This window comes from Chenopodium album, chromosome 6 (genome assembly GCF_948465745.1).
Source record: "Chenopodium album chromosome 6, dcCheAlbu1.1, whole genome shotgun sequence".
NCBI classification, from domain to species: domain Eukaryota; kingdom Viridiplantae; phylum Streptophyta; class Magnoliopsida; order Caryophyllales; family Amaranthaceae; genus Chenopodium; species Chenopodium album.
The window spans coordinates 76,881,846-77,025,490 of record NC_137839.1 but is presented as its reverse complement, the minus strand read 5'-3'; the positions used below and the strand labels follow the sequence as shown (position 1 = coordinate 77,025,490).

Here is a 143,645-nt window from a genome sequence, read left to right as displayed (position 1 = left end):
GTCAACTTTTGAGAGCGATAGTATTAAATACTAACCTATACGGTGGGTTATTTGACAAAGGGTATAAAAGTTTCTTTAAGTAAGATTTAAGTGAAAGTAGGAACATCAACGAGGAACACATTGAAAGTGATAATGACAATGGAGAATGAAGAAGCCAGACTACCATAAATGACATTTATTTCGATAGGTCGGTCCTCGAAATTATTTTAATTTTTTGTGAATAATATGTGAAAAAATACATATTTCATTTTCGACAAATAAAGATACAAATAGCATGTACTATATTCTATATTGGGTGCCCAAAATATTGGACAAAGGATAAATTTGTTTTTATATACTATAATACCCCGTTACAATTTAAATGTAACGTATGAACATTTAAGTAATTAAGTGTAACAGTTACGCCTATATATATAATACTTGGTACATCATACATTCATAGATAAAAATTTACTTGGTATTTTCACAGCACAAGAACAACAAATGGCTACAACAAGATCAACTATGCTAGTATTCCTAGCCATTACCATAATCCTAGTGACCACTCCCTCGCCTTCTCAAGCGGATATCCTCGAGTTTGACATTGCCCCCAACGATGGCATAGCACCCGACTCAGACATCATCTACGCCCCAGAGCCGTCTAAGGATCCAGCACTGATGATGTGCGCGTCTAAGATCACCCTAGATTGCGCAGCAGAGATCTTAAGCAACTATTTCTTCGAAATACATTTTGAGGCCAAGTGTTGTAAGCAGCTGGTTCGGATGGGGAAGACATGTAACGATCTTATTGTGGATGATATTATTGCTGAATTAGATATGAATAAGACGTATACTAAAATGCATGATAGGAGTGATCATCTTTGGAATAAATGTCTTCATGTCTTAACTAATTAGCCGAAAATATAGCACAATATACATGTAACTATGTAAGTATGTAACACTATGGGTTGTGGGCTGGGCCTAAGTTGCTTTCTATTTCTTTCAGTGTGATGATTTAGTCCAAGTAATATTGGGCTTTTTACTTTATTATATTATATGAATCCAATTGATCAATTATGAAGGCCCAATAAGTTTAACTATACATCTTGTCTATTGTGTTGCAATTTTTTTTGTTTTTTGAAGGAAAATTGTGTACCAACAAACATTTTTTCATATTTTGAAGTATAATTGATTCCTCACAATATATTCAAGGGAACATTAATTAAATTGATTTTTTTTTTTTTTTTTTTAAAATCTCATATATTCGATTTGCTAAGTGAGGTTTACTGCCTACGAATGGAACACATTTTAAGCCTTTTTTATCTTAAGCTCATTGGTTTGATTAATGGAAAATGCTATACATAACCCTTAGGGCTAAGGTATACCAAAAAAAATAAATAAATAAATAAAACCCTTAGGGCTAAAGAGCTAAAAATAGAAGGAAAAAAAAAAAAAGAAACCAAATAAAAATTTAACATTAATTAGACAGAATTGCGCGTAATTTTGTCCATCATTTTGAAATCAATTCCAAATTAGGAAAGATACTAGGTGCTTATTCATAGCCCTTAGTTAATTGATTTTATATTTGATGTATTTATTTTGCAAAATTGAATGATCGAAAAACAGTTTAATTTAAATTAAAATTTGGATATTACACCTCTAAATTACAAATTGTGCTCGGATGATTATGGTTAATTAGGTACTAATATTCATTCTAAGGTAGGTATTAAGGTTTATATACATGTATGACATTAGCTAAATTTAAAATACTACGTGTAAGGGCCTGTTCTGTTCCGTTGAAATTCAGTTCAGTTCAGTTCAGCTCAGTTCAGTTCAGTTCAGTTCAGTTCAGCTCAGCTCTTAATTTATGTCTAATGATATTGCTAATGATATAAAGCCAAATTTCATTCTTTTAAGCTCTTATTACAACGACAACAACAACAAAAACAATAATAATAATAATAACAATAATAATAATAATAATAATTGAAATAATAATACTAATAATAATTGAAATAATAATACTAATAATAATAATCAATAAATAATAATAATAATCATCAATAAATAATAATAATAATAATAATAATAATAATAATAAATAGTATATGTGTTTAAAATGTTTAGAGGTTTCAAGTTTTTAATATATTTTCCATACATTTTATAATATATTTTCCATACATTTTATAATTATAATTATATAGTATATTTTTCGTAAATATTTTAATATGTACATTTGTATATACACATATGTATAGTAATAAATAATCAATAAATAATCAAAGATCACTAATCCGTAGTTAAAAATCACTAATTAATAAGTTCAGTTCAGTTCAGTTCAGCTCAGTTCAGCTCAGTTCAGTTCAGTTCACTTCAGTTCAGTTCAGCTGAGTTCAGTCAATCGGAACAGGCCCTAACATTATGGTGGCCTAAAGTTTAAAACCTACTTGGTTGATTTTTTATAACCAAAAGTTTGTAAGTACTACATGTATTATTTTGTAAAATATTTAGCACTTTTTGTATCATGCTATTTAATTAACTAAGGTTAAGTTTATTAAATACACATTGTTAATTGTTATAGGTGACCTAATTATAATATGGGCAAATTATAGTCAATTAAGTAATAACCTGTAAAAATGTAATACGTACACTGCACGAGCTGTACGTAATAATCCTACCAGCAACCCAATAAGTCTAAAACAAGACTAATTTTCTACTTCTTAAGATTGGTTTTGTTCAAATAAGCAAACAAATACATTGCATTTTTCTGGATGAGTAAAAAATAACCTTGGATCTAATAAATGTACTACGTATATTAGTATATATGATAAATCGAGGATGTGAATAAAGAAAGCAATCGCAATGTGGGCTTAAGTTGCATGTTTGTAGGTTGAACAAAGTTGTTGGCCTTAACTGAAGCTCTTAAAAGATCAATGTCCCATAGTTCAAAAAAATTTTGGTGATGTGCGCCTAAGCTACCACTTAGAAGTGGCTCGATCTCCTCCAAGTTTTAGTACGATTATTATTAGCTACATGAACTCGGGTGCACCTATAGTTACATGTTTTTTTCTGGTGACGGTTTTTGCTCTCTAGGTGCACTTGCCACTAGGATGCATAATAGAAATTCAAATAATTTGATTATCCTACAAAATAAAGTCCTTAATCATAGGTCAAAACATGGTTCTTTTTTGGGCATTTTAAGAGGTTCATACAATTATAAGTTAAGGATACATACCTACCTGGTATGAACACTAAGCTAGCAATCTTAAGGAATTAAGGATGATTTTATTTGGAAGCAATCAAGCAATTAATATGAAATTTGTCTTTTGCACCCACAAAAAAATGATATTTGTCTATATATACATACATTTACTACTTGACCTTTGGATTGTGACCCATCAGCAAGACTTATGGTGGTTAATGTGGGCTATTGCTGATTATTATTTTCATGGACAAACATTCCATTAATTGTTTTTAGCTCTTTCGATAAGTTAGACTACTTGTGTGAATGTATATTAGACTTAGTTTGAGGTTGAAAGTAACTAAGTTGTTCGATCACGTTGGCTTTATTAGGTTCACGACATGGTAGGGTTTTTCGACATCATTTGATTCGATTTGGGATCAATTCAAATCGTATGATATTTAATTAAATTTATCTATGGTCAAACTTTTAGGAAAATCTTGTATTTGTAATTCATATATTAATTACATTTGATGTACAAGTAGGGTTATTATGTAAATTGTATTCGTTTGATAATAAAATTATTTAGCTATTTTCATACACAATTCATGTATGGTCTAAGGGCCTGTTCACATTTACTGAACTGAGCTGAATTGAACTGATTGGAGTTGAACTAAACTGAACTGAACTGATAGGAGCTGAACTGAACTGAACTGAATTGAGCTGAAATGAATATTTTATGAGAGAGGGAAATTAGGAGTTGAACTGAACTGAACTGATTAGAGCTGAACTGAACTGAACTGATTGGAGCTGAACTGAACTGAACTGAAATTTAATAAATGTGAACAGGCCCTAAATCAAATAATTGACCTCGAGTTATGTATCTTTTCATAGCTAATAATAAGTTATTATATCATAAAAAAAACTCTCCTAAAGATGGAAATCAATCCAAGTTTTCTCTTTGAGAATTTGGGTACAAATCGTATTTAGTAGAGAATGTATACATCTTTATTCAATCTAATTGAGTCATATTAGAATCTACTTAAATTAAGAGTGAATTTTTTTTTATTAAACTCTAAAAATGCTAGTCACATAATTTATTTACTCATTACAAATTAGCTCGGGTCAAAGTTTGTTTATATTCTATGTAAAAAAAAAAAAAAAAATTACTAGTATATTATTCGACGTAGTAGTTCAAGTTTGAATCAAATGGTGTAGGGACATGTAACTTCACAATTACATCATTTACTAAAAAAAAAAAGGTTCATCGGATGACATAGGTTCTCTCTAGGAGCATTGTCTTCTTGTTAAATAATTCATCATTCATTTATTAAGTTATACAAATGTACGAACAATGCTATTAATGAGAGCGGGTGCAATTACAAAAATGCTATTAATGAGAGCGGGTGCAATGTAAGTCATTAGATGGAGTGTGATCAATGGCTGAGAGTTTCTAGTTCTTATTATTCACCTTGGTTCTCACATGATCTCAATTCTATATATATATATATATTTTTTAAAGAGATCAGAGCCACAAGGGTGGGGTTGAGAATTGATCTCATAATCTCTTAAAACTGAGAGAGAAGCTCTAACCACTTGAGTTATCCCTCATTCTCCTATTTAGGAGGGCCCGTTCTGTTCTGTTTAATTTCAGTTCAACTCCAATCAGTTCAGTTTCCAATTTCATTCTCTCATAAACAATTCATGTCAGCTATATATATTCAGTTCAGTTCAGCCTCAATCACTTCAATTCAACTCAGTAAATCAGAACATGCCCTTAATGGTTATATGCAACTAATGCAAGCCTAAGGGCAATATATATCATTATCTACCATAACCGATTAAAAATAAAGTTTTTTATTTTTTAACAAACTAGAAGTATTAATTACATTCATGACTTCTTTATGAAAACTACTACAATTGGTTGGCTGTCATATATTTTGGTCCAAACTTATTTTAATTCATTTTTACCAAAAAAAAAAAAAAAAGTAGTAAATGTAGGAAGGTGGCTGCTGCTCTGAAACTGAAGAAATTATAAAAGGTCTGTCAAAGAGACAGTCTGCTAGGTTTATGTATGTAAGTTGTACCTGCAAATACAATTGCAATTACAATACTCTCATTTTCTCTCTCTTCTTACCCTATTTAATTCTACGCGGTTACGTTGCATGCTCCATACATTATCCAGCTATACATTTTTACCTTAAGGTACATTTTTCACCTTTTTCCTTTCATTATTTTTTATTTTTTGTGTTTTTGAAATGAGTGGTAATTGGTAGGACCAAGATTATTGTCTTGAAATTTGTGTTTTTTGCCTTTATGTTTGACTTTGAGTAATGATGATCATGATCTTCAACAAACCCTAGCTCTTGTACTGGGATTCTAGCTTAGGAATAAACCTTATTTTTTTATTTTACAAATTGACTTTTTTTTTTTTTTTTTTTTTTTTTTTTTTTTTTAACCCTCTTATTATTTTAATCTACCTTTTTTTTTTTTTTTTTTTGGTGAAGTTAGGGGCTTGTGCGATTATTACCCTTAACGATAATTCAGATCATAGATAATAATCCTGTTTTCAAGAGCTTTTTTTCCCCTCTAGTAATCAAATATTCAAAGTTTCTTCATGAGTTAAATGAGTTGATTATGAAATACGACATATATTATGTTTCTTGGATGAAATAGTTGTAATTGCTCAATATAGCATAGTTTGTTAAGAATGAAATTTTAGATGATGCATGGTTTAATTTAGTAGTAGTAGACTAGTAGTATACGATAACATGAATTTGTTGTACTACGTTAACTTAGCTTACAACCCACATGATGTTAGTTATTTCCAATACAAATTTATTTACCACCAAATTTGATAACATCCTAGGGATAACTTACTAGACAGCTACAAGATTTACCATTTTTAGCACAACATATTTAACTCAGCTCAGATTTTATGATATTATTTAAATCAATTTCATCATTTTTTTTGTTGCCGCCGTATGTTGTGCCATAACTATAAGTTACTCAAAAGTAAACTCACTATATTTATTGTGTATGTTTATTGAAGATTATTCGGCCTTAGAACATTAATCTAGCATAATTTATGAGAGCTAACTCATGCCAAAGTATATCATTTAAATCATATAAAAATGCACAATCGATTAATTTTTTTTTTAATGGGTACATTAGTTGATTGATCAAATGATAGAATTCAATATACTACCTGTCCATATATATTTATCTTTCATGTGTACTATTTCACTAGTAACAATAAATAGAAAGATAACGAAATACTACTCCGTACTTCTCATGACACTAGTTATAGGAGTGACGACGAGTAGATGGAGAAAAACTATGATGATTGACACTATATTAGTCAAATCATGGCGAGTATATAATTTATTACAATGTGACAATTAATTCCGATTCAAAGAAATACTTTTTTAATTCTCTCCAGCTTATCACAAAACAATACCACAAATTTATTGACATAGTAATTTCTAATAAAATTTTTGTAATCATAAACTATATATTCTTGCCAACATATACTAAACAATTTTGGCTACAAAATGTTAGCTAGGTTTAATTTCAAAGAAATGAAACACAAATTTGCAATATTATCCTTTAGAAAAGCACTCAAAATACAAAAAGTCAGTTTTTTTAAAAAAAGGTGAAAAAAGTCCTACATTAAACTCAAACAAGAAATTGAAAAACATAACATACACTTGATCAAGATTGAAGAAGGGGAGATAATCAGCCTAATTAATTTATCAAAACACTCTTATAAAACAAGGTTTTCTCTAAAAGTCTCAAGTTAACTTGGCTTTAATTTTGCCATAATCACTTGCAACAAAAACAGTCAATTTAATTTAAGGGAGGACAAGGGGATCGGAAATGCTTATGATCATCCATGGATAGATATTTTCGAGTCCATATACCTTTGTTTTACTGACTATTTTTGGCGAAGTCAATACCCGAACCCAATTCCCTTGTAATGGATGGTATGTAGCTAGCCATTGATGATATTGGTTCCTTTGAATCGAGATAGTTTGATCTTTTGAATTCCTTCTTTCTATTATGAAATTACACATGCATTCTTTCACCATTCCAAGGATCAACAAAAGGTGCGTTCTTGACTTCCTCCATTCATTATCGTACTGTAAAATCACAAAAGTTGTAAACACATACACTCCCCTTCTTTGCTTAATTTTGTGTTCCAGTCCTCTACTAATTACGCTTACTGCAAAAACATAAACCAATTTACACGAGGGTAAGTCACAATCATTTTAAATACTCAACAATCATACAAATCTTCTTCATTACTCGTCGAAAAGAAGTTAATGATGCAATAATGGTTTGGTATGGTATACCTTATTATAACACGTACATGTAGTTAATGACAATACAGAATCATAAATTCTTTTTCGATAATAAGTCAATAATAGGTCATATTCAATTTTGACCGTCAAACCTAGCTAGCTCATTTTGACTTTAATAACAACTTTCACTAGTATATTTTTATAGAAAATAATCGATCTCAACTCTCAAGGTATTATATAATGAAACGAATTATGTAAAGGTAAATGTTCAAAAACATATTCATTATGCCCTAAAAAGACTAGAATATAATAACCGCGAAATTAATAATTAAATTGACTTACCATCAACAAAAGCATGCCAATCAAGTTGTTTGATCAAGGGTTCTCACAAGCAACAGCAGCCTTTATCCTTTCCACAGTGCACTTAATCAAACTATTAACAGTAGCAACAGAACCCAAGGAGAGCTTGGCTGTAGGAACCGAATCAACTAGGATTTGGAACGCAACGGTCAGCAACGAACCCCCTGAGCCAACCTCCAAGGGACCGCCACCATGTGCTCCTACTGGACCATCAGGAAGTATGGCAAAGCCTGATGGCAAAAGTGCAACATAGTCTGGATCACCACCGTTTAAGACCACATTCATTGCGACGATATCAACCGGTGCATAGATTACATAGGAGCCTGTTGGGTCTGTGCTACTCTCTTGGAGTATTAGCATGTTGCTCTGGCTTGAATTTGCACTCTACATTAAACACCCCAAAATTAATATTTATGTCACAAAACAATTAATTGTTAGCAAATTAAAGACAATATTGACTTACATTCACTCTTAATAGCGAAACACAGTTCCCTGGATCACGACCGTTGGCTATGTGAGCCATCTCTTGGACTAGTCCTCCATTAGAAAGGATATCCCACTGCACAAAGTAGACATTAAAAGATTAAATTAGCTAATTATTCAATTATATAACTTGTAACCAAAAATTAACTAATTTTTTTATGTTATAGTTGATCAAAGAATCAATTATAGTGAGAGATTTAATTGTACATATATGTTTAATTTATGTTCTGGTTGTGTTTATTAATAATATATGAAGTATATACTACTATTTGATGGTTAATTGTAACAATGTTGGATTAATATCTAGGGTGTTGTATTGTGGAAGTACATACCTCACTCCTAGAGTTCTCATCACGAAGGAAATCGAAGACTCGTTTAGGAGAAACAGGCATCCAGAAAGAAGTAGCAGCACTAAGAACAATGCCTGGGGGTCTACCAGGGTCATCCATGCTCTTTCGAGTCATTACTCGAACATCATCAGCACCACTCCCTGATAATGTTGTCCATGTGTGGGCTGTTGATGCTCCAACCCCGGCACAGAAGCTCATCACCATCCTTTCAGCTAGCTTTAGCATACTTTTCCTCCCTTCTGGACTTGTAATTACTACCAAAAATTCAAAAAAAATAAAAAAAAATGTCAATAAAAGATGAATGTTTTTTTGGTGTGAATTTTCTATTTCATTTAAGTCCCAATTTTGAATATGATTTAAATAAAAGTATACATAACAAGTGAGATAAATTAAAGGATTTTAATTTGAAAATAAAAAATAGCAATATTTCCAAATGGAGAAATTCCCTGTTTCTCATATTGACTTTGTTTTTTTCTCATGAGGCATTTTCGTGAATAAATCAACAACTTTTTTATTATTCTGGGCTCCGCAATTGAATAAAATTGTTGGTTTATGTACAAAAATGTCATGTGAGAAACAAATTTTGTTTCTCGCCATGAGAAACTGGGGCATCCCCTTTTCGAATGAATTAGAAAAATTAAGTTAATTACCTCCACCCTCTCCTGCAGGCATGTTGCTAGCCATAACACTAGCAAGTCTTTCACATTGCCTATCCAATGCTGACACCCAACGTTTAGCTCCGAAAGCTAGCCCTGAATTTACGAGTGCCCTATATATGTTGTGCACAGCGCGATCATCCACTTCAACGTGTTCAACCCACATCACCTTAAAAAATCACATTCAAGTCAAAATAAGTACAATTCTGCTAACAAAATAATTAATCAAACTAGAAAATAAAAATTTATCTTAAGAACAGAATATAGGGTTTTTGTTCATTCATTCTTTACATACCTTAGAGTAACCATTGGGCAACTCTTGAATTAGGCAACCGGATGGCCTTCTACGGCACCTTGGAATCGGGCTAGGGCGTAAACCATCCAACGAAACATCAACAACTGCCCATGTACTGTCCCCATGTTGCTTACAATACCTCACAAAGTAGTTCTCTCGAGTTGGAACAAGAGGTGAAGGGACTTGAAATTCAGCTGTCATCTGTGAGTTTAATCACAAACAGTTAATAAATTATGTATTCCATAATTAAAATTACTTGTTAACACATAATAAAACATACTCGAAAAAAGGTTAATAAATAATTGCTTACCACTTGTAAAGCTCCATTGTAATTTCCAGCAACTCCAGTTGATAAAACTTCTAAGGTCATAGCTCTTGAAACAATCCCAGAGAAAACACATGACCATTGATTCTAAGTACAAACACAAAAAATAAAAAAAAACACGATTAGTCCACGAAAAAGCCTAAATTAAACCAATTTTTAGATGTTTACAACAACAATAATCTTACCACATCCATGAGAATTTCAACCAAGTTCATGTGATTCATGATAACAACGGCGGAGTCTCTTGAGGCCTCCGATTTCAACCCTAAAGGCATAGGACCAATCCCACGAGGGAAGGTCCGGAAATACTCCTCCTCATTAAGGATTTCAGTTGAGTTATCCGCGCTAGGAATCCACAAGGGGTCACCTGCTTGAGCCATCCTAATAAGTTCCTCCATTGCCGCCACTGCCAGCTCAATGATCATGGGTTTATCTGCCTCGGTTGGTGGGGCTACTGATCGTATGAGGTCTCCAGCTGAGCCGTAGATGTCCCCTACCATGCCTGATTGCGGACCATAGCTCCCAACTCCAAGATCAAGAGAGGAGCGCGAAGGTTGTAGCCCTTGACTTTGTAGATTATGAGGGTAAGTCACTAAGGGCTTTCCTACATACTTTGCTGCTATGCCTGATATCCTATCAATCTGTAACAATTCGTCAAAAAAAAAAAAGTATATGTAAAATATCGAATTTAGATGTATTACTACCTCTGTTGAATATTAGTTGCAACTTTGGAATATTTTATATCTCATAAATAATGCCTCAAAGTTGCAACTAATATTTAACAGAGGTAGTATTAATCATGTACCACTAAGTTCATAACTTATTAGTAAAAAAAATATATATTATACGTGTGATCAAGGGAAAAATACCTCTTCTCTAAGTCGAGCATTCTCGATCCTGAGTTGTTGTTCATCAAATGACATCTCACCAATCGCGGCTGGCCCTCCACAGTTGGGACAAGTAGCATTGCTTAGGGCTTCCTTAAACCTTATGTTGTCAGCTCGAAGTTTTTCATTCTCATTTCGAAGTTGCTGGTTCTCTGATCGTTCATGTTGAGCCTAAAATCATGGAAATTAATTAAGAAGAAACCATATAAGAGATTATTATTAATATATATTACGCTTCCTATCATGAAAAATTATTACTATGTTAATTAATTTGGTTAATGAACCATATAAGAGATTAGTAAATTGTGTAGCACCTAGGAAGCAAGGTTGTGGAGTGCATTACATAAATATACTTCATTAAAGCAGACAATTGTTAATAAAAATTGACATATTACAATGAAATTAAGAAGTTCGCGATCAATTAATGGCTATATATTGTCCCTTTCGCGATAGCATTATCATTAACCAAAAGCATATAATGCATTACTAAATAAAAACTTTGCTATATGAGTATGTAATAACAATGACTAACAAATTAAACTGACAATTACTTTCACAAGTGGAGATTTACCTCAATAGTCACTACATAAGTTGTTAGCTAGCTAATCATAGGAATTATAATTATAATGAGCATGTAAATCTCATAAAAAGGCAAAATTAAGCTTTTTATGAATTATGAAATAATCTATTACACATTTTCATTTCACGGTTTTGGATAGTATCAAGGGTTCGACCCAAGTATTAGGCCAAATGAGTGATCTACGACAATTCACTTAGAGATTAAACAATTGTTAATTGCTTATTAACAAAATTAATCATGTATTGGTTTATCATTTCGTGAATTTAGTTGTAAACTATATAGAAGGCTAAAATTGTGGGACAAAAGGAGTGATATGTATGATTATACCTTCATTTGAGTACGCTTATTTTGAAACCAAAACTTGACTTGTAAAGGCTCCAATGATAATCTACGGCTTAACTCCTTCCTTTGCTTATCATCTGGATGAGGGCATTCCTTAAAAAAACTTCAATTTCGCACCAAAAAAGAAAAACAAATTAATTATTTTGTTACAAAAAAAAAATAAAACAAAATAACAAACCATCCAATAAAATTAAATAACCAATAAAAACTCAAAAAAATTACTTTTCCATCTCTTGAATCTGGTGTTGAGTATGACGGTGGTAACGCTTCTTCTTGGGCCGTTGATTCGGATCCTGATCATCACCCGAAAGCCCCTCCAGATTCTCGGTAGCGGATCTACTGCTTTCGAATTCGTCGTCTCTCATCTTCCCTAACTCGCTATCCGGAGTTTTATGCCCAGACATGTCTAGCAACTGATGGTGTGTCTCAAACATATTTGGTTGAAACATTTTTTGTTTTCGTATTTTTCCCTAATAATAATAAAAATAATTTTCCTTCAAATTTTCCTTATTTTTTTCGTCTTCTAAATTTCCTCCCTTTTGTTTTTGCTGATAGTCTACCTTCTTACAACATCTACATATATATAAACAAAAACATCCAAAAAAAATTAATTAAAAATCATGAAATGTGATAATTTTCTAGTTTTAGTAAAAAATGATTTCTTATAGATGAGGGAAAGTTGATGTACAAAACTAACTCACTATGGAAAATTATATAAACCAAACTTTAGGAAATAACAATAATTTTTATAAATTTTTTTAAAAAAATTAAAAATTAAGACAACAAAAAAATAAAATTAAAACAAATATTTCACCTGATAATAATCCAGATCCTTCTTCACTTCATCCATTTTCCGATCTACAAAACCCAAATAAATTACAACAAAATTAAAAAGGAAAATTTAATTAAATTATATATTTATAGTACACTAAACCAAAAAAAACCCTAGAAAAATTTGTCTTTTAGTGAAAAAAAAAAATTAAGAAAAACTCTCTCTCATCTGTAAATTTTCTGAGAGGTGACTTAAGCTCTCTACTAGATTGACTCGTGGGGGTGGTTTCTGGTTTTGTAAGTCAATTACCCTTTGACTATTGTCTTAAGAAGAGAGAGAAAATATTTATAGACATTATTATATATCTCTAATTATAATATTTATTTTATTTTACCTTTATTTACGCTACATTCTAGACGTAAATAAATAGTTTTTTTATAAGGTAACAATAATAATAATAATACAAAAAAAAAATGTATTTAGATAAATGAGGGTTGACAGTGTGAAAAGGTGGCTTTGACATATACTACTAATTCCAAATTAGCTCACTTTTTTTTTTATTAAAAAAATAAATAATTTAATTTTTTTGACACAGATTATAACGCCAACGAAGATCACGCCTTTTCAACTCCTCTTGAAAAAATAAAAACATAACGGAAAATATGGTTCACATTAAGGTTTTGAACGTCAAACATGGATTATCATCATTATTACCAAAAAACTAAAATGAAATTTCTTTACAAAAATCAATCTTTTATTAACAAAAACAAAAAATAAAAAGAAGAAAAAGATTTCTAACCATGTAGGGCATTTCTACGTATGTATACATGCGCATATACTTAACACTTTGACTAACACACATATCAGAGCGACGACGGAGATAAAAGAAAGAGAAAAGGGGGGAAATGAGAAACTTACGGAGTCGAGTTGGATCTGGATTTGTAGATTGGTGAGGTAGAAGTTGAATGATGTTTTAGAGAGAGAAGAGTGAGGGTTTTGATTTTTAGAGAGAGAAAGAGAAGAGAGAAGAGAGAAGGGTAGGGAACAGGTGGAGAAGGGAAGTGGCAGAAAGAGGAGTAATTGCAAAGAGCGTATTGAGTTTTTGAGGAGAGAGAAATGAGGGGAGGTTGTAAAACTGCATTTATGGTGGTGGGGTGAGAGGGTAAGGTGCTCTTATTGCTCTTGCTTTGGAGAGAGATTGTTAGAAAGAGAAAGAAATATCCCTTCCACCTCCCCTCTTTCCCTTTTTTTAAATAAATAAATAAATAAATTATAAACCCCGTTTCTAAGCGTTCTTCCTGTTAATCTGACGACAATTGTATCGTTTGATATATATATATGTATACTATAGAATATTACTCCTTCTGTCTCTAAATGTCATTATTCCATATACTGACTTTTTACGTGAGATAATAATATTGACAATGAAAAATGTTGGATTAATACGGAGTACCAGAATTTTTAGAGACGGAGGGAGTGTACATAAGTTGAATGATTTTTGGATGTATCAATTTTCTTGTTATTGTACTCCGTATAAGTTTGTTGTGGAGAGCATGCTACGTAAACAAAATTAGTACTGTCCAAATTAATTCTACGTTTTTTTTCTAATTTTTTTTATTTTGGGAAATCATTTTGACTTTTGACTACCCTTTGATGAAGTTATTATTTTTTTTTTTTAAATTTGGTTTTTTTCAACGATGAATTATCCCTCCTTTTTCAAAGCCTTTTTCCTCAACTTCCTCCTTTTTCTCTCTCTTTCTTTCCCTAGTTTGTGCATTATTACCATGTGGCTCAATTTTGATTTTCTTTGTTTGGTTTGAAACTATGTATTGCTCAAGCTTAATCTTCGGGCCGGGTCTGATGCCCCTTTATTTCTCTTCTCTAAATTTGTTTTATTTTTAATTTTATTTAAATCAAAACTTACTAGGTTAAGAATTCAATGACATGTATCATGGAAAATTATGTGTGTATATAAAATTACTACTCAATAGTAAGTTTATGGAATTAATATTTCTTGATGATGATCATGTAGAATGGACTTACAGTACAAATTATAATGAATCATTAAGCTAAGGTTGTTTACTTGTCTACATACCAATGAATAGTATGTTCATTACTAGGTTAATTAAGATATATAGTCATGTGTATTAACACGTATAGTCACGTGTATTGTTAGATATTTTGGAATAAATACATTATATGGCTTAAATTTTGACAAAATACTTTCATTAAAAACAAATTTTATCTCATTTATGACTTAAATTTCATGGTTGATTTAAATTATCACGTGAATTTAAAGATTTGTTAGCGTAATTACGTTAGAAAGAGAAAATTAAACAACGCCAATATTGTGTATATATCATGCCATGTAAAGAAAAATATATTTTAAACCAGACGGTGATGTAATTTTTAGCTTACAAGGTTATGGGCAGGTAGCAACACGTATAGTACATTGTACGCTTATATAGTTGTCACCTTGAGTATACCACTCTATGATAATTCCAATATATATTAGAAATCGTAGAAAAGTTAGTGATACAGATGGGTATAAAGTTCGTTTAATTTTAGACTACGACATAGTGGAAAAAACACACCCAAAAAAAGCATGATTTCTCAATTATTATGGCATAGGATTAAGATTTGATTTACACCTAATAATTAAGATACGAGATCTTATCCTTCATCTCTATATAGAAAAGTATCAGCCAGATTTATTAGTCAATTTGAATCATAAAACTGTCCTAATATGCATTATATTATTTTTAAAAATAAGCCTTTTTATTTCTTTAGAATAATTGTCTAAGTTTATTTTTCATTATTTATAGTTGGCTGTGTAGAATAAGGTTTTCATTTATAAGTCGGTTAGGGACAAATGATGAATTTTGTTTCTGAATCACCCTACAAAAATGCAGGATACGCCTACCTATAAAATATAATATATACTTCTCAATCAACTGGAAATTAATTTTCTCATTGAATTTTTTGGAGAAATACGATGTATATATATACATACAAATAAATGTATGTATATGCAAAGGATATATATACTCCTCAAATAACTAGAAAATAATTTTCTTGTTGAGTTCTGTTTAAATATACGAAGTATATATATACTCGTTATATATACAAAAAAGGTACTCTATATATATACAATGATTTTTTTTATAATTAAAGTAGAGACTAGAAAGCAACCTAGAATATAGTCACAATTAAAGTTATGAAAAAATAAATCTCATTTTCTTGTATGAAAAAATTATTACCTAGTGAGTTGTACGAATTAATAATACTCTTAAATCAACTGAGAGAGACTATATCATTTACTAAGTGGAACTCCATAATAGAAGAAAAAAAGTATTTATAAGAATAGAATGAATTAAATGATAATTTTTGAGGAAAATTTTGTATGGTGGTGAATTTGCATTGTGATGTATTAATTGTGAAACTTTGATTTGATCTTATGTACTATAAGAACATAAAGCGAGTAGAGATATTGACATTTTGATTTAATTCTTATATTAAAGGTTCATTCTAATTTCCATGCATAGAAATTTCAAATCTTTAATCTATAACTTTGGTCTCAATCATCCATGTGACCCTTTTACAAATATGTTCCAAGTATATATTTTGCATTAGACAATTTGTACCCATAAAACAATTAATAAAGATTAAGCAATTGATAGAAAAGGTCCGACCCAAAAAAGTACATCAATTAGTATATTAATTGGGATAGAGATAATTGATTATGTAAATAAACCTTTATGAATAAGACTTAAATTGGAGTACATTTAAGGAGTACATGCATTAAGAAAAAGATTGGAGTTGCTAGCTACCAGATGTATGTATGATAATATGGGACTAATGGGAGTGTGAAAACACTTTCACAAGATATTTGATATAAAGTAGGATCAATTTTCTTGTCACAAAAAAAAAAAAAAAAAAAAAAAAAAAAAAAAAGTAGGATCAATTGTAAATTTAAGGATGCACTAAGAAGAAAAAATTGCTATGAACGTTCATTTAAGCATGTATGCATACATTGATAAGAAAGGTATAGTAGAGGTTAGGGAAAATTAGGATTTTATAAAGAAATTAAGGAAAGCCTATTAATTAAGAATTGATCGACTTAAATAAAGGGGATTAAATCGACACAATTACACAATGAAACGAGTTTGGGGCATGTAGATTAAATTAAGAGTATGAAGGATATATATTTGATCTATGTGGATGGCCATATATAAGGAACATAATTAAAGTCTTGCTCACATACTCTACCACTTCTTTTTGAGATTTTTTTTTTCCTTGATTGAGTAAATTGTTTAACATAAAAACGTTATGTAATTCAAAAGGTCTATGATTAATTGATTACCTTTAATTCATTAGTGTTGATTCTGTTGAACGCATAAATGTAACCTTTTATTATACGTTTGTGCTTCACCTAGGAAAACTTTGCCCAATAGTAACATTTAGAAGTAAGTGGAGTATGCCGTCCTCAGTTTATTTGGTTTTGCAAAATTTCTTTCTTTCAATTTTTGTTATCCTTTTTCTAATTTACTTTTTATAGGGATGTTAGTTTGTAAAGGGCCCTTACACATAGAGTTTAGGAATTGCTTGTTTTAGAAATCAAGTAATCAACTATATATATATACCTTTTACAAGATTATGCATGAAAAAAATAAGTAGACGCATTGTATAAAAATGTATTACGAGTAATAATTATTATATTTGTTAATTTTTCTAATTTGTATAAGTTGTGTACTAGTCTAATTCTAGAAAAAAATTTGCTTGCTTGTAGTTATGGACCCTAATCTAAAGACACGTACAAAGCAATATCTAGTCTACAATCAAGGAATGAATATATTACTCCCTCCGTCTCATAATACTCCTTACAAAATATGTTTTCCTTTTTGGGTAAACCAAATTACAATGTCTGTTTTATTTAAAGATTGTACTTTTGACATTATTACCCTTTTTTCGATGAATTGTCATCTTTGACATCAATTTCCTACACTTTTTCTCTCTATTTCTTCAATTATTCTCAACTACTTTTTCTTTCTCTCTAACTCCACATACACATATATATATATATAATCATTAGTTTTAACGAATGTACAACTTTTTTAATTCCCGTGAAAAAACCCAAATACTAATAGTGGATACTTATACAGTTATACCGAGTCAGAAGATAGAAAGGCGGAGAGAAAATAATCAAAGGATTAAAAATTTTAAAATTCAAAATATAAATAATGAAATAAAAAAACCTAAAATCACTCCATCTCCAAATTTCATTACGTTTGGGTGTATTTGGTACGGAGTACATTAAATAATTGATACAACTATACATGTACTCCATATTAGCTAAGAGCCAGAATCACGGTTAATTACGTTACAGTCAAATTCTCAATTTTTGTATCTACTACTAATCCATGGAGCCACATTAATTGCAATTTAATGAGAAGGATTATATAGATCAAAGTAATGATTTGTTTTTTTCCTGGGTTTCTCACCCACAAATTTCACAAATTAAAAGCACAGTATTACACCAAATGTGAAATTAATTATAAGATGACAAATTCTAGTACTGAATAAAATCTTAGGTGTAAAATTATCATAATTATTCCATGTACACTTGTTTATATATTATGAAAGTTTGATTATTGTACCTTTTTAATTTTATCTTGAGGGTTAAGTGGTAAACCATGGTTCGTAGCCCTAGAAGTTAGCTAGCACAACTTTACATTAAGGGTTGCATTTGAGAAGATCAAAGTCGAATCATCAACTACTTGTATATAGTACTCCACTACTCCGTATATACTAATTGACCTGTTTATTTAGTCATGCATTTTCAAATTAATATCGATTTAAACAATATATTAGATGCTTACATACAAGTACATATCGGTTTATTTTTTTTAGCGAAAATTGTGAATATATTTCATACATGGTATTAAGTAAGTTGAGTATTAATGCAAAGTTGCACCCCTTTAATGTAATAAATTAATTAATGTTTAATATCTCTACTTTTATTGTATGTTTTATGTTTATGGATTATGCCTATATTCATAATTATTTAATATTATCATATTGTGAGGGAAGTATAGTATGTCGCCCTCAAGATTGGTTGACATAGGAATTAAAAGTTATTTAATTTTCCTAATGAAATTCTTAGAATTTCTTTAACTTGTTTGGTTGGCAATGTGGTAATTCAAAATTACCATAAATTTTGATTCACCAAGCAGAGGCTAGGTAACCTCTCATGTTTTGTAGGAAGTTTGTATTTCCACTTCCGGCCTCCAGTTGTCCTTTTGTGTGTCAATAACAAAGTAACTAACTAATTTATCAAACCTCTTGAATTTCCACTTTCCCCCAATTAGAATTCTTCTATATGAGTAGTTGAGTAGAGCTCGAAATTAAACACTTCTTATCAAATCTCATGAACTTCCACTCTCCCTACTAAGGGACTTTAATCTTGGTTTGGGCCCTATTATCGTTAGGATACCTTATCCCAATAATCAGGTCTAGTTCAGAGTGGTCATGAAATTGCCCATTGTACGTTGTCATGGCTCGACTATTTAATATTTTCCTCTTATTTACTATAGTTTGTGTTTGGAAATGAAAAAAAAAAATCTAATAAATAAACACAAATAATTTTAATCAATAAAAAAATTAATGTTAATACATTCATGTATGTTTAATCTAAATCAATCGGTTTAATCAAACATAAGTAGCCACAAAATCAAAAACACTATTAAATACTCCCTTCGTCTTTTTTCTTAAAACTAATCAATAGCACTAGTAAACTCATGCAATAAATAATAACTAGCTTTCTCGGTCATGCAATACACGAGTTGTTAGTTCATAGAAAATTGCATTGAGATATGAGTGAAGAAACACCAATAAATCATCAAGTTTGTAATGTGTAATCCAAAATATGATTAAAATAATTAAATTTTGGGACTTTAATTCCAAATAGAGGCTTAAAAATAAGGTGGAGACACTAAAATTAAATAGAGAGAAAAGGAAAAGGTTCAATTGAAGACAAGAGATAAAGATGAAGTGTGCATGGGAGAATGGAGATGAAGTACAGTGCTAGTTTAATGAAAAAGTTAAGAAAAATAATGTAATAAAAAAGAATTAATGTAAGACGTCATGTGGTTCATTATAGGTTAGAAAAGAAGATAGCGAAGTGTTATAGGATGGGGAAACTTGTCTAGGACTGCAACTGATTTGAACCGAGCCGAGTTTTAGTCTGTTTAAGCTAAGCTTGATAAGAATTATTCATGTTCAAACTATATATCTCGAGCTTGAATGAGCTATTAGATATCTTGTTCGAGCTGGGCTCATCAAGAATTTGGCTTGTTTGAGCTTTGTTCACAACATACTCGTTTGCCTTTCGAGTTTAAGTTTGAGCTTGAACGATTTAATATAAATCAAGCTTGATTCAATAAACGAGCCCTAATTTATCATATAATAAAAGGGTTTCTTTCAAATTTTAACACATCCATTTAATTTTGTATAAGATGTTTATATTTTTTCTATAGAAAAAGGTAGTGACGGAGTTTTCATGCCTTTCCATGATGAAATAATTAGTATTCCCTCCGTCCCTTAATACAATGTCTCTTTCTCTTTATTATGTGAGTAATAAATGCTCGAAAGAGGCATTGTATTAAGGGACGGAGGGAGTACTTTTTACAAACTTGTATGAATAAAAGATATATAAATTGTCCAAGTTTTAATTGGGCATGAAAAAGTTTGTAAATGAACTTAAACGAGTTGTTCATCATGAACATTACCGAATCGAACATACGCGATGTTGTTTGAGCTTTGTTCATCTGCTTGACGAGCTTAAGATTTTTGTTCAAGTTTTTTTATTAGCTTAACAAACGAATTTTGACCGAGCTTGTTCGCGAAATCTCGAGTAGTTCACGGACGTATCAGCTCATTTACACCCCTGCACATGTCTTTATTGATTTGTGTTTTTTAAAATTAAGTATAAATATTTGGGTTTTTTTCATGGAATTTAATGAAGTTGCATATTCCTTCAAACTGATGATTGGAATTCATAGGTGCATATTGGGTTAGAGAGAGATAGAGAGAAAGAAAAAGCGGTTGAAAATTATTGAAGAGAGGGAGATAGAAAGTATTGAGAATTTTAATATCAAAAGTATCATTAGTAGTAAAAAAAAGGGGGTGACAAATCATCAAAAAAAGGGTAATATTGTCAATAAGTACAACCAAGTGAACCAACCTTTAAATAGAAATAGGCCTTTTTTTTTCCTTTTTTTTACTTTTAATATGGACACCAACAAAAAAAAAAAAAAAAAAAAACACATGCTATTCATAAATAATAGTAATTTTTTGGTGCAGCAGGTCACACCATGCGGCAGGAGTTACCCGAGTTTTTTTTGTTAGGGGTTACCTGAGTTTTTTAGTAAGGGGTTACTTGAGTTTTTCAGTCAGAGGTTACTTGATCAAGAGTTACTTGAGTTAGTTTTTAAGTCAGGGGTTACTTGAGTTACTCGGTCAGGGGTTACTTGAGTTTTTAAGTCAGGGGTTACTTGAGTTACTCGGTCAGGGGTTACTTGAGGGGTTCGGACAGGGGTTACTCAAGGGGTTCACTTGGTTAAGGGTTATTCGGCCAGGGGTTACTCGAGTTTCTCAGTAAGGGGTTACTCGAGTTTCTCAGTAAGGGGTTACTCGAGTAACCCTTGACCAAGAAACTCGAGTAACCCCTGACCGAAAAACTCAAGTAACCCCTAACCGAAAAACTCAAGTAACTCGTGACCGAAAAACTCAAGTAACTCATGACCGAAAAACTTAATTAACCCCAGAAACTCGAGTAACCCCCGACCGAGAAACTCAAGTAACCTCGAAAAACCCAAGTAACCCCTGACTGAGAAACTCAAGTAACCGTGAAAGCTCAAGTAACCCCTTACCGAGAGAGTTAAGTAACCCGGTCTTGCCGCACGATACAACATGCCGCGTATAAAAATTTGTGTTTCATAAAAGGATGGAAGGATGAAGTTTTGGATCGTAAGGGATGGAGGAGAAAGATTTATGTTGATGACTACACGGAATAATCAAATTTGGTTCATGTTAGCCGACCCCACTTTTGGGATTAAGGCTTTGATTGATTGATTGATTGATAAAAGGATGGAAGGAGAGTAAAATTCAGTTCGAACCTATTTAAATTGGTGAAATTAAGCTTCACTCATTAATATTTAATTTTGATTAGTAATAATAATCACAATCATACATTGTTGAAAATAGGCCTAAGTAAGTTACATTATGAGCATTATTTTTTAATTTTTATATTTTTTGTCCATATAAGTACAGTAAGCAAGCAAGATTTCTTTATAAGTGAAAATGGTTTAATTTGCGAGGTAAAATCATTATTAGCATGTGTTAAAAGTTTAATGAAGAAGTCGATGTCCCAAAAAAAGAAAAAAAAAAAGATCAATGAAGTAAAGTTATCATCACCTTAATCCTAAAGTTAAAATTCTATATGTATGAACTTTTGGTAATGATTTAAGTAGAGTATGATCGAGTATAATTTTTCAAATTAATTACTTAATTATCTTTTTTAGTAGTAATTGGACAACTTTAATAAAACCATGTCTTTAACTCTTTATTAAGTCTAAATCTTCAAGTGCAAAACCTATTTAATTAGTTCATGCACCACACCAAATGTTCTCTTTAATTTCTTCTTCAATTATTGCTTTCCTTTCCGCCTCAATACTCCTAAATTACGCATCTACCTCAGAGTGATTAAACAAATATAAGCAATGAGTGCATTAATTTGATTAAAAAATCAACTGGCCGGTTCAACCATACTCAAATTAGCAATCAACTCTTAAGTGAGTTGAAAATATATTCAAAAGGGCTACATATAAAGAGCCAAAAGTAAAATATTAAGATAAGTCAAATTAAACAATAATTACACTGACCCGAGAAGATAGTGAAATTTAAGGATGAAGTCAATAAACATAAATATGTAAATTAAAATAAAAGTCGAAACAAGTAAATTAAACAAAAGTGGTTAGAATGAACCAATTTATTCACAATGATCATATCATCTTGTTTATAGTGATAATTAAGCTCCTTAATTACGTACCTCCGATTTTTATTATTTGCAACTTTTAGGTATTATTTGTGAGATATAAAATATTCCAAAGTTGCAAATAATAAAAATCGGAGGTAGTATATGATACGGAGTACTCTTTACATAGAACTATAGAAGGTGATGCAATTCTATATGACTATATCTATAACATTTGTACAAAGGTATAATAATAAAACGAACTAATAAAAAATTTAGGCTTGTCACTACTCTCTAATACTGTAATACACTAATAGTGTACTACTTATTAGTTATTACGTTATGTCGTTAACTCGTTACACATGAAGTTGATGATTCATGGAAACGAGCGAGTAGCAAAATTGAATTGAAACTACCACAACTTATTTCTTATGAATTGAAATAATTGCATAAACCGTATTAGTACTTATAGTATCGGCTTATTGAATAGCAATCCTCCTCGATCGCAACCAACCTTTGCATAGTCTTCAATTCTTGATTAGTTTGTAGTTAAATGTAAGCCTAGCTAGCATCCATTATTATATATGTAATTAAATGTAAACCTAGCATCCATTATTTTTCATGTTGATTGAGTAAACCCTAAATAAGTAACTCCTATAGATTAGTCACAGGGTGTGGACAGTGACACAGTAAAATGTAATGTTGTAATTAATTAAAACTCACTTTAAAAAAACAAAACGTCGCATTTATTATAAAAACAAGAATCAAACTCAACAATTCGTGCATCTATACTTCTATATTAAAAAAAGAATGAAGGTGATAACATGATTAACGACATCCGGGCTTGTAAAAAAAATAAAGTCAAAACATTTACATGCATGTGTCATGTGTGTAGTATTAATGAAACAAGATAAATTTCCAACAAAGTAAAATGCAGTTGACAAATTGAGCAAGATAAAAATTGACGGTTCAAGGTTGAAGATGCTCATGCATTTAGAATACACAGTTAATTCATATTTCGTACATATGGTTGTTCTCTAATTAATTGAACAGGTTGACTCATATAATTACATTGCATAAATTTCATTGCATTAAAATTTATTTAAAGATTTCTGTAGTGAATTCAATTATATTGAATCAATTGGATGTTCACTTCACCTAAAAATGCCACAAGTCCCACAACACATTATTATTTTCTCTTCCATGAATGTTCCATTAAATAACAATCTGATCCTCACTTTAACTACAAGTTGTGACTGAAAGCATATGTATATATTCTTACATAGAAGAAATTAATCACTACTATATAAGTATATAGTTTATACATAGTACCTGTTTTTGCAATACCAATGGTAATTTTCTTTCCCATCTGTTATAAGAGGATTCGCCTCCTTTCGCGATACAATAATATCACATGACGACAATATTATTTCCTCGAAATAACTTATATTCTGTATTAGTTATATACAATTATATATCGTGTGTAACGTACATTACTGTAAGAAAAAACTTTTAATCTTTTATTCCGTTACGATAACACATAAGAATATAAGATTATACCCTTAAGCCTTTGATGATACCTTAATTTTATTTTGAAGAGAAATCTATATTTTTTTTCACTTGTTGAAATTACAATTCAACAAGAACATATAGTAGGGGTATGTTACTATTAAGAAAATTAAATTTTTGGACCACAATTATTTTCAATATTTAAAAAAGGTGGTTCAATTAATTTGAGTACTCAATTTACGGAAATCTATGGTATTGTTTGCTTCCTCTCCAGGGAACCTCTATCTTTGTATCAAAATTCATAAAGTCAACCTCTACTACTATACACTCCACTATACTGAATACTTAATTAATTAAATTAATACTCCCAAACTCTTAATTTAATTAATTTCTTCTTATGTATAAGCATGTTTTTTAAAGCAACATACGAATTTATTTGTGCTTTTTCATGTAAGTATTTATTATGTAATTAAAATATTATCTATCTTATCTTATAGAATAGTATTTATAATTTAATTAAGACTTGTGTATACGGATCAGTATCTATCTACTTTGACAAGTCGTTGAAAATAAAGTACAAATATACTTATGACAATTTTCAGAAAGTTGCAAACATCCTCCTCAGTTCACCCTGGCCTCCTAATATGGAGGTTTTTAATTTATTAATAATCAACTAATTAATTAATTAACATTAGCATTCATGATGCTACTATAGGAGTAGTTTGTATTTTGCCTTTACTCTTATTTCCTATTTTAAGAGGAAATGTTGGTAGAAGGCAACTCGAGATTACTATTTTTTAAAGTGATGAACAAGTATCCTATGTTTATTTATGTATGTGTGAGTCATAGTAATATTTTATTAGGGCCGAAGTGTATTCCCTTTACCGTATCTGGCTTATCTGAACTGAGCTTATAATTATAATTGTACCTAAGCTAGTTAGTTTTGATTTTACATTCTTTTAGGCTTGATGTGTGATTAATTAGCCCTGGAATTTTTATAATTTTTGGATGGTGAAGAGAATCTACATGAGTACACGACTAAAAGTCTTAGCTGACATGATTAAACATTCATGTAATGGTACTTAAATTTTATTTGAGACTAATTGTTTAGTACTTGACAACCATTTTTATGTTTTAATTTGTAGGAGATATAATGGTTAGATGAAAGATACATTTGCAACTAATGACATGTAAATGTAATGAAAAATAATGAACACATGTATATTAGTGTATGTACAATAATCGAGTTAAGCACAAATTCAGGTACTTAATTCTTCCTTTTTTCACCGTTTAGGTACTTAATTGTTTTTACTTTGCTTTTGGGTACTGAGTTAAGAATTCCGGCCAAAAAAAATAAATCAGCCTAAGAATTTAGTACCTTTGGTTAAAGAATTCAGTACCTTGTTAAGAGAAAGTGGGCCCCACCCGATTAAAAAAATTTGCGGGTCACCCTTAATTTTTTTCCCTCTCTTATTCTTTATTCCCCCTTTTTGCTCCCTTTATTCTTTCCTTTTATGGAAATTCTGCTGCGTCATTGTCGAAGAATACGAGCAAGCTTGGGATCGATTCTGGGGAAAACGACACCAAAAGCCGCCATTTTTTTGAGGTAAGCTCAATTACTCATGGATTATGTTGATATTTTGATATAAATTTTGAATTTTTTGCCCATTTCTTGATGTTATTTGCGACCTAGGGTTTTTGATTTTTTGGAGTTTTTTTTAACAAATTGATGATGTCGATTTCTTGTGTTTTTTGTGTTAAATTTGTTGCTTTGTTGTTGTTTGTTCTTGGATTAAGCTAGTGTTGTGCATGTTGCAAGGGTTTGATTAGTTGATATGTTTTTCGCACTAAAACAGGGGAAATTTTGGTGAAATTGTGTATGTGTATGTGTGATTAGTTGATATGTTTTTCGCACTAAAGCAATCCATGCTTTGAAGCTTACTGTTCTTTTTTTCCAATTTGCAGGAGGCTGATTTTGTGGCTGGTATACTGAAGATGCAGTAGCAGGGGAAGAATTGAAGAAGCAGCAGCTGGGGAAGAACCTAGCAACAACTTCTGTTTCTTTTTCTTTTTTTTTTTTAATTTCTAAAAAATCTGGGAAAACCTTGTTGAAGAATTTGTGCCTAAATAGAATGGTGAATGAACCTGTTTTGATGATATTTGTTGCTGGTGTACTGCTGCAGCTTCTGCGTTGCTGTTTTTGTTTTTTTTTATTGAAATTGAATCACGAAAAATCGTTTTGAATTAATTTTGTTAAGAAAACATGGTGTGCTGCTAGTGTTTTGCAGGTATTTTCATGGCATTTTTTGGCCAAGTTTATGCCCTTTTAAATAGAGTAATAACGGCTAGTTTATGAGTCAAAGTTAAGAATTTTTTTTTAAAAATATTAATTTTTTAATTAGGTATGGTTAGTGATGAGTTAGTGGTGAGTTAGTTCACCTGAAAATCACTTGAGTACCCAAAAGCAAAGCAAAAAAAATTGAATACCTAAAAGGTGAAAAAAGGAAGAATTGAATACCTAATTGTACTCTTAACTCACAATAATCATTGTTTAGAATTTACTAGTACCTTTTCATGTCATAACTTTTAATGCATATGATGTCTTTAGGTTCAATAAGTCTTGTATAAGGGAGACATTCTTTAATTTTATTAATAGGCAGTCAATTTGAGATTAACTTTAATAATTTTAGGGCGACTATAACACATTTAATTAAGGGTAATGATTAAAAATACTATTTTAATGTTTATAGTCTAATGGATACATGTTATAAAAAGCTAATATATATGATTAATTAGTCTAATTCATTATGATTTATTTAAGGATAGAATTTATGTGATATTATATCTAAATATGGTATGTATATATGGACTATATATTGATTTTGAAAAAAATTGGTCGTCTAAAGAACATTGGGTACTCCTTCTGTCCCTATTATTAGTTAGATTGCATATTGCATGCCTCATTTGGGGTATGTTTAATTCACATGTTTTTCATTTATTAGAATTATATCTTATCTTATTTGAACTTATCTAGCTAAACCTAATCTAAAAATTATCTAAACTTTAATCGGCCATTATTAACACTTATTTTAGTTGTAATTTGTAGTTGGGTGACTAGAACTTTTTTTTTTCTTTCTAAAATTAAACTTATAAGAACTTATTAGACTTTAAATAAGTGAAAATAAGGTGAACTAAACTTATAAGAACTTATTAGACTATATATTGTTTTTGCGTTTTATAGTTGTCTAATGATTTTTAAGTATAAAGTAGTAAAAAAAATTTAGGGTTCGTTTGGCATTACTGTGGTTTTCTATTTTTTTTGTTTTTTAAAAGTATATGATATATGCCCCATAATGAATCAAAAATTATTTGAACTTATTAAAATCATGATAATTTTGAAAACTTACAACAGAAAAGTGGAAACACCTTTTTCTTGTTTCCTGTTTTTGGTTTTTGATTTTAAAAAAAATCAGGAAACTGAAAACCAAAATTGATGCCAAATAAGCCCTTAAATGTTCGTTAGAAATTAAACTACAATTATGGCTCACACGATATATGTTCATACATTGCATACTTAAAAAATATATATATGCAAAGCAATTTATAAAAGTAAGTGTATTATAACATTTATAACTAGAGATGGCCATGGGCCGTGCCGACCCGCGAGCGGCACAGACCCAGCATGAGAGTGGCACGACACAACGCGACACGGACCCAACATGAGAGTGGCATGGCACGGCGCGACACAACATGACATGATGACTGAGTTGTGGGCCGTGCCATGAACAAAAGTTTTGAAAATTTGGCACGGATATGGCACGAACTTGCGGGCGACACGGTAATTTGGTCCGCAAGATGGCCCGCTAGGCACGGAACAACCCGTGCAATCCGCTGCTTCTAACATCCATAAATGACTATATTAAGCTATAAAGTTAAGTTATGCATCAATTATTGTACGATTTTTATCATTATCAATTATTGTATTATTGATTTATCGTACTGACGTATAATAAAATAAGTTATTCATCAATTCTTGTGTTATCGCACTAGTCATTTTTTTTATATATGCGTTGTTGTTTTTTACTAAATAATAATAATAAAAAAAATTAATTAAAATATATTAATAATAAAAATAAGATAAGTAATAATAAAGAAGTAAAAGAACTATAATAATAAAAATAAGAATAATATAAAAAATAGTAATATAATTATTAAAAAACATAAAATATTTAAATATATCCATTTAAAAAAGAAAAACAGGGTGGCCCACAGCCTGGTCCGGCCCGACACACCAAGCATGTGGGTTGGGTCGGGCCAGGCCATGGGCAAGGGTGTGTCAAATGGTGGTCTGGCACAGCACGGCCCGCCAAGAAGCAGGCACGGCACGAGTCACCACCAGGCACGGCCGCTGTGGCTCGACACGACATATTGCCCACCTCTAATTGCAACTCATTGTATTAACTTAATAAAAGTTCGGCTAATACTTCTATATAAACTAAACGTTATACTTAACTTTTGTCTAAATTTTGTATATTGTTGCCGGAAATGGCCTGGTTACACATAAAGACTATAATAAAAGGGAAATGAGAATTTAGCTGGAAAAATAAGACTATAAATATTCGATGTAATTTAGGGTGTGATTAAACCACAATAGAGGTTGAAGTTGTGGGATCAAACCCTAATAAAGGCATTTTTAAGTGAAGATATTCTCATATCTTTCTCCCTACTTTTAAAGTATTTAGCCCACTAATCCTAATCAGGAGGACTTGTGAGAGATTGTAGTCCAATAACATCCTTGCCCTTCTAATCTCCTTACCAGCAAAAAAAAATAAAAAAATGAAATAGTAATTAACACAAACAAATCTTTTGAAAGAAGAAGTATGCGTGTTTGAAAGCGGTCCTTTCAATCGAAATTGCGCAAAAGAAGACAACTTTTGCCTTTCATTTCGTTTCATCACCTTTGACTTTTTTTGCTTACAGTGTAGGACCCCATACCCTTGTCAATACTACTCATACTGTTACGGAGTTCAGTCGTAACATATATACTTCATCAATTTTAGAATTATTGACATGTTTTGTTGAACGTGTAGTTAAAGAAAAATTGAGGATAAATATTCTAAAATGAGTTGTTTAATGTGTGTGAAATAAAGTTTAGTTTTTTTTGGGGTGTTTAGAGAGCCATATAGACGGGATGAGAATCTATATAAATCGAGAAGAAAACTCTAAACACCTGAGCTTTTATATAAAAAAAAAGTCGTGGATAAATACTCTAAAATGAGTTGTTTAATGTAAAATAAGTTCAATTCGGTTGTTCCATTTTGATGTTGTCATTTTCCTTTTTTCCATATTATTTCCATATAATTAATACTAGTACTCCGTATATATAACTGTTGATGTAAACACGGAGCATTGCTTACACTCTTTAAAGGTTGTAAATACTCCTAGAGTGAGATTGAGTGTAGTAAGTGCTCCTATTGTGGGTTTCGTTTCAATTTTGTTTTTGTTTTTTTGAGTTTAGTATGGTACAAATTGTTTCATGGGTGAGATTAAATTTATGTGAGATCGAAAAAAAAGGTTTATCATTCGATTACAATCTGATAAATTAGATGAAAATTTTCTTCTTGCCTGCAACATAACAAATTGATAGGCGACTCCATTGTTGAAGAAGGCTGTAAATTACAACGATATGAAATTAAGAGAGTATGGGCATGTTCTCATTGACTGAACTCAACTGAACTGAACTGAACTGAACTGAGCTGAAATGACCTGATCTGAACTGAACTGAACTAAACTAAACTAAGCTGAACTGAACTGAAATGAATATTTTATAAGAGAAGGAAATTAGGAGCTGAACTGAACTGAATTGAACTGAGCTGAACTGAATTGAACTAAACTGAATTTCAACGAAAGAGAACAGACCCTATATGAAGAATGTACAATATGTAACAACGATCATAGATCTGTTGTAAAGATGTTATTATTTGATTCAATTGTCATGTATATTTTAGATTTAAATTTCTTTATAGATACCATGGTATCGGGGCTAACATGACATACATGTCACGAGTTCGAATCTCATCTACCCCTTTTTTAAAGTGAAATTGATCGCGCCGAGTATGAGAGGGCCTATGTTGCATTCACATTTCAAGCTCAAATGATATTTCATGTGAGGGGGAGTGATAAAGTATAAAACATATTGTTTGGCCTCAACCATTAGTTAAGCTGTTGGTTGAGTTGATCTAATAAGATATTTATTTATAAATCAATCTTTATTCAAAAATAAATAAAAAAAAGCACTATTTTAATGTATTATTCCCTTTTTTTTTAAAAAAAAGGAAAAATGGAAAAGAAAAATCCAACCTTTGCAATTTTTCCCCCTAAAAATCTAACCTTCGTTTTATTCCTCAAAAATCCAACCTTTATACCCGCCTTCTCCTATAGATCCATTACCTGTTGATGACCTGTTTTTATAAGTTATATGCCACGTGTCAGTTATTAATAGGTCAAAAAATTTTTTAATTATTAAAAAACAAAAATAATTAAATAAAAAAATTTTAAAATAAAGAAAAAAAAAATTAGAAACCCGCCCACCCTCCTTCCCTGACCACCACATCCCCACCGCCCACCAGCCACCTGCCACCAGAACCCGGCAACAACAATCTCCTCTCCACCGGAAAACCCACTACACTCCTCCCACCGCCAAGCCGCCCCTACCTCCATTTCCAATCTTCGTTTCAGCAGCCCCGCAACAACCGCATCACCCTCCAACTCCAACCACACGACACCACCAACATAACCACACACTTCGATGCCCCGCAATCACAACCGCACCACCCTCCAACTCCAACCACCTTGCTCGCCACTACACGACACCGGCAACATAACCACACACTTCATCCCACCAATTTAGCTTCACCAACAACATCAACTCGCCAACAACAACAACAATTAACTGCTGCCCCAAACTACAACCACCTATCCCCAACCGACCACCAATTCGGATGCCGCCGCATCATTTCTATCACCGCAGTCGAAGCCCACCAAGAGTTGCCACCATTCGAACCTCAACAACCCCAACCTCACGCAACAATTTACCAACCCAAAGGCAACCACCACCGCAGGAGAAGGGTTTCGGTTCTGGGTTTGGGTAGGGTGGGGTAAGTGGTGGTAGAGTTGGTGGTGGCGGTGGAGGTGCGTGGTGGTTCTGTTGTTTCAGTTTTTAGGAGATAGGAGAGAGAAAGAGGAGTGAAAGAATTAAAAAAAAAAAAAAAAAAAACTTTTTAACCAGTTTAACAGGTTAGAGGTCAAATGGATCTGTCATGGAAGGTGGGGTATAAAGGTTGAATTTTTGAGGAATAAAATCAAGGTTGAATTTTTAGGAGGAAAAAGTGAAAAGGTCGGATTTTTTTTTTTTCATTTTTCCTAAAAAAAAAAAGGTATTTAATACTTGTTGCCCAAATGTCGGTCATGGCTAGCTGGCCTATAGTCCATAGTCCATAGATGAAGCTAGAGTTATAAAGTTTAGGGTAAAACTACTGTAAAAGGCTGGCTTAGGGAGAGGTTAGACTTACAGTAATTTCTTGGAAAATGACTGCTCGCAAATAGTCAAAACTCAATTTGTCCCAAGAAAGCTAGGGCTCCCTGTTATTAATAAAATGCTAGGGCACCCAAAAAAAAAAAAAAAAAAAAAGGGCCAAATTTCGTTTTACAAATCAAAAGTAAATTAATTAAAAGATGGTTTGTTAGAGATCACTAAAAAGAGTCCTTCCTGTCAAAAAAAAAAAAAAAAAAAAAAAAAAAAAAAAAGAAGGTTGAAACTTTGTGACTCTTTGTTGTGGACATATGAATAATGAATTAGTCCAACTTGGTGCGTGAAAGATCAAAGGAAAGAAAATGTCTTCTTACAATTAGTTTTTTTTTTTTTTTTTTTTTTTTTTTTTTTTTTTTTTGGCATAGTTCTTACAATTAGTTAGGGGAGTTAGTTTTAATGTCACAAATTTATAATCTATATATATACATATAAAATATTCCAAAACAAGTTCAACACGTGTCACTCTTCCGATCTCGCTCCTTCGTTCATTATCATTTCATATCATCATACATTAAAAATTGAGAAATATGTATGACTTCTATAAGAATAGAACTCTTGACCTCATCAATGATGAACATTATTCAAAGGTTAATCATTAAACTACGTCGTACTGTGTGTCTTTTACAACAAAGAAATAAGTAAATGCACAACACATAATTAATAAATCGATCAATGAAATTAGTAGAATTGAATAATGAATTTATACACAATATTTTTACACATGTAATAATTCAGAGTGTCTTTCCTCAAAAAAAAAAAAAATAATAATTCAAGAGTGTCGTTCGGATCCAACAACTTGAGTATATATGTAGTTATCACTATTCTTGCCGAATAGAGCCATAATTTCTTTTTGTGAGGGAGGCAGAAGTGTAAAAATACTAAAATCTCCTCAATCGATCTTTTACATTTTAACCTCTAATATATTGGAAAATGTTTTTCCATATAAAAATCATGTTTATAGTTATCTTTTATTTTTATGCCTTTAATTTGTACATATAAGCTTGTTCATTAGTTGTGCTTCCCATCCACTAATCCTATCATAAATCTTTGACTTTGTTGCTAGTATGAATGCAAACTAATAGCAAATGGTGCTAATTAATACATGGAAAAGTTATGAAATGGTAACCATTGGCTTTGGCCTAGTGAGGGCCCTTTGAGAATGTAGTTAGTATATGTCTCCTTCTAATTGATAAAGACCTAAAGTCATAACAACTACATTCACAAAACATATAAAACAAATCTTTCAAATTCAATAAATATTGGTCTTCATCCTTTTTTTTTTTTCTCTTATATTATTGACATTTAATTCTCATGATCTTTGAGAGTTGTTTTGTGTGATGTTTTTCAGCTCCTTCAAAACTTTGCGCAATCCATTATTTATGATTCTTGATATGCTGTGCCTATCAAAAAACTACAACTCGTCATTAAAAAAAAAGGACAATAAACAAACAAAGTATAGGTTAGCCTATTAATAGGGAAACACAATTATGAAAATAATGTTACTTATACTATAAATGGCAATGTTGTCATAATTACTTGCATAATTGTCCAGAAAATACTTGCTATAGAAAGTTTTTATTACTATTCATATATATTATACTACGTTGCCATGAAGAATTTATAAAGTGGTAATCTGCAATCTTCATATAAACTACCATTTTAATGATTTTATTTAAGAATTTTTTCTTAAAAATGTGTGTTGTCATTAACAATTGAATGAAAATAGAGAGATCAAAACAATAAAGTCATGTTCAATTTACCTTATTTTTTGTTGAATTGAAATTATTTATATTGAACTAAAATTATTTAATGATTTCTTATTATATTTTTTTTCTTCAAGGTTACTGATTTTTACTGAACTGAACTTATTTTTACTAAAGTGAAATTATATTTACTAAACTAAACTTGTTTTTACTAATCTATAATAAATTTTATCCATTATTATTTTTTTAAGGTGAAGTGAACATGGCCTATTGTAGTATTTGTTATATAGTTTAAATTTGAAATAGAATTGTGAAGTTTATTATCTTGGGACTTTGGATTACTACTTTATATTGACCACCCATCGGGGCATTAGATAAAAGAACTAAAAGTGAAAATGTCAAAGTAAAATCAACATTAATTACATCATACTGAACTATGCATGATTTTGACATACATTCCGAACTTAGTATTGCACTGTTTTAAGTAATTTATACGGAGTATTAATTAGTTATCTAAGGACTTGGGGCAGTCATAAGCAAATATACCTTGTGACTTAAAATTAAAAATTGATACATTAATTATTAGCCTCCATTCACTACATTAACAATTAATTTAATACCGAAATAATATGATAATAATGATTATAATTAAACTTTTAAGGATAAGATATATAGACTTATTGTAGTACGATGATGACTAATTAAGACTAAAAATTACGTTGATTTAGAATTCATAGTTCGTTGTCATTGCTAATAAATTCCAGCTTGGCACTCACTATATTATATGAGTCGTGGTACCACCTTAGCTTAGCTAGTTGAAATACTGCAATTACTTTGTTAGCTTAGGGCACACATCACCCCATTTCCATGCCATTGCTTCACGTGTACACGAGAACCGTGGGATACTTGTCTTGTACCGTGACATTTACATACTATATGGTCTATATCCAATTTATTATTCATGAAAATTTCACTAAGAAGCAAGAGTAAGTTTAAATAGGTCAAAATTATGTATAATATATATATTCATATCCATATACCAAATAAAAAACCAAAGTGTATATGCTTCCTCGATTTTCTATTAATACTCACAATACTCCGCTAAAAATATGTGTTGTAAGTATTAAAAATAGAGGAAATATATATATGAATGATCAAGTCAACCATGCATTGTATTACCAGCATGTATCTATATTCCCACCGTTTTTAAATGCTTGCTTCATTTCTCAATGTGCGGAGTTTTAGGAGAAATTGAAAAAAATACTCATAATAAAATATGGAGATAGTAGGGTAGGTGGAATAATAAAAAAAAATGTAAAAAAACAAAAGTAGTTGAAGAATTGGAGGCGAGAATGAGAATATGAAATTAATAAAATATAATTTATGTTTTGAGAGAAATAAATTAAATATTGTAAAATCTTTCCAAATAAGAAAAAGAGCAACGACCATAAATGAAAAATAGAGCGGGTATTTGAAAACGGAGGGAGTAACTAACATCAGTAACATGTACCAAGTGTACGCATTAAAGAATACGCAACATGCATATACTCTGAGTAAATATATACTCGTATATTGATTTCAAATATGTGCAACAGAAACCACCCAAAATGCAAGTTAATTTGGGCCATGTTTGGTAAATGTCTTTTTGGTTAGCTTTTGGCTTTTTTTATGTGGTCAAACAACCAAAAAATGTGTTTGGTAATTGACTTTTTAGTCAGCGAAAAAGTTGGCTTTTAAGCCAAAATAAAAAAGCTGCTTTGAGTAGCTTTTTTGTTGGTTTTTGGTTTGTTGGCCCACAAATTATCTAATAAACAGTCAACAACCAACAATTAATTTACCAAACACTTTTATAAACATCAAGATTAAACAACCAATTTCAAAAGTCATTATAAATAGCCAAACATTCAAGCTGGTCAAACAAGCCAAGTGAACCAGCCAACAGCCATTTGCCAAACAAGGTCTTGAAAAAAAAAAAATGTACTCCAAACTCCATACATGGTTTGTCATATAATAACTCGAGTTTAGGCATAATAACAAAAGGGTAAAACGTAGGATATTAGCATGATATGGTGGGCTATATCTTTACAGTAACGCTTAACCTAAGCCCGACTCTATTGGGCTCATCTGGGCCACCCTACACAAAGTAATGCTATCTGATTCTAATCATTTAATTTATTTACTCAATAGTCCATTACGAAGCATTTTTTGCAAGAGTTGTTATTAGATTTCAAGTCGAAGAATTATTGATAATGAGGGATAGCAAGTGATCTTGGAATTGATTATCATCGCTTGTCCTTGTGGCTCTCTAACCACTAAAAAAATATTTTGTTAATAACTAGGCTTTTAACGTGTTTGATTTTGGTTAGCCTTTACACTACAACTTACAACGATGTGCCCTCATGCGATGACAACTAAACAACTCCATGGTAAGACAACTAGATTATTGACATTATCACAAATTAAATCTGCTAAACTGAAATTGAAACAATTAATATGGATATTCATCTTGCTTGGAGGGTTGAAGGCTTGAAGCTGTTGGAGTTGGGTGTTAATTGTTCTTCATTATTCTCCCTCGTACCCTAATTAAGAATACAAATAACTTGTGATTTTTTCTCGTTGCCTAAAATAAAGACGATTTTTTTTCCCCTTTTCTAGCTTGAATTTTGGTTGATTACGTATGAAAAAAATCACCCTTAAAAAAATGTATGACAAAATTAGCACTTCAATCAACTATCATAGGTATGATCACATTGTTATACCTATCCTCTTCCTAGTCATTAATTATTCCATATTGGTACTCGTTTATGATTTGTTCTATTCATCTGAAATAAGTACTTAGAAGATTAATATTCAAATCTAAAATATTTAATCATGTCTATTTTGATAACCAAATTGATTTATTCTCACATAGAGGTGATCAAACTGATCATTAATCAAGCCTGGCCTATCACACGGTTTCAGCCCATATTTTCGTCATTATGTTTACATACTAAAATCCGATCAAAATTGGACCAAAACACGTACGGTAGATCAACTAAAATTCAACATTTGATGAGGATCAAACAAGAAAATATTGCAAAATAAATAAACAAGACAATATCAACCCATTAATAAATAGGATCGACTGCATGAACTAAAAAAAAAGGATTATATATTGAGCAATGCAAATAACAATGAAATTAAAAACCATACTTAAATATTGAGAAATTATACAATAACGAACGTAACTCCATCCTGATCTCACAATATAAGATTAGTGAGGTTATACAAATAGATGGGAGCATTGTTTCAAGATCATGCATGCAAATAAACCATTATTATTAAAGATTTAAATCACAACAAATCTATATATACCTTAATTATTGTTGTTATTAGTATTATTAATATCAACCGAAGGCCTAATTACGGCACCTTTAATAATTAGCCCTCTCTTCCAGCTCCCACCATCATACTCAAATAAAGAAAACTGAATTACTCCTTCATTTTCTTTAGATGTCGTAAATTTTCCTGCTCGAATCTCTAACCATTTTTCCTTGTCCATGTCCTTTATATTTAATTTATAACTTTGGGACTTGTCGCCGGGAAGAGTGAGCTTGAAGTTCACAGGGACTTCCCAGCCATAGGAGGTGCGCTCAAGCTTCACTATAAACCAAACTTCGTAACTAACTCCTTCTGTGAGGTCTTCTGTGTTGAATTTTCCATGCACTTCTAGCCAGGCTACATTCCTTAGTTGGGCTATGGTTATGTTTTCGTCGCCGAGTTCACTGCAAAATTAAAAAGGTTGCTAGTCAAGGGTTGCACTGCTGACATGGTGTACGTACATACTAGTCTAATTCAAGGGAATTGTTATACTTTCGTGTTGAATCTTTATGTATAATGATCACGTACTCAAATTTGGGATAATAAAGAAGGTAAAAATTGTACGCGTATTATACTTACCTCTTTCTCTGTAAGTACCAATAATTTGGGTTATCAGACCAAGTAATCTTGAGACCATTGGCAAAAATCATGAAGCAGTTGTTTCCATTGCCGTCCACCCAATATTTCTGAAGATAAATCAACAAAAAATATAAATCACAACAATAACCTCATGACTCATTTTATTATCATTTTTTGTTTACAATTTTTATTTTTTTTAATGTGAAAGTACAAACAAATCCTTATCAATTTGAAGTAAAAAAGAAAACACTTTTTAATGCACTTTTTTAAAAAACCACTTGACGAAATAGTTATGACAACGTACGTACATATAATACATAAATCTACAATTAATTAGTTGAATAAGCTATGCTAGAGCTTTTGAGATGTTGGCATCTAACGTAACCTATCATGTGATTCTCTCTACACAAGAACGAAAAATGAATAATAAAAACAAAGGCGAAGTATAGGTCGTTACTAACCTTTTTTCTGCTATCCCAATACACTCCTTTACTCAATATCTCATTAACTTTTTGCTGCTGAGTTGATTTGATAAAATTGTTATCGTTGATAATGGCAGCCCATGTAGATTCAGGTAGACTCTTCCTAGGAGTAGCAGGCGTATGATCGTGTCGGGTAGGTTCTGCATAACGAAACTTGGGTTGACTTGACTGCTGTTTTGAGTTTCTCTCTAATTCAGTCATAACATTTCCCATTTTTACTACCTTGACTTGAATATGTGTTTTTGAATCAAGTATGATATGTAATTAAATTGGTGTTAACTGTCTAGTTTATATGCGTATTTATATATTGGTGATAAGGTTCTTGTTTGTTTGTTTGTTTTTCGGCCATTTGAATTTATTGTGGTAGAAAAACAATGAGAAAAGAATATTAGATAGCGAAGATGATAAGAAGGTATTGATTCCAAAATTGTACGTTCCGTCTATGAAGATATGGTTGCCATTGAGATGATGAGCATCTTCTATTCTTTACTTTCTTCACTAACTAAAGTTATTCTAGATTTGTGTTATGATGTTGGATACGTGGTTGAACAAGTGCATGGACTAAAAACCAGTATCAATTGAATTTGCGGTCCTAGTAATTTGATGTACAGTTTGATACAATGCTTGCAAAGAGAAAGGAATTCAAACTTGTTTTTTAAGAACAGTATCCAAAAAATGAACCTAATGAAATGACACAATTATACGTTTTTCCTTAGCTTACAAGTTACAAAAGTTTTTAATACAAAGCCCATCTCAAAATAGAGCACACAACAAGATTCCATTCTAAAATCAATTGACATTGGGAGAAGTAGCCCGCTTGGATTATAAACCAAAAGACCTTTGATTTCATTTTAGTGTGGGACAAACTCTACTCACACTTGCACCTAACACCTTCCTAGGGTATGGTCGAGCACAAAAGAACGGTGTCCATTATTTCGATAAAACCAAAATCTAAACCTTTCCAAATTGAATTATCATTTTGATCGGACCGGATCCAAACTTTAAATTGGATCAATTTGAATTTTTTGAAAATTCGCATTTTCGGATTGGATCGGATTGACCTTATTTGGATCCAAAAACCAAAATAACAGAAATATGAAATCGTTATTTTAAAAATAAATGTTGTTAATATTAATCATGTTAAACTACGTTTGATTATATTAATATTAATCATGTAACCTTATGTTTTCATTATTTGTATTAATCGTGTACAATTATACTTTCAAGAATTGAATTTTAATTATTGCATTTTATTTTTATAATTGCATTAGGCCCAAAAAATTAGCAACATATTTTAATTAGGATTTTCGGATTGGATTCAAATAAACAAATTATAATTCGGATTGGACTAGATTTGAAAATTAAAAACCAAAATTTATTTTGGATTGGATTGGATTGGACTAAATCCAAACCGAAAACCGAATGAACACCCCTAAGTTTGCATGCAGGCTATCTAGGCAGCTAAGGGCTGGGATCTTTGGACATGCTACTAGGCAAGTGCATGTTTAGTCTAATGCATGGTCTGCATCAGTAGTAGTCTCTTATGAATGAATAAGAAATCATAAGTTAGCGGCCGTAAGACAACAGCTTCCTTCCAAAACAGCTGGCTTCTCATGATTTTGACCCCAAATCACAACATCCACATCAAAAGATTGTACATTGTGTTAGACAATATTATGTAAATAATATTGGATGTATATTTAGCATAATGTAATTATGTAAACTAGGTTAAGTATGTAACCTATATATATTGTGAATAATAATACTAAGCCTCCTAAGGGGAGAATTCCACAATTCTACATGGTATCACGCCATTACCCTAGCCACCGAATTTCTCTTCGATCCTGATCTCTCTGTTCTTCCGCTGCTCTTCTTCCTTCTTTTCTTCTTCTGTTTTTCCTTTTCTTGTGGTCTGATTGATTGTAGCAATGGGGGACGGTGATGACAATATCAAAACTCCAGATGGTAATGTCAAGACTGCGGTCGTACCTGCTTACCATCCTGCTTTGGCCGTCAACAATATTCGAAGCCTTGTTCCCCTCATTCTAGATGGAGATAAGGTGCAATACTCTCCATGGGCTACACTCTTCCGCAATACTGCCAAAGTCTATGCTGTTCTCGATCATATTGATCCGAAAGTCGAGCGACCATCGGACATTGATGATAGCTTGTGGGACCGACTTGATGCTGTTGTCCTTCAATGGATGTATGGCACAATTTCAACCGATCTTTTGTATCGAATTCTTGATGAAAAGGCTACGGAGAAGGTGGCTTGGAATACAATACGTGACCTTTTTCAAGATAACAAAGGAACTAGGGTTGTGCATCTTGAAAATGAATTTGGTTCAATTGAATTACTTAAATGTGATTCTCTCGCTGATTATTGTCAACGATTGAAGACGGTTTCCGATCAACTTGCTGCGATTGGTCACCCAATTTCTGAGGAGCGCTTGGTTCTTCAATTGGCTGGGAAATTAACATCGGATTACGGTATGGTGGCTACGCTAATTCAGCAAGGCACTCCTTTACCTTCCTTTGCCAAGGCATGCTCGATGTTGGAGCTTGATAGAGTCAGTCGTGAACGGAATAAAAGCTCTGCCTCGCCATCTGCTGTGCTGTTTGCTACGGGAGACACCTCCTCCACGGTTCATCACTCACAATCTGGTGGGTCTGGCGGTGGTGGGCGACCTTCTGGTGGGTCGGGTTCTGGTAAAGCCAAGGGCAAGAAGAACAAGGGCAAAGCTTCTGGTGGTCGTGGGCCGCAACAGCAGCATGTTCCACAAACTGGGTACTACACTTGGCCTACTCCATAGGCTCCTTACTACCCTCCCTGCCCATATCCGTCGATGCCGCCTCAATGGCGTGGTTCTTCCAGCCAACAGCAGCCGCAACCGTCTAATCAACAGGGGTTGTTGGGTCCTGCTCCTAGCAACCCAAACTCGGCTTTTCTTGCGCCTGCTTCTGGTTTTCAACCAACTGATTTACCCGCGTTCTTCAATGCTATGAATCTTCAGCCACCAGACCCGAATTGGTACATGGATACCGGGGCAACCTCACATCTCATGAATGATTCAGGTATCTCCTCATCTAATTTTGATTGGCGCAATTTAAATAAACATATTTTGGTTGGAGATGGCTCGAAAATTCCAGTCACTGGCTCCTGCTCCTCTATTCTTCCAAAGCCTTTCCCTCCCCTTACTCTCAAAAATACTCTTTATGCTCCTAATATTATTAAGAATCTAGTTTCAGTTCGTCAATTCACTACCGACAATTTTGTATCCGTTGGATTTGACCCATATGGTTTTTCTGTGAAGGATCTCCGGACAGGGAAAATTGTGACGAGGTGCAATAGTGTTGGAGCTCTTTATCCTCTTTCTACACCAAATAAATAATCATCATCGTCTCCATCTGTTTTTGCTGCTCTCTCTTCGGACGTGTGGCATAATAGGCTGGGGCATCCTGGCGATCAGATTATTAGTTTTCTTAGGAGTCATAAGCTTATTAATTGTAATAAAGGGGATAGCTTCTCTGTTTGTCATGGTTGTCAATTAGGCAAACATTGCCGGCTACCGTTTTCTATCTCTACTACTAAAACTTTTGCTCCGTTTGATATTATTCACACCGATTTGTTTACATATCCTCTTCATAGTCATACTGGTTTTCGCTATTATTTTCTTTTCCTAGATGATTATTCTCATTTTCTTTGGGTCTTTCCTCTAAAAACAAAATCGGAAGTGTTTAATACTTTTGTGCAATTTCATAATTATGTAAAGACTCAATTTAATAGGAATAGTAAGGCTTTACAATGTGACAATGGTCGTGAGTATGATAATGATAGTTTCACCATTTTTTCCCAAAATAATGGCATGATTTGGAGACACTCATGTCCAAATACCTCTCCTCAAAATGGAAAAGCGGAACGATGATACGTACTATTAATAATATTTGTCGTACCCTTCTTTTTCATGCTTCTCTTCCTCCTTCCTTTTGGGTTGAATCATTACATACGACCGCATATTTGCTTAATATTCGTTCTACTCGTCTTCTCCATAATCTTACTCCTATGCATCTTCTTTATAATAAAGCTCCTTCGTATGATCATACTCGTACTTTTGGGTGTCTTTGTTATCCTAATCTTTCTGCTACTTGGTAAGGGGGATATTCGGTCGTTGGACGATCACCCTCAAGCCAAACACTATTTCTACCTAAACTAACCTAAGACAAGTCTAGGGCAAGTAAAGGATCGTATCCACAGGGAATGGGTATGAGTACACCGAGAATATGAAACGGTTGTAATCTAGTTCGGTCACAAATGGGAGGTTTGATTAAATAACTACTATATGGAGACAAACACTAGGGGGAAATGGGAATCGACACCAACCAAACCAATGAATCAAAACAATAGGCAAGCATGTACACAAATTGGGTGATAGAAAGGGCACTCAACATTGTCTTCTTTCGAAGCCACCACACTAAGCATTCTTAAACCAAACTCAACTAACAAGATAGGCCAACCAAGTCTTAACAATAGGAAGTAGACTACTAACTCGGGTTCGTCTTTCGATCGATTCGAGATAGTACTAAGACACAAATAATTGGGATTTCTCACCTAATTATCGCAACTAAGACTACTACATCATCCAAACAAGGAACCGTAATCAAGATAGAAATTCGGTTTAATCATACAAGAAAAGGTTCACTTCTCTCGAAACTACAACACTAAGCATTCCTAAACTAAACTCGACTAACAAGATAGGCCAACCAAGTTTTAACGATGGGAAGTAGACTACTAACTCGGGTTTGTCTTTCGATCGGTTCGAGATAGCTTAGTACTAAGGCACAAATAATTGGGATTTCTCTCCTAATTACCGCAACTAAGACTACTACATCATCCAAACGAGGTACCGTAATCAAGAAGAATTTAGCATAATCATACAAGAAATGGCTCACAACTAGACCTCATCTTTCAATGCAAGCATAGAAGTGAATACATGAGCAATAAGTGGCCATCCAATTACACATGCAATTAACCAATTCTTTAACAATCAATCATCAACCCAAAATGAACATGCAAACACAAACATCAATTAACCCATGGCTTGGTTGGGTCTTCACCCAACCCCTAGTTAAGAAACTACTCACTAAACATGGTGAAGAACATTCTAACAACAATATCTAAGTTCAAAATTAATCTAACAAATTGAAGAGAGTAGTAAGAACAAAGTAGATTGAACATGCAACAACAATTAACCAAGATTAAGAGAGAAATCTACAATTCAAGGAATTAAAAACAGAAAATAAAGAGTAAGGGATAGAGGAAAGAGATTACTAATGAAGCTTCAAGGTTGAGAAAATGTTGAAAGGAAGAATACAAACTTCAATTAATCTACTTCAATGATAGAGTTTGAGAGAAACTAAGCTAATTAATAAGAGTTTAGAGAGTTAAGGGCCTAAGAAGACTAAAGGGAAGAAGGTGATCTTCTCCAAGGAAGAAGATGCAGAAAACTGAAGCCAAGGGTCGTATTTATACACCCCGAAATAACATTGTAAAATCCGCCCAAAAAGTCGGGTCTGCATGTAGGAGCGCCCGCTCCTACATAGAGGAGCGCCCGCTCCTCAGGCTGGAGCGCCCTCTCCTGTCTCTTGCGCGCCCTCTCCTCCTGCAGCGATTTGAGGCAGTTTGTGGAAGATCAGGGAGGAGCGCCCGCTCCTACTATGGTGCACGCCCTCTCCTAGCTGGGAATAAAGAGAGGCAGATTGTGGCGCTTGGGGTAGGAGCGCCCTCTCCTAAGGGGTTGCACGCCCTCTCCTCTTGTGCTTTGCTTCCAATATAGTTCTTCATGTTCATGCTATATGACCAATTTCTCCTTGCATCTACAAACACGAACACACACATAAAAAGGAATGGGGAAGCCAAAAGTTGTAATCATACACAAAAAGGAGTCGGAAAGGGGGGGTAAAGAGGGGAAAATGACAACAAAATTGTGCTAAAAATGCCATGATAAGTGGACAAATAAAACACTTATCACTACTACTCCTAACAAAATGAGTTCTCGGTCCACTCCGTGCATTTTTTTGGGATACCTTTCTCATCGTGGTTATCGTTGTCTCGACATTCAAACTAAGAAGGTTATAATTTTTAGGCATGTGATTTTTGATGAAACGGTTTTTCCTAATTCTTCAAATTATACACCTAATCCTAAGGATTATGAATTCTTGGTTGATGATGACATTTCCATTCCACCTCCTCTTTGCATTCAACAAATTCCTACGAACCAGCATACTTCAGGCCCAATATTGGGTGAAGGGCATAATAGCCCATTGGGAACTAGTGGGTCTGTTCAATCAGCCACTAGGTCTCAACGGACTACCCCCACTCCAATGGGCTTGCTTCGTCCGGTCCAACTTGACACTATTAGTCATGTTGATGCCTTTGCTGATCTGTTGGGTTCCTCTTATTCTTTGGGCTCATTTGAGCCTTCTAACATTATATTGCTCCCACTCCTCACCCAACTCATACTATGCAAACCCGTGCAAAATCTGGAATTTTCAAGCCTAATTCAAAATATGTGAATTTAGCTCTTGTAACTTCTGCTATGCCTACTAAGTCGCCTCTGCCTCGGTCCCCTATGAAAGCTTTAACTGACCCCAATTGGTATAAAGCTATGTGTGACGAGTATAAGGCCATGATTGATACTCATACTTGGGATTTGGTTCCGCGTCCTCCGGACGCAAATGTCATCCGTTGTTTATGGGTATTTACTCATAAGGAGAGGTCTAATGGTGATTTTGAACGACATAAAGCTCGGTTGGTTGCAAATGAGAAGGGTCAGGAGGTTGGTGTTGATTGTGGTGAGACTTTCAGTCCGGTTGTGAAGCCGACTACTATTCGTACAGTTTTGAGTTTGGCTTTTTCTAGGAAGTGGTCTATTCATCAGCTTGATGTGAAGAATGCATTTCTTCATGGTCACTTACAGGAAACTGTGTACATGCATCAGCCTCCCGGGTTTGTTAATCCTGACAAGCCTAAGCATGTGTGCCTTCTTCGCAAATCTATATATGGCCTGAAACAGGCTCCTCGTGCCTGGTATCAGCGGTTTGCGACTTACATTCTTTCTCTTGGTTTTGTCAACAGCAAAAGTGATACTTCATTGTTTATTTTCCGTCGGGGAACGGAAACTGCTTATCTTCTTTTGTATGTTGATGATATCATTCTTACCTGCTCCACTACTAGTCTGCGGCAGCGTATTATCACTCTTCTTAGTTCTGAGTTTGCCATGAAGGACCTTGGTCCTCTCTCTTATTTTTTGGGAATTTCTGTGACACGGTCTAAGGATCAAATGTTTCTTTGTCAACGGAAGTATGCTCAAGAAATTTTGGCAAGGGCAAATATGTCTTCTTGCAAGCCCGCCACAACTCCTGTTGATACTAAGTCCAAACTTAGTGCAAGTGGTGGCCAACCAGTTGATGATCCTTCTTCTTATCGTCAACTTGCCGGGGCATTGCAATATCTTACCTTCACCAGACCGGATATCTCTTATGCAGTCCAACAGATTTGTTTGTTCATGCATGACCCTCGTGCTCCTCACCTTCATGCCTTGAAGCGTATTCTACGGTACCTCCAAGGTACTCTTGACTTTGGTATGCATCTCTCTTCTACTCCAGCTTCTGGTCTTATTTCTTATTCTGATGCTGATTGGGGTGGTTGCCCGGATACTAGACGATCTACGTCTGGATATTGTGTTTTTCTTGGGGATAATCTTATTTCTTGGTCTTCGAAAAGACAAGCTACATTGTTGCGATCTAGTGCTGAGGCCGAATACCGGGGGGTCGCTAATGTGGTAGCCGAAACATCTTGGTTGCGCAACTTACTTCTTGAGTTACATTGTCCTTTGCGCAAGGCGACGGTGGTTTATTGTGATAATATTAGTGCGGTGTACATGTCCCATAATCCGGTTCATCATCAACGGACTAAACATGTACAGATGGATATTCATTTTGTTCGTGAGAAGGTTGCACTTGGTGAGATTCGTGTTTTACATGTTCCTTCTTCGTATCAATATGCGGATATTTTTACGAAGGGTCTACCGACACCGTTGTTCGTTGAATTTCGCTCCAGTTTGAGCATTCGTCCTACTCCCGCTCCAACTGAGGGGGTGTGTTAGACAATATTATGTAAATAATATTGGATGTATATTTAGCATAATGTAATTATGTAAACTAGGTTAAGTATGTAACCTATATATATTGTGAATAATAATACTGAGCCTCCTAAGGGGAGAATTCCACAATTCTACACATTGGATTATTGGAATGATTAGTTTTTTAATGCTTGGTCTTATACTTGCGCAATATATGCGAAAATCATAAAGCTGCCTTTTGGAATTACTAATTCACGTTCAAACATTGAGATTAATGTTACCATATATACTGATGTTATGTGATTATGTGAAGGAAAACTATGCTAGCGTTACAACGAACTGTGTCACGACCAGCTATGCTTTTCTAACAAGTACGTGTGAATGTTACATCACATTGTCGTTCGAGTGTTACTAATAATGTGTTTGGTTGAGCATGTACACACTGGACCTTGTGTCTAGATCCACCATGTCGCAACCTTCCTCCCTTGCCCCACTGTGAGACTCGATCCAAGGGCGTCCTCGACCATGACCATTTATGTTATAATGATTCCCTGGTGGCCTTCGTCCCTCTAATTAGATTGTCCTATTAGAGTATGGTTTTTTTTTTTTTTTTTTTAACTAAGTTTGGTCCCTTGATCATGACCATTTATATTATGACCTGAACCAGATTAGACCTGGATCGGTTTGGATTGGTTATGCGGACCGGTATTGGGCATGAATATGTCCGTCTGGTCCAAACTGGTTCGGTTTTCGGTCGTCTAGGGTCTTTTATGCACACCCAGGGTGTATACCGGTCCAGGATCGGACCGGGTTGGACCTGGACTAGTTTACGTGGACCAGAAATGAACCTGAAATTGCCAGTCTGGTTCCGATCTGGTTTTCGGCCCAGGGTATCTTATGTACACCCCTAGGAGGGAGTAGTTACTATGCTCGTGCTATATCGTATCAATGAATTAAACGATTACAAAACCACAAGTTCTACCAGAAAGCAGGGTATATTTGTAAATCAACTTCGGACCGGACCGGGTTGGACCTGGACCAGTTTACATGGACCAGAAATGAACTTGAAATTGCCAATCTGGTTCCGGTCCAGTTTTCGGCCTAGGGTACCTTATGTACACCCCTAGGAGGGAGTAGTGGAGTACTATGCTCGTGCTATATCTAATTAAACGATTACAAAACCACAAGTTCTACCAAAGAAATTTGTAAATCAACTCCGCATAATTAACATGTGAAATTTGTGACTGTCAAATGAAAATTCAAAACTTGGCAGAATTTATAGTTTCCTCCATACAAGGATTTCACTCACAACCACCATTTTATCTGATATTCAGTCATTCACTTACATCATCCAACTATACTACTTTGCATGTATTTATTAATTTCTGACAAAAGAATTTTTCACCAACCAATTTCCTAATTAATTAAATTTTGTCACACTTTTTTTATCTGTCCAATTTCTTACTCCCAGTTGCACTCTTTTCTTTTTACTAATGTTACTGCCTACTTTCTCATAAGTATGCCACAAACCCACCCATTTCTAATCTTGTGCAGTTTGATCACATTATACAAAAGGGAGATTTTTCAAAAAAAAAAAAAAAAAAAACCATAACTTGCTATGCACATTCAACTCGATCTTGTTAATCTTGGCCATAACCTACACGTACACACTGTTGCGTCTACTTTCTCCTTCCTCACTCTCCCCTAGCATAGACCGAGACTTGGATGATCGCGAGGATCTTGCTGAGCCTGATTTCGGAGATGAGTTTGATGATTTAGTCTTCTTCCGCCTTACTTTCTTGGAATTACTATTTGAAGGAGGGAAGTTGCTTAACTTATTAGTAGTAGATGTTTGTCGTCCAAAACTTCTCTCAAAATCTGTAACATCTTACCAGAAAATAATACGTATCAGTTTCTTCCAAGGTACCACATAAATACATAATAATCAACCTAGTCAATATTAACATAAAATGATAAAATGAACTTGCATAGTTAATTAACTAAAGCTTGATTTTGTTATCAAAGATTGCGTTTTTTAGGTGTCACACAACTTAATCTTGGCTTTGTATGTACAAAGTCCTTATTAATCGCGGTTAAACCAAACAAATTAGCATACATTAATCTTTTATTTAACTAGAAACATACTTTAAATTTTGTATATTCCTCTAAAAAGCTAGATACTCCATAATATTTACAAATGCTATCAAAAGAACGAAATTCTCTCCTATTACCTAATTTCGAACTAGTGAGGGACTAGACGAGGATTCTAAAAAAACAATAATTTCATTTCATTAATGATATTCGTCCTTCTAAATATTATTCAAATAAAGGGATGATTTTAGTAATTATAGACAGTCTTTATAAAAAAATTACTAAATATACTATTATCAATTCATCATACTTTTGAGTTCTGACTCAAGTATATAGTTAAAGCACCCACAAATTATCCACTACATGACGACCCAAGAATATAGTACAGATGTACAATAATAAATAACTCAATAATACATCATGTATGTCAAGGTTTGTCTTATTTTATCATTTATTAAGTGAAACATGAGAGCTTAGCCAAAAAGTGATGTTTTATCTTTATTTCTCTCTTAAAAGCTAATCAAGCCAAAACATACAAAGTCAAAATTGGCCTTGACATTGACAAAGAAAGTTGGTCCCCTAAATTTAATCTCGTGACATGTAAGCCAAAGCCGAATGTCTACGTTTAGAGGCAACGAATCTTGGAAAAACATCTCTCATCAATATCACAAAATATTTGATATAAAGAAAGGCATGTGAAGTGGTAGATCACTCCCTCATGATTTTCATGAACTTAGTTCATAAAATAGTTCATATAATATATGAAATATTTTAATTTTATATACATATTCAGATAAAAGATTGCACGTCCTAATAATTCAATGAACATCATTATTGTGGAGGAGTTTTATTGGGAGAAATTGCCATGTTAGCAATATTATAGGTGAAGTAGATAAGGACTCATTTTGCACTTGCTTCATTGATCCTAAACTTAAGCCACACTAGCGGGCGGCACAAGAAACAACCACTAGACATGGCTAGTCACAATCATGCATCGATACAAAATACAACATAACGAGAAATAATATAATGAAATCATAAAGGGTCTATTAGGCAAGATACGATGAGGACCTAAACAACGTGACCTTTTCGCAATAGACATAGAAAGACATTTTCCATACAACCCGATTGGAAGAGCTATCAACTAGCCTATACTCGATGAACCCTAAGATCATAGCCTTATACGCTCTTTTAAAATCATGCAACACCTTTAACCACAACTAAACGCCATGACTAATGAAATATTAAAAATTTGTCGATAGGTCAATCTTCTAAAGATGTTTTTAAAGCAAGGATTATATCGGCCTTATCCTCAAGCCACCTCGCGGTAGGCCATGGACGGCATTGTTGTCACAAAAAGAAATTCAATGCAATCTAGGCTAGGGGTGGTTGGAGGATTGCATAGAAATTAGTATACCTTGAGATGTCCACGTCTGCTCTCTTGAACCACCCACGCTACCACCCATTGATCCAACTGCCAAATCTGAGCCTCCTCCGAATTCACTCATCTACATTGTATAATAATTATACATCAAACTTTAGTTTTGAATTTCAATTCATATATTGTATTAAATTGTTCCAATTTTTTATAAGTATTCAATTAAAGTACACAAACATATAAAATAAAAAATAACACGTACCCAACTAGGAGTTGTACCCTCTGGACCGTCCCAGCCAATGTGAGCCACATGTTTAACATCTGTTGGAAGCCCAATTTCCATTTCACGTTCTTTGACCACTACAAAATCAAACAATTGATCACATAAATTATTTAGCTCAAATAACTTCTAAAAATTATCCAATATGAAAATAGAAATAACTCTCGGACCAAATTTAATTGTCACATTATTAATTTAAATTACAGTATCAAAGTGACAATTTGTTTTAGGCCGAGGGTGATTAGACAAGGGAGTATAAAATTACCAAATATATTTGAGATGTATTTGAATGAACCTTTGCACATCCCTTTAATCTTGGTCGTCATTGCTGAAAGACTTTGAAGATATGTCGAAGAACAAACAAACAAACCAAGAAAAGAGCTCCTTTTTTGCCTGAAAAAACAGAGCAAGATTATATGCTTTAGAAACAGAGCAAATTCTAATAGTTTAAACATATCAATTAAAAAGGTAAATTAGTGTTATAGAAGTTTTTTAAAATGAACTGCAATTAATTCATATAATTCCCTTCTAAAATGGGTTTGGTATCATTCTACTTTTATTCTGTACAAACACATTTCAAGCAAGATCAAAAGTAGACCTAAAAAACAGAGCAATTAATAGTTCATTTTTTTTTTTTGGGTGTATAGAAAGTCATAGGGTAGTGATGAAAATGCGATTTCGTAGCTAACACTTTGGTTTTTCATAGGGCAATGATGCAGACGGGATTTGCAGATAATAGATAAAAACCCGGATTACCTTTTTGAAAAAGGCGAAAGGGCTAGAAGTATACCACCAAGAAATTCCTCTTATAATTCTTTTCTTCTTTCTTTGTCTTTTCTTCTGATTCTGAAACTTTGATGCATCAGTGTGCAATAATAGAGCTGTCAAAAGATGACCCGACCCGAGACAGACAGAGGAGAAGGGTGTGTTTTTCGGGTGTTCTTCTCTAGGTGTTAAGGGGAGAGAAAAAGAGAGAGTTTAGTTGAAGAAGGATTAGAAAGGGAGGTGGAGAAGCATGATTCTCAAAATGGAAGTCAGTCAGGACATTGGAAAATTTGAAGGTGGAAATTAAGAAATCAGTCAAAACATAAAATATTCCAGCTGTTTAAAATATAATATTGGTATTTTTTTGTTATTAATATTTTTTTGACATTGATGTTTTCCAACGGGAGCAATGTTTTTTGGGAGCACAAAATATTATACTTGTATTTACAATAATAAATAACTCAATAATACATCATGTACATTGTATACCAACCTTATGTTTTATTGCTCTATGTTTTGGGTAAATACATGAAAATATTTTGACTTAAATTAATTGGTTAGAAAAGGGTGAATTAATCCATTGTCAATTTACCACACATGATACATGTTTACTACTAGTAAGTAGAAGGCTAGAGGAATACTCCGTATCATATAATTTAATCACTCGTCTTCAATGTTATGCATTGTAAAATATTTATGTTAAAACTCATTACAAACCCACTTGTGAGTATCTCACATTAAAGAAAGCGAAAAGGCAGGAGTTACTTCTACTATCAACCATTGTTTTTAGGAAAATGATAAACATAGCCCTAATGGTTATATATAAGAAGTTCAAACGGAAAAATTAAGGAAAGATTAATATTAATTACATCGATTTACCCGTAATTTTATCATGAACTTCCAACTTAATTCCATTTTGAAATGTATATTTAATGACGACCTTACTTGAACAAGATCTGTTCTATAGGATCGTACCTCTGTATCCTTGAGTTCTAAGGAGACAGAAATGTATATTTAATGATTATACATAATACTAAGGGCTACGTATAACATTACTCTTATTTTTAATATGTTACTCCTACTATATATATATTACGGAGTACTAACTTTCAAAAAATTACAGATCTTTACATAATATTCAGAGTAAAAATAGAAGCCGAAATAATCGTTGAGGATTAATCATGTGTAGTTTATTGTACAAAAATAATCAGACTTCAAAATGCTTATGAATTGGTTGGTAAACCTCATTAATCTCCCTTACCAATAGACATTTACTTCAGGGATAATTAATGCTTAGGTGGACCATATTTTAAATGTTTTATTGGCAGTTAATTAATTTAACATGTCACTCTCGTCACTTTTAATTTACATCTAGGATTTACTTATACTACATTTATACGAAGTATTTATGATATTTTTTTGGCAAGGTTATATTTATGATTGTTTAAACTAACTAGCACAGAGTGTCTATGTATTTTCTCACCTTTGAGTAGTTTCACATTTTCAGTTCTCTTGATGATTCAAGGTGCGTGTGTTTAATTTCTTAATTCTTGCTTATATGAACTTTAAAGTAAATGTGTCAGTCAATTCAAAAAATTAAGTGGAGTCTAGCTTAGTTTGATCAGTTATTAATTTTGCAAGGCGAAATCTAAATCAGGTTACTTTTAAATTAGGTTAGATTTAATCGGGTCAAATTAATTTGACACTTCTACTTTCATGGAGCATTCTAGATATCCATATTGGTGTAGTGAATTGGATTAAAGTAGCCCTTATTATCCCCAAACTTAACTCATTTGAATATATTGACTTATTGAACTTAGCTAATGCGAAATTATTATCCTTGGTAAGTTTATTTTTTTTGAAAAATTAGCCTTGATGAGTTTCTTTGAACTTAATTTTTCCAATATAAGTTGAACTAAGGTGAAAACAAAATAACCCTAGGTTTTTTTTTTTTTTTTTTTTTTTAAACATCCATGCTTATTAAGAGTGACAAGTACAATAAACTTAGGGCATGTTCTCTTACGTTGAAATTCAGTTCAGTTTAGTTCAGTTTAGTTTAGTTCAGTTCTATTCAGTTCAGTTCAGCTCAGTTCAGTTCAGCTCCTATTTTCCTTCTCTTATAAAATATTCAGTTCAGCTCAGTTCAGTTCAGCTCAGTTCAGTCAATGAGAACATACCCTTATACTACCTCTTACCAAACTTGCCTGAACTAATTATACCTGAACATGAACAAATGAGCAAAACTAAATTTCTTAGTGTATATCGTGCACTTATTTCTAGGCATACCTAAATGGCTAAATGAATAATAGAAGTTGGTTTTAATTGTGCTCACCTAGTACACCAAATTATAATCGGTAAACAAATAACCGTTTAAGATGATTAAATCAAAATACATAGACATTTATAAAAACGAAAGATTTACAACGAAATTAATTAAGAGGTAAAAAGATTTACAACTGCATGTATGCATGGAAATGGTCATTATGTGTCATCTTATACCACAACTCCAGCTTTGCTTACGATTTCAAATGCGCGTATCTTGAAGAATCCAAGCTACCAGCTTCCTATGATGCAACTTTTTTTCTCTTTATTTATTTATTTTTATTTTTTTAATTATTTTTTTTTAAAAATATTGGGTCAATCCGAAAAGAAAAGGCAACTAGTACAAAATTAGAAAAATTAAGCTAAAACAAAGGGAAATATGGGATTATTAAAATACAGGTGTTAAATTAGAGCATAGAAATTACGCCAAAATCATAACTGTCATACAAAATATAGTTTAATGTTTCGTGGCATCAACATGGATAAATATTAGGTCTTTCTCAAATCACAATGTGCTTGTAATTTTCGAATCTGATTCCCCTTTTAAGGTCATGTCAGAGATTTAGAATTTTTCTACTAGGAAGTATTACCAAGTATTATGTCATCAGATGCTCTTGGTGCTTCCCCTTTGATTATCATTAATTCGAAGTATTACTTTAAAGTTGTGCATATAGTTTGTATGTAAGTTATTAGGAATAATTGTACTTCATCTATTATCAAATGATTGTACCAATTTAAGTTTAAACTATTTATATGAAATAAATACTAAATAAGTAACCATTATAATACTGATCATGTCACCAAGTAATCCGTATAACACCCTATAACACTAACAAAGTTAGGTCACACGGCGTACGTGATCAGATCAACCATATATGAAAGTTGATGTTTTGCAAATGTCAGTTTTAATGATACAAACTTGCATATATTTATGGTCAAAAATTAATAAAAAGGCCTTAGGCTTATAGTTACGAGTGTCCACTTTATCTATTAAAGGATGTTCTACATCAAACAACATGTCAATGAAGATGAGGAGTTGCTCCTTAGCATTATAAAGCGGATACAATTTTCTCTTCTCATCAATGTGGGATACATATCTTAAAACTCACTCTTACTTTTATACTCGATCGCTTAATGTGTGACCATACGTCCATACTTCCACTCAGCTCATATGTGAGTTTGTTCATAGGCTCAATACTCTTCCTTCCAACTCAAATCAACTTAACCAACCTGGACTCTAACACCACGTTAAAAAAGGATAAAATCAATTAAATCTTAAACTGATGGTTGAAACCCATGATCGATTTTTATATACTCTTTCAAAATTATACGGTGACAGATATGTTAGTCAAATCTAGAAAATATTAGTAGGTATGTACAATTGACAAGCAAGTAGGAGTAGCAAATAAGGCCTAGATAATCAACAAATTAGTTAAGTGGTTATACACTATCAACCTCACCCAATGAAGCATATACTTCGTTCGCGATTTTTTATTAGGCCATAAAAAAATTTCATAGTTTAGGCTGGCACAATCTCAAGAGATGATGTTAGACTGTTAGTATGTCTGCGTTGTTCTGATATTGGGTATAAGAGATTATTGATGGTAGGGTGCACGTTTTAGGGTGTTATAACTGTTATTAATCTTTGTTGCTTTCTGTGAAACAATTGTTGGCTGAATAATATAGATCATAATATATTTTGTCAGCAGATTTGCGACATTAATTAGACAAATGAGCAATTATAGGCAATATTTATTAGTGTTATTTTTTAGCTAGCAGATTAGTGGTTGAGATTGAGAAGCTATTTTATCATGATGAACTAGATCGTGTACTAGTGGCTCTAGACTTCTAGTATATTTGAATGGATAAGATGTTGCTTACTCTTTGATCTATATTATGACATGATTCTTAGGGTATGTACATGATTTAGGCCAAAGATACAAGGATCATATATGTTTGCACCCATTAGTTTTAATCCCTAAAGTACATATTATTTTTTCTGATACAAGGAACTTAAAATAATGCCATGCACTACACTATCCTACCATCTTAATCTCATTTGATGAGCCAATATGTACATATCTTACTTTTTAAATGACTATTGAGTACCTTTTATAATATCGATCCAGTTTTATCAGATGTCTCTAAAGAGACGAGTATCTTTCCCAAATATATACTGTATCAGTTTTATCAGTTTTCCTTTTAAAGTATTTTTTTTTACAAATTTTTGTATGCGGCTGGCCACATGGTGCGGCAGGAGTTACTTGTAGGGTGTTACTGGTTTTGTCAAGGGTTATTTGTAGGTGTTACTTGAATTCTGGGGTTACTTGTATGGGTATTACTGGTTTTGGTCAGGCCAGGGATTACTTGTAGGGTGTTACTGGTTTTGTCAGAGGTTACTTGTAATTGTTACTTGTATTCTAGAGTTACTTGTATGGGTGTTACAGGTTTTGGTCAGGGATTACTTGTAGGGTGTTACTGCCCTTACTGGTTTGGTATGGGGTTACTTGTAGAGTTGTAGGAGTTACTCAAAATACAAGTAACCCCACGGTACAAGTAACTCATACAAGTAACTTCATAATACAAGTAACACCCTACAAGTAACACTAGAATACAAGTAACCCCTGCCGCATTGAAAAACCTTTTTTTTTTTTCATGCAATAACCATAATATATACTGTTGTCATTAACTCATTACATCATCCCCAAATGATTGGTTTATTATACATTATTTGTGAACATTAATTGTGATTTGATAAATTTGTGAAATTGTGGTCCACCCCATTGATTAATTCATAGTAAGTATAAACCTCTAATACTATCTCTTGCTTACTTGGTAACTTCCAGCTAGTATTGATAACCATATTTCAAGGTATCATTGAAAAATTCATGATATTTCTCTACCAAATATTTCACCAATGTTAGTGATATGACTTTATTCCTATCTTAGTACATGAAATTTCTTTGGACAGATCATATAAGTAGAAAATTTCAAACCCCAAACTGTGACACACCAATCATCATTTTTAATTATTTGTATTAATTCATCATTTATATAATTATATATACTGTATATTTAATTTTATAATTAATTTTACAAATGGCAAGAAAGACTTGTGGTAAACCATATATGTTTTGACAATTGTCTTCGGCAGCCAAGTTCCCTCATTAATTAGTCAGCCTTATTATTATTATTATTATTATTATTATTATTATTATTATTATTATTATTATTATTATTATTATTATTATTATTATTATTATTATTATTATTATTATTATTATTATTATTATTATTATTATTATTATTATCACATAATACCCAATATAATGCTAATTGACTTCCATAAGTATGATTAGATTCCTCCTTAATTATCTAATCATTTTTACAAATTATTTTGCCACATAAACAGTCTGCCACAATTCGGTACGTTCCGATATGAGTATACCCGTATTGATTATTTTTATAAGCAATTTATGTTGGTTTCTCGGTTTACCTACTCTTATTGGGAAAGTCACTCGCGTATTGCTTTTCTATATACTTTGGTAATGTTATTTCATTATCTAGTTATTTCACTTTGAGTTGTATGTTTGTCACACATAACTTTGATCACTAAAATGTTAAATAATTATCTAAAATATTCAAATTTCAATATTTTTTTAAAATTTATTGTGAACAATTATATTTAGACAAATACAATAGCTAGCATATTACATGATACTAAGGGTCTGTTTACATTTACCGAACTGAGCTGAACTGAATTGAACTGAACTGAACTGAACTGATTAGAGCTGAACTAAACTGAACTGAACTGATTGGAGCTGAACTGAACTGATTGGAGCTGAACTGAACTAAATTGAGCTGAAATGAATATTTTATGAAAGAGGGAAATTAGGATTTGAACTGAACTGAAATTAAGTAAATGTTTACATGCCCTAAGTAAATGTGCAATGGTAAACAGCAAAGTGTGACAACTAATAAAAAGACAAATACAACAAAAATCCTTTATACTTTATATGAAGTAGTATTTCGAAACCGGTAAAATTTATCCTAAGTTGTACAAAATATGGATTAGTATCGAAATTTGATATTCCTTTCTTGGCTCCCTCAAAAGATAATCTAACTTGGGTGGATCAAATAAGTATTTAGGATGATGTTATCCTACCAACTACTAAGAGCCTAGTGACCTAATAAATCATAGATTAAATCTAGCTATGAAGTTAATTGAGCGTATGTAATACTTAATCACGTTGCCTAGTTAGTTTGACTAGATCAGGAAATAGCTAGCAAGTGAGCTGTACTATATATTGTGATTTCTTATTGACTTATTGTTTAGTATTGAAAAATTTGGTTGCTTTGTTTCGTGAATTTGGAATTGCCTCATTCATGAATCTAAATACATGGTGTTTGTTAATTTATAATAGTCCATCCTGTATGATACTCCACTATGTCACATATAATTTGCCAAGAGCGTAGAATTGGCCTTGTTCATGTTGGCATAGGTTGGTATATTTATGGGATTGGACCACCTTGTCTAAGATTTGAATGGGCTAGGCATGGCTAATATCGGTCCAGCACTGTACCCTTTCGTCATGTCGAGTTGTCGGGGTGGCCAAGGACCTAAGCCAAGACCGACATGCATGTCTCATGTATTACGAGTAGAAAAGCTAGACTCGTGAATTAGCAGATTTACACAAGTTTAAAGTTTAAATGAAGTGGATGAAATCGATTAAGTGGTCTCTAGTCACATTGTGTTTATATGCATTTTATTGTTTAAATTTGTATTATTGATTTTGTATATGATACTGTACATGTTAATACTTTGTATTTAAAACCCATATAAAGATCAAATCGAAATCTTAATTAAAGATAAAATGATAGTTCATAATATCATGGATTATGCATGATTTTTGATTTTTACAAGCATTCCTACGAGTTCTAACGTGGAAATGTATATTGTATAATACGTGTACGGTGTACAGTGTACTGGCGAATGCACATAGCCACATATCATTGTTTTGGTTTGTTAGGGTCCGCAAGTTTTAAAGTTTTCTTTAAAAATTATAATTACATTGCTGCTTGCTTACATGGCTTGAAAATAGTATAGTGCACCCGGGTGCACCATGCGCATGGTGCACCCGGAAAGAACATTAGACATATTTTAAAGAACATGGGGAAAAAAAAAGAACATGCTAGTGTTAGAAAAAGAACATACCTATGTTTGACAAAAGAACATGTTTGTGTTTGACAAGAACATGACAATACAAAGAACATAAAGTCTTTACAAAAAGAACATATTATTTTTCATGGTTATTTAGGTGTTGAACGTGTTTGAAAAAGAACATTATATTTGACAAAAAAACCGTGTTTGAAAAAGAACATTATATTTGACAAAAAAGAACATGTTCGTGTTTGACAAAGATGTAGGTGATCATTGGGTGGGCCGGGCCAAGGTTAAAAAATCAGCTCACTTCTCGGGTCGGGCCAAATTTTGGGCCGAAGTTTTTGTGCCCAAAATTGTCCGGCCGTGCGGGCTTTTCGGGTCGAGTAAAAAAATCAACTAAAATGCATAAAACGCATTCCCAAACCCGCCCAAAAAATTAAATTTAAGGGCCAGGTCCGACCTGATTTTGGGGGCGAAAAAAATTCTGCCCAAAACCCGTGCAAAATCGGGTTGGGCTGTTCTAACTTTGATCACCTCTAGCCAAAGAACATAAAGTCTTTACAAAAAGAACATGATAATACATTAAAGAACATGTTCTTTTTTCTGGTTACTCGAGTGATTGGTTTTTTTTTTTTTTTTTTTTTTTTTTTTTTTTTTTTTTTTTTTTAATGTACATGCATTAAAGAATATATATATTGTATAATATAAAGAACATATAGTTCAAACTCAAAGAACATAATCATCAAACTTAAAGAACATATTATGCTCATGTTCTTTATAAATATATATAATGTTCTTTTTTTGCCCATGTTCTTTTAAATATACCTTATGTTCTTTCCGGGTGCACCATGCGCATGATGCACCCGGGTGCACCAACCATACATTATACATGGCTTAAGTTATGCGAGGGGGGGTTCAAGTGCAATGCGTTGGGTACAGATTTTTGGCCCAAAAATTAGACCCAAACATTAACTTCCTTCCAAAATGACTGACACAAGTTGGTGTCAATTTGGATACTCGGTTGAGGTCGAGTTGGGTTTATTTCAAAGTTGAATCATGCTGAATTATTTTATAGTGTCCATATAAGTTAAAATCGGTCTCTCTTTTTTTTTTTTTTTTTTTTTTTTTGGGATAAGATTGAATCGGATTAGTTGAGTAAGTTTTTGACACCACCTGGGTATATAGTTAATTGTTTTTGGTAAGGTTCGTTGCTCTTTCTTCAGTTAGAAAATGTCTTGCTAAGCTATTTGCTATTTGTAATTTGCAGGTTCATCGAGATACAAAAAATACTCTCTCACATGTCCATGAACATAGATACATTTGTTAGTATTGATTGCTAATTAACCATGTGTTTCGGTTTTAATTAGAAGTTATGTATTCTTTCATCTGTCACAACACTTTTCTCAATGACAAAAAACTCATATAAAATGAAATCGATTCACAGTTTATGTACTAGAGGTTATGATATACAAATAAAGAATATATAACTTTTAAGATCAATTATAAAGATCTTATAGTTTTGAACTACCCTAGAAAGATAAAGTACAATTGTGTATATCATACATGAAATGTCATTCTAAATTTTGTAACCAACTTAAAATTTTGAAACTCCACTACCAACTTAACAAGGTAACGATCCAAAAATGTTCATCCCTAAAAATTGATGTACAAAATCTAATAGTTTGTGCCTCTTTGCTTTCCTTAAATTTGTCCCTTACTTCCCAATTCCCATCTTCCTTTATTAAACCAAATGAGGCAAAATAACATTGATAAACAAAGGAAAAACAAGGACAAAAATAAGCACAATCCCAGCTACAATGGCAATGCAATACCACTTCCTTGAGCTCTTTTGTTGCTCTCTTGCCTCCACAAGTTCATCAGTCCCACGCCTCACGAACGAGCTTGCGTGAGCCACGTGGCTTTCGATGTTATTAAGTTGTTGTCCCTGAGCCTCAACTAAAGCAGCCATGTCAAGAAAGACTTGGTGAAGTTCAATCAAATTCTTCTCAATCTCCTTCACAGCATCATGCCTTTCTTGGAGCTCCGATATTGTGTCTAGTATCTGCCCTCTTCCTTGATCTTGTATCGCCTTTTGGAGGAAGTTTTCACTCTCTCCACTCTCGATTAGGTTCTCAATCATCGTCTCATCTGCCTTCTCTCCGGTTATAGTAAAGTACCTAGAAGAATATAAATACATTAAAGTTTTACTTTCTCTGTTTCCTTAATATTGTTGTTTTACTTTTTATTTTTATTTTTTTAATATTCATATTCTAAATTTGATCACATGCTTTTACTAATATAGTTACAAGTTCGTGCATTTTATAAGATGATTGGCTAACATTTAGTTTTTTTAATATTCATATACTAAATTTGACCATATGCTTTTATTAATATATGAAATATTTAATAATTACAAGTTCGTGCATTTTATAAGATGTTAGTTTAATTTTTAGTTTACTACTTGTACCTTCTCTCCATAGTTTCTTTGTACTCGGATTGCATTTTTCCTCTTAGGGCTTGGAAGTTGTCCATCATGTCCTTAAGCTTCTTCCCTAGGCCGCTTACCACCGATGTACGGGTCCTATCAGCCGAGGACCCCGGTCCACAACCAGGCACGTTACGAGCTTGTGCATTCGATTTGTCTAGGGCTTCAAGTTTACCCTTGACGATCTTCACCTTTTTAAGTACTAAAGCCACATCCGAGTCCATTCGAGCACGTAGCTCCTTCATGGTCTTGGCATTGTGGACAACCCTACTTTCTTCGTTCGAGTCTTGGAGCCTCTTGTAAAGCCTCTCTACCTCCTTCATGTCTTCCTTTACCCTCTCCACATCGTCGAAGAACTTGTCAAGGTTCATCCCTCCTGTGGCGGATTCCACATCGTATTTGAAACCTTGTTGATCAAATTCCGAGTGCTTCTTAAACGAGTTTGAAAATAGGTCATTCATTTTCGCTTATATATCCTAGTTAATACTAATATGTTATCCTAGCCAACACTAATATGTTACAACTCTTTTGTTAGAATTCAAACAATATTTATTTTCTTCTTCATTCCTAGTGATTGAATATGGTGAAGACAAAATCTTATCTGAAAAATTTTAGGTACAATTAGCCTCTTCACCATATGAAGAGAAAAAAAAAAGTTGTATAAAGAAAAATTAATCACCAAAGTTAAAAAATGGAAGAAAGTTTGTTATTTTGTTTGCTTCTTTTTGGGGTTTTGGGGGAAGAAGAAGGTAAAAACTATTGATGGTTGTAGTTCATAGGTGTTTAGGTCCATACAAAATTCATCCCAAAGAAAAAAAAAGGGTGGTTTAAAATTATACATTCCTTAATTAGGCTTCTTAATTAAAATTATGAAGTGATATAATCGAAGGAGCATATCCCTTCATTTTGAGTTAGTTGACCTTTCTTCAATTAATTTACTAATTTTCTATCAATATTCTAATTAATAGTAGTATGGTTTAAAACTAGCTTCTATTATTGGTCTAATATAGAGATGCTCCCTTAAGTTGGACCAATAAGTTTGCAAATTTAAGTACAATTTTACCTATAACTTCTCATATTGAAAAGCTAATTGTGATTTTTATAAACATGCATTATGAAGCATTCAACTATCATAACAAGTATACAATGACAAAAGTTGAATATTTATAGAGTGATTTGCACTGAGTTTTTGAAAGGTTTGATGTCTCAATGACTAGGGAGTTTAATGCCTCAATATTTATTGTCCTATTTCCTTTTTCACGGTTTTAAAACTCGTCTTAAATCATTAATTATTCTTCCATCTATGCAAAATAAGGATTTTATATACTCCGTATTTGATGATCTAAAAATTATAAAGTTTGACCCAAGAGGTGGTGTCATATTTTTCCTCCGTTCTATTAATATTGCAATGGACTTTTTGCACTATTCAGTATTTATCACTGTTGTTTGACCAATATTGGGATCTTGTTGGATTCGTCTCATAAAATACTTTCACAATATCAACTTTTTATAATTTTTACTCTTATACAATTATAGATATTTAGCATAAAAAATGTGATTTGAAACGCATAATTTCATCCTTGTTGCAATATTAACATAACGGAGGAATTATGTTATATCAAGCTAACTTTTTGAACAGAGGGAATACCACTAACCCAAAATGGGTCTTCTAATCAATGATTTGATCATATTGATCAACTTGTTTGTTCATAAAAATACAATAACTTTCTAGCAAATAAAAACTAAATTACCAATACCAAATGAAGAACATTATATTAATTCTGATCCATACATACATATTGTTTGCAATTACAACCAAGATTTATTCGTGGCTAAAGCCATGAACAAATCAACAGTAATTAAGACGGAATATATCATTTTGCACAAAGTAGCTGCCTTGCGTTGTTGTAATCAAATGAAACATCTGCATCAAAATACATCAATCAACATACAAATCACAATATTAGTAACACTTAACTGCAATTAAACTAGTGCATGCAACCGATTAGGCTAAGCTAGCATGGTGTAACAATTACACTTTCAACCAACGAGAAATTAGTAAAATATCGATCTTCTCTTTCTTTATTTTCCATATACCCCTATACATTACGGGGGGTTGTAAGAGAACATGTGGTACAACTGTTGTATAATAAAATCTTTACATAAAAATCCTTGTATAACCAAAACCAATATAAAGAATATATATACTATTATATAGCAAAAATAGTCTATCAACTCTCAAAATCAATTTCAGGAGATTCTGAGATCGATTCTCACCCTGCCCTTGTGGCTCTAAAAAAAATAAAAAAAAATAAAAAATAAAAAAATCAATCTAATGATTTAATATAGTGGACACTAGTTCTTTGATATAAGGGTTATGAATTATGGTGATTTTAACTCTAAATATTTTAGGACGACATTTAACATTAAGAAGCAAAAAACTTGAGTTATTACTACCTGGCTAAATCGTAGCTGATGTTCTTCTCCAGCCAACTGCAAACTGCCACTCACAAAGACGATTATACCTCCATTGATCGAAGAAGGTTGAGTATCAATGGTGCTAATCGAATGGCGACATTGATTGAATGGCAAACTATTGATCTTGTTAGAGATTTCCTCTACACCTTGAAACTTTTGTCCTTCAAAAGTGAGCAAAGAAGTTGGTTGATAAAGAGATTTAAGAGAAGGACGTTCATTATCAAACAAATTGTAGTAATGAACTACAAATGATGTTCCTAACCCTTCATAATCTTCCATTTTTATTTTTCTAGTTGGTTAAAATTTCTTTCTCTTTGAACTTTATTCTTAGGGGATACTAATATATAGAGGGAATAACATAACTTTAGCATATTTTTTTTATTTTTGTTCTCTTTTTTGAAAGAATATTTCTATAAAGCTTAAGCAAAGCATAAAATGTGTCTAATGCGGCATATAAAGATGCTTCAAGGTGGTATGGGACGTACTGCTTCTTGTTAGTTTCCTTGAACTATTAGAGGGTTATGAGGTTGTTATTGCACTCCCTTGAGTCGCACCACTCTAGAATATACTACCTTCGTTACATATTATTTGCAACAATTTGACATAAAGTAGAGAGGAAAAATGTCTAATCATTGCAAATAATATATAACGGAGGTATTAAGTCGCTATAAGAATTTCCTTTGCTAGAAAGAGGTAAGTTTTTAGAAATAACCAATGTAACATTGACTATACATTATCATTTACTTTTTTTTATAATCATATCATTTACTAATATCAATACATCAGTACACCTATTACATAGATTGTATATCTAAGATGATTTTTCTTTTTAGTAGAGGGCATTTCATGGAATTGTGCTTTAAAGTTGGACGAGAATTGTCTGCTGTGGTTCTACGCAAAGGTACAGATCTGATAAAGGAAAAGAGGCAAAGAGCATCCTTTTTTGCATTATGCATTAGCTTTTCCTTTGCTGAAACCTATTTTATGTTTACAATTAGTTCCATCTGTTAGTGAACCTCAACCATCAGCTTAAGCTTTTGGTTGAGTTGGTCCACTAACATGGTATCTAAACCAGCGTGACATATAGGTCACGGGTTCGAATCTCATCCACCCCCCACTTTCAAGTGGAATATTAAGCGCTGGGTATGAGGAGGGCCCATGCTGCATCCACACTTCTAGCCCAAACGGGCTCTCGTGTGAGGGGGCGTGATAGAGTATTAAGCATATTCACTAACACCATCCTCTTGCTATTGAAGAGTTCTAGAACCCATATATTGTGTTATTATTAATGTTTTATCTTTTTCTTTATCGGCAAAATTAATTAGCTAGAACAACACAAACGATTTATTACTCCTATTTGGCTGCGCGTATCACTATGAACTTTAAATAGAGTAATGAACAACACGAAATTTGAACTTTGGGGTTCGATGCGGTAAATGACATACAAGTAGATGATTTCCGGTGCTGAAGAGTCCACCGAATTCTAACTATTTTTTTTTTTTTTTTTTTTTGTCTCATTCTCAAGAAAGGTGTGTTTGGAATGAACCAAGAAAGAGTTGTGACACGCCGATTATTTAAAAACAATGTGTTGTATCAAGCCAAGCCAGAGTAGAATTTGTTAAATATACCCGGGTACAACGTACAACTAGGGCTGTCAATTTGGGTAAATGGGTTGGGTTTGGGTCAGGTAAAAGTGGGTCGGGTCAATTCAGATTAATTTCATAACCTATGCGGGTCGGGTTTGGGTTGGGTCATGCTTGAATCGGGTCATACTTCTTATCAAGTTTAGGCCGGGTTAATAACAGGTCGGGTTACATTTGGGTCGGGTGAACAATAGGTCGAGTTTAATTCGGTTTTCACAGGTTAAAACGGGTCAAGGTAATTCTCGGATCGGATTCAATTCGGGTTCGGTTCAAGTAAATAATTTGCGGGTTAGAATCAGGTCAGGTCATTCTCGGGTTTGACTCGGGTTCGGTTCAAGTCAATAATTTGCCGATTATAATCAGCTCATGTCATTTTCAAGTCGGGTCATTCTCGGGTTCAAGGCGGGTTCGGTTCAATTCAATAATTTGCGGGTTATAATCAGGTTGGGTCATTTCCAAGTCGGGTCATTCTCGGATTCAAGTCGGGTTATGTTCAAGTCAATAATTTGCAGGTTACAATCAGGTCTGGTCATTTCCATGTCAAGTCATATTCGGGTTCAACTAATTATAAATAGATAATTATCATTTTTATCAATCCAATTATTTCCTTTGACTATAATATATATGGAAATATACTAGGGAACTATAGTCTATAATTTAGGAAGATAACTATCTCCTTTGACCATACAAAAAATATATACTATATTTAACTCTTAAATTTGAGGGTGATGCTCCTTTATTTTGCTGGGTTGGACCGACTTGGTCTCCCAAGACAAAATGCTTTGATCAACAATAATAAGGTGGTCTAAACTGCATTTAAGGTGATTTGAAATCGATTCAGGAACAATTGGGTTGAATTTACGTCGGGTCAATAACAATTCGTGTTAATTTCGAGTCGAATTAGTAACAGATCAGGTTGAATTTTTGGGTTGGGTAAGTAATAGGTATGGTAAAATTCGGGTCGGATCAATAACAAGTCGGGTTGAATTTGGGTCAGGTCAATACAAGTTGGGTTGATTTTGGGTCGGGTTTGTAACAGGTTGGGTTAGGAACAGGTCGGGTTGAATTCAGGTCAGGTTAGTAACAAGTCGGGTTTTGAAGGGTTTTGAAGGGTTAAAACGGGTTTTGATTAATTTCGGTTCAAGTCGGGTTCGGTGCAATTCAATTAAATTGGCCGTTGTAAACCGTAAATCAGTGCAAGTTGTAAACCGGTAAATTGGCCGTTAAAAAGCAAATTGAATGGTTCCACACACCCAATTGGACTCCCGGAGGATATTAGGGACCATGGTAAACATTTTCGGCAATTTTTATTTCTAGGCGAAAAAAAGTCAAAAAATTCCAAAATTGAAGGCTAATATCCATGTTTTTTGAGAAATTTTGAAGGTTTTGGGGCCCGGTGTCGAAAGCTCTTGAAATTCTATGGGATACATCTCAGAGTCATATAATGCCGTTTGGAACCATATATGATCATTATTTGTTGTCATAAATGTTCATGGTAAGCTTGAATTAATGAAATCGGTGCAAGTTGTAAACCGGTAAATTGGTCGTTAAAAAGGTTCCACCCACCCAATTGGACTCCCAAACGGTATTAAGGACCATGGTAAACATTTCGTCAATATTTATTTGCGGGAAAAAAAAAACAAAAAATTTCAAAATTGAAAGCTTATCCACGCTTTTTGAGAAATTTTAGAGGTTTCGGACCCGGTGTAGAAAAGTATTAATATTTTAGGGGATACATCTCGGGGTCATATAAATCAGTTTGGAACCATATATGATCATTATATGTTGTCATAAATGTTCGTAGTAGGCTTGAGTTAATGAAATCCATGCAAGTTGTAAACCGGTAATTAAATTAGCCGTTTAAACGCAAATTGGATGGTTCAACCAACCCAATTGGACTCCCGGAAGGTATTAGGGACCATGGTAAACATTTCGGCAATTTTTATTTCCGGGCGAAAAAAAAGTAAAAAAATTTCAAAATTGAAGACTAATATCCATGCTTTTTGAGAAAGTTTGGAGGTTTCGGGATCTGGTGTCGAAAAGTCTTGAAATTTTAGGGGATACATTTTGGGGTCATATGATGCTGTTTGGAACCATATATGATCATTATTTGTTGTCATAAATGTTCGTGGTATGCTTGAGTTGATGAAATCGGTGCAAGTTGTAAACCGGTAAATTGGTCGTTTAAAGGCAAATTGGATGGTTCCACCCACCCAATGGGACTCGCGGACAATATTAGGGACCATGGAAAACATTTTGGCAATTTTTATTTCTGGGTGGAAAAAAACGTCAAATATTTCAAAATTGAAGCCTAATATATCCACGCTTTTTGAGAAATTTTAGAGGATTGGGGCACAGTCAAAAAGTCTTGAAATCCTAGGGGATACATCACGGGGTCATTTAATTCCGATTGGAACTATATATAATCAGTATTTGTTGTCATAAATGTTCGTGGTAGCTTTGAGTTAATAAAATCGGTGCAAGTTATAAACCGGTAAATAGGTCGTTTAAAGGCAAATTGGATGGTTCCACCCACCAAATTGGACTCCCGAAGGTTATTAGGGAACATGGTAAACAATTCGACAATTATTATTTCCGGGCGAAAAAAAGTCTATAAAAAATCCAAAATTAAAGGCTAATATCCACGCTTTTTGAGAAATTTTGGAGGTTTCAGGGCTCGGTTTCGAAAAGTTTAGAGATTCTAGGGAATACATCTCGGGGTCATATTATGTCGTTTGGAACCATATATGATCACTATTTGTTGTCATAAATGTTTGTGGTAGGCGTGAGTTAAAGAAATCGGTGCAAGTTGTAAACACGTAAATTGACCGTTTAAAGGCAAATTGGATGGTTCCTCCCACCCAATTGGACTATCGGAGGGTATTAAGGACCATGGTAAACATTTCGGCAATTTTTTTTCCGGGCGAAAAAAAAGTCAAAAAAATTCTAAATTGAAGTCTAATATCCACGTTTTTTGAGAAATTTCGAAGGTTTCATGGTCAGGTGTCGAAAAGAAATGAGATTTTTTTAGATACATCTCGGGGTCATATAATGACGTTCAAAACCATAAATGGCCATTATATGTTGTGATAAATGTTCGTGGTAGGCTTGAATTAATGAAATAAGTGCAAGTTGTAAACCGGTAAATTGGCCATTTAAATGCAAATTGGATGATTCCACCCACCTAGTTGGACTAACGGAGGGTTTTACGAACCATGGTAAACATTTAGTCAATTTTTATTTTTTGGCGAAAAAAATCAAAAAATTCCAAAATTGAATGCTAATACCCACGCTTTTTGAGATATTTTTGAGGTTTCGGGGCCTAGTGTCGAAAAGCTTTGAGATTTTAGGGGATACATCTCGGGGTCATATAATACTTTTTTAAACCATAAATAATCATTATAGTTGTCATAAATGTTCGTGGTAGGCTTGAGTTAATGAAATTGATGCAAGTTGTAATCCTGTAAATTCACCATTTAAAGGCAAATTGGATGGTTCTACCCACCTAATTTGATTCCGGAGGGTATTAGGGACCATGGTAAACATTTCGACAATATAAAAAGTAAAAAAAAATTCAAAATTTAAGGCTAATATCCACGCTTTTGAGATTTGGAGGTATCTAGGCCCGGTGTCCAAAATCTTTGAGAGTTTAGGGGATACATCTCGGGGTCATTGATAGGCCGTCGTCGAGCCTACCAAAGATAAAGTCCTATATTAGTCTCACTAGCTAATAGCAAGGGTAAGAAGGGTCAAACTCAAGAGAGGCGTTGAATCAACCACCGAGATACTACCGTTTAAATAAGCTAAATGAAGTCGAAATTGGTTTGGTTTTATGTAACATGTATAAATTCAAATCAACTAATACTAAGGGGTGATTAACAATATTTAGAGGATTCTAGGGCTCGGGATATACCACTCAACTTCGTCACAAATCACAAATAGCATGTAGCAAACAATGATAAATTAAGGGGATAATATAGAGGAAGTCATCTAAAGCACCCAGCTACTCTCTCAAGCTAGCAGAGGGATTACTTGAATCATGAATACAACCTACTCTCGTGGTTACAAAGCATAAAACAAGTATTAAAGCATAATCACGATGACAAAAACATTCCCTTGACTGGAAATTCCTATTCTCATGGAATTTCAAGTCAATTAAGCATAAGGGAGCTAACTCAAGTTCATCTCTCGATCCTTCGTTGAGAAAGCTTGGATAATAGTTCTAGCAATGGCCATATACATGAACTAAGCAATTAAACCACTTAAGCTCAACTAATTAACACCCAAAAATTACCAAATTAACACTTGCAACAAGTAATTAGTGACTACATTGAGGGTTTTACCCAAACCCTAGAAAAATAGACTAATCACAATCCATGGAGATTAAAGCAATTAAGAATTTCAAGTAACTCATGAACAAGATTCAACTAAGGATTAAGCTAAATAACAATCTAAGCATACTAGAATTAAGCAAGATAATTAACAATCAAAACAATTAAAATGGAAGAGAGGAGTGAGAAAAAGTTACTAGAAGCTTCAACTTGAATAACAATGGTGGAACTTGTCTTCTACAATGATTGAGATTGAAATTTCCAAGCTATTAATTAAAATCTAACTAATGATTTGAGAATATTTGTGTTTCTACAATTACAAACTAAGAGAAAGCACTAAAAACTTGGATGCCGTACAAATGAGCTCAAGGGGTTATTTATAAAGACCCCAAAATAAAAAAGACGGAGAAAACAATAGTCAGGCACGGCTACAGGTCAGCACGGACGTGCAGCCAAATCTGCATAGACGTGCTAAGCTCGGCACGGACGTGTAGAGCCAGAAGATGAGAAACAGTTTGCTACTGTTTTGGTCAGGGGATCCTGCACGGACGTGCCAAATGTGGCACGGACGTGCATGCCTTGAACATTAGAATCAGTTTTGAAACTGATCCGAGCTGGGCAGACTGCACGGACGTGCTAGAATCGGCACAGACGTGCTGATTATCTTGTACAGACGTGCCTAATTCTGCACGGACATGCAGGATCTGAAAAATGCAAACTGAAATTCCTGGTTGATCTGATGCACTCTTGCACGGACGTCCGTGCAGGGTCTCTTAGGCCCTTTTCTTCACCTTTCTTCGGTTATGCTCCTTTGTCTCGGCTTCTAACCTCAGTTTATCATCCATATGCTTCAAATAGTCGTCTTTGAACCTAAAAACTCAACAAAAACACTAACAACCCGTGAATCAAGGGATACACAAAAATTGCATGATAATGGAGTCAAAGTGAGCCGAAACACCACTTTATCAAGTAAACGAGGTTCAAAATCATCCAAATATCATATTGAATAACAAGTTATCAGTCATATAATGTAGTCATAAATGTTTGTGGTAGGCTTGAATTAATGAAATCGATGTAAATTGTAAACCGGTAAATTGGACGTTTAAAGGCAAATTGGATGGTTCCACCCACCCAATTGGACTCCCGGAGGATATTTGGGACCATGGTAAACATTTCAGCAATTTTTATATCCAGGCGAAAAAAAGTCAAAAAATTCCAAAACTGAAGGCTTATATCCACGCTTTTGAGAAATTTCAAATGTTTTAGGGGCCAGTGTCGAAAAACATTGAGATTTTAGGGGATACATCTTGGGTCATAAAATGCTGTTTGGATCCATATATGACCATTATATGTTGTCATAAATGTTCGTGGTAAGCTTGAGTAAATGAAATCGATGCAAGTTGTAAACCGGTAAATTGTTCGTTTAAAGGCAAATTAGGTGGTTCTACCCAACCAATTGGACTCCCGGAGGGTATTAGGGAACATGGTAAACATTTCGGCAATTTTTATTTTCGGGTGAATAAAAGTCAAAAATTAGAATTCCAAAATTGAAGGCTAATATCCACGCTTTTTGAGAATTTTTGGAGGTTTCGGGAAAAGCTGTCAATTCGGGTAAACGGGTCGGGTTTGGGTCGGTAAGAGTGGGTCAGGTCAACTTGGGTTGGGTCAATTTAGATTAATTTCATAACCTATGCGGGTCGGTTTTGAGTTAGGTCATGCTTGAGTCGAGTCACGTCGGGTCATACTTTTTATCGGGTTTGGGTCGGGTTACATTCGGGTCGGGTGAACAATAGGTCGGGTTAATTCGAGTTTTCATGGGATGAAACGGGTTAGGGTAATTCTCGGGTTCGATTCAAGTTAACAATTTGCAGGTTAGAATCAGGTCGGATCATTTTCGGGTTTGAGTCGGGTTCGGTTCAAGTCAATAATTTGCATGTTATAATCAGGTCGGGTCATTTTCAAGTCGGGTCATTATCGGGTTCAAGTCGGGTTCGGTTCAAGTCAATAATTTGCGGGTTAAAATCAGGTGGGGTCATTTCCAAGTCGGGTCATTCTCGGAGTCAAGTCAGGTTATGTTCAAGTCAATAATTTGCAGGTTACAATCAAGTCGGGTCATTTCCAAGTCAGGTCATATTCGGGTTTAACTAATTATAAATAGATAATTATCATTTTTATCAAGCTAATTATTTCCTTTGACTATAATATATATGACAATATACTAGGGAATTACCGTTTATAATTTAGGAAGGTAATTATCTCCTTTGACCATACAACAAATATATACTATATTTAACTCTTAAATTTGAGGATGATGCTCCTTTATTTTGCTGGCCTGGACCGACTGGGTCTCCCTAGACAAAATGTTTTGATCAACAATAATAAGGTGTTCTAAATTGCATTTACGGTGATTTAAAATCGGGTCAGGAATAATTTGGGTTGAATTTAGGTTAGGTCAATAACAAGTCATGTTGATTGCGAGTCGGGTTAGTAATGGATTGTGTTGAACTTTTGGGTCGAGTTAGTAATAGGTCTGGTAAAATTCGGGTCGGGTCAATAACAAGTCGGGTTGATTTCGGGTTCGATTTGTAACAGGTTGGGTTAAATTTGGGTCGGGTTAGGAACAGGTCTGGTTGAATTCAGGTCAGGTTAGTAACAAGTCGGGTTAAATTCAGGTTTTTGACGAGTTAAAACGAGTTTGGGTCAATTTCGGTTCAAGTCGGGTTCGGTTCAGGTCATTAATTTACGGGTGACATTCGGGTTGGGTCATCTCCAGGTCAATTCATATTCGGGTTCGGGTCTCACATACTCGGGTCTAGGGTTGGTTTCAGGTCGGGTCAGGATCACCATTTTTTCGGGTTCAGACGGGTCGATTAATAATCGGGTTTGAGTCGGTATTTCGGGTCGGGTCAACTTTTGACAGCTCTACGTACACCCAACTAACCCAAGGTTAGTTTTGCTCTTCATTTGATGATTAAATAAAAAAGAAAAAATCATCAAAATAAGATTAAAATACCCATGCATGTACGAATGTACGATACATCCGAGTGTATATAACAAGCACTCAAGCCAGAGCTAGCATACCAAATTACCAATGTGTAATACTCCGTAATCATTATATTTGGCAAACTGGTTAAAATTAAGCGGGTCAAACTCATGCCAACTTTTTAAACCGATGTCAATGCACAACCCATGACCCACCAGCGTGCCGGGGTGACCCTTTTCGTACGTGCCAACTTAACTCGTCTCCTTATCAGTGAGTCAACTCACCATCTTGACTTGTAAAACCCCCATCCTCAGTCCACCCACCATCCCTAACCTCACTCCCAATTTTTCTGCGATCCATCCCTCCCAAATCCTCCACTTTCCTCCAACAATGGCGCCACCCCATCTCACCACCACCATCTTCCTCCTCCCTCTCCTCCTCTCTCTCTCCTTCACCACCTCAACACCCACCAACGACCTCATCTCCGAGCTCCAACACCTCCAATCCGGCGCACCCAACGGCGTCCTCCGCCTCACCGACCACCTCCTCGGCCGCATCCTCTCCCTCCCTCGTCCTCGCCCATTCTCTCTCCTCATCTTCTTCGACGCAACCCAACTCCACGACAAATCTGAACTCCAACTTCCAACCCTCAAATCTGAATTCTCCATTCTCTCTAAATCATTCCTCCATAACAACAAAGACTCCCCAGATTCCCAGAAACTCTTCTTCTGTGACATCGAATTCAAGGATTCTCAACGATCTTTCAGCTTATTTGGGGTTAATTCACTTCCCCACATTCGCCTCGTTTCACCCCATGTCGAAAATCTCAAGAACTCGGATCATATGGATCAGGGTGACTTCTCGAGACTCGCTGAATCAATGTCTGAGTTCGTCGAGTCAAAGACGAAACTCACTATTGGCCCACTTCAACGCCCACCCATGTTCTCTGGTAAGCAGATTACCTTCTTCTTAATCGTTTTGATGATTTGGGCACCTTTTGCTGTGAAGAAGATTCTAGCAGGTCAGACATTGTTGCATGATTATAAGCTATGGTTGTTTAGTGCTATATTTGTGTACTTTGTTAGTGTTTCTGGGACTATGCATAACATTATTAGGAAGATGCCAATGTTTATAACTGATAGAAATGATCCTACAAAGATGGTGTTCTTTTACCAAGGTTCTGGGATGCAATTGGGTGCTGAGGGTTTTGCTGTTGGGTCTTTGTATACTGTTGTTGGTTTGCTTCTTGGGTTTGTTACCCATGGACTTGTTAAGGTTAGGAGTGTCACCTTTCAGCGGTTTGCAATGGCGGTGGCTTTGATCGTCTCGTTCTGGGCTGTGAAGAAGGTTGTGTATCTTGATAATTGGAAGACTGGGTACGGCATTCATGCTTACTGGCCTTCGAGCTGGTAATCGAGGTGATGATAATTGATTTTTAGTGTTGAGGAAATGTTGGTTGCTAAGAACACTATTTTAGATTGTAACCATGACAATTTTTGTTATTGCTCAGGACATATACATGGAATGAAAATTTCTAGCTATAGTTTCATGAGTTGTGCCTCTTTTGATTGATTTTGTTTGGTTTATGGCTTATGCTATATTTTTTTGAGCTTGTTCATGTTTTATGGATGCCATATCATTAGTCTATACATTTACTTTACTATGTTTAAATCATTGGATTCATAGATGGAATTGGTGTATGGCATTATTCTTGTGTTATGATTGATAATGCACTACCTACCTAGTGTGGTGATTTCATCAATCAATGGAATTATGATTAGCAGTGTGCTAGCTAAAAGAGTGAGAGGAATTTAGTGTATCAAAGATTGTGTGTCTGTGTGCATGTGATGTTCAAACAACACACAACTACACAATGTAGGGTTCCATTGATTGATGGAATAATAGATATTAAGTGAGTTTAGGCATATATAATCTGCACAATAGGTTCTTATCTATAACTTGAAGCATGTTCCCTTTATTGAACTTGGAGTGGATTGGATTATGGAGGGAATCTTCTAGGTTTTGGGACTTGTTCGTTCTTATAGTAATGAATCAGTTCATATGGTCAGACTAGTACACTTGATAGGATAATATACCTGAATTCCTGGTGAATAATGTACCATAGTTTGATCATTGTTGTTATTTTTATGGTTTCCTTGGCAAAAGATTGCACACCCAAACAAAGTAAGGGGTCCATTAGAATTGGCAACTTGAGATCCCTTTGTCAGCATTTTTTCTTCATGTATCTCAAAGTAGGATAGAGATGAAATCCTTCGAATTGTAATTCACTGATATCCCTTGATCTGTAGCTCTTGTCCAGTAGTATCCTTTCAATTTGAAAGACAAAAGTTTTCATCGAAGCACATTTTATTTATCCAACATTGTGGAAATTGATCAAGAGTTTCTAGTTTTGAAAGACTGTTCTTTTGTTGGTTTAGTTGTGTGAATTAATGGTCGGAAGGTTTTGGAAATTAGGATGTTATCTATAATAAGAGTTTGTTAGGCATTACTTTTGCTGCAAAAAACATATGAAGATCATGTTTCCACAGTTCGGAAACACATTGTATCAGGAATTCTGGGGGCACTCAGGCACGCCTCTTTTTAGATTACTGATCTTTACCTGTAGGTTCTTGTCTTTCAGACCTTTAGATACCCATAATCCCACCTTTAATTTATACCTATCTTTTAAAAGGAAGACAGATATGAGGTTCATGCCTTGTAAGCAAGGTAATAGATGTTCCTCCCCTGTCTTTCCACAAGCTCATTATGTAACCAAGAATGACAGAAAAATTAAATCATCCTCCGAAATAGGAAAGGACCTAAAGAATTTGCCAGCCTATATGAGAGGTTAATGCGATGTACACAACTATGGCACATCTTCTATCTAAATCTTGACTATTTTCAGAGAATAATGCACAAAGTCGTGAAGAAAGATTAAGTTTAGCTATTAAGATCTCAGTAAACCTTCAATTCCTACTGAAAAATTACCTTGTGTTTTTTATTGCCATATTTGTCCATTTTTCTATGTCCAAGTGTTTCGTATTTTACCTTCTGCTCATGTTTTCCATATTTATGCAACATAGGGAGTTGCATCTGCAAAGAGATGTTGTAGGACTTGTAGCATCAGCAGACACTATTCAATTTTTTTACGCATCTTGTATAACTTTTCTTGCTCCTTAGCTGGTTTGTGGTGTTATCCATAATTTCATTAATAAACCATCTCTGGATAGAACTAGCTGGATGCATCAATAGCTGTCTGATACCCAACTTTGCAACTCTGTTTGCAGTTTATATTTTTACCAGGTTTTCATGGTTTATCAGCTGTTATCAGGGGGAGATTGCAGAAAGTTTTCTCTTTTGCTAAGATAAGCAAATTATTTTATAGATGCATAGGTCCGAAACTCACAATTGTTTTCATGAGCTAATTAAAGGATTACTTTTAAATACATCATACATGTCTTCTGTTTTTTTCTTACCAGTTTGAACATGCACTACTTAGGTTGGTTCTGTGAATATTCTGCGTGAACAGCTCTCTTTAATACTTGGTAGTTTGAGGCAATTAATTTTCTTCTCAAATAGTTTTGTTGGAGAAGCAGTTTTTATGGCTTTGTTGTTGAGCAGTCGTCAGGTTCATTATGGCTTTGTTATTGAGCAGTCGTCAGGTTCATTCTTATGGCTTTGTTATTGAGCAGTCTTCAGGTTCAATTGCAGTCTGCCTTGCACCCTTTCAAGCCTGTCAGAGTGTAAGGAGTTTACCACTTCTTTTATAGCTTAATAGTAATAACTTAAGCATCAGAGGGAATTTCATTATTCCCCTACTTCACTCCCAGGCTTAGCTGATTGCAAAGCTGAAAGACGTCTCAACAGGGCACAGGTTGCCATTGATTTGCCTCTTTAATTTACTTACTCTTTAAAATTCTGATGCTGTCTTGACTATATAATCCTTGGATTGCATTATAAACCATTGCTAAGAGAAAAAACCAAGTATGGTTACTTTTCATAGAATTTAATTAAAAAACAATAAGCCATTCCTACTTTTCATCACAAATTCCTGACCAACATTTTTTCAGTAATGCATTTTAGATGAGCTACTATGGTATATATGTAAATCCTAGTCCAAAACCTGAAGGCATTTGTTCCATAGATGGTCACTCCTGTTATGCATATGGGTAGACCTCTTTTTATCGATTCCACCAAGCACGTCATCCACGAGCAAATCGTTACAATCCTTCCCCATCCAAATCATCTGCTTACAACATCTTGCCTCGAAATGAATACTAAAGAAATCATTGCCCATTATCTCAACAGCACAATCTAAGGTTACTTTGGATGCACAAACCCAAAATGCTGGGTCAGAGGTAGGCTCTGGGACATAAATGATGTCGGAGTCAGGTGCCAAGCTGTTGTCGGGGGCAATGTCAAACTCTAGAATAGTTCCTACAGTAAGGTGTGAAAGCACCACAATGGCCAAGCTGATGGCTAGGAACAACTGCGACATTGTTCTAACCACCATTTTTCTTTACCTTGTGCCGTGAAGTGTTTTGCTTGGGAATAAAATATAATATGGAAGGGCCTGTATATAGTGTGGGAGGTTTTCTTTATGCGTAGTATAAGATTGTGTGGAGTGATGCTAGTATGCTAGGTAAGTGTAACGTTCAGTTGGTCATAAATTTAGAGGTGTGAAGTAAGTGTAACGTTCAGTTGGTCATAAATTTAGAGGTGTGAAAGAAATGTATGCTTTCTTCACTAGTTACGGCATCCAACTCTTTAATGTATTACAATTCATTTTGGACACCAGAAACGTAACTTCTTGATTTGATTTATTGCTGTTTCTGTTTACACGGCGAAAGAGGGATAAAAATGGCACATCTCCTGGCTGATCATGGTCAGGGGATCAGGGTCAGGCGGCCGGCCATAAAATCTGCATTTTGGCTTGGCATCTCACGGACAGGACACTTTCTGAAGGAAAATAAAAGTGTGCCTAATCCCGGTAAATAACAGCTGACTGCCAAAGCCCAGTACAGTAAAATGCATTTAGGTGGTTAGGCCGGTTATTTAGGTGATTAGGTTGCACATCCTTTGTTGCTTGAAATAGTTGCAAATAATTGATAATCAAACTTTGTAGACGACCTCAAATACAGAATGGATCAAAATGGCACTGGAAACATGTCTATAAGTCATGAAAATTTACTATCAGGAACCGAAACTTCAAAGACATTTCTTTCCTAGGATAGAATGATGTTCCATGTAAAGGTTTTTTTGTAGGCCATTGTCTGCCGAAAACAACTGTAAATTTAAACCTTAGATTGAAGAAAACGGGGGCTTAACAGTCACGAGTAAAACCAAGCAATGGCGTTCATTATGAGTTAATGTTGGCAGCTGAAACTATTGCTTGGTGTGACCTTGCCAAAGACTGCACATGTAAAAAATCATGTACAATTGGTCATGGGCAGCTGCGTATAATCAGATCGCTGCAGCATTTTTAGCAACCCTGAATTTGTTAAGACTACATGTAATGCCCAAAAAAATTACTCCTCAATTTGTTTTATCTGTTAACACCACAAACTTCCCCTCCATCCAAATAGTTTGATTTGAATTATTATGAGATAACACATAACTGCAAGTATTTAAGAAACCATGGCTAAACGATTTGATTAATTCGATGTAGTTTCAAAATCATCACAGCCATTCATAATCGAGGCTTTGAATGTAAAGAATAGACTTCTTTGTTCAGAAAACCAAATTGATATAGCAGAGAACTCCAGAAAACATCATAGTTTCTTTTCAATATCCATTACATTTATACAGACAGAAGTGGTGAAGGCAAAAAAAAAAAAGACCATAACAGATCTTAATTTTAGGAATGCTATACAGACAGAAGTGGCGAAGGCCACTGCAAACTGAATTCAAGTATTTGCGCACACAGACTCAACAACACAGTGTCAGCATCATTTGGGTGCATGAATAAAATTTGACATCCCATTGCTTGCTTAATATCTTCCACGAATTAATGAAATACGAAGTACATCTGAAACCAAATTGCACAGACAAATCATTTGCTTCAATGACCATTCACCAATGCCATACTCCGTAATTCTTAAATCTTAAGCTCCCAAACCCCAATACTTTGTGGTCAATACTAGCCAGAAAATGTCCATATTTGGTTCAGCCAAAAGCATTTGTAGTGTTGTACAAGTAGTATTTGCCACTCAGAATTCCAACAAGTCCAACATGCACACTCATTTCATCACATGAAGTCATCTGAATGAAATGGCCATAAAAGATCCCATTCTTCACTGTAGCAAGGATAAAAGCGTGCCACGCCCTTCCCATTATAGAGCATTTATCAACTTATTCATAACTTGGAATATAATACAGAGAATAATCCACCAGAGGTTAAGGCAGAACTACAGGGATAGATTATAAAAATCCTCGTCGCAACCTTGAATGTGAAATGCAGAGGAAAGTAATTCTTCATTCTCCTCCATTCTCTTGTTCTTTGACTTCTGCTGGTTGTTGATTAAGCAATCACATGAGAAGCATATTCAGACTGAGATATTACTTTGGTCACAATGCTAGCAACTTTCTGACTATCGCCTAAACCTGAGACATGTTAGTATAATGCAGAGAAGGCAGAGGAAGTCAGCAAAGAAATACATGATGCTTCCAAGAGTTCAGTAATTCTGTTTATGCTGAAGTTCATCACTCAGGTAGATGATTGATTGATAAATAATTGCCTATCTATGATGTTTTTTGACCATAATTACAAGCTGTGGCATGAAATACTTATCCCATCCCCATTTCATTACTGGCTAGGATTAACCTTAGCCCACTGCCAGCATGTGTAGCACTTTAGTCATACATAGCCCTCCAAAAGTTAAAAAATTCGGTCACCAAGGATTCCCGGATGCTGTATATCTCCTCGATCTAAGCATTCAATAATATTGAGGTTATATTCAGAGGCACCATCACCAATCAAACTCTTAGCTTTGCATATCACATCATCAATTGATATAAACTTTTGGGACTCTGCTTGCGAGACTAGTGATTGAAACACTTGTATAAAACACTTTCAAGCAAATCCTAGGTGTTAAGTAATAATCAGTCAGGACAGTCAAGACGATGGAATTCAGAGTAATGGTCCTACTCATTGCAGCAATGCTACACAATAAATTCATGTGAGTATCTCACGGCATATCATTAGGAAGTATAGACTTTTGGCAAGATAGACAAAGTTCAACCAAGATGTAGCAAGTTCAAATCATTATCTAAAAACAGATATCAAGCTTTTGTATGTTTTTGAGCTTGGCTTGAGCCCCATTTTCAACATTTCATCATGAACTTGCATGGCCTTTCTCATTTCCTTTACTTGTGACAATCCACTAATCATAACTAAAAAGCTTGCTTTGTTCACCACATTATTACTTCTCATGCATTCAAATATTTTGTGGGCTTCGTCAACCCTCTCTTCTGTAAGCAGTTTACGAAGAAGTATATTATAAGTTGTGACATCCCATAATATCTCAGATTTTTCCAGCTTATTATGCAACAACAGTGCCGAATCAATCTGACCTGAGGAACAATAATGCTTTACCAATAAGCGACAACAAACAGAATCGGGTAATATATCTGCTTGTAACATTACATTCAGTAGGGCTTCTGCATCTTTCCAATTGTCTTCCCCGCCCAGCTTCATCATAAACTTGGAAGTTCCTGATACAGAAGGGCTAAACCCTTTCACGATTAAACGTATCAGCAATTGGTTCAACTTGTCTGATGGAGTTCCCCGGCAAAGACTTTCAACCAATTCTTCATAACAACTCTTATGCATCACAACTTTCTCCTTTGAAATTATCTGATACAACCCTAGTAATTCATCTACTCTCCCTCCTTTGCAAAATGCTCTAAGCATACACTCAAATGTTGCATTTTCCAGTCCAACTCCCTCATCCCGTGCTTTATAGAACAAAAATTCAGCAGCATATAAGTTTCCCACTTCACAAAATTTCCTTATAACATCATCATACTTCGACGACAGATACTCAGGAAGCAACGCCCTCTCTCTCATAGCGCACAAAACCGTGTCTATAACATTTGTATCCCTAAATTTACAAGCTCCATCAAGAATAGAGCTATAGGTGCAAAAACCCGGCTCAAGATTCCTTTTACACATCTCATCTACTTGATCAATTGCAGCTCCAAAGTTACCAATTCTGCTATAACCATCAATCACTAAATCGAAAACAGCCGAATTACAAACACCTGAATCCAATAGCCTAACAACACTCTCAAATTTCCCATTGTTACAAAGAATCCTAGCAATAACAGTCCAAGTACTCACATTTGACACAATCCCATTTCGAATCATTGAACCATACAAACAATAAGCTAATTTATACTCACTAGCATGGTCTAAAACATCAAGCACAACATTCATACAACTAGTTTTAGGCAAATAACCATATGATATAATTTCTCTATAAACTTTTAAGCCATCAAAATAGAAACCCTTTTGAGCATAACACTCTATGATTGAACTAAAAGCAAGAGGTTGCAAGTTTGTACCTTTACAAGCTTGAATCATAGAACACACAACTTGGGTTGGTGGGTTCACCCCAATGAACGAATCCAAAATGGGTTTAACTGGGTGGGTTTGACCCGACCCGATTAAAATCTGGAAGATCTTGCAATGGATTTTGAGGTCTGGTTGAAACCCAACAAGATTAGTTTTTGCCCAATTGAAGAAATTGAGGGAAATTAGGGGGTTTTCCTGGGTTTTATGAAGGATTTGAAGGAAGATTGGTGGGGTTAATTTAGAAGAGAGATAAAGGGTTTTGAGAAGAGATTGCCAATTATTTCTTTGAAGAAGAATGGAGGATATTTGTGAGATAAGTTGGCGTTCTTGGGCTTGGATTCTCCAAGTAGATGAAGTTGGTGAAGAGATTGGTGATGATTTTGCAGAGAATGTCTTGATGAAATGGTAACAATGGAGTGTTTTTGTGAGGGACATTTGTGTTCTTCATTCATGTGAGTGAAGCTTGGGGTTAGAGATACTACAATTGAGTTTAATAAAGGTGAAGTCATATTTTCCATTGACAAATTAGGTTTACTTTTTAGTCACGGTGAATAGCGAAAATCATTTATATGTACATTTTCAAGAGTGGATATGCAATCTATTTATTTATTTTTTGTAATTAGTGTGGTTTTTACGAGAGTGCAAGTATCAATGTAGAAGTATATAAATCAAGACAACATAGAAATATTATAATGCCCCTTATTTTGAGTGTATTGCAATTAGTCGCTACAACAACATTGCATAGTAATATAGTATAGTTCTTAAAATATGTAACACGAAGAGAAACTCTCAAAAATAAATCGTTGTACTAAACGCTTTATATAGCATGAATCAAGAAATTAAAGTGAGTTTTTTTTTTCCAACACTACTTACTATCCTTAATCAAAGCGCAAACTAGAACTTAGCCCCTCCCAACCCAAAAGAATCAATGCAAAACAATGACTGATCAAGTCTTTAACAATTTTACTTATTGATTAATGCTAACCAAGGTGTGTTAATTATTCACTGCAATCTTAAATACATTGTATATACTTCGGTGATTTGTCATGAAAGGTCATGTTACAAGTTGATGGGAAAATATGACTATGTGCATTCAATTGATATAATACTATTGTCTAATTTAGTCAACATTGATTTTAGATTAATTTGAGTCCCTTGCTAAGTTGCTATCATATACGGAGTATTATCTTATTTAGGGGAAAACATGGCAAGTCTTAGGGCTTGTTCTGATTTACTAAATTGAACTGAAATTAAGTTGAAAAGAACAAGTCCAAAAGTAAAATTTGAGCCAAATCAAAGTATAGAGAAAAGTCCATGCCTTTTTTTCATCATATATTCAAAGAGTCCTATGAAAGAAAGGAATTAAAAATTTAAAAATAAAAAATTATTAGTTCTTAGCTAGTTATCTTTTTTTTTTTTTTTTTTTGAATAGTCTTAGCTAGTTATCTGTTAAACCTTTGTTTTTTTTACTTATTTTTAAAAGCTAATTGTGCCTAAACTCCTAAAGAAAAAGAAAAAAGAGCAAGGTTGCCAATTTATAAAATGATTGAATAAAGAAAAAATATGACGGCTGTGGGATTTGAACCCACGCCCTTTCGGACCAGAGCCTAAATCTGGCGCCTTAGACCACTCGGCCAAACCGTCTTAATGTTTATTACCTTCCTGCTAAATGTATAAATACAAGCAAAATATTTATATTCAAGTCAAAACCACATATTCTTGTGGACCAATATTTTATTTTGGTCACATATACTAGTATAGTATATTACTGCACTGCACTAATCTTTCATACAGTACAGTAGTGGATCATAATTATCAATTTATCATCATTAAATTAAAGCATAACTAAACTTAGCTTAATCACTTATACCATTCGCATTATTCTAATTAACACCTTCAGCACCGACAGATGGGATCATGGGAGTTGAAATGTCAATGTAAGGCATATCACATGTTACTTGCATTATATTTGATTGAACTTGTTATTTCTTAAATCCTTTGACTTCCTTATTAGTTTTTTTTTTTTTTTTTTTTTTTTTTTTTTTTTTTTTTTTTTTTTTTTTTTTAAAGGATTAGAATGCTATTGATAAGTTTTCAACAAAACGAATTGAAGTATCATACATGAAATTGCGTTGTATACATTGAAAAAAAAAATAGTAGGAAATGACTATCATATAATAATGGCAGATTACTTCATTGTACTTTAGCAATCGGATTTAGGGTAATACTTCATTCATATCATGTATGTTGGTATGGGTGTGTAGATTGTTCCTTTGGTTTATAAAGTTATGATATGTTATCACTTTATCATAGAAACTCTAACTATAATAAATGGGGTGTTTATTGTTTGGAGTTTTGATTGATCATGCATGTATGTATTAATTGGCCGGAGTATTGTTCATTAAGGAGATCTTGATATTAGGTGTATTGTCAATTTGCCTAGCCTAAGCCTAACCACCCTATTAGAAGGTGAAGATTGTACTCACTATGATGTTATTAATACTCCGTCTGTAGCTTATAAATCGAAATAATATATTTTCACTATATACGTTTTAATAATTTTACTTTGTTCAATATATACGTTACAACTAAAGGTTAACCGCCTATTGAGATTACGGAAAACTAAAAATAATGTTTACATACAGTTAAAGGGAGTATTGTTTTGTTTGTCTCGCAAAAAAATGACAATGTAACTATAAGCAAGTAAGCAACCATGCCAACCAATAATAAAACAATAATCATGATTAGAACTTAGCATAGGCTTTGCTAATCACATGGAAACTGAACTGGCAAGACTTAGCTTATGTTTGGCAAATTAAAGCAATTAAAGAAACCATGTAATCATATTGGATTAAATAAAAAGAAGCTTCATAGCTCTATCTTTATTGGCCCTTATTATATATGCATGTAACCGATGAGCATGTTGGTCATTTGTTATCCAAAGTTATTATTCCAGCTATACTTTCACCTGTCTCTTATTGGTAACTTGCATTGTCCTTGAGACAGCCAAAAGACAAAATATTTTGGGTTACAAACTTAATTGGATTCTTTAATTTTGATTAAATCTCTTTAACACATGTAATTAGGACTCCGTACATTGTTTTCAATCCTTTCTCATAGTGGATGAACTCAACATTAATCAAGATTCTATGTTTTCTATGTTAATTAACAACTTAAATGAAATTTCACTTTTATGTTCAGTATTCTCCTAAACTTATACATCATTAGGCAATTTAGATTTTTGGTTTATTTAATTTGTTGATCCATTAATATAGTATCAAAGCTAGTGTGACAAGAATGTTACAGGTCCAAATAAATTTCATTAGATCAAAGTGGAAGTTTTAGCGTTGGATATGAGAAGATTCATTCTTTTCACATTTCAAATACAGAGGACTATTATGTGAGGAACTATGTAATAGAATATAAAATCTATTATAGGTTAAGCTTCAATCATTATTAGCTTAGATTTTGTTTGAGTTTATTATTTGACATATACTTCCCTCGCTCATTTATTATTATAACATTTGGAATTACTTATATATCTTAAGTCTTAACGCAAAACTTTGACTATCATTATCTTCGATTATCAGTAATTATAAGAAGATATCAAAGTTAATAATAATACAAAAAAAAATCCTCATAAATATAATTTAATTTCATTGATAATTAGTTAAAAAAAAATTGTTATAAAATAGTGTCAAAATTCAATTAAGGAGTATTATTAATTACACAATTACACTAATTATAAAATGGATAGAGTAATAGTCTAATACAAGTAGACTATTAGACTTGTACCATGTAGCAATAACCAAAGTTCTTAACATAGAACAAGATAGAGCTGGGCATGGGCCGGGTCAGCACGCGGGCGGCCCGGGCACGGCACGAGGATGGCCCGGCACGGCCCGGCCCGACGGTAGGCCCGGCCCGGCACGATGGCACGCCCCTCGTGCCTCGTGCGGGCTGCGGTGAAAAAAAATCCAAAAGTGGCCCGGCACGGCACGAGCCCGGCCAATAGCCCGTGGCACGGCCCGCAGGCACGGCCCGCAGGCACGGCCCGTAGGCACGGCCCGCAGGCACGGCCCGCAGGCACGGCCCGCGGGCTAACGGCTATAAACTGGCGCTGCTCTTGTTTTTTCCCTCCAATATTTACTATGAATGCATGCAACTCGGTGATGGTGTCGAACAATATAAAAATCATGTGAAAGATAAATTTTTTGAGTTATATAGAGTTTATGAATCTAAATATGGAACCGTCACTCATTTTGCCCCTTCTCAAACATCCAAAAGCGTAAGTAAAACGGGCAAAAGTTTGGCGGCCCAAGCTGCTAACATGTTATCTAAGTTTTCAGGTAGTGGATCATCATCAAGGCGAACACAAAGCGATGTTTCGGAGTTGCAAATGTACTTAAACTACGACTTCATGAAAGGCTTGGACGAAGATTCGAGGTTGGGGATGGACATCCTAGATTGGTGGAAATCCCAAAGCACAAAGCATCCAATTTTGGCGGCAATGGCACGTGATATTTTCAGCATCCAAGCCTCCTCCGTTGCCTCGGAACGAGCTTTTAGTGCTTCGGGAAGGGTTCTAGACGATAGAAGAACAAGTTTGAAGCCCGAAACACTAGAAATGTGTGTTTGCTTGAAGGATTGGATGGATGCCCAAGAACGCATCCAAGATCGTACTTTTACGGCCAACGACAACATCGATGGTTCCGATCGTTCTGGTTCAACTAGCTCCTCCGCATTAGCTAGTGAACATGAAGCCGAAAATGAAGACGAAGAAGATAATGAAGACCTTGATTGAAGATTACCAACAACTCGAGAATTAATATTAATTAGCGAAAATTCTAGTATTTCCTATGTACTCTATTAATTAGTGAAAATGTTAGTATTTCCTATGTTGGCTATGTACTCTATTAACATTAGCCGTATAATAAAATAACAAAATAAGTTATTCATCAATTATTGTTAGTTGTACACTTGTACTTCATATTATCTTTTACTTAATAAATTTTTATGAATGAATTTTTTCAACTTTTAATTTTATGGAATATGTTATATTGTTATTTAATTTTTGTCTAATACTTATATAGTTATATGAATAATATGATATATAGTAAATTATGAATGAACAATAAATATTAATATAATTTAAACAATATTTAATATAACTTAACTCCATAAAAAATTTAATAATTATTAAATTCAAATATTAAATTGTATAATTATTCAATTCAATTTTTTCTTTCATAAAAAAAATTCAAGTTTTTTTAAAGTTTTTTTTAATTTTTTTTTTAAAAAAAAAAAGAAAAAAGGGTAAGCCGTGGGCCGGCACGGCCCGCCTCCACCGTGGGCCGGCACGGTGGCCGGCACGACGGGCGGCCCGGCACGGCACGACCGGCACGGTGGGCCGTGCCGTGCCGTGGACAGGGAAACCTTGAAGGCCGGCACGGCACGGCACGGCCCGCCTCCACCGTGGGCCGGCACGGCCCGGCACGACACTGTTCATGGCCCGCCTAGGCACGGCCCACGGCAGGCCCGGCACGGCCCATGCCCACCACTAGAACAAGATCAGAGATCAAAACCGACACATTCATAATTCATTCCAGTTGGCAAGGTGATGGTGGGAAAGTTTAGTTTAAATTATTAAATTAATAATAACAATAATTTATTATTATTATTATTATTAAACCAATGAAAGTCTACTTCCTAGATCACGTTATTACATAGTGTTGATACAAACAATTGGGCCCATTTTATATGGTATTTTTACGACAAGAGATGGTGCCTTTTCATGGGCAGCCTGGATTTTCTCATTTTTCAATTCTCAATAATCCATCCATATATTCTATGTCACTTATACTCTGTCTCTACTTGCTATTAGTCCTATTACAAGCATATTATTCATTATTGGGCAGTGAGTTTAATTTTCTACCAATCTCAATAATTTTATAAATAAGATTGTTATTAAATTGAGTGGTAATTCGTTTATTCTGTAATGGGTTGGAAATCTTGGAATATATGCATGTGAATTCTGACGATTTAATCTTCAATAGGATGAATTATTATGAATTTTTTTTTAAGATAATACATCGTACACGTAATTTAATCTCATATGTTGGATATTACGAGCATCTCTTAATTGTGTATATGGATTGTTTGGCGATATGCCAATAAAAATCACAAATTGTTTTGATCATATCAGCTGTAGAGCTTGTACTTTTTGTACATTTATTAAACCCAAAAAAACAGTTAGCTACTTCAAATTTATCTTGTGTTTTTGTCTTTCTCTTTTGAAGCTTTGACTAGTTAATCTTGAAATAAAAGACCGTCTTTCATCCTAATTATTACATCAAATCTAATTATATAATTCGTAAATTTCTACATTAAAATTAAACAACTTAAAGCGAAAGACACATACCAACCTTTTTCTTATCGTCCACATGACAATTTTTCAATAAACACACATTTTCACACACAAAAAGTATGTTGTAATATATACTCCAACTTAAAGCATCATTCCATTACCATTTACAAATAAAAATTGCTTGATTAGTGGCATAAGTAATATAATTACCCCACCCCAAAAACAAATTGTGCAATTGGGATTTTTTTTAAAAATAATTAAATAAATAACAACATTATTATAATTTTTTTTTTTTTAATAGTAAACCCAATTAGTTATTTTTTTTATATTAAAAAAATAAAAAAAATAAAAAAAAACTACCTCTTTCACACCCTAACTTCACTATACAAAGCAGAGTCAATTTAAAAACAGAGCATTGATTACTCTGCTCTTCCTCAGAGCTCAAGTGAAGGGAAGAGAGAGAAAACTCAAAATCCCATCAAAAATGGAGAACAGAGTATTTCAAATGGCAATTCCTCTGTTCTTTGCAGCTTTAATGGCTACCCTTCTTTCATCATCTTCAGCTGTTTCATTGACAAAAGGATCCTTTGATGATAACTTTGACATCATGTTTTCTGAGAGTAATTTCAAGACTTCTGAAGATGGGCAGATCTGGTACCTCTCCTTAGACAAAACAAGTGGTAATTATAATTTGTTCTTGCTTATATCACACTCTAACTCCGTCTTTAAAAGTTTTTTCTGTTCCGACACTTTTCTGTAAGACAATCACAATCTGAACAGGAAGAATTTTTAGAGACGGAAAGACCGTCATTAGCTTTCTTTGAACTCAAGTTATCATTGCTTTTTGGTTTCAGGATGTGGGTTTCAAACAAAACAGAAGTACAGATTTGGGTGGTTTAGTATGAAGCTTAAATTGGTGGGTGGTGATTCTGCTGGTGTTGTCACCGCTTACTATGTAAGTTCTTTTCATTACCATTTTAGACTTTTATTATTCAGAATCAGTATTTACACGTAGATGGTGTAATTTGAACTAGTAATGTGACAGCTAAATCCGAGCTGAGATAATAATTTGTGTTTTATTGCAGATGTGCACAGATGTTGATGCATCACCAACAAGAGATGAGCTAGATTTTGAGTTCTTAGGGAATAGAACAGGAGAACCATATATAATTCAGACAAATGTGTATAAAAATGGAACAGGAGGAAGAGAAATGAGGCATGTTTTATGGTTTGATCCTACTGAAGATTATCACACCTATTCAGTTCTTTGGAACTCCCACCAAATTGTGTAAGTTTTAATTTCATTTTTTTTTATTTAATTGTTAGAGTATAATCAAGGTTTTCTAAAATTCCGACATTTTGATACTTGATCACACAATGTTATTTCCAATGGTCTTATTAATAGTATTAACTAGTTTAAACAGATTGATGTTGAAGGATAGCTTAGTTGGTAGCAGCTATCTTGTACGTTACTTAGAACAAGGCTATTAAATTGATTGTCACCCATTTGAGATTCAATCTCGGGTACTTATCACGTGTTATGCTTAAACATAAATAATCGCGGTGTGTTTGATAGGTAGTGATAAACAATGGGTTGGAAATGAATATATTTGAGTAACGCTTAGTTAGTTCTATTTGTGTTACCATCTATTACTTCGTATTTTTTTATGGATACGAATAAATTTATGATCAATCTCTAAAACATATTCTTAATGTGAACAGATTTTTCGTTGATCGAGTACCAATAAGAGTATACAAGAACAATGGCAAACCCAACAACTTCTTCCCCGATGAGAAGCCAATGTACTTGTTCTCAAGCATATGGAACGCGGATGATTGGGCTACACGAGGCGGTCTTGAGAAAACCGATTGGAAGAAGGCACCTTTCGTGTCTGCCTACAAGGACTTCAGCGTCGATGGGTGCCAATGGGAAGACCCTTACCCTGCTTGTGTATCAACCACAACAAAGCATTGGTGGGATCAAGCCCCTTCTTGGGAATTAAGTGATTCTCAAAAAGAGGACTATGCTTGGGTGAAGAGGAACCTTGTTACTTATGATTATTGCGAGGATACTGAGAGATATACTACTCCAATGGAAGAGTGCTCTTTGAATCCTTGGAAATAATTTTACATGAAAGTACAAGCAAATTTTTTCTAGCAAATTTATTGTCATGGCTTATAGTAATTCTTCTATCTTCTTATGTATCAATTTTGAGTTTTTTATTGGGCTATCAATTGTGTAATTTATTATTCTTTATTTATTATTTATAACAAAATTACTTCATGAACTTGGCTTGCACATTGATATAATTGGAGTAGAGTGTAATGTAGATGTTAATTATGATATTCATAAAGCCAAAATATCTAATCTTTTGTGGCATAGCTAATTTTCATTTAAATGAACTAAGGGTCTGTTCCCATTGACTGAACTCAGCTGAACTGAATTGAACTGAACTAAGTTGAGCTGAACTGAACTGAATATTTTACTTCGTATAAGAGAAGGAAATTAGGAGCTGAACTGAACTGAACTGGACTGAATTTCAACGTAAGAGAACATGCCCTAATTATTTATACCCTACATCAAGTGGAAGTGTCCATTAGAAGTGTGATCAACTTAACAAGTTGTCTATAATTCCTAGTATAGGAAAATGATTGGACAAATCAACTTCATTGGACATGTTATATCCATATTCAATTAAATGATAGACCATCTTGTAATTTTATTTTGATTTATGCATTGCAATGGAAAAGGTGTTGACGATGATGATTTGTCAAGAGGAGGGACATTTATTTGTTGATTATTTAGCTTAATCTCTTTGGTTTAAGGCTTATTTGGTATGACCCAAATTTAATTGGTCATTGTTTTAGTGGAGTATTTGTGCATATTCTAGAAACTTTTGGTAAAATCAAACAAGGTTAGTACTTGCTCATAATTTCGCTAGAATTATCTAGTTTAATATTGTAGAGAAATCTTGACATTGAAAGCAACTAGAAATATGGTTTGTGAAAATTTCAAAACATTAGGGCTGCAAGAATTATGAAGGAAGTTCTAGAATATTATAGGAATTTCTTCCAAACTAGCTCCATCTTTAACTATAAAAATTGGTGATGGACATTTAATCAAAGAATAGATACGCAAAAAGTCATACCTATACGCAAGTCTTCCCGCACAAGAAGTCATACCCACTCCTTGTATATTATATCCACTTTCTTTACTACGATTCCACTATTACCTTTGTACTTAGTATTCACCCAAGTTTCTTGTACTCGATCTCCTACTTTCATATTGGGATTAGTTCAAATGCTTGTAATTTGTTGGGTTTTTTTTTGCCTTAATATATTAAATATTTTTTCACATTAAATATTGGAATTGTATTTCCCTATATTATTTATCTTCTTATTTCTATATCAAAATCTCTACATCTTAAATTTACTTCATTACAATTGCGCACTCAATAACTTTAACAACGCTAAAAACCATCACTTTTCAAGATGTTTTAGCAATTGGGTAAGCAAGTTTTGTGATTTTTTCTTCCACTTTAAAGAGGATCAATGTTTATCAAAGATTAATTTGTTTTTTTTTTTTTTCTTTCTTATCAAAAATTATTTTGTAAATTTTCTCTAAAATTACTTTGAAATATCATTAAAACATGTATTTGCTATGCATTTTCATATTTTTTTTAACCAATTCGCTCATGTATAACTGTACCTATGTTGGTAGATAATAAGTATTCAAAATCGCAAAAAAAAGTTGAATTAATATCATTCGCAACACTTTATATGTCAACTAGTATGTTTATTGTAATTACAAATCAACTTCATGAGCATGATACATCGTTACATCCAATTTTAATTGGAAAATTTTCTTAAATTTAATCAAAAGAGTTGATATTGTAACCTTTAGTTTTGGATTGATTGGGTGAATGAAAATATCCACTTCACCACTTAATTGCTAACTTGTTGGCAAGATTTTGTTATAATGTTATAACAAGTTTCCCAAATAATAGTTAAATCACTTTTTGGATATAATCAAATACAAATAACTCTTTATTTTCTATTTAGCTCTATTTAGATTTTCATATTCAATGAAATAAATTATGTTTTTCTCTATATTTTTTTTTGTCCTCGAGTTGATGGTTTACTAAGAATTATAATAATGGATATGACAAAATAAAATAAACATTTAAATGCTTTATTAAGTTTGTAAAATACGACTCTACAAAACCTGGCCGAATTCATTTAGAGATTTATTCTGTTCACCTGAAACAAATAGATTTGGTATGAATTTTTTAAGATATGATTTGAATTTTTCTGATCTGGTCTGATTTAATTTGATTTAACAATTTGTTTATACTTTCACAACATTTTAATAATAATGTGTAAGGAAAAACATTATCGGAATGGATCTTGTTAGATTCGTCTCATCATGAACTTTTTAAATATGTAATTTTTATAAAAAAAATTTAATAACCAATCAACGATATTTAACGGTAAGTAAATAATAATCAAAAGTTTTGATGTGTATTATCAGAATCTTTCTAATCTGGTCTGATCTGAATTTATTAAGAAATACTACCTCAGTTTCTTTTTAGTTGACACGTATTCCTTTTTAGGAAGTTTTTTTTAGTTGACACGTTTTCTTTTATAGTAACTTTTTTTACCTTGCATTTACAAGCTACCCCACTTGCTTTTTCATTCTGTCTTTACTCTCTCTCCTCTCCTTAATATATTTGCCTAAATCAAATATGTCAACTAAATGAATTCGGAGTAAGTAAGTAATAAACATCTAAAATAAGTTGAAGAAAATAAGTGATAAATTATGTCTTAGAAAAATCAAATAGAGTTGTGATTCATAATCGAATGGCTAAGCAGTAAGCACATAAAAGACATAAAGATATTGATCCATGGGCCTCTGGACTATAGTCTACAGAGTACAGATTCAAACTTAATTTGTACTACTATTTAAACCAAACCCTACCCATTTTCCTACCATGCCGGATCCTCATTTGGTTCCATATACTAGTATAAAAGTTGCTCCAAGAACATTTTAGTTCTAGGTTTCTGTCTGATATAAGGGCACAAACCAAAACTCTCTCTAGTAGCCAAGAAATGTAACTATCAATGTAAGTTATCATCTTTCTCTATTCTATTTTTAGTCTTGCAAGATAATTTTGCTATACTGTAGTTTTGAATTGGACAATTGAGAAGGAATGAAAGTTCTAATATCCAATTATACTGCAGTTATCAGTATCTATTGTGAATATGGTATTTTTGGGTATTTCCAATATGAATTTGTGAGTGATACCTGCATAATTCATATGGGTTTCTTTAGAAATTCAAATAGAAGTGTAATTAGTTAGTTTGTGATATGATTTGAGATTTTGCATGTGTATAAATGTGAATTTTAGTTGAGAAATTACTTTAGCTCTTGTAATTAGTGGATGTTCATCGATAAAGATTCCACCTTTAGCATAGCAATTATGATATCAAATCGATCTACTATTACCCAACATTATTTTAAATTTTCAATGCTTATACAATAAGAAAGGTTGTATCCTGTAAACCCTTGATTTGAAGTACATGATGATCTAGTAATTGACAATAAGAACAAGAACATATAATGCAATGTTTATTGCATATTCCCTATAATTGAAAGTCAAAGAATGGTGATTGTTTCGTTTCCATTGAAAATTGATTTTATGTAAACAATGTCTAAGCTTAAGATTTGAAAATGTTTCACAATTAAAAATGGTTTGGAAAGTAGCTCCTTAATTTAGCAAGTTACACGCTTTGTCCTCTTGCCTTGCATTTATTAGGATTTAGGGCCTTGTATCGCCTTACGCTTTCGCAAGCATTGTCCATGAATCAAGATTGTCTTCTCCTTTACTTTGTACTCTTTCTCATGTATGATATTGTAATTTAGGTATTGCAAGTGAGGGAAAATAGTTGAAAGAGTTTAAGTTTTTGGCTTTTTAGCTTTGTTCCATTTCACTCTCTGCTGTTATTAGGTGATAACATAGCTTTCAAGAGCTTTTGTAGATATATGTTTAGCTGTTCTTGATTTTTCAGCATTTCCCTGCTAGATTATGATGGGATTAAGAATTTTTTTATTAAAGTGTTCGAAAAGTTTGCTTTTGGTGTTTCTCTAGGAATCAGGAATTCTGTATTAACATTATTGCTCATGTAGTCAATAAATTTAATACTTTAGCAAGTTGAAAACTTATCTAAATTCTGTGAAAGAACTGATTTGTTGTGTTACAGTTTACGCTTTTACTCTGTATACAGTTGTGTAGCATTTTTTTTTTAATTGAATTTCTATAATGCATACCTTTCTAGGAACCAGGAATCAAGTCAAAAGTGTGTCTTCAAGAACCTTTAAGAATAAGGTGGAAGGGAAAATGGTGGAGGATGAAGAATGCATAAATAAGTCCATGGTAGTAGAACAACAGACCCCGTGCTTGTAATGAGAAGGGGTGCTTCTAGTAGAGGATGCTCATGACCAACAAAATCACCCAATCAATGTTAAAATTTCTGGTCAAATTTATGAATGGTAATTTGTGAGCAGTTTTAGAATCAGTAGGGAGTTCATACTATTACATTGCTTGGTCAGTGATTGTTGACTTTGGTTGAATTGGCTTAACTAAACAGTCACTGACTAACCAGCCAAGTGTCTGATTGTGAACTTCCCGCTGATCTAAGTTGCATGCAAATTAACAATAAGTTTGAACCCAACTTGATTGTGATGGGCATGATTGGCAGCTGGTCAGGGAGCCGCCTCTACTTAAGTCCAGCTTTCTGCATTGCATGGAGTCTGCGGTTCTACCATTGTGTACTTATTTATCTCCTTGAAGATGTGGATTCCAAACAAAGCATTTGTACGATGGGTGACTCTGAAGGTGTTATAGCTACCGTAGCCAGTGCTTAGTAAGTTATATTACAGCTCAAACCTTCTAAATTATCATAGTAAAATTAATTTTATGGGCAGCAAATAACTAAAAGCTCCAATTTTTTTTAAACTTTGCATAATCCTTTGTTTTAAAAACGTTTTACCTATATTCTTTTCATGGCTGTGAAGCACATAAGTGAACATTAATGTCTTAGATTAAACAAATACACTGAATTTGCACATTTGGATGATCTTATGAGATTACGCATAAGGCATGTCTATCATTTTTATACATTGGTGAAGATTTACAGTTTAAGTGCTATAACATTATGAATCAGAGTGAGGTTTTAAGTAGTTTGAATGAAATTACTGTCATGTATTCTATACCTGCACATTTATATATGCATCACCAAGGGATGTGCTATTTATTGTGTTGTTGGGACACAAACAAGAAGACTATTCTGCTATTCATACTATGAGAAAGAAATTGGAAGAAGAGAAATGAAGCTTTCTATGGCTTGATACCACCAAGGATTATCATACCCTACTTTTCTCTCTGCTACTCCCTCAAAAGTGTAAGTTTTTTTTTTTTTTTTTTTTAAAATGGCTAGAGTAGATTGTTTTTTTTGTAAGGTGCTGTACTTATTACTTATTAGTATCCAAATAAAGAATGGGTGAGTGAAATAAAGAAGACTATGGCCGCAAAGATGGTAATGAGAATGAATTTGTATGTAAATTTGCAAGGAAAATAAAGAGTCATTCTCACGATAATGTTAGCTTACCTTAAATTGCATTGCAATGGGGTTACAATGTTGATTTTCTTCCTAATTTACCCTTATTTTCATTACTACAGTTTATAACCGGCTATTCGGCTACCAAACAAGCTATTAGTCTTATTGGAACAAATAGAATGGTGGATGACTGGCGGAACTGCAGAAGTATGAATTGGTTGGAATGGAGTTGGTTTCATCATGATAGAAGATGGTGTAGTCATGTACTATTGTGTCTTGCCAGTGTTATCCTTCTCTTGTACAATTTGAATTATTTTCCCTTTTCAGGTTGGTCTCATCATTCAATTGTTGTAAGGTTTATGGTGGCACACTAGCACTCACCAAAAACGCTGTCGGATTGTAATTTGAATTGCTTTTCCTATTTAGGTTGGTCTTACCATTTATAGTAAGTTTTATGTATGTATAATCAATGTATTCCTCGTGAAAACATATTGTAGCTATCATTATCCTAATCTATATAATTTTGTAACAAGATGTTGCATAAAATAACATGTAAAACACTTTTGATGGCGATACCATCTTAATTCAAATATTTAGAGTAGCTTTACCCATTTTAACTTTGCGACAACTAACTCCGGCGAGTGGGCCTCACTTGTTCAAAAATCTATCCAAATTCAATTATTTAGCATCTTATTTATCGCCTATCTCGTGACCTGGCTGCAAGACCGATTTTACGTACTACCTCCGACAGATATTATGTGCAATTTTGACCTATTATTTGTAATATGATTTTACGTACTACCTCCGTTAGTAAAATATTTTATAGTTGCACATAATATTTATCGAGGAGGTAGTATAGTGATATGATTTCACCCAAATTTTCCTTTTCTCTCCCTATTCCCCCAAGTCCCAACCGACTAACCGAGTGAAGAAAAACTCCGTCCGATTAAATTACGCAGTTGAGTTATTTAAAAAATCTAGGGCTCCGTCTAATTTCAATTTCGAGCATAAACGAGAGAAACAAGCAAAGCACTTAACAACTACAACAACAAATACAAACCAAATTTATAATTCCGCTAAACAATGGTGTGCGAAAAGTGTAAGTAATTCTCTCTCTTTCTCCTTTAGATATAATTATATTGTGTTAGATCTTCGATTAAGAATAAAGAACATAACTTTATGCTTATTCAAATTGAACTGTTTGTTGATCAATTTCTTAAATATTTGTGGTTTAAAGTTGTGAATAATTGGTGGGTTTTTTTATTTTCAATTTGCAGGTGAAAAGAAGTTAGCGAAGGTGATAGTTCCAGATAAATGGAAAGCAGGCGCCAGCAACACCAACGAAAGCGGTGGCCGCAAGATCAATGAAAACAAGCTCCTCTCCAAGAAAACCAGGTTTTTTTTTTTTTTTTAAATCCTAATAGTTTGTAATTGTTTGTATTTTGTTAGAAAAAATGTATTTTGATGAATTAAATGCTGCAATTATGATATTTGATAGTAATTTGAATTTGGCAAATTGGGGTTTTTAAAATTAATTCGTATTGTTGATGGGTTGGTAATGAATTGAGCTAATAATCACCTTCTATATTGAATTGATTGGTTAAAGAAGAAGCTGGTGATTAGGTGGGGTGTTTGTTTGGTTTATTTATAATTGAGGGCTGAGATCTTAGTAGTCATATTATGTTGAAGAATTCATTTTTCCTGGTATGGAAGCATTTGGTGTCTTTCATAATACACAGATGGAAGATTTGTGAATAGTTTGATTGGTTAATTTATAATTGGGGGCTGAAATCGCAGTATCATATTTGTTGATGAATTTGTTTATTGCCGCTCATATAGGTTGTTGTACCACTTGATGTCTAAGAACTCGGATAAGCTGTAATTATTTTTAGAATGAGACACTTACTTGAACATATTGTATCGCACTATCGCCTGGTAATGTGTAGGGGAATTATATGTTAAAGTACCACTTTGGTGTTAGCATCACTCTATTAGATTGGTAGATTTTGTTTTTAGGCAAAAAGTGCTCAACATCAACTTTAATTATATACGTACACATCTAAAGACTATAGAGGCTCTCTCCGTTGTAGGGTTCCTCTGTAAATGGGGTTGTCAGCACGCAACGTCACAACCTACTTAGGAAGACAATTTTCATGTAAGATTTTTCTTAAAAGTATAAAATTACTGCTGAATTAGTTCTCTTCTTCAAAATAAGATGTTTTAACAATAATGTTTAAAAAGAACTCACCCTTCTGTATGACATGTGAGCAATGGTTGATGGACTCGTTTACCTTTTTGAACAAAAGGGAAAGAGTTAGTATTATCTAAAAGACTTAAGTCCTCAAGGGAAAGAGTGAGTACCATCTAAAAAATTTAAGTCCCACCCCAAACCACCTCCTCTCTCTTTCCATCCTTTTTGCTTCTATTATATGCTTCACATTGAGCATTAAGATTTAGACAATCCCTTTGATATCTCATCAAAGTTTTTCACCCGTGGAATGCCTAGATATTCTTAGCATGATATGGGAATCTCTTTCCATTGTTGGACATAAAGAATTAGAAAGAGTGGTTTGTGGTTGGCGAATACATGAGATAAAATCTTGGTTTATGTAGCTGACCGGCCTGACCCCCTTTTTTGAGATATCTATTTGCCATTACTTGAAGTTCCTTGTATAAAACCTGATCACCTCTTCATTATCGGAGAAAAGCATAAGTACTAAAGAGTGCTATACTGCTATCATGATTTAGGCTTGCACAAACCATAAGTAAAAAGTTAGGAATATATAGGCTCCATTGGGAATGGACATAAGTTAAACTATGTCCAATCTGTAGATTAGTTGCAAGGGAACAATGTAATAACTCATAAGCTGAGTTGCACCTGTTATATTAGCTATACAAAAGTCTAGTGTAATGAACTAAGAACTTGTTGGCTGTCCTTTCAAGTCCTCTGTTCATCTGTTGTTCTCTCTCGTTGTTTCTTTCTTTGTTTTGTTATTTATAATAAGTCTCAGTCTTCATTGTAGTTTAGGTGACATTTGCTTCACCAACAAAAATCTGTTTTGGCTTTGAGATCTAATATGCATCTATTGTGGAATGCTTAAAAATGGACTTAATAATCAGACACCATTACACACGCGCGCGCGCACACACACACACACAGTGCTGGTTAGTGGTTTTGGAGATTGCTAGATTGCAGCTTCTGTGCTGGAAATTGTTATTTCTTTTACGCTTCTTAGCAGTGTGATATACTGGTATTTGCGACTTATTTATAGCTCGACTGTGGACTCCCTACTATATATACTCTCAAAGTTTTGGTGCAAAGCTATGAAGGATTGGCTATGTTTCCAAACCTTTTTTTCCCCCTTCTCTCTCTCTCTCTCTCTCTCTCTCTCTCTGACTCTGTCTCTTGGGGGTGTGGTGCACCCAGTGGGGGAAGAAGTGGTGCGTGTTTTACTTGTGGCATGATAAGTGGTAGGGTTTATCTTTAAGCACGAAACCCTATATATTTGCTAGAGATTAGTATGAAAACAGTAAGATTACAAGCTAGAAAGAGATAGAAATGGCAGCCAAGGGATAGATTGTATTATCAAACAGAGTATTCAATAATACAGGGCCTTCATTTGAGAGGAAGGTGCTCTCCCAAAACAAACTTCTCAATTAATTTCTTTGCTGCCTTCCCCTTCACCCCAAACTCCTATTAATACCCAAAAATGAAGCAAGCCAACAAACTCTAGAAGCAGCTAGCAAAAGGATCAAAATAACAAACTCAGTAACTAACTTATTCCTGAATTACTACTTTACCCTCTCCCCAAAACTGATTTCTTAACAACTCCCCTCTCATCAATTGTTAGTATTCTCGGGCCTTCTTGCCTAAGTGAAACGGATACCAGGCTTGGGTTGATCCCTTGCAATATTTTCAAGCAGCTGGTAATTTTAGTAAATTTAGATAGCCTTGCAGTGTCCTCTACTTGCAACATGATTGGTATTTTGTTTGACTGTGGAAATTGGGTTGATATTTGTTGAGGAATTAGCATTTGTTGCAGATAGCAAAGTTTTTAAACCTGCTGTGCGTATATCCCATAGGGGATGATCGGTGGGATGGACTACCTTAGAACATACCATATTACCCCTAGTTGTAGAGTTTTCTTTGTCAGGTTATTTAGATGTGGATCTGGTTCTGGTAAAAGCTTATTGGGTTGAAGGAGTGAAAAGACAGGGGTTTTGTTTCAGGTGGAAGCAATGATTGCTCCGGAAGTCTGTAGCATTGAAATGCCATCATTAGCTGTGCTTTCTTTCACTAGGACTATTGAATTACTTTAAATCCTGCTGGTTTCATGTACTCTTGCAAGATTTTTGCTCCTGTATTCCCTTACAAAGTCATTTAAGGGCCTGCCTGCCTGCCTGCCTGTATAGCTAGTAATAGAGGAGGAAAAGTAAAGCGAATTTTTTTTTGATGTTTTGAATTGCTTAAATTGGAGATTGAATTGTATGGGGGTAATATATACCCCTCAATATAGGGGTAACAAATAGCATTGGATCAAGGGTCTAATTGAAATGACTTTTTAACTACATAGTAGTAAAGTTATCAGTTATGTATACTTGACGTCCTTAAAAACTTCTCTAAGGTGGGAGCTGTAATGTTGTTGATGGACATACATGTATGCTGATAGCTTGGTATACATGTGACATTCACAGAATCACAAAATATATATATTGCAGTAAGCTGTGATTCACTGCTTACACAGTTGTATGCTTGCTCGTGTATGCTGGTAGATTGTTTATAGTGGTCTGGTTTGTCCCCTCTTCCATATTCCCTTGATGGTTTCTCACAATTATGTCTACTTGATTACTTTGAAGATGGACTCCTTATGGAAACACTAAATGCATCATTTGCAAGCAGCAAGTACACCAAAATGGCAAGTATTGTCATACTTGTGCTTATAGTAAAGGTATGCCGCAGTTTTGTTCTGACTTTGTTTATCTACAAGAAAAATAATAAAATTCACTCTATGTCTAAGACTTTCTTTCTAGCAACGATTATGGTTTATTATCACGATGATTTTTCTAAAATGCATTGTGCTTTTCTAGGTGTATGTGCTATGTGTGGTAAACAAGTGCTGGATACCAAGCATTACAAGCAAAGTAATGTATGATGCTTATTGGACTCATCTCGGGGTGATATTCTGAGCTCTCAGCTCATTTCTGTTATTTCGATCATTGTTGCAGAAAAATGCTTTTGTGTATATGTACTATCAACTAATTTTCCGTTAAATAGGGAGGTGATTAAAGATTTGATATCAAATCTGGAAAAAAAAAAACAATGTATGATGCTAATTGAATTTAACTTGCAATTTCTTAAATAGCTAACTCTTGAAAGGTCAATAATCTGACTAATTTTTTTGGCTTTTTTTTTTTTTTTTTTTTTTTTTTTTTTTTTTTTCCCTTTTTTTACCTTCCCTATTTCTGTTAATTTGATCCATGTTTAAAACATTTAACATGTGCATTAAGGTCGTGTTATCTTCAGACTTCACTTATCTAATTTTTTTTCTTAGTCTAAATTTGTTAACATATACTTGTACATATTTTTTTGAAACTTTATTTTATTTATATTTATTTCATTTGTCTATAATCTGTATGAACTAAGTTAAAATAAGTTATGATGTAGTTTAGTTGGTGAAATCATGTCCATTTTGGATTTTTTTTGTTTGTTTGTGCTGTGTTCCTTCCTTGTTAAGTAACCAATGTCATATCTCAATAGTGTTGTGTTGACCGTAACTCTTCTAATTATTTCGGGGTGTTTGGTCCAAGCATATTAGGTATAAGGTATGGGTTTGGAATGACCAAAACCCATACCTTGTGTTTGTTTCTTGAAATTTCATTTTTCAAACCCATATATCTCAAACCCCCAAGGTATGGGTTTTTGAAACCCAAGGGGGGAGGTGGGTATGGCTCATACCTATACCTTTAGGTTTAAAATTAAAAGGAAAACTATCATTCCTAGATAAAAACCAAACACATGAAATCAAGTATCAAGTTCCTCTCATACCACCCAGGTTTCATTCCTCATTCCAAATCCATACCATTGTTTGAACCAAACGCCCCCTTAAAAGTTCTTGTTCGATGCCTAACCATCAAATAATTTCAGCACCTTGTATTTACGCAGGGCTGTAGGATAGGAGTACATTAGAAATTTCGTGACATTTGCTTTCTTAGTTTCCTCTTTCTAGTATCAGTAAATTTTTTATATCTCCGTAGTAATCTTGTACTTTCTCCGTTTCTTTTTGCAACATAGGGATACTCATTATTTCCGAGAAATATATATATATATATATATATATATATATATATATATATATATATATATATATATATATATATATATATATATATATATATATATATATATATATATATATATATATATATATAGTATTTGATCCGTGTTAGTTGTATTCAACGGTGTTGCATGCTCATTGATCATTCTTGCTTGTTTTGATGATTTATAATGAGCAGGATTGAACAAATTGTTGAGGGGAAGTATTCACTTGAACCGTGACTTTTGGCCTTCTGGAAGTATAGATGGCAATTTGTAAAAGATTAGAAAAACTAAATTTATGTATTAAAATCTAAAGAATTGCTTCCTCAAAAGAAAAATCTACTTAAAAACTATTATGGTTGGTCAAAATACACAGAATACCGTGTTCATACCTACATAATACATACCAATAAATTTTGGTACTCCGTAAGACAAAAGATTGATGGCCGCTGAATTAAACTGTTTTGAACTACTCCCTAGTCCCTACATTTTTTGTAACTTGAGATATGAGACAAATTTTGAGAGGGAGTATATAAGATCCTTTGATAATTAGGAGGTTGTTATGATTAAGTTTCGTGGCAGCATCATTTGTTTCTATCAGTTGGCAGATTGACTTACTTTTGCGTTTACATTGATGTTATTAGTTTATACTGTCTTCGTCAAACAGTTGAACTTAATAATAATATAGATTTAGACCAATCGCAACCATGACAAATACTGAAATACAATTCCTGTTACACAAAAAAAAAAAAAAAAAAAAATAATGTCTGGTGAAACTATCTACCGGGAGTTCAGTTTTGATACTTACTCACACGAAGGTGATCGTTTTGTGCATCCGCCTTTAGACCCACCATCACTACCATCTGAGGTGCAAACTTCAGAAGATGAGTTTGGTAAGATGAAAGCTCCTGTGAAGTACTTCCTCTGTTTATTTCAGTTGCAATATTTCTGATAAAACTTTCATTGCTTCAATTTGGTAGATGTAATAGGTGATGATGAATTCAATCATTCAAGCATAAGTATAAGGCTATACCAAGCTGCACTGACTGGTGATTGGGAAACTGTGGAAAGTATCTGGAGATCAGATAATGCTTGGATCAACACAAGGATTACGAAGGGAGGCGATACAGTCCTTCACATAGCAGCAGCAGCCAAGCATCTGCATCTTGTTAAGGAGCTAGTTAATGTTATGAATGATGATTCTCTGGCTTTGACTAACAGAGTTGGGAACACCGCGCTTTGTTTTGCTGCTGTTTCAGGGGTTGTTGAGATTGCGAAATTAATGGTAGACAAAAGCAGAACATTGCCAAATATTAGAGGTAGTCAGGATATGACTCCTCTTTTAATGGCTGTGTTGCTGGGTCACCAGGATATGGTGTGGTACCTCATGTCAGTGACTGATTATAACTTGCTGACAGTTGAAGATGGCATGGAGTTACTCACTGGTGCGATTGATACTGATTTGTTCGGTAATTTTTTCTACTCTTCCATTCCATACAACCTAAGTACTCTGCTTTTCTATCAGAAAATACAAGTCTCTCTCAGTGATTAACAAAAACTGTCTGGATACAGTTTTAGTTCATCACTGAGAGAAACTTGTATTTTCTGTTTGTATATATACTAGGTAACAAATAATTTTATGTGCACTTGGATCTAATAATTAGTTAACATAACAAAAAGTTTTTATGTACTGCAGAAGTAGCTTTGCATATTCTATGCAACAATAGAAACTTGGCTACTATTCGGGATAGAAAGAAGGAGACCGCTTTGCATGCATTGGCTCGAAAGCCTCCAAGGTTCGATAGATATCAGCTAAGCATGTGGCAGAGGTTTAAAATGCAAGGTTGGTTTTTTTTTACTATGTGAGTGTGTCTTCTTTAGGAGTACAGGGGTACAGAAGGTGACACTATATATGCGGGTTCTTTGATTGATAGAAATGTGTACATAATTGTCTCATAATATGATAAAATACTTTTATGGTTAATTAGTAAGTTTGAATACAGGTTGTAGCATAAATCAGGTAGAGCCAGCGGTGGTGCTTGAACTAGCACAAACACTTTGGGATGAAATCGTAAAACTTAAGCATGGGGATGTATCTAAATTGATTGGTTTCCCCTGGCGATTATTATTTGTTGCAGCACAGTTGGGAAAAGTTGAATTTCTTATGGTGCTCATCAAATCTTATCCTGATATACTTTGGAAAGTGGATGAAAATAGATACAGCATTTTTCACATTGCTGTCATTTATCGCCATGAAGAAATCTTCAAGCTAATACATGAGATTGGATCGATCAAGGATTTAATAGCTACTTACAAAGATGACCATGGAAATAACATGCTGCATTTGGCTAGCAAGTTGGCACCTCCCAACCGGCTTAATTGTGTATCAGGTCCAGCTTTGCAGATGCAACGTGAGTTACTATGGTTTGAGGTAACTATCATAGACTGAGGTATTTAATTTGCTAGTTGCAACTACAATTGAATACAATATACTTTGCAAATATAATTGTTTAGGCCGGGATCCCTCATTGTTTGTTTTTGATTTTCGGCGCATCTTTTTGCTGATTGTTGACATAATGCACAGGCAGTGAAAAAGATAGTAAGGCCAGAGTACACTGAAGCTGAAAATAAGGACCATAAAACACCTCAAGCCTTATTTAGTGAAGAGCATGAGGGATTAAGGATGAAAGGGGAACAATGGATGAAAAAGACAGCTGAATCATGTGCTTTTGTTGCAACTCTAATAGCTACTGTGGTCTTCACAGCAGCCTTCCAACTGCCAGGAGGCAATAACGACACAGGAAGCCCTGTCTTAGTGCAAAGGCCATACTTTGTGGTTTTTGCTATGGCTAATGCAGTATCGTTGTTCACCTCTACTGCTTCAATATTGATGTTCTTGTCAATCCTCACTTCTCGGTATGCAGAGAGAGATTTCCTTGCATCATTGCCGTTGAAGCTCATGTGGGGGCTCATCTTGCTTCTAATCTCAATGGCAACTATGATTGTGGCCTTTACTGCTACATTCTTCATGACTTTCCTACAAGGATTTAGATGGGCTCCTATTCCTGTTGCTCTGATCGCCTCAGTACCTGTTCTGCTCTTTGCCTTCCAACAATTCCCTCTTTTGGTGGACATATATTGCTCAACATACGAATCTCAGTCCATATTCCAGTCCTGTAAACCAAAGCTGTTTAAACTTTCGTCGCAGAACAAGATTTCACCCCATGGACAAGTAGATTCAAAATCCCGCAGAATTGATATCCCTTTTACGATCCTGATTCCTGAATCATCTATGGATCACATACTGAAATATACTCGCAACTCTTTTTCATGGAACCAAGCAGCCTCATTTATAGTAGATCCTGAACCCTCTGCCACACCTTCATTCAGTTCTTGGCGGGTTAGATAGCTACAAAGTACAGGATCTTGAATTTTGATCGAACTTGTGAACATAAGTTTGTGCTACCGAGCCATTTAGGCTCCTACAATGAAACATCAATCACAAGTTGCTTCAGGTCACACTGTTATGCAAGAAGTCCTGCAGTCAGGTCACCAGGCCAAGCCAAGCCTAGAAGCTTCTGTACGTGTTCGATTCCCGAGAGGTCTTTCCATCCAAACAATCCTTAATTTTTTCCTTTGTTAATGTCATTGATTTCATCATACAGGGCTGGTATTATGTGCAATGTGTGACAAATACAATGTACTATTCCAATTGAGTGAAAGGATTCAACTATTTTACATATTCAATTCTTAGAACATTTATTCTGTTAATGATTATCTACAACTTTGAAATTTTTTTATATCTCGCAAATAATACCCTAAAGTTGCAGATAATCATTAACAGAGGTAGTATTATCGGAATCCATAAGATGTGTCTTATCCTCTGTTCTTTCTTCTCCAAGAAGATTAATATCGAACACATGATCGATTAACCTATTAACAAATGCAATATTGGGGAAAAGAACTTATTCTCAACTTTCATCCCACGTGAAAGAAAGTAATTACAGCTGAAAAGTAAGCAAGATAGCAACCAACCAAAATTCCCATGCCATCCCATCTAATATAGGCCCCATTGTCCCACGAAAATCCTGCAAGCTGATCTTACCAGCACCATCGACATCAAGCTTGCGAATCACACGGTCAATCGCTTCATCTGATGGGTATCGGCCAAAAATGGCGGCAAAACTACGCAGATCCATAGAGGAGAGGAATCCATCTTCGTCTTTGTCCATTAGAGGGAAGAACATTGATGTGTTTTGCTGCCCTTGAGTATCAAACATTTCGATTCGTTGCTTTCCAAACATGTTTCGACGGTACAATAAATTGTAAAAGTCCCAACAAGAAATAGAGCCATTACGATCATCTTTGATCATATTCATAAGGTCTTGTACTTCTTCTAAATTATTTACTTTCCACAATTTTGTAAACTTCTCCACATCTTTGGTGGTAAGTTCACGCTTCGTCGAACCCTCCAAAACTCCAAATATGCTATATATTCCCAGGATCATGAATCGGGGATCATTTCCTGTGATAATAGCTTCGCTAATTAGTCATTCAAGCCTAATGAGTCTTGGCCTAACTAGTAACTAAGACCAAAGAAAAAGCTAATCATTTGTTAATGTTAAATTTTGTGAAGAAAAATTATCTTCAAGGTAACATAAAGTTTATGCAAAGTTACTTGATACAAACTTGATCCAAACAACTCGTTATATATATTCTCATTCACAAACTATAATTGCTCAAAATGAGGTAATTTATTTTTGCCTAGTGTATCTAGGCAACTTCACTAGTCATATCTTTGTTTCACATAAAAGTATAACATATTCAACGTGTAATGAAATTTGAAGCGAAAGTAGTAGTATTTCTCACCTATATATCTTCCTTTCAAGACGTCGAAAATGTAGGCAGCAAAATGGAGTGGTGAGAGCAAGTTTTCGCGAAAGCACTTGCTAGCTTGCCTAAGATTACTAAGTGGCTCATTTGGCAGAGTGAAGTTGATGGTTGAAGCGACTAGAATTTGCTTGGTTTGAGAGTTAACGTTGAATATCCCAATTTTTCGGGGGTCAACTTTGCTCAAGATGTCTTTAGCACAGGCCTTATCAATTCCATAGGCGTACATTATAGCCTCAACATTAGCAATAGCTAGACTCTGCTCGTTGTGGGTTTTGAAGATGTAGTTGATGTTGCCAGTATAATATACTCGAATTCTCTCTGCAGAAGATGAGAACACAATAGGAATGAGCTAAGAGTTGAGTGGCAAATCAAACATGGATAACTTTTCTTTACTATGCTATGAATGTCTAAGCTTATTAAGAGGTAGGATTTCCCCACAATGTTATACAAGTATAAGCTGTATATCTCTAAAATTGAATTTTTATATTTCATCTAAATGATCAGTTTATCAAACGTTCAAAGATATTTAGTTCACGAGATCTAGGTATGAGGTAAGGAGTTAAGAATGGTTTAAACCCATTATATTTTGGGCTAATTTGAGTCAAACAAAGTCTAAAGCCTATATAATCATGATTCATTATTGAATTTTTAAATTGTTAAAGAAACATTTCAACCAAAAACTTAAACTTATGTACCAAAACTTTATACCACCACTCTACGAATCAAAACTCAATAATATGTTGCTGACTCCCTATCATGCCACAACTACAATTTTTCGGGAAAAAAAATATATATTTTTTTTAAATTTTTTTTTTTTTTTTATTTTATTTGAAGCAAGGTACTGGATTTATTATTCAGACTCATTTTGATTTACTTTATTATTAGGAGTTGGATGGAGGGATAAGTCCCTCTATTTCCCCCCAAGTGATAGGGTCTAATCATCATCCGTCCCCTCCTAGGAGGGACCCTCTCCGCATTTTATCATAAAAAAAATAAAAGAAAAACAATAAAACATACTTTCTCCGTTCTTTATTACTTGACCCGCTTTGACTTTTACACTATTCATCACCTTTCCTTTGACCGTTTTTTGTGAATAATATGTAAGAAAAAATATATTCATGTATGATCTTTTTGGATTCGTCTCAATAAGAACTATTATAATATATAACTTTTATAATTTTTACTTATGGAGAATTTAAGTTATTGATCGTTAAAATTTTACATTGACAAGCGTGATAAAAGAAACAGAGGAAGTATATAAGACCGAGAAAGTATAATAAGTATTTAAGTAATAATACTGGTTACCTGAAGTAGGACCGACACCACTAAGAGGTATTCCTGTACTAGAAGTCATGGCAAAAATCTCAGACATCCAACCCCAGGTGGACCCCTCATTTCCCGGCGGAACCCCAGAAAACACATCCCAAGGTGGCCGATCCAAAGCCGTAGCTCTGCGGCCTGCAATATCCGATACCGAACCTCGAGTAGTACCGCTCATAGAAGCGGTACTATCTTCATCATCCCAAGCCGAAGCCTTTCGGCCTGCAATGTTTACAACGTCGGGATATCCCGACGCTGTATTAGAAGAAGCTTCAGTGGCTTCCGACGCTCTCCTGCTAGAGATGTCGGAAGCCATAGGAGCGATAGAATGAGTCGGAGTAGTATCCCACGCGGAGGACCTCCGAGGTGTTGGTGAAGCTGACGATATTATCGGCGGAGGAGCGTTGGGGTCGATCACAGAAGAGCGCCTGCGGCCGGAAAATGAAGTTGGTGGGTGATCCATACTTGAAAGCTAAGTTTCCAGTTGAAGAAGAATTACTAAAAAATGGATAAAAAGATAAGAGGTTGGATTGACGACCAAAAGAAATACTTCGTACGTAGTAAATTAATGTTCCTTACTTTCATTTACATGAATAATTTTATGGTAGTGGATGGATCCCACAATGGACTTTGATGGAAGACCGAAGACATAAGTACTGTATAACAAGTAACGGATTTATTAATTCAATTTGATTTTGAGATACATTGAACTCGAGTAATCCAAAATTAGCTCCATTTCACTCTTTCTAACATATTTTTTGTCAAAATTTGAAATAAGAGTACTGCAATTAAGAAATTAGGTACTAAAAGGTGGTTTAGTGTTATATTTTCCTATATTCCTAACATTTAGTAATAAAAAAAAAATGAAAGGTGGTTTTTTAAAAAAACGTTGGATAAAAAAAGTGGTTTATATCAATTTTGCCTAATACTTCCTCCGTTTTTAAATACTTGCTTCATTTCTATTTTTAGCATTATTTATTTGTCCTACTTTGACTAATGTTTGTGATTTTTATACATAAGAAAAAATATAGTCTTTTGGATACTTGTTGGAATCATCTCAATGAATAGATTATTAATTTTCAATTGTTAGAATTAAAGATATTAGTGATAAAAAATTAAAGATATTAAAGAAAAAATATAGTCTTTTGGATACTTATTGATAATTAAAGATATTAGTGATAAAAAATTAGTATCGGCATGCGTGTCCAAGAGAAATAGATCAAGTATTTAAAACCGGAGGGAGTAATATATTTAGTACTACTTGTATGTTATTTTTAAATTTTTTTTTTTTTTTTTTTTTGTTAGTATGAAGTATGTTTTGATAAGCATCTTTAATCATCATCGAAATTAGATCCATTGACCAAAATTACACCCCTAATTAAAAATAAAAAAATTAATAATTTAATACGAGTAAATTTTAAAGACGATAAAATACATGTTAAAGACGATAAGATTTTAAAACGAAGACACAACTAGAGGTGTCAAAAGCACATCCGACCCGACTCGATCCGAAAAATATTCGATTTAGATTTGAATTTGAGTGGACATAATAATTTAGTATGAATCAACTTTAAAAATTGATCCAATCTGATCTTATCAGGTGCGATTCGATCATTGGACGTAAAAGTAAAAAAGTGGGCTCAATAACGTCTTAATTTTGAAATATTTGGACTTTTTTTCACCCGGAAATAAAAATTCCTGAAATGTTTACAATGGTTCCTAATACCCTCTGAGACTCCAATTGGCTGGGTGGAACCATCCAATTTGACTTTACGACCAATTTACCGGTTTACAACTTGCACCGATTTCATTAACTCAAGCTTACCACGAACATTTATGACAACATATAATAATCATATATGGATCCAAACGACATTAAATGACCCCGAGATGTATCCCCTAAAATCTCAATTCTTTTCGACACCGGGCCATGAAACATTTGGAATTTCTCAAAAAGCGTGGATATAAGCCTTCAATATTGGAATTTTTTAACTTTTTTTCGCCATGATATAAAAATTGCCAAAATGTTTACCATGGTCCCAAATACCCTCCGGGAGTCCAATTGGGTGGGTGGAACCATTCAATTTGCCTTTAAACGACCAATTTATTGGTTTACTACTTACACCGATTTCATTAATTCAAGCCTACCACGAACATTTATGACAACAAATAATGGTCATATATGGTTAGTTCCAAATGACATTATATTACTCTGATTTTTATTCCCTAAAATCTCAAGTCTTTTCGACACCGGGTCCCGAAACCTCAAAATTTCTTAAAAAACGTGGATATTAGCCTTCAATTTTGGAATTTTTTGACTCTTTTTTGCCCGTAAATAAAAATTTCCGAAATGTTTATCATGGTCCCTAATACCCTCCGGGAGTCCAATTAGATGGGTGGAACCATCCAGTTTGCCTTTAAACGACCAATTTACTGGTTTACAACTTGCATTGATTTCACTAATAAGTCAAGTCTACCAAGAACATTTATGACAACATATATAATGATCATATACGGTTCCAAATGGCATTATATGACCCCCAGATGTAATCCTAAAATTTCAAGGTTTTTCGACAACAGGCCTCGAAATCTTCAAAATTTCTCAACAAACATGAATCTGACTTTAATTTTTGAATTTTTTGAAATTTTTTTTCGCCCGCAAATAAAAATTGCCGAAACTTTTACCATGGTATTTGATATCCTTTGGGAGGCCAATTGGATGGGTAGAACCATCCAATTTGCCTTTAAACGGTCAATTATTTACTAGTTTTAACTTGCATCGATTTCATTAACTCAAGTCTACCACGAACATTTATGACAACAAATAGTGATCATATATGGTTCCAAACGACATTATATGACTTCGAGATGTATTCCCTAGAATCTCAAGACTTTTCAATACCGGGCCCTAAAACCTCCAAAATTTCTCAAAAAGCGTGGATATTAATTAGCCTTTAATTTTGGAATTTTTAGACTTTTTTTTCGCCCGTAAATAATAATTGCCGATTTTTTTACCATGGCCCCTAAAACCCTTTGGGAGTCCAATCGGTTGAGTGGAACCATCCAATTTGCCTTTAAACGACCTATTTACCGGTTTATAACTTGCATCGATTTCATTAACTCAAGCTTACCACGAACTTCTATGACAACAAATATCGATAATATTTGGTTCCAAACATCAATAAATGACCCCGAGATGTATCCCCTAGAATTTCAAGACTTTTCGACACCGGGCCTCGTATACTCCAAAATTTCTCAAAAAGCATGGATATTGCCTTCAATTTAGAAGTTTTTGACTTTTTTTTCGCCCGAAAATAAAAATTGCCGAAATGTTCACCATGGTCCCTATTACCGTCCGGGTGTCCCATTGGGTGGGTGGAACTATCCAGTTTGTTTTTAAACAACCTATTTACCGGTTTTAAACTTGCACCGATTTCATTAACTCAAGCCTACCACTAACATTTGTGACAACAAAAAATGATCATATATGGTTCTAAATAGCATTATATGACCCCGAGATGTATCCCTTAAAATTTCAAGACTTTTTGACACCGGACCCCAAAACCTCCAAAATTTCACAAAAAGCGTGGATATTAGTCTTCAATTTTGGAATTTTTTGACTTTTTTCGCCCAAAAATAAAATTTGCCAAAATGTTTGCTATGGTCCCTAATATTTTCCGAAAATCCAATTAGGCGGGTGGAATCATCCAATTTTACTTTAAATGACCAATTTACAGGTTTACAACTTGCACCGATTTATTAATTCAAGCCTACCACGAACATTTATGACAAAAAAAATAATGATCATATATGGTTCCAAATGAAATTATATGACCCCAAGATGTATCCCATAGAATTTCAAGACTTTTCGACACTTGGCCCCGAAACCTCCAAAATTTCTCAAAATTAAAGCGTGGATATTAGCCTTTAATTTTGGAATTTTTTGACTTTTTTTTTGCCGGAAATAAAATTTGTTGAAATGTTTACCATGGTTTCTAATACCTTTTGGGATTCCAATTGGGTGTGTGAAATCATTCAATTTGCTTTTAAAAGGCCAATTTACCGGTTTACAACTTGCACCGATTTACCGCTTTACAACTGCCAATTAAATTAACTTGCACCGAACCCAACTTGAACCGATTGACCCAAAACCGCCAAAACCCAAATTTAACACGACTTGTTACTAACCTGACCTGAATTCAACCCAACCCGTTCCTAACCCGACCCGAATTTAAACCAACCTGTTACAAACGCGATCCGAAATCAACCTGACTTGTTATTGACCTGACCCAAATTCAACCCGACTTGTTGTTGACTCGACCCAAATTTAACCATACCTATTACTTACCCAACCCAAAAATTCAACCCGATCTGTTACTAACCCGACTCAAAATTAACACGACTTGTTATTGACCCGACCTAAATTCAACCCAAATTGTTCATGACCCGATTTCAAATCACCTTAAAAGAAATTTAGACCACCTTATTATTGTTGATCAAAGCATTTTGCCTTGGGAGACCAAGTCGGTCCAGGCCAGCAAAAGAAAGGAGCATCATCCTCAAATTTAAGAGTTAAATATAGTATATATTTGTTGTATGGCCTGGTCAAAGGAGATAATTATCTTCCTAAATTATAGACTATAGTTCCCTAGTATATTGCCATATATATTATAGTCAAAGGAAATAATTAGCTTGATAAAAATGATAATTATCTATTTATAGTTAGTTGAACCCGAATATGACCTGACTTGGAAATGACCCGACCCGATTGTAACCTGCAAATTATTGACTTGGACATAACCCGACTTGAATCCAAGAATGACCCGACTTGTAAATGACCCAACCTGATTATAACCCGCAAATTATTGACTTGAACCGAACCCGAGTTGAACCCGAGAATGACCCGACTTGAAAATGACCCGACCTGATTATTATTTGCAAATTATTGACTTGAACCGAACCCGACTCAAACCCGAGAATGACCCGACCTGATTCTAACTCGCAAATTATTGACTTGAACAGAACCCGACTCGAATCCGAGAATTACCCTAACCCGTGAAAACCCGAATTAAACCCGACCCGAATGTAACCCGACCTGTTATTGACCCGACCTTAACCCGATAAGAAGTATGACTCGACGTGAACCGACTCAAACATAACCCAACCCAAACCCGACCCGCATAGGTTATGGAATTAATCTGAATTGACCCAATCCGAGTTGACCCGATCCACTCTTACCCGACCTGTTTTGGGTGTTTTTGTCCCTCGGGAGAGTTACGTCACGAAGTCTGGTCTGGCCGGTCTGTACCTGCAAAATAACGGAGACTCCGGGTGGTTGGAGCTCCGCCTCCGACGGTCAAGTTAGTAACTTGAAACGGAATAAAGAGTACGGAAATTGAGGTGGGGATCTGCTTGGATTCCAAGCTCAGGTGTTTCTCTGATGTAAGAGAATGCAGGTGTAATAAATGGTAAAAACGTGCCCTCAAAATGAGGGACATCTCCCTATTTATAGGGTCTTTGGGAATTGTGCCCCTGATTAGGTCACTGAACCCTAATCATTGATGGGCTGCGCCGTTTTGCGGCGTTCTCGGGATTTGGGCCTGAAGGCCGTCTTTTCCCTTGATTTCTGGAATGACATGTGTCGAGCAGGGATTGGTCCTTTTTAGACCAATCTGGGGCTGACACGTGTCACCCTCTGATTGGGCCACGTGGCAGGGTAAAATTACCCCAAACATTTGCCCCTCACAGATGTGACGTGGCACGCCACGTGGCATTTGTGACACATGTCACGCTCCGGTTGGCGGTAATTTTACCGTTACAGAGTAACCGTTCACCTTCCGGGTAAATTACGAAAATGCCCCCATATTTACCCTCTATATATAGCCGTTTTACCCTCATAATTTTGTACGTTTATAAAAATTTTCGAGAGAAAAACTTTGAGACAGCAGAAGTCATCCGTTTGAGTCAAGCACAAGCAAGAAACTTTGTTCTTCCGCAACCCAGCCGGACCCGCCTTCCTTCAGATATCTAATCAAAAGGTACCGTCTCTGTCTCTCTCAGCTCTTTTCTTTTTTCACCGCTTGTACATATTTCTTGCAATAAATGGATGCGTCACCAACACACACGGCACAACCTAGGTTAGAGTCCAGCCGGTCACCAGGGACGGCTGAGTCTAGGACTGGGAGTGCTGGCTCGGGGTGTTGGGACCACCCTTTGCCATGGATTCCGACCAGTTATGTGTCTGTGCAGGACACCATGGCTCGGACTATGCAGACGGCCACCGATCCAAATTACAAAAGCGAAGGCTCAGGCGGCCAAACGCCTGAGGGAGAAACGTCTGGTCAGGGAGATCAGACGGCTCTGGAGAGATCCCCTCCGCGCGCCCCTTCAACCCCCGCTGACTCTTTCTTAGAGGAATGTGACCAAGGCGGCGACGAGGCCGCCTCTGCCCTCTTGGACCAAAGTGAGGGTGAGACGGAGAGTGACAGCTCCGCCTCTACCTCTGAGAGCAGCGACGACTTGCCCCCTCTTTCGGATAGCGAGGAGGAAGAAAGGAAAAAGTGGAGTGAGAAGGACGATCCCTTCAGCATCCACGTCTCCTCCAAGGACCGGATCCAAATGGGGGAGAACTTAGAGAAATTTAAGCAAATGCACCCGCTTGGAGACGGGTATAAGATCCGGGTGCCGCCTGAGCTTGGCACCATCGCCTGGGGGGACGATCAACAGAACGCCAACAACTATTTTGGCTGTTATGAGGCGGCGTTCAAAGCCGGCCTTCGCTTCCCCCTTCACCAGGCGGTGAAGGCAATTTTGAGAGGCTACGGCCTTGGGGTCTGGCAGCTTACCCCCCAATTCTTGGACCAATATTCTGGGGTATGTTGCCGCCTGCGAGTTTCAAGGGCTCAACCCCGGCTGGGAGGCTTTTGCAAGTATGAATTACCTCAGCAGAAGCCCAGGCGGCTGGAGGGCGTGGTATACTCTAACCACACATCCGCAATACATGATGACCTTGGACAAGGTCTCAAAGTTCGACGGCTGGAAGCACAGGTTTTACCTGATGTCAGCCCCCACCAGACGGGAAAATTATGAATTCCGTCTGTACAATAAGAAGCCTGACCTATTGGGCAGAAAGTGCGCTCTTCCCCGGATCCCAGAGGAAGACTTTGACAAAATAATTGAGGCAGACTTTTTCGGCCTCACAGACGCAACTCTGTCAACCGGGGAAACAATAAAAGTCCCTAAGAACTGGATTCCCAAGAGCGCCTGGTTCAGGGATGAATGCTTCCTAGCCGCCTGCGGGCTAGGGCACATGTTTAATAAACGTATGCACCTGAGTTCATACCGTCTGTAGTATTTTTCTATCGGTATTGATTTATGATGTTAACCAATTTCTTTCTTTTTGCAGAAGAAGCTTTGAACATGCTGCAGTCGGAGAAAACTCCCAGGCGGTCTTCTGCGGCCATCTGCAAAGATCTTGCGGAGAAAGCTGCGGCCGAACTCAGGGCATAGGTAATGAGCGCCTGACCCTTCTATAAGTTAATTTAAAAGCTATCTTTTCCGGATGCTAACTTTGACTTGCTTATTTTGTCGCAGGGGGGAGAAGTTGGGAAATCGTTTGAGAAGAATCTCAAACGGGCTAGGGAGGAGGCCCCAGCCGTTCTCAACAAAATAAAGAAGGCCGCCTCCGCGTCGACTCCTGGCGGCTCAGCCGGGCATCAACAGATGCGGATAGCGGGGCGCAACGAGAGGGTAGGCGGCAGCCTGGGCCTCGACCTCGTTGACCCCGTTACAGCGACCGAGGGGTTCTCCACGCCTGCAAGCGGTACTCGCTTGGCCGGCTCTGAAGGTAAGAACCCTTTTGAATCCCCGCTTGAGCTGGGGTGGCCTTTGCGGGTGAAATCCCACTCCCAACAGACGCCATCCTCAGACGGCCGGATACAAATAGGTGCCGCCTTAGTTTTGCACTCATCACCTATTGATTGTGGTGCAGATCAAACTCAATCTCCCCGCTGGCCAGACGTCCAGAAGCATGCCAAGGCCATGCTGGAGGCCGTCCGAAAGAGGGATAAGGACGATATCCCTGGGATAGAGACGTTCAACCTTGAACGCATTCTATCCCTTCTGGCTGAGGTAAGAAACTTGTCAATTCAATTTATTTTTTCCAAGTGTTTTATCCCGCCTGCAATACTTATACCGCCTGACTTTTTGCAGGCCATGCTGCGGGTGGACGGTCTCAAACTTCCTTATTCCCGCAAACGGGAAGAGGTAAAAAGGGCCAAGAAGTCTGCCATAGACGCTGATAATATTGCTTTACACTCGACTATCGTAAATGAACTTGAAACTAAAGCAATAATTATGACACAGGCGTCTAAAATCCAGAAGCTGGAGATAGATCTGAAGGCGGCCAACCAGCGGGCTACGGATGCTGAGACGGCCAAGAAGGGAGCGGAGGAGGCCCAGAAAAAGGCAGACGAGAGCGCCAAACAGGCTAATGAGGCGCTCAAGAAGACCAAGGCGGACCTTGGCAAACTGAAGACCAAGGTTGAGAGGCTGGAGAAGGATGCTGCGCAGGCTAAGAAGAACTTTGCAGCAACCCTGGAGGCGGAGAAAAACCGCCTTGTTGCTGAGAGTGACGCTGACAATGACGCCCGTATGAAGATTGCCTAGGCTGCCTTGTACCCAGACGCGGATTACAGCGTCTGGGCACTGGCGCACAGCTACGCCGAGTACGTGGTGTACTTGCGAGAGCAAGGCGAGCCAGAGCCTGCCTCCTTTGAAGCCTGGGTCAACTCCACTGAGCCGTCCGCGCCTGAGCTTCCTGGTCCTGGCGAAGCGCAGGAAATTCCCTCAGAAAATGAGGAGAAGGGAGAGGGCCAGGAGGCTCCGTCTGCAGGCCAGAAGTGACCCCTCAGCGGCAGTATGCCAATCTTTGCTTTCTTTTAATTTTCTTTTTGTTCAGCGGCTGTATGCCAAAACTTGCTTTTTCCGCCTGCGTGCCGAGTATCTGTGTATTTACCGGCTGTGGAGCCGGGTTAATTAACAATTTCTTTCCCCCGGACGGGGTCAGGTTAACATTTGATCCATTACAACCGTTTGGTTGGATGGACTTTTATGAAATGCACCGACTGAGTCGGTTTTGATCATTTTACATTTGAATTTTTATTTTTTGCAAATTTTAATTTTTTCCTAACTTATCAAAAGCATGCGGCGATTTCTTGCCTGTCTAGTCAATAGTCTGGCTGTCCTTGCCCCTGGACGGCTGTGTGATTGGTTTCAAGTGGAGTTGGTTGATTGACTTGAAAACGTCTGATGCTGCAAAGAGCATGATACGTTTGTAAGTCAATCAATCACAGTAGTGATTGCCCCAAACCAAGTGCACAGCCGTACACCAACGGGCATTTCGGTCACTACACAGACGGTGTATGTCTGTCTTAGTAGAGATTTCATAGCCATTGAACAACTCCTCTGCCCCAATTGGGGGGAGGTGCAATTTTGGGATAAATAACCTAAGTGAGAACTTCAGCCGGTGACCGACTGATGCCTTTGGGCATCCGGTATCTGGGAACTTGTTCGTTCTTCGAAGGTTATTTTGGTCAGACGGCTATGAGTTGACCAACTAGGTCATTCAATTTTTGCCGTCTGCATGGATACGTAGAACCGACAAATAGTCCGTTCTCTGCGACGATTGCACCCGGAGGGGTGTCGACGGACGCCTTTGTCCATGTTGGGACAGGCGATTTTATAAAATGAGCAACCATCCGGCCAATTTAGCCTCTGGTCTTGTTTGAGACCGGTTGTGTAGCCACTAAACGTTTTTGTGCTTAGTTTCTAGTTAGTATTGAATTTACACTAAGTATCGAACTTAGCTTTTTAAACAAATAGATCCGTCTGAGTATTACCCAGGCGGATAATCAGGCGGTTGAATAAACAAAGTGTCAAACTTAAATAAACAAGGTATCCGAGTATTACCCAGGCGGTCCAATGTAACCTTTACTAAGTGTCAAACTTAGTTGAGTAGAGAGGGACCCGCCTGGGTATTACCCGGATGAATAATCAATCAAAAAATAACTCAATCTTGCAAACGTCTAATTTCATTGATTTGTTTACAAAAATTTACATTCTCAGAAGTAGTACTTTTTCAGATTATCTACATTCCAAGTTCTAGGCAGGCGCCTGCCGTCTGGGGTTTCCAGGCGGTAGGTGCCGTCCCTTACTTCTTCATAGATCCGGTAGGGGCCTTCCCAATTTGGTGTTAGCTTTCCCAGCTCATTGGCCCTACTAGTTGCCTCCATTTTTCGTAACACTAAGTCGTCAACTTTCAAAGGACGCTTGTGTACTTTTTTGTTGTAGGCTCTAGTCATTCTCAGACGGTAAATCTCATGACGCAAGGCGGCATTGCCCCTGCGCTCTGGGAGTGAATCCAATGCCAGGCGCATTGCTTCCCAGTTTGCCTCTTCATCATATAGCATAACTCTAAGAGTCGGCTCGTAACGTTCGATGGGCAAGACAGCTTCAGCACCGTAAACCATGAGAAATGGGGTTTCACCGGTTGCCCCTTTTTCTGTTGTCCGGATGGCCCATAGGACATGGATTAACTCTTCTGCCCACAAGCCACCGGCTCTTTCTATTTTCTTCTTAATTCCGTCTGAGATGAGTTTGTTGAAGGCTTCAACTTGGCCGTTTGCTTGGGGCCGGCCAACAGATGCAAAGCAGCTTGAGATCCCCTGATCTCCCAACCAAGTTTTTAGCTGAGGCGTCTCAAACCGAGGACCATTATCAAACACCATAGACATAGGTACCCCATACCGGGTGATAACATTCTTCCAGATGAAAGAAATTTCGTCTGAGGTCTTGATGTTTTTAACCGCCTCAGCCTCAACCCACTTGGTGAAATAATCCACAGCCACTAAGATGTAACGCTTTCCGCCTGGAGCAGGCGTGTAGGGACCTAGAATATCCATGCCCCATTTTGCAAACGGAATTGGGCTGTGGATGGCCGTCAGATCAGTAGCCGGGCGATGAATAAGTTTGCCAAACTTTTGGCACTTGTCACATTTCTTAACCAACTCCTTGGCGTCTGCCTCAAGAGTGGGCCAAAAATAATGTCGTCTAGCTCTGACGGCTAGGGACCTGCCGCCTATATGAGAGGCGCAGAATCCCGAATGCAAGTCTTCGAGAACTTCCTTCCCCTTTTCTGGGGTGACACACTTCAACAGGGGCCTAAGAAACCCCGCCTTGAAGAGCTCTCCATTTCTCAACTCGAAGCTTGCAGCTCGCTTCTTCAGGACGGCTGCTTCCTGTGGCGAATCAGGAAGTGTGCCGTCTGAAAGATAAGCCCGGATGCCATCCATCCAGGTAGAGCTTCGGTCCAGAACTCCAATGGGATCCTCATTGATGCTTCTCTTTTCCAGAACTTCCCAAAAGACAGACCGAGGCGTATCATGGCAGGCGGAAGATGCCAGTTTTGACAACGCATCCGCCTGGTTATTTTCAGACCTAGGCACTTGGTTCAGCCGGAATTCCTCAAGTGCCCCGGCCTCTTCTTTGACTGCCTGAAGATATTTGATCATAGCCGGATGGGTAGCCTCATAACTTCCCTCGTACTAGCTAACAACCAATTGAGAATCAGAGTAGGCGTCAATTTTCATGGCCCCCGCCGCCTTACACATGCGCATGCCGGCTAACAGGGCTTCATATTCCGCCTCATTGTTAGAGGCCTGAAACTTGAAGCATAGTGCATACTCAAATTTGTCCCCTTCAGGGGATTCATAAATTACGCCTGCACCACAGCCGTTCTTTGTAGAGCTCCCGTCTACATACACTTTCCAAACCTGATCAAGATTATCCGGAGCCACCGGACGAGTCATTTCTACAATGAAGTCGGCAAACGCCTGACCCTTCACTGCCTTTCTTGGTTCGTAAGTGATTTCAAGACTTTGCATTTCAATAGCCCATTTCAACATTCTCCCGGATGAGTCCAAGGTAGACATTAGCCGCTTGAGTGGCTGGTCCGTGTAGATCACCACCGGATGTGCCAAAAAGTAAGGCTTTAATTTTTTAAATGCCATATACAAAGCAAGGCCAAATTTTTCAACCATAGGGTACCGAAGTTCAGCATTTTTAAGAACATGGCTAATGAAGTAAACCGGGAGCTGCACGCCGTCTCGCTCAGCAAGGAGAACGGCACTGAGGGCATGGTCTGAGACGGCTAAGTACATGTACAACGTCTCCCTAGGCAAAGGACTGACCAACCTAGGCAGAGAGTGTAAATGCTCTTTCAGCCTCTGGAACGCCGCCTCAGCATCATCCCCCCATTCAAATCTGGTCTTCTTCCTGATTGCTTGGAAGAAGTAGAGGCATTTGTCACCTGACCGGCTGAGGGATCTTCCCAAGGCGGCCAGGCAACCGGTGAGTCTCTGGACTTCCTTGACAGAACGGGGTGACTTCATGTCAATCACCGCCTGTATCTTCTCAGGGTTAGCCTCTATCCCCCTTTGATCAATCAGGAATCCGAGAAACTTCCCAGACTCAACACCAAAGACGCATTTCTTTGGATTTAACATAACCTTATGCCACCTGAGTGTGGTGAAGGTTTCTCGGAGATCAGCAAGGTGATCCGCCTGTAGCTTGGATTTGACTATCATGTCATCAATGTACGTGACAGGGTAAAGTCGTATCCCCTAATCAAAAATAAATACCTAAATCACTAACTACATTAGATAGGGAAGTAGGGTCGATCTCCACAGGGAAACAAGTCTTTTTACTCCTAATTTATTAATATAATCTAAACTATTTAAGTAACCAATATTAATGAATGAATAAGAAACTAAACTAAAAGGAGTAGGAATAGGGAGAAAACAATATATAAAGGGTCTAGGGCATAGGTTCACCAATAAATAATACTCCGGGGTAAAATAGGGTAATCAATCATTGACATGGCATAGATAACATGATTAACAGGCTCTCACAATTTATTAATCAACATAGATCTAACAGGCTCTCGCAATTTACTAGATCTAAGTTCTCATTGAAAATAGCCTTTAATATCAAATTAACATCTGCTCGATTCATCAATTTAATATTGCTATACTTTTACAAGCCGCAATTGTAAAACATTAAAACAATCCAATAAGAAATTATCATGTAATACTAACAATCAATAATAGTCAATCATCAATGCATCAATTAATCAGATTGTAAAGGGCTCTCGCTACTTATTACAATCACACAATTAATTTATCGGTATTAGATCTCATCTCTCGATTCTTGACTTAACCATTTATAAATTAACTTGCCTATTGAAATTAGACCTAAATATTAATTCTCATCTCTCGATTCTTGAATCAATATTGTCAAACTCATGCATAAAAGATAGGTCTAATCTAGTCACAGAGCATTAAGTCAATCAATAGGAAATTAATCTAGCATTGATAATTAACAACAATAATTTACCCCTTCATATTATTTATTAGATCCCCATAAACCCTAGAAATTAAACTACTCACACATATTAAAAACTAAACTAATCAAAATAATAAAATAACTCATGATCAAAGGAATAAAATAAATAACTAAGATTAAGGGAAGAGAAATCGTTACCAAAATAAATCTGGAATTAATTAAACAATTAATAACAAAGGTTTAGAGAGAGAGTTTAGAGAGAGAAGACTAAGTAGAGAGAGAAAGTCTAAGAGAAAGGATTAAGAGAAGAAAAAAAAGGTAGAAGAGAGAAGAAGATCTCCCCAAAAGAAGAGACGATCTAAAAACGTATTACGGAGGAGTATTTATACTCCGTACAAAAATCCTAAACTAAAACAAATTAAAACGACACTAATCGTCCCCTAAAAATACACGTGCCCGATCGGGTGCGCCTTTTTTTATCTCTAATAGCAATCTCGCGCCCGGCCGGGCGTTTCTCCCGCCCGGCCGGGCGCGCCTCCGGGCGCCAGCCTTTTTGGCCGAGCGGATCATTTGGGCCACTATTTGGACTTCGATTGGGCTCCAATTCTTCAGGCCAATCTGGGTTTCCTCTTTGGGTCTTGAATACTCGGTCCAAATGCCCCGGTATCACCTATACCGAGCCCTGGGCTATAAACTCTGGTCGTGCTTCTCCAATGCTCGTGATTGCTCCAAAATATCTCGGGAAAATACTCCAAAAGCATAAATCCCTGCAAAAGTCAACCAAATCTACGAAAACACTATAAAACACCAATTAGTAATAAAAGTGGCTCTAAAGAGCCAAAAACACTACTAATTATGACCAAGGGACGGGGGTAAAATACTATATAAAACGGACACATCAGTACGCCTCCACATTCCTCCCAATCTGATTAATGAAGACCGTATTAATCATCCGTTGGAAAGTGGCAGGCGCATTTTTCAAGCCAAACGGCATCACAGTATAACAGAATAACCCCTGATCAGTGACGAAGGCCGTCTTCTCTTGATCTTTCTTCCACAGGGGTATCTGATGGAAGCCGAAGTAGGCATCCATAAAGCTCATCAAGGCGTGGCCGGCTGTAGAGTCGACCAGACTGTCGATCTTTGGAAGCGGATAACTGTCCTTTGGACACGCCTTGTTGAGGTCTGTGCAATCAACACACATGCGCCAGGTCCCATTCGGTTTCTTAACAAGGACCACATTGGCCACCCAGTCGGGAAAATTACAAGGCCGAATGAACCTGGCGTCTAGCTGCTTTTTGACTTCGGCAGCTGCCGCCTGACTTCTTTCCTCGCCGTGGTTTCTTTTCTTTTGTCGGATGGGCTTCTTTTTGGGATCCACGGCAAGTTTGTGGACAGCGAGATCCGGGCTGACGCTTGGCATCTCTTCCACTTCAAAGGCAAAGATGTCTTTGAATTCCTTCAGCCGGAGGTGCAAGTTTGCACCCAAAGTAGCATGAGCAACCGTCCCAACCTTAACAGTACGTTCTGGACGGCTGTCATCCAGAACGACATCAATGCTTTCGCCAGCCGGTTGGGGACGGAGCTCATCTGACCGCTCACAGGTCAGTGATTGCTATTTTTTCTCCTTCTTCACCTCCACCAGCAGAGGTGCCTTTCTTTTCTTACCGGCTGCTGGTGGGGCAGGTGTCGGATCGGCATCCTTGACATTGTCAAGGTCTATTGGTTCCTGGACGCCTGGGGTTACAGTGTCCCTGACGGCTGAGAGGTAGCACTCCCGAGCCGTCTTCTGATCCCCATTCAGGGAACCAACAGTGCCATCATCCTTCTCATACTTGATGAGCATGAGAGACGGGATGATTACCGCCTTGGCTACGTTGAGGGTTGGCCTGCCAAGGATAATGTTATACGCGGTCAACTCCTCAACGACCAAGAACCTGACGACAATATGTTGCCCTTGGCCCTTCTCTCCCAGCCGGATGGGTAAGTCAATTCTCCCGGCTGGGTAGACCATTCCACCCCCAAAACCAACCAAAGGGTGGGTGACCGGATGCATGCTGCTGACATTGTATTTCAGCTTTTGCAGGCACCGGAGGCTGATGATGTCTGATGAGCTGCCGGTGTCTATAAGGATCCGTCCAACCAGCTGGTTGGCAACCTTACATTCAATGACCACCGGGTCATCATGCGGGCGGCGGACGCTGCCCCTGTCCTTCTCAGTGATCAAGACGTCTGGGAAGGAGGAGTTGGCTTCCGCCTGCTCATCATCATCTTTGTCCATCTTTCGAAGATGGCTCTTGGTGCCCCGGATGGTAGGGCCACCACATGAGAACCCGCCTGCTATAGTGTAGACCGGCTCCTTGTCGGTATCCGAACTACTAGCAGGCTAGGGGGTAGTCTTGGAGGACTGACCCTTGTTTTTCTTTTTTGCCCCGGCTGGGGACTTAGAAATGTAGGACTTCAGCAGCCCTTTGTCAGCCAGACGGTCCAACGCTCGCTGAAGACTAAAGCAGTCGTTGGTGTCATGGCCAACTTCCTCATGGAACTGACAGAATTTATTTTTGTTCCGTGACTAGACAGAACTCTTCATAGGATTCGGCTTCTCAATGGACAGCCGGTCATTTACCTCCATGAGGATGGAGTTACAGTCTTTGTTAAACTCGTACTTGGGGACGTATGGTTTAAACTCTTTCTTTTTCTTCTGGGACGGCTGGTCAGAGTCAATAACCGCCCAGACTTCTTTTCTTTTCTTGCTCTCTTCTTTGTTTTTGACCGGCTGTCTTTCTGCTTGTCAGACTTTTTGGAGTCCGACTGGCTACCAGGTGAGCAGAGGTCGGTAGCTTGGATGTAGCTCTCCGCCTCCCTCAGGGCCGCCTGTAAGGTGAAAGCCCCTTTTCTGACGAGGTCGAACTTAAAAGTCGACCCGTCTCTCAGACCCTTGAAAAAGTCTGTAAAAGCTACCTCGTCAGACAGTCCTTGAATCTGAATTCTTATCAGATTGAACCGTCTGACATATGAGCGCAGCCCTTCTCTCTCTCCCTGCTTAACAGTGCTCAAATCAAGGCTTGTTTTCTTAGCAGGGATGTTCATTGAGAAGTTGGAAGCAAACAGGAAGGCGAGCTTCCTGAAGCTATCGATGGACCTGGCTAGCAGATTGCCAAACCATTGTTGGGCAATGCCCTTCAACGTAGCCGGGAAACACCGACACCACGTGGCATCATCCAACCCCTGCAGATACATGAGGTTGGTGTACGCCATGAGGTGGTCTTCCGGGTTGGAGGTACCATCATAGGTACCAACCAACACGTTCTTAACCTTGGCCGGCTGAGCCGCCTCGGTTATCTCCCGAGTGAACGCAGAAGGTTGTTCACCTAGGCGCAGCAAACGAAGCTGCCAGTCCAATGGCTGGACATTTGGGTATGCCGCCTGACCCCCAAAGAAGGCCGGCTGCATGAGGTGAGGAGGATACTGCCCGTAAGCCTGAGTAGGCATATACGGGACAGCTCCAATCATATAAGGGCCAGAACGGACGGTATTACCGCCTGTCTGACTCTCATGCAAGGAGGGTGCACTCCCTGCAGAAATGTTGTTGAAGCTGTCTGGAAAATTCGACGTTGAAGCGGACTCAGACAGCGACTGGTTTCTCTTCCGGTTGATGATCTCCCGGGCATCAATAGTTGATTTTTTACTTCTCACCGGCTGCTGAGGCCGGCGAGTGTTATTGGTATTATTCCCAGGAAGGAGAATCTTTGACCAATCAATGGTCCCGGCTGCCTTCTCCTTTGGATGGGGAGTGGGCTGCCGGTTTCTGACTGACTTCCCCTTCTCTGGAGGAGTCTTCTTGGCCGACTGGCCTTTACTTGGACCAGCCCGGCTCTTGGTGATCAGCTCTGTAATTTCACCCTTGAAACTTGTCATGAACCTCATGAGTTCGTCTCGGGTGACAGGGGCTGATCCAGCGGCCGTTTGGGTTTCCCCTTCCAGCTGGCCAGGGGGTCGACTTGGACCCGCCTGGGAGGCACCCCGCTCCAGAGTCTCCCTGGATTGGATGTGCTTGACTCTGAGAGAGCCGTCTTCGGCTGTGGAGGTTTCGACCTGAGGATCCTCATCCTCCTCATGGTTTGTAAAGACTTCTGGGTCTTCACCCAGACGGTTAGGGGGTGGTACAAACTCTTGAACCATCTTCGAGGTACTCTCCCCACAGACGGCGCCAAATGTTTTGGGTGTTTTTGTCCCTCGGGAGAGTTACGTCACGAAGTCTGGTCTGGCCGGTCTGTACCTGCAAAATAACGGAGACTCCGGGTGGTTGGAGCTCCGCCTCCGACGGTCAAGTTAGTAACTTGAAACGGAATAAAGAGTACGGAAATTGAGGTGGGGATCTGCTTGGAATCCAAGCTCAAGTGTTTCTCTGATGTAAGAGAATGCAGGTGTAATAAATGGTAAAAATGTGCCCTCAAAATGAGGGACATCTCCCTATTTATAGGGTCTTTGGGAATTGTGCCCCTGATTAGGTCACTGAACCCTAATCATTGATGGGCTGCGCCGTTTTGCGGCGTTCTCGGGATTTGGGCCTGAAGGCCGCCTTTTCCCTTGATTTCTGGAATGACACGTGTCGAGCAGGGATTGGTCCTTTTTAGACCAATCTGGGGCTGACACGTGTCACCCTTTGATTGGGCCACGTGGCAGGGTAAAATTACCCCAAACACGACCCGTTTATCCAAATTGACAGCTCTATTCTGGATGGCGGCCTGGTTGGACGACGACATGGGCTGGGTGGGTTCTTTGGCTGGTGGCATTTTTAAGTTAATTTATTATGTATTTATTATTTTCTTAACTAAATTACTCGTATTAAATTTGTTTTAATTTTTTAATATTTTAATCTATTTTTATCAAATCATATGCTGACACGCAGGGCCGTCCCAACCAATTTAGGGGCCCTGTGCTATTTTTAAATTAGGCCCCAGTGATTTTAAAAAGTATAAGTTTAAATATGAAATTATGCTTTATAGTTTTTAACTCATTGCATTTAGCCTTCTTTTTTTACATGATAAAACACATAAAACTTATGTTTTATTATTAAGTTTATGAATTTGATAATAGCATTTCAATTTCAAGTTTAACCCATATATTTCCTTTTTTTTTTTAGAGAAACTATACATATATATATATATATATATATATATATATATATATATATATATATATATATATATATATATATATATATATATATATATATATATATATATATATATATAACCCCTCCTTATATAAGAACCCTATTTATATAAGAACCAATCTCAGTCGTAGGATTAGATTGGGATGAGCGGTCAGGATTAAAACAAAATAAAAACCACTTTAATCTTTCAAAAAAAAACGTAACCCATGACTTTCTCTCTCTTTCATAATTGTTCATGACTTTCTCTCTCCTCAAACTCCCAAAAGCTGCCATTGAAGCTGCAATTCAAAGGTTTTTCAACGATTTTCCTTCAATTTTCCGCATAATTTCTACGACATTAATAATGAAGCAAGTTAAATTGTTTAGTAAAAGTACTAATTTGTTCGTCAATTTTGTATGATTGATTTCGTCATTCTTTTGCGATATTTGGCGATTTTATGTTAGATTTCTATTTGATTTCAAAAGGATAATATTTTTTAGATTTCTTCGTTTTTCTATTTAAATTTATTCATTTTTATGGTTTGATTTTTGTGTGATTTTTTTGGTTGTTGATGTCGTTGTGTGGGTACTGCTATTGTTTTGCGGCTGCTATGGTGGTGTGAATTTGGTGGTGATTGTTGACTGTGATTGGTGGCAGAGGAATGAGAAGGTTGGTGATGTTAGCAGAGGTGGAGGGTTTTGCGTGAGGGAGCATCAGGGGGTAGGCCGAATTGGGTGGCTGTGAGTGAGGGGTGTGGATTGGAGATGCGGTGTAGGATAAGAGAGGGCGTGGTGAAGATTTAGTGGCTGAGCAGCAAGGGAGAACATAAAAAAATTTAGCACAGGTTTAGAACATAGGATAAATTTAGAACATAGGGAAAAAAAAAAAAACAAAGCACATGTTTAGAACATAGGAAAAAAAAATTTAAATCACATGTTTAGAACATAGGAAAACATTTAACTTAGATAAAAAAATAATAATTTAGAACTTAAGAAAAAAATTTAGAACATATGCAAAAGAAAATTTAAAACATTTGAAAAAAAAATTAGAACATAGGCCGAAGAAATCAAAATATAGAACATAGGTAAATTTAGAACATAGGCTAAATAATTAAAAAAAATATTAAATTAAAGGCACAGGTTTAGAACATAGGAAAACATTTAGAACATAGACAAAAATACAATTTAGAACATAAGAAGAAATGTAGAGTACATGTTTAGAATAAAGGAAAAAATTTAGAACATCGGAAAAAAAAAATTAGAACATAGGAAAAAAAATTTAGAACATAAAAAAAGTATTTAGAACATAGGAAAAAAATAATATTTAGAACATAGGAAAAAAAAAATAGAACATAGGTAGAAAAAATTTAGAACATAGGAAAATAGAACTTTAGAACATAAGTAGACTAAATTTAGAACATATGAAAATAAAACTTTAGAACATAAGTAGACTAAATTTAGAACATAGAAAAATAAAACTTTAGAACATAAGTAGACTAAATTTAGAACATAGAAAAATAAAACTTTAGAACATAATTAGACTAAATTTAGAACATAGGAGTAGGCAAAAAAAAAACTTTAGAATGTAGGGAAAAAAAAAACTTTAGAACGTAGGAAAATAAAACTTTAGAACGTAGGAAAATAAAACTTTAGAACATAAATAGACTAAATTTAGAACATAGGATAATAAAACTTTAGAACATAAGTAGACTAAATTTAGAACATAGAAAAATAAAACTTTAGAACATAATTAGACTAAATTTAGAACATAGGAGTAGGCAAAAAAACACTTTAGAACGTAGGAAAATAAAACTTTAGAACATAAATAGACTAAATTTAGAACATAGGATAATAAAACTTTAGAACATAAGTAGACTAAATTTAGAACATAGAAAAATAAAACTTTAGAACATAATTAGACTAAATTTAAAACATAGGAGTAGGCAAAAAAAAACTTTAGAACGTAGGAAAATAAAACTTTAGAACATAAATAGACTAAATTTAGAACATAGGATAATAAAACTTTAGAACATAAGTAGACTAAATTTAGAACATAGGATAATAAAACTTTAGAACATAAGTAGACTAAATTTAGAACATAGGAGTAGGCAAAAAAAACTTTGGAACATAGAAAAAGAATATTCTGCTTATGTTCTAAAGTACGTATAAAAGTTTAGAATATAGGTATAAGAGTTTAGAACATAGGATAGATAAAAGTTTAGAACATAGAGGAAAAAAAAAAGTTTAGAACACAAGAATAAAAATTTAGAACATGAACAAAAAAAAAATTAGATCATAGGCAAAAAAAAAAAAAAAAAAAAGTTAGAACATAAGAAAAAATTTTAGAACATTGAAAATAAAGTTTAGAACATAGGAAAAAAAAAATTTAGAACATAAGAAAAAAAAATTTAGAACATGAACAAAAAAATTTAGATCATAGGCAAAAAAACAATTAGAACATAGGAAAAAATTTTAGAACATAGAAAATAAAGTTTAGAACATAGGAAAAAAAAAATTAGAACATAAAAAAAATTTAGAATATAGCCAAAAATATTTAGAACATACATTAAGAACATAAGAGAAAATTTCAGAACATAGAAAATATTTAGAACATACATTAAGAACATAAAACCCTAGATTCCGTAATTTTCAACTTCAGGTACATATTCCTTCAATTTCGTTAGAAATCGTTGTTTTCGTCTATACATTGTTTAAATTTAGAACATAGGAAAAAATTTAGAACATAGGCAACTGGGAAAAAAAATAGAACATAAAGAAAAACTTAGAACATAGGTAGAAAATTTAGAACATGGGCTTTAAAAATTTCGAATATAGGCATAAAAACTATAGAACATAGGAAAAACACTTTAGAACATATAGGAAAAAAAATAGAACATATGTAGAAAATTTTAGAACATATGAAAAAAATTTAGAACAAATGTAAAAAGTCATAACTTAGGCAAAAAAGTTTAGAACATAAGAGAAAAATTTAGAACATATGCAAGCAAAAAAAAAAAAAAAAAAAAAAATTAGAACATAGGATAAATAATTTAGAACATAGGCAGAAAACTTTAGAACATTAGAAAACTAATTTAGAACATAAGCATATTACTTTAACTACTTTTGAACATATGAAGAAAACTTAAGAACATTGACAAAAGAATTTAGAACATAGGAAAAATGATTTAGAACATAAGGTTGTTGTTAGGTATGCTAATTGCTAAAACCTATTAGCTCAAGTGGTAGAGCACTATGCAAATGCATAGGGGATGTAGGTTCGATTCCTACATAGGTTATCTTTCAAAATAACTTAAAATAACAAAAGTAGACCAAAATATTTTATAAATAATCTAAAATAACTCAAAGTAAATCAAACTAGTGTTAAGTTCTATAAACAAAAAATTGGCTTGAAATCATTAATGAAAGTCTGAAAACTTTGTGACAAACAGATCTAATATAATTCTCTTTTCAACATTACACAAATTAACCTACGTGGGATTCAAACCCACATCTTTGTGCTTTTGCACACTGCTCTACCATTTGAGCTAGTAGGCTAATGTTTATAAAACATCATCTAATTTGCTACTAAAACCATTGACCTCTACACAGACCAAAACTTATAACACAACACTTTATGGTATACATTATGCCATGTGCCCATGCTAATATGATACATTGTCATCTCTATAACCTGGCTCATACCAAAATTAGGCACTAATATACATAGTGCTCATACAACTGTCATGCTTTAACCATAGTGCTAAATTTGAGGGTTTATGAAATAGTCACTCATTGCAAGGAAAGTTTACTTAACAAGTTAGAACTTTATATTTGAATAAAAGATGGATGACATTGAGTATAAATGTATAGCCATTTATATAATGGAAATAAGAAACTCCTTTTTCATTCATTTCACTTTGGTCAAGAACAACAAATTAATAACTTTGCAAGCCACCTAAGTATAATCTTACTAAGAATCTGACAACCAACAATTATCTTAGAACTACGTATATGGCTACTGATCAACTATTCAACTAAAAAATGAAATCCAACTTATAACTCATTGCAAAACTACCATAATTATAGGTAGTATATATAAACAATTTCTACGGCAATACAAAAGCAAGGAAATCACATTTCTGACAATCAGATTAAAATGCAGCAAAATTAGAAAAATATCACCAAAATTATCGAATAGAAACACAAATTTCAGAAAATTTGATGATAAAATAGAAAATCGAACACAAAGTGATAAACTAGCCGAAAAAATCGGGCACAAACTGATAAACTTAGAATGAAAAAATCGAACACAATTGAGAAAAAATAAAGCCGAAAAAATCGATCTCAAATTCAAAAAATTAAGCCGAAAATAAAAACGCATATAAATCGCAAAAATCGAAAATCGAACATAAATCAAACATAATCAAACAAAATCGAGCATATGAATAGCATAAATCAAGTAAAAAATTGAGAAAAAACACATCAAAATCGCAGCCAAAAAATCGCTAAAAATTTGAGAAAAAGTGCATAAAAAATGCTCAATAAATCGAAGCAAAAATCATGAGAAAATAATAGAATAGAATGAATAGAAAGATTGCATGATAATAATTGAATAACAAACCTTAATTTCTTGAAGGAATTTTCAGCCAAAATTATGAGAGGAGAGAGAGTTGTATGAGTCTAGAGAGAGAAAGAAAGGAGAAAGTTACCGTGAATGAGGAGAAAGAAAGGGGAAAGTGTGTAGCAAAAATTACAAAAGTGTCATTACTAACCTATACATTTTGAGCGGTCAGATCAATTATAATCCACGATCCAGATTGATTCTTATATAAGATTGATTCTTATATAGAGGAGGGTTCTTACATGAGCCTTCCTCTATATATATATATATATATATATATATATATATATATATATATATATATATATATATATATATTATTTTGAATAAATATGTTTATCAATTAATTAATCTAAAACATAAAGTTTGATTAGTTTGCTTATTACATTAAAAAAAAAAATTAGCAAAACTGGTATGGCCTTTTAATTCCCTAGACTAGTGATTGAACAAACAAAAAAGAATAAAAAGAAAAAGAAAATTAAAAGTAAAAGTAAAATAGAGGCTGGAAAAAAAAAAGAAAGAAAAGAGAATGGCAAAAAGTTTTTAAATGTATAATAAAATTATATAAAAATAAATAAATAAATAAATAAAAAATAGACATGTATAATAGAATAGAATGAATAGAAAGATTGCATGATAATAATTGAATAACAAACCTTAATTTCTTGAAGGAATTTTCAGCCAAAATTATGAGAGGAGAGAGAGTTGTATGAGTCTAGAGAGAGAAAGAAAGGAGAAAGTTACCGTGAATGAGGAGAAAGAAAGGGGAAAGTGTGTAGCAAAAATTACAAAAGTGTCATTACTAACCTATACATTTTGAGCGGTCAGATCAATTATAATCCACGATCTAGATTGATTCTTATATAGAGGAGGGTTCTTACATGAGCCTTCCTATATATATATATATATATATAATATATATATATATATATATATATATATATATATATATATATATATATATATATATATATATATATATATATTAATTATTTTGAATAAATATGTTTATCAATTAATTAATCTAAAACATAAAGTTTGATTAGTTTGCTTATTACATTAAAAAAAAAAATTAGCAAAACTGGTCTGGCCTTTTAATTCCCTAGACTAGTGATTGAACAAACAAAAAAGAATAAAAAGAAAAAGAAAATTAAAAGTAAAAGTAAAATAGAGGCTGGAAAAAAAAAGAAAGAAAAGAGAATGGCAAAAAGTTTTTAAATGTATAATAAAATTATATAAAAATAAATAAATAAATAAATAAAAAATAGACATGGGGGCTCGAACCCTGGCACAATATCCCAAGTCTAAATGTCTTACGTATTTAACTGCTACCAACAAAGCAAATTGCACTTACATAACATTTTGCACATTTATTTTTCTTATATTAGTAACAATGGCTTTTTTCAATTGGGGGCCCTCTCAATTTCGGGGCCCTGTGCTATGGGTCTCTTTGCACAGGCCCATAGCCGGCCCTGCTGACACGTGTCATATAACTTGTTATAACAAGTTAGATCACCGGTGGGATAATTGAAAGCAAATTCATATCAAAGTTCGGATTATTAAAAAATAATCCAAGTTGGGATTGTTTTGAACGAATGAGGCAAAGTTGAGATTATTCTTACCAATTTTTCATTTATAAAAATGTCATTTGTTAAACATATTTTTGCTTATCTAGGTTATAAATCACGTCTTGCTCAATTTGAAGTCTATTTTATCCTATCTAACATATTTTACCCCATACTACTAGACCCATTGACCTAAATTACACCCCTAATTTAAAGATAATAATGATTTGACGTTTTCTACGTTTTTAAATACTTGCAACATAGCCTTGTGGCACACACTTTGAGATTGACATTATATAATGTTAATGATCAAATTAATTAATATAATTTTTACACACGATACTTAACCTTTCACTAATTCTAGTGTTAATACAATTTTGAAAAGAAATCATTCGTTTACTTTTACACTATTCACACATTACACTTTGACTTGCTTTTGTAAATTATAAATACCATAAAACATAATCATGTGACATCTTGTTTGAATCCTCCTGATTTTTATTTTATTAATATCTAGTTTTTATAATTTTAGAATATTGATAATTAGAGATATTACTCGTTAGAAAGATAAATTGACAAGCTTGATAATATAATATTTCAATTTAAAAAATAGGAAGTATTAAAGACTATAGAACATGTAAAAAGTCTAAAACGATAAAAAGATAAAATGAGCCAATGAGGAACCAATACATTAAAATTGCTAATTTTGGTAGGCATGCAACTATGCAAGTAAAGAATAGGGAGTCTATTAAAAAAAAAAAAAAAAAAAAAAAAAAAAAAAAAAGTAAAGAATAAGGAGTAAATTTTTTTTTTAACAAAAAAAAAAAAAAAAAAAAGGAGTAATTTTTAACTTTATGAGAGATTGTTAATTTAATTACACCCTTCTTAATTTTTGGTCTTGACTAGTTTATTTGGAGGAAATGTACGGACAGCCACCACCTACCCAAGCAGCAGCAGCAGCAGCAGCATCGTCAAGCAGACATGATGTAGCACTTTCTATTTCTCCTTTACCGGAATCCTCTTCCACCACCGCTGTGCCGCCGCCTTCACAACCACCACCACCACCACCACTGTCAGCAAGTGAGTGTCTTTTTAACTCCCATTAAATTCTTGCCCAATAATTTCTGTCTTTTTTCCCTGTCATTTTTAATTTTTAAATTACTGTTTAGCTTGTATAGTAACCTATGAAAATAATCAGTCTTGTTGAATGAAATTTTGTTTGAAATTTAGGTTTTTTTTTGGCAATTGGCAATTGTTTGTTGTAGAATTTCTGGGTATTGTTTGGTTTGATTTATACTCAATTGGGTGTATGATGGTCTGTTTTTCTTTTGGGTAATAAATTTATTACCAAATCAAGTAAAAATTCGGTTGCTATTTTGGCAAATAATGTAGAATTTATAGATTTCTTTTTCTATTTCCGGAAACCATTATATTTTCTCAACCTTTTATTTTACTGGTTGGTTTTGGCATTTTTTTTTTTTTTGTTACCCTGATGTATAATACAAACTCTTATATGTGGGGTAGCCACATCATGAGGCCAGAGGTTATTTGATTAGTGTTATAAGGGTAGGGGTATTCGATCATTGCTATAAAAGTTATTTTGTTATTTTACAGCGGTCATATGGTGTGGCTGACCACACACAAAATGCGATGCATCCAAATAAATATGTATAGAGTTTAGATTATGTGTAGTACAGTAATACATACTTAGAATTTATCTAGTTTAAATACCTTTTTTTTTTTTTTTTAATTTTTTTATTGCACTAATTATGTCTATGTCCCAATTTTCTCTGATTTTGCAACTGCATGATCTTACAGATATCAGAAACAGCAGCAGAGAGGATTTTTTAAAATTTGGCTTGCCACTCTACAAAGCAGCTTTGGAAGGCAACTGGGCATCTGCAGGACAAATTCTGCATCAATCTCCTGATTGGATCCGAAAGCCAATTGCAAAAGGAGGAGAAAGAGTTCTTCATATTGCTGCAGCAGCCAAGCGCACCCATTTTGTAAAAGAGCTGGTGAAGCTGATGAGCAGAGATGACTTGACCTTAAGCAATGATGCCAAGAACACAGCTCTTTGTTTGGCTGCAACATCTGGGGTTGTTGAGATTGCCAAGGTGATGGTGGACAAGAACGATGCTCTCCCAATTATCAGAGGTAGCCGAGATATGACACCCCTTCAGATGGCGGTCTTGCTAGGGCGCAGGGATATGGTGTGGTATCTTATCACTGTCACTGATGATGATCAATTGACTGATGTTGATCGCATAGCAATACTTACTAGTTCCATTAACACTAATCTGTTTGGTATGTTCCCCTGAGCTAATTTATAATACCTGGACAGTAAGGATCTAATTTGACCTTTGTATGCAAATAGATGTTGCGAATCATTTACTGATTAAGCATCCCGAGTTGGCACTTCTTCGTAATGGGAAGGAAGAAACTGCATTACATACATTGGCTCGGAAGCCTGTAAGGTCCGGAAGCTATCATGAACAAAGCATATGGAAAACACTTGTTGGAATAGGTAATCATTGCTGCTTGGCTTGGAGTAAATGAGCTTGTTTTTAATTTCTAACGTACGAATGTAACTGTATTCCAGGAGGTAAGCTAGCTCAAGGAAAGGTCCCACAACAGCCATTAGAGCTACAACTAGTACAGAGGATTTGGGATGAAGTTATCAAACAAGAAGAAAAGAAAATCTCGTTCCTTATTGGATCTCCATGGAGACTGCTTTTCATTGCTGCCAAATGTGGTAATGTAGAGTTTTTAACAACACTTATACGAACCTATCCTGATCTAATATGGAAAGTTGATGAAGAGAATCGTAGTATTTTTCATATTGCTATTATATATCGCCATGAAGAGATCTTCAAGCTGATATATGAATTAGGAGCAATTAAAGACCTGATAGCTGTTGACAAGGACGGAAATGGCAATAATATGTTGCATCTGGCTGGTGCCTTAGCTCCTTCACATCGTCTCAATTGTGTCTCAGGAGCAGCTCTTCAAATGCAAAGAGAGCTTTTGTGGTTTAAGGTAACTTCACTTTTAAGTATTCCCTTCTTTATTAAGATTAATTTTTTCAGGAGCAATTACTAAGATTATTTAACAGCAGCTTTTTTGCTTTTACACACACCCTGAAGAATGTCCTGTTCAAAATGTTCACCATATGTTATTATGTTTCGAAATGATTGGGTTCACTTTCAGAATTCAGACCAACTTAAGACAAACAGAAAGTGAGCTAATGTCTAATGGCATAATAACGCTATATTATCTTTAATAGGTTTCCATACTTTCTGCTATCAAACTAGCTTAGAAGACCAACTAACTGAGCTGATATGTGCTTGCACAGGAATTTGTTTTCACTCTTAAGTTTACTGATTAGCATATATTGATAATAGGCTGTGGAAAAGGTTGTAAGTTCAGAATATGCTGAAGCTGAGAATAATAACAACAAGACTCCTCGTGCCTTATTCACTGAAAAGCATGAAGGATTAAGGATCAAGGGAGAAGAATGGATGAAGCAGACTGCACAATCCTGTTCTGTAGTCACGACCCTCATCGCTACAGTAGTCTTTGCAGCAGCATTTACCTTGCCCGGTGGTAATGACAGCAAAGGAGCCCCAATGTTTGTGCATCGGCCATTGTTTATAGTCTTTTCCATCTGTAATGCTCTATCATTGTCTAGCTCCTCTGCTTCATTACTGATGTTCTTGTCAATCCTGACCTCTCGCTATGCGGAGCATGATTTTGTCAAGTCATTGCCGCTGAAACTGATGTTAGGATTAACAGGAATGTTCATTTCAATAGTGACTATGATGGCAGCCTTCACAGCTACCTTCTTTATTACCTTTCGCCAAGGTCTGTATTGGATTCCTATTCCCATAGCGCTCTTTGCTGCAGTTCCAGTTGCTCTGTTTGCTTTCCAGCAATATCCTCTCTTGCTAGATATATATCAGTCAACTTACAGATCGTGGTCTTTGTTTCAACCAACTAAACCAAAGCTTTTTCCAAGTTATTCAACATAAGTGATGAAGTACAGCTGAATGAACAGATATTTGCAACAATTCAGAGGTGTTTCTTCTCATTGTAAACTCTTCATTTACTTTACTTTTCTGTTTTTCATGTTTCCCTTTAAAAATGTGAATAATAAGATGATTAATGTCGAAGGAATGTAATCCATCTAAGCTTTACATTAAAGAGCTAACATTTTACATACTACATAACAATTCAGTAGTAGACATTCATGAGAGCTCAGAATATGGTTTGCATGATCGGCGGGTTGTCATTACATATTTACATGTTAGTGTGACCAATGTCATTCAAACTTACCATCAATTATATTTGCAGCTTAAGGGCGATACGTGTTGATAACCCGAACAACGAGCATGGATGTAGTATGACTTATACGAATGCAGGCCAAAATTGTCAATAGGAGAAAGGGGAAGGGAAAGAGGAAGGTTCATTCTGAAAAGACTTGAATTTCTGTAACAGTCCATTTCAACCAAACCGACTAAATCTTGTAATCCATCATCCACTCAAAATTCAACTCTCATGACCATTTTCTTCTACTACCTTTATGGAGGGCGGTGGAGAAAATTTTAGGAAGTCTTTTATTAATTTCATAGCATTTATTGATCTGAAGAGAAGAGTTGACTATTGAGTCAACTCCAAAGGCTAAAGCTCTAACCTTGATACTCATTTCACTTCTACTCAGAAACTACAAACCAAAAAAGCCGAGTATGTGCCATTGTGCCCAACCCGAACCATGGATCCTTCACAAATTCCATGTTCCAGCCGTTGGCGTTCTTTCAAGTTTAACTCCATTGTTCCATCTTCTTTTAGTATATCTGGCTCACCGGCACCTCGGTATGCTTCTAGGTGGGACTCTTTTCCTTACCCATCTCTCTATCCAACTGCCTCAGACATTTCTGGCAGGTGGCCATCTGAATATATTGTTGATTCTACTTCTCCGGCGGTGCCAGATTATTCCAATGCTGATAACATTGCCACCAGATATGCATCAGTATGTGATGCTACTAGTATTAGCACTACAGATATGATTCATATGAAGGACAGCATTGTTCCTTCTGCTTTCAATACATCTGCCTCACTGGCTCCTCGGAATGCCTCCACTTGGAATTCTTTTATAGGGCTGTCTAACAATCTGGTGGCCTCTGACATTTCTTGCAGGAGACCATCAGAAACCACCAGTTATTCTACTTCTCATCAGAAGTCAGAAAACTCTAACAACGCTCGCAGCTAGGGCTGGCAAATGGATCAGGTCGGGTCGGGTTCGTGTTCGGGTCAGCTGATTTCGGGTCAGCTACCCCTCAACCCGAACCTGATCCATTTAAGTTTTCGGGTTGAGAACCCCAACCTGAACCTGATATTTTCGGGTTCGGGTCAACCCGAAAGTAACCTGAATTGACCTGATTTTTTTATTTGGGTTTAAATCAAGTCATTTTGACTTGAAATTGATCTGATAGTAGCCGGGTTCGGGTCAACCCGAATTTAACTTGATTTATAAATTAAGTTATTTAGCAAGTCTAATTAAAAATTAGATACAAAAATATAGTACACTAAATAAATTACAAACTAGAATTAATGTTTTTAATTTTTTTATAAGACTTTATACAAAGTAGTTCTCAAATAATGTACAATGTTGGAGACTTGAAGCAAGTTGAAGCAGGGGCTATGTATGTTTGTGGCGTGTGAGGATGAAAATCTGCCAAAATCAATAAAAGCAAACATCAATAATAAAGGACTCAATTCCTACAATACAATAATATAACAAACACAAACAACAAATAACAAAAAATACAATATCATATAAATTATGGTTTGAATAACAATTAAAACAGCAAACAACATCAAAATTAGGCTTTGAATAGCAAAGAAAACAACAACAACAAACATGCAAGAATATTCAAACAAAAAAAAAAATCGTATAAAAGCAAACTTCAAAATAGCAATTACTATACCTTAAAAGTTGAAGTGGTAATTCTTTAAACACTTAAATTATGAAGGAGAGGAAGATCTAAGGATTATAAAAACCGGGAATTGTTGGTTTAGATCTGAAGTTTGAAGAGTTGAGAGTTGAAGAGAGAGAGAGAGAGAGAGAGAGAGAGAGAGGAGCCTAAACGGCTGATTGTGTGTGAGGAGGAGGCATTTAGGATATTAGGGTTTTAGTCTTTTAGATACAGTTACATATATTATTGGGCTTGGGCTGAATTTAATCAGTTTTGGTTTTTTTATATATTTTTTTTAACCTTAAAATGTTCGGGTTATCAGGTCGGGTTTGGGTTGACCCGACCTGATTTTGACCTGAAATTTATTTCGGGTTAAGTGGGTTGTTTTCGGGTTGAGATTTTCAACCTTAACCTAACCCATTTAATTTCGGGTTCGGGTTCGTGTTGACCCATTTAAGTTTTCAGGTCGAAAAATTCAACCCTAACCCGCTTTTTTTGGGTCGGGTTCGGGTCGGGTTTTCGGGTCGGGTTAGTTTTTGCCAGCCCTACTCGCAGCATTGCCATCCAAAAAGTAGTGTCTTCGAATGCTACTGTAGATGTGGCCAGTGGCAGTGTCCAAGCGGCTTCTGCTTCAGAAATTGCTCGACGAAAAGTGAAATTCTTGCAACGTCCAAGATGGGATGGATTTGCTGAGGCTCTACCAGCCTATAATGGTACAACTTATTGGGGTTCTGTTCTTAGTAGCGCTCCACCTTCAGGTAAGAACATTTCCTGTGGTTGATACATCTCAAAGGTTACTAATATTGTCCTAAAATTATATAAATGTCGTATTACTCGTATTGCAAAAGAAAGTGTAAGCCATTGTCTAGTAAATCAGTTATTCTGAAATACAGAACCTATATAAGATCATGTAATCACTTGTTAAGCTCCCTTTCCTCCTGTTTATGTAGGTAAAAACCGAGTATCTTATGCTGGCAACATCAATTATATTTATCAAATTCGCAAAGATAAGCTTCTGGCTGTGGCCGATGTTGAGGCCATCATGTACATCTATGGTGTTGAGAACACAAGTGCTCTGAGCATTGTGAAAAAACTTGACCCGAACAAACGTGGGATGTTTAACATGAACTCTGAAAATAAGCAAATTCTTCTTGCTTCAACAATCAGTTTCTCAAACACGAAGGAGCCTAATCTAAGTACTTTAAGGCATGCAAGCAAGTGTTATCAAGATAACTTGCTCTCACCACTGCATTTTTCTTGCTATATAAGGGAACTCTTGGAAGGAAAATATTTAGGTGAGATATACGATCTCTTTTATAGCTTTTTATTTTATTTCATTCATTTGCTTGTAGTTGTAAAGCCTTTTAAGACGGACCTTGATCAGTCAAGGTCCGTCACAGGACCAACTTAGGTTTGTGAAGTTATGAATGGCTAGGTCTCGGAATCCCAAGGACCAGTGTGACTTGAACTAACCGTTCTAAGTATCTTTGATTGGAACAGGAGATGGATCTCGAATAATGCTCCTTGGAATATATAGCATTCTCGGTGTTTTGGAGGGTTCATCAAACCATGGACTTACCACAAAAGATGTGAAGAAGTTCATAAAATTATGGAAAATAAGTAATTCTTATGAGAGACATGTGCGAGACCTTATAAATATGATCATAAAAAATTACAATGGAACTATTTCTTGTTCGAGCTTGTACAAATTATTGTACCGTCGAAATTTGTTTGGAAAGCTGCATATTCTAATGTTTGACAATCTAGGAGAGCAAAACCCGTCAATGTTCTTCTCTTTAATGGACAAAGACGAAGATGGATTCCTCTCATCTACTGATCTTCGAAGGTTTGCTGCCATATTTGGTCGATATCCATCGGATGAAGTGATCGATCGTGTGACTCGCAAGCTTGATTTCGACGGTGATGGTGAGATAAGCTTGGAGGATTTTCATGGAACAATGGAGCCTATATTAGATGGGTTGACATGGGAATTTTGGTTGGTTGCTATCTTGATTACTTTGAAACTTTAGTCAAATAAAAAGCTATTTTTAACCCTGTTTAAAAAATAAATAAAATAAAAAGCTATTTTTAACCCTTTAAAAAAGAAGCTATTTTTAACATGTCATTAATGACAAAGTCATGACCTTGGTTGATCAAATTTATTGATTTTTAGAATTTTAGGTATTATAAATGTGTTGATTTCCTCCATTTTTGTCCTCAATAATGTCTCCAATTTTTTTCAAATGTAAAATCAAAGGTCTTCTATCATGGAGTTTACCCTGGAATTTGTGTTAACTTATTTGTGTATATGAGCCTATGAGGACTTCCATAGTGCAGGAAAAAAAAAAACTATTACTACCTCCGTTACTATTTAGTTGACACGTATTTCTTTTTAGAAAGTGTTTTTTAGTTGATACGTTTCAGTTTGAGGTAAAGTGTTAATCCTGCACTTACAAGCTACTCCACTTGCTTTTTCATTCTCTTTCACTATCTCTCATCTCCTTAATATATGTGCCTAAATCAAACTAGGGATGTCAATGGGGCGGGGCGGGGCGGATGTTGGCCTTCCCATCCCCATCCCCACCTAACATTTTCATCCCCATCCCCATCCCCATCCCCGCGGCGGGTCTAATATTCATCCCCATCCCCGCCCCGGTGGGTACAACTCCAAAACCATCCCCGCCCCACCCCCCCACTTGGATATCCATCCCCGCCTAATCCCCACCAAATACCCGCCTAATCCCCACCCAAGACCCACCAAATTTCCGTGTCTCAAATACACAATCCTACATAATTAATACGGATTATAATATTAAAAAAAAAAATTCTTAACATTACACACATTTTTGTTTATAATATAAGTGTAGTACAAATATTATAATTAATATTTATTTCACGTAATTATTTTATAAAATAATATAAAAGTATATAGATGTGGGTATGAGGTGGGGATGGGGCGGGTACGAAGTGGGGCGGGTGGGGCGGGGCGGGGATGGGACGGGTACAACTTAAAATCCACCCCCGCCCCATCACCCATGGCGGGTATCGTTTTCATCCCCATCCCCGCCCCACCACCCGCCAAACCGAGACCCATCCCCGCCCCACTGGGACGGGGATGGGGCGGGTCTCCTACTTGACCCGCCCCACTGACATCCCTAAATCAAACGCATCAACTTAATAGAAACGGAGAAAGTATATTTCAACATATATATTGAGTTATTCGAGCCACAGAGTAGATAATTTATTTGGCGAAAGCTAACAAATGTCCCCCGGGCATTAGATAACAGAACTAAAAATGGAAATACGTAGTATTAAAGTATTATTGAACCTTATTGTAACTAATGTAAACTTATTTAACCTGAAACTTATTTTTATAAGGTGAAGAGAACAAGCCCTAATTGATGTATAGTTAATTGGTCCGCTCAATATCGAACCGTTACTGACCCACGAACCACATTAGCCCGATCTGCTTTTGGCCTTTAAAATGTGACCTCTTTGACTCAACCCGCACCGATTTCGACACGATTCGTCCAATAACCAGGTTTAATAATGTTAGTTGACAGGGTAAAGTCGTATCCCCTAATCAAAAATAATTACCTAATTCACTAACTAAAGTAGATAGGGAAGTAGGGTCGATCTCCATAGGGAAACAAGTCTTTTTACTCCTAATTAAATATTATAATCTAAATTATTTAAGTAACCAATATTAAAAGTTGAATATGAAACTAAACTAAAAAGAGTAGGAAAAGGGAGAAAATAATATATAAAAGGATCTAGGGCATAGGTTCACCAATAAATAATACTCCGGGGTAAAATAGGGTAATCAATCATTGACATTGCATAAATAACATGATTAACAGGCTCTCGCAATTTTATTAATCAACATAGATCTAACAGGCTCTCGCAATTTACTAGATCTAAGTTCTTATTGAAAATAGCCTTTAATATTAAATTAACATCTGCTCGATTCATCAATTCAATATTGCTAAACATTCACAATCAAATTACATCTGCTCGATTCATAATCTAATTGCAAAGAATTAAAACAATTCAATAAGAAATTATCATGCAATATCAATAATCAACAATAACAAATTATCCCTTCATATTAATTATGGATCCCCATAAACCCTAGAATTAAATTACTCAAACATAATAAAACTAAACTAAACAAAGCAATTAAATAAAGCATAATAGAAAGAGATTTAAGTAAGAGAGAGGAATAGTTACCAGAGTAAAGGAGATAGAGTATGGAATAAACCAAGAGTTGTAGAGAGAGAGAAAAGTAGAGAGAGAGTAAGAGAGAAAAGAGATGATCTAAGGAAAATTGTCTCACACAATGATCCAAGACAACTAAAACTAGCTCCACAAAAGAGTATTTATACTAATCTACGAAACCTAAGCTAAAGCAAATAAAACGAACGCTTAAACCGACTTCCGGAAACACGCGCCCGATCGGGCAAAGGGCCGCCCGATCGGGCGCGCCTTTTTCCTCGACTTCATAATCTGGGCATAACTTCGACAGGCCTTTTTCACTTGGGCTGAATTTTTCTTTTCTTAATTTATCTTGGACTTAACAAAATTAATACTCCAAACAAACCGAGCCCTTAATCACCGAACCAAATTTAATTAGCTCGACCTTGGGCTTCAAAAACTCGTCATAAGGTACGATCATCTCTAATATTTTCATAGTGGCTCAATAAGCTCGGGAATTGTCATAATTCTTCAAATTCCTACAAAATAATACCAACTCTACAAAAACGCTAGAAAACGTATATTAGTAATAAAAATAGCTCCGTAGAGCCCAAATAAGCACAAATATGACCGTGGGACGGGGAATAAATATATATATATAATAGACTCATCAAACTCCCCCAAGCCAAACCTTTGCTTGTCCCTAAGCAAAGCAATGAATAAATAAATCAATACTTCACCCCAAAAACAATTTAAATTAACAAATATGATTTAAGGTAAATCTGACAAACATGTATCAAAGTCAACCAATCAAATCCATCCAACTACCAATCTTCCCTAACAGTTGTCAAATAGAGCAAACCACAAAAGCATATAGAATTCAAGACTAGTGCTCACACACTCAACTCTCATTTATGTGGCGAGTAAAAGATGTACTCGATCGCTCGCCAACCACCCCTTTAATGTGAACAATGCCCTCCCAACTCACACTCTCGTGTGTATAAAAACAATGAACGCTCAATCCTACTAGTCGACTCGAAATATGCCAAATCATAACTTGCATTGATAAGCAACACTTTCACATTCATACAATTCTATGCACAAAGGTCAGAAGGTCTTTAAAGCTTGTAATGTAAGGCTAGGGTAAAGGGTAGGAATCTTTTGGGAACAAGTTAGAGTAAAGCTATGCTTAAGGGAGCAAATCCTAATAAAGCCCATGATCAAAATAAATAGTGATCATACATCTCCTACATAACCGACTCTAACATCAATCAAATATACTCCAATCATAATAAATAATCCCAACACTTACAATAATCACTCATAAGATATAATAATGAAGAAATAGAGTGAATAAACAAACTTATTTTCCAAACTTGAATTTTCCATTGAGGCTCAAAATTATTCTTTACAAACCTCCAACTAGAGCATTTGAACATTTTTTTTTTTTTTTTTTTTTATTTTTTATAACATCATGCTTTATTTTTTCAAGAAAATATAACTCTCAAACTCATCAAAAATAAACATGATCAACAACAAAACAACTTCTCAAAATCCCACCCAAATTGTGCAAATAATAAGTACACTACAAACTCCCTCACCTCACTCACTAATAGCTCCCCCAAGCCAAGCTTGGGACTAGTAACCAATGGGGCAAAATAGGCTTGTAATGTGGCTAATAAACAATAAAAAGTCAAGGCAACAACATGGGTAGCAAGAAGGGAACAAATGTATCTACAATATCTGAAGGTTACCTAAAAGAACAAATGCCTTCGTCCTCCACAATGTGCATAATAATGAATCATATAAAT

The 143,645-nt window shown here is 35.1% G+C and overlaps 13 protein-coding genes, 1 long non-coding RNA gene, 1 other non-coding gene and 1 pseudogene across 17 annotated transcripts; 7 read left to right on the top strand and 9 right to left on the bottom strand.

Moving 5' to 3' along the window:
• Positions 1-6,744: 6,744 nt before the first annotated feature.
• LOC145636404 (homeobox-leucine zipper protein PROTODERMAL FACTOR 2-like) lies at positions 6,745-13,613 on the bottom strand. The gene is made up of 13 exons (XM_081687961.1): positions 13,433-13,613; positions 12,557-12,600; positions 11,965-12,315; positions 11,728-11,845; positions 10,803-10,991; positions 10,119-10,574; positions 9,919-10,020; positions 9,609-9,809; positions 9,308-9,482; positions 8,640-8,911; positions 8,288-8,383; positions 7,807-8,208; positions 6,745-7,385 (listed from the first exon to the last, which is right to left on the bottom strand). Exons 3-12 carry the CDS (start codon positions 12,189-12,191, stop codon positions 7,840-7,842), a joined length of 2,205 nt encoding a protein of 734 aa, XP_081544087.1. The 5' UTR covers positions 12,192-12,315; positions 12,557-12,600; positions 13,433-13,613; the 3' UTR covers positions 6,745-7,385; positions 7,807-7,839.
• Positions 13,614-36,524: 22,911 nt separating this feature from the next.
• LOC145636403 (uncharacterized protein PHLOEM PROTEIN 2-LIKE A4-like) lies at positions 36,525-38,123 on the bottom strand. The gene is made up of 3 exons (XM_081687960.1): positions 37,751-38,123; positions 37,290-37,396; positions 36,525-37,114 (listed from the first exon to the last, which is right to left on the bottom strand). Exons 1-3 carry the CDS (start codon positions 37,982-37,984, stop codon positions 36,706-36,708), a joined length of 750 nt encoding a protein of 249 aa, XP_081544086.1. The 5' UTR covers positions 37,985-38,123; the 3' UTR covers positions 36,525-36,705.
• A 1,576-nt stretch (positions 38,124-39,699) lies between these two features.
• LOC145637327 (uncharacterized) lies at positions 39,700-40,584 on the top strand. Its single transcript, XM_081688787.1, has one exon. It carries the CDS (start codon positions 39,700-39,702, stop codon positions 40,582-40,584), a length of 885 nt encoding a protein of 294 aa, XP_081544913.1.
• Positions 40,585-47,432: 6,848 nt separating this feature from the next.
• LOC145635373 (CRIB domain-containing protein RIC10-like) lies at positions 47,433-50,843 on the bottom strand. 2 transcript variants are annotated; one of them, XM_081686652.1, is made up of 5 exons: positions 50,418-50,843; positions 49,927-50,054; positions 49,644-49,741; positions 49,421-49,511; positions 47,433-47,799 (listed from the first exon to the last, which is right to left on the bottom strand). In XM_081686652.1, the coding sequence occupies exons 2-5, from the start codon at positions 49,985-49,987 to the stop codon at positions 47,570-47,572; spliced, it is 480 nt and encodes a 159-aa protein (XP_081542778.1). In that variant the 5' UTR covers positions 49,988-50,054; positions 50,418-50,843; the 3' UTR covers positions 47,433-47,569. The 2 variants fall into 2 exon arrangements, with proteins under 2 accessions (XP_081542778.1, XP_081542779.1); XM_081686653.1 differs by having other exon boundaries at positions 47,433-47,790; positions 50,418-50,833.
• Positions 50,844-59,653: 8,810 nt separating this feature from the next.
• LOC145635371 (syntaxin-125-like) lies at positions 59,654-60,858 on the bottom strand. Its single transcript, XM_081686651.1, has 2 exons — positions 60,380-60,858; positions 59,654-60,089 (listed from the first exon to the last, which is right to left on the bottom strand). Exons 1-2 carry the CDS (start codon positions 60,856-60,858, stop codon positions 59,654-59,656), a joined length of 915 nt encoding a protein of 304 aa, XP_081542777.1.
• A 1,184-nt stretch (positions 60,859-62,042) lies between these two features.
• On the bottom strand, positions 62,043-63,206 carry LOC145635370 (nuclear transport factor 2B-like). The gene is made up of 2 exons (XM_081686650.1): positions 62,855-63,206; positions 62,043-62,321 (listed from the first exon to the last, which is right to left on the bottom strand). Exons 1-2 carry the CDS (start codon positions 63,152-63,154, stop codon positions 62,247-62,249), a joined length of 375 nt encoding a protein of 124 aa, XP_081542776.1. The 5' UTR covers positions 63,155-63,206; the 3' UTR covers positions 62,043-62,246.
• Positions 63,207-72,134: 8,928 nt separating this feature from the next.
• On the top strand, positions 72,135-73,384 carry LOC145635369 (putative dolichyl-diphosphooligosaccharide--protein glycosyltransferase subunit 3B). Its single transcript, XM_081686649.1, has one exon. The coding sequence runs from the start codon at positions 72,223-72,225 to the stop codon at positions 73,243-73,245; it is 1,023 nt and encodes a 340-aa protein (XP_081542775.1). The 5' UTR covers positions 72,135-72,222; the 3' UTR covers positions 73,246-73,384.
• A 5,621-nt stretch (positions 73,385-79,005) lies between these two features.
• On the bottom strand, positions 79,006-80,903 carry LOC145635368 (pentatricopeptide repeat-containing protein At4g21170 pseudogene; annotated as a pseudogene).
• A 1,068-nt stretch (positions 80,904-81,971) lies between these two features.
• Positions 81,972-82,051, bottom strand: TRNAL-UAG (transfer RNA leucine (anticodon UAG)). Its single transcript has one exon. It is a non-coding gene; the product is annotated as a tRNA-Leu (tRNA).
• Positions 82,052-87,163: 5,112 nt separating this feature from the next.
• Positions 87,164-89,063, top strand: LOC145635367 (putative xyloglucan endotransglucosylase/hydrolase protein 8). The gene is made up of 4 exons (XM_081686647.1): positions 87,164-87,454; positions 87,629-87,729; positions 87,860-88,062; positions 88,497-89,063. Exons 1-4 carry the CDS (start codon positions 87,259-87,261, stop codon positions 88,897-88,899), a joined length of 903 nt encoding a protein of 300 aa, XP_081542773.1. The 5' UTR covers positions 87,164-87,258; the 3' UTR covers positions 88,900-89,063.
• A 6,218-nt stretch (positions 89,064-95,281) lies between these two features.
• Positions 95,282-133,251, top strand: LOC145636401 (uncharacterized). 2 transcript variants are annotated; one of them, XM_081687959.1, is made up of 5 exons: positions 95,282-95,490; positions 95,669-95,786; positions 99,249-99,340; positions 99,480-99,583; positions 133,241-133,251. In XM_081687959.1, the coding sequence occupies exons 1-4, from the start codon at positions 95,475-95,477 to the stop codon at positions 99,542-99,544; spliced, it is 291 nt and encodes a 96-aa protein (XP_081544085.1). In that variant the 5' UTR covers positions 95,282-95,474; the 3' UTR covers positions 99,545-99,583; positions 133,241-133,251. The 2 variants fall into 2 exon arrangements, with proteins under 2 accessions (XP_081544085.1, XP_081544084.1); XM_081687958.1 differs by lacking the exon at positions 133,241-133,251 and having other exon boundaries at positions 99,480-99,795.
• Positions 100,973-104,342, top strand: LOC145636398 (uncharacterized). The gene is made up of 5 exons (XM_081687954.1): positions 100,973-101,600; positions 101,688-102,176; positions 102,404-102,550; positions 102,711-103,138; positions 103,292-104,342. The coding sequence occupies exons 1-5, from the start codon at positions 101,471-101,473 to the stop codon at positions 104,114-104,116; spliced, it is 2,019 nt and encodes a 672-aa protein (XP_081544080.1). The 5' UTR covers positions 100,973-101,470; the 3' UTR covers positions 104,117-104,342.
• On the bottom strand, positions 103,303-107,537 carry LOC145636399 (uncharacterized). The gene is made up of 3 exons (XM_081687956.1): positions 106,906-107,537; positions 105,577-105,918; positions 103,303-105,232 (listed from the first exon to the last, which is right to left on the bottom strand). The coding sequence occupies exons 1-3, from the start codon at positions 107,381-107,383 to the stop codon at positions 104,709-104,711; spliced, it is 1,344 nt and encodes a 447-aa protein (XP_081544082.1). The 5' UTR covers positions 107,384-107,537; the 3' UTR covers positions 103,303-104,708.
• Positions 132,545-136,923, top strand: LOC145636400 (uncharacterized). Its single transcript, XM_081687957.1, has 6 exons — positions 132,545-132,745; positions 133,484-133,972; positions 134,043-134,192; positions 134,268-134,704; positions 135,070-135,742; positions 136,019-136,923. Exons 1-5 carry the CDS (start codon positions 132,586-132,588, stop codon positions 135,694-135,696), a joined length of 1,863 nt encoding a protein of 620 aa, XP_081544083.1. The 5' UTR covers positions 132,545-132,585; the 3' UTR covers positions 135,697-135,742; positions 136,019-136,923.
• Positions 136,924-137,251: 328 nt separating this feature from the next.
• LOC145635366 (uncharacterized) lies at positions 137,252-137,946 on the bottom strand. Its single transcript, XR_014113836.1, has 2 exons — positions 137,653-137,946; positions 137,252-137,396 (listed from the first exon to the last, which is right to left on the bottom strand). It is a non-coding gene; the product is annotated as an uncharacterized LOC145635366 (long non-coding RNA).
• Positions 137,947-138,201: 255 nt separating this feature from the next.
• LOC145635365 (uncharacterized) lies at positions 138,202-139,671 on the top strand. The gene is made up of 3 exons (XM_081686646.1): positions 138,202-138,398; positions 138,591-138,935; positions 139,141-139,671. Exons 2-3 carry the CDS (start codon positions 138,683-138,685, stop codon positions 139,668-139,670), a joined length of 783 nt encoding a protein of 260 aa, XP_081542772.1. The 5' UTR covers positions 138,202-138,398; positions 138,591-138,682; the 3' UTR covers position 139,671.
• Positions 139,672-143,645: the final 3,974 nt, after the last annotated feature.

Excerpts from the sequence above, each read along its gene's own strand:
- LOC145636404 (XM_081687961.1), bottom strand. The coding sequence starts at position 12,191 with ATGTTTCAACCAAATATGTTTGAGACACACCATCAGTTGCTAGACATG. Across the intron at positions 11,846-11,964 it reads CAGATTCAAGAGATGGAAAA|TTTTTTTAAGGAATGCCCTC; the intron begins GTAATTTTTTTG and ends GCGAAATTGAAG. Across the intron at positions 10,575-10,802 it reads ATGCTCGACTTAGAGAAGAG|ATTGATAGGATATCAGGCAT; the intron begins GTATTTTTCCCT and ends GAATTGTTACAG.
- LOC145636403 (XM_081687960.1), bottom strand. The coding sequence starts at position 37,984 with ATGGGAAATGTTATGACTGAATTAGAGAGAAACTCAAAACAGCAGTCA. Across the intron at positions 37,397-37,750 it reads ATTGGGATAGCAGAAAAAAG|AAATATTGGGTGGACGGCAA; the intron begins GTTAGTAACGAC and ends ATTTATCTTCAG. Across the intron at positions 37,115-37,289 it reads TGGTACTTACAGAGAAAGAG|TGAACTCGGCGACGAAAACA; the intron begins GTAAGTATAATA and ends TTAATTTTGCAG.
- LOC145637327 (XM_081688787.1), top strand. The coding sequence starts at position 39,700 with ATGGGGGACGGTGATGACAATATCAAAACTCCAGATGGTAATGTCAAG.
- LOC145635373 (XM_081686652.1), bottom strand. The coding sequence starts at position 49,987 with ATGACGACCAAGATTAAAGGGATGTGCAAAGGTTCATTCAAATACATC. Across the intron at positions 49,742-49,926 it reads ATACATCTCAAATATATTTG|TGGTCAAAGAACGTGAAATG; the intron begins GTAATTTTATAC and ends TTGATTTTGTAG. Across the intron at positions 49,512-49,643 it reads AGGGTACAACTCCTAGTTGG|ATGAGTGAATTCGGAGGAGG; the intron begins GTACGTGTTATT and ends TATACAATGTAG.
- LOC145635371 (XM_081686651.1), bottom strand. The coding sequence starts at position 60,858 with ATGAATGACCTATTTTCAAACTCGTTTAAGAAGCACTCGGAATTTGAT. Across the intron at positions 60,090-60,379 it reads AAAGAAACTATGGAGAGAAG|GTACTTTACTATAACCGGAG; the intron begins GTACAAGTAGTA and ends ATATTCTTCTAG.
- LOC145635370 (XM_081686650.1), bottom strand. The coding sequence starts at position 63,154 with ATGGAAGATTATGAAGGGTTAGGAACATCATTTGTAGTTCATTACTAC. Across the intron at positions 62,322-62,854 it reads ATCAGCTACGATTTAGCCAG|ATGTTTCATTTGATTACAAC; the intron begins GTAGTAATAACT and ends ATTTTGATGCAG.
- LOC145635369 (XM_081686649.1), top strand. The coding sequence starts at position 72,223 with ATGGCGCCACCCCATCTCACCACCACCATCTTCCTCCTCCCTCTCCTC.
- LOC145635367 (XM_081686647.1), top strand. The coding sequence starts at position 87,259 with ATGGAGAACAGAGTATTTCAAATGGCAATTCCTCTGTTCTTTGCAGCT. Across the intron at positions 87,730-87,859 it reads GTGTTGTCACCGCTTACTAT|ATGTGCACAGATGTTGATGC; the intron begins GTAAGTTCTTTT and ends GTTTTATTGCAG. Across the intron at positions 88,063-88,496 it reads TGGAACTCCCACCAAATTGT|ATTTTTCGTTGATCGAGTAC; the intron begins GTAAGTTTTAAT and ends TAATGTGAACAG.
- LOC145636401 (XM_081687959.1), top strand. Across the intron at positions 95,787-99,248 it reads CTCCTCTCCAAGAAAACCAG|ATGGACTCCTTATGGAAACA; the intron begins GTTTTTTTTTTT and ends ATTACTTTGAAG. Across the intron at positions 99,341-99,479 it reads TACTTGTGCTTATAGTAAAG|GTGTATGTGCTATGTGTGGT; the intron begins GTATGCCGCAGT and ends GTGCTTTTCTAG.
- LOC145636398 (XM_081687954.1), top strand. The coding sequence starts at position 101,471 with ATGTCTGGTGAAACTATCTACCGGGAGTTCAGTTTTGATACTTACTCA. Across the intron at positions 101,601-101,687 it reads AACTTCAGAAGATGAGTTTG|ATGTAATAGGTGATGATGAA; the intron begins GTAAGATGAAAG and ends TCAATTTGGTAG. Across the intron at positions 103,139-103,291 it reads GTGAGTTACTATGGTTTGAG|GCAGTGAAAAAGATAGTAAG; the intron begins GTAACTATCATA and ends CATAATGCACAG.
- LOC145636399 (XM_081687956.1), bottom strand. The coding sequence starts at position 107,383 with ATGGATCACCCACCAACTTCATTTTCCGGCCGCAGGCGCTCTTCTGTG. Across the intron at positions 105,919-106,905 it reads TGGTGTCGGTCCTACTTCAG|AGAGAATTCGAGTATATTAT; the intron begins GTAACCAGTATT and ends CATCTTCTGCAG. Across the intron at positions 105,233-105,576 it reads CTTGAAAGGAAGATATATAG|GAAATGATCCCCGATTCATG; the intron begins GTGAGAAATACT and ends CTATTATCACAG.
- LOC145636400 (XM_081687957.1), top strand. The coding sequence starts at position 132,586 with ATGTACGGACAGCCACCACCTACCCAAGCAGCAGCAGCAGCAGCAGCA. Across the intron at positions 133,973-134,042 it reads CATTAACACTAATCTGTTTG|ATGTTGCGAATCATTTACTG; the intron begins GTATGTTCCCCT and ends GTATGCAAATAG. Across the intron at positions 134,193-134,267 it reads GAAAACACTTGTTGGAATAG|GAGGTAAGCTAGCTCAAGGA; the intron begins GTAATCATTGCT and ends ACTGTATTCCAG.
- LOC145635365 (XM_081686646.1), top strand. The coding sequence starts at position 138,683 with ATGTACATCTATGGTGTTGAGAACACAAGTGCTCTGAGCATTGTGAAA. Across the intron at positions 138,936-139,140 it reads CTTGGAAGGAAAATATTTAG|GAGATGGATCTCGAATAATG; the intron begins GTGAGATATACG and ends TGATTGGAACAG.